At 43.8% G+C, this 121,201-nt stretch overlaps 7 protein-coding genes and 2 pseudogenes across 25 annotated transcripts; 4 read left to right on the forward strand and 5 right to left on the reverse strand.

Moving 5' to 3' along the window:
• Positions 1–708: 708 nt before the first annotated feature.
• On the forward strand, positions 709–16,004 carry mlpha (melanophilin a). 5 transcript variants are annotated; one of them, XM_076723692.1, is made up of 16 exons: positions 709–787; positions 1,285–1,326; positions 2,704–2,817; positions 5,704–5,925; positions 6,353–6,465; positions 6,767–6,811; positions 7,399–7,457; positions 7,543–7,632; positions 10,745–10,847; positions 11,297–11,490; positions 11,725–11,805; positions 11,895–12,128; positions 14,835–14,996; positions 15,145–15,201; positions 15,472–15,547; positions 15,697–16,004. In XM_076723692.1, exons 3-16 carry the CDS (start codon positions 2,708–2,710, stop codon positions 15,735–15,737), a joined length of 1,587 nt encoding a protein of 528 aa, XP_076579807.1. In that variant the 5' UTR covers positions 709–787; positions 1,285–1,326; positions 2,704–2,707; the 3' UTR covers positions 15,738–16,004. The 5 variants fall into 5 exon arrangements, with proteins under 5 accessions (XP_076579807.1, XP_076579808.1, XP_076579806.1 ...); XM_076723693.1 differs by having other exon boundaries at positions 15,475–15,520; XM_076723691.1 differs by lacking the exon at positions 709–787 and having other exon boundaries at positions 893–1,326; positions 15,472–15,520.
• A 2,210-nt stretch (positions 16,005–18,214) lies between these two features.
• On the forward strand, positions 18,215–53,039 carry lrrfip1b (leucine rich repeat (in FLII) interacting protein 1b). 11 transcript variants are annotated; one of them, XM_076723766.1, is made up of 19 exons: positions 18,215–19,035; positions 21,881–21,967; positions 24,080–24,097; positions 24,398–24,445; positions 25,597–25,641; positions 29,160–29,210; positions 30,291–30,368; positions 30,560–30,595; positions 30,989–31,114; positions 31,254–31,424; positions 31,902–31,994; positions 32,646–32,738; positions 33,273–33,365; positions 33,779–33,917; positions 48,483–48,532; positions 48,619–48,730; positions 48,990–49,069; positions 49,990–50,094; positions 50,448–53,039. In XM_076723766.1, exons 1-19 carry the CDS (start codon positions 18,946–18,948, stop codon positions 50,556–50,558), a joined length of 1,626 nt encoding a protein of 541 aa, XP_076579881.1. In that variant the 5' UTR covers positions 18,215–18,945; the 3' UTR covers positions 50,559–53,039. The 11 variants fall into 11 exon arrangements, 4 of the variants coding, with proteins under 4 accessions (XP_076579881.1, XP_076579884.1, XP_076579882.1 ...); XR_013076223.1 differs by lacking the exons at positions 48,990–49,069; positions 49,990–50,094; positions 50,448–53,039 and having other exon boundaries at positions 18,215–18,794; positions 18,900–19,035; positions 41,647–48,532; positions 48,619–48,715; XM_076723769.1 differs by lacking the exons at positions 32,646–32,738; positions 33,273–33,365.
• Positions 53,040–53,149: 110 nt separating this feature from the next.
• LOC143316058 (beta-galactoside alpha-2,6-sialyltransferase 2-like) lies at positions 53,150–62,380 on the forward strand. Of its 3 annotated transcripts, XM_076723771.1 has the most exons (7): positions 53,150–54,092; positions 54,733–54,888; positions 56,457–57,136; positions 57,904–58,001; positions 58,204–58,305; positions 58,457–58,631; positions 60,872–62,380. In XM_076723771.1, exons 3-7 carry the CDS (start codon positions 56,524–56,526, stop codon positions 61,117–61,119), a joined length of 1,236 nt encoding a protein of 411 aa, XP_076579886.1. In that variant the 5' UTR covers positions 53,150–54,092; positions 54,733–54,888; positions 56,457–56,523; the 3' UTR covers positions 61,120–62,380. The 3 variants fall into 3 exon arrangements, with proteins under 3 accessions (XP_076579886.1, XP_076579885.1, XP_076579887.1); XM_076723770.1 differs by lacking the exon at positions 54,733–54,888; XM_076723772.1 differs by lacking the exon at positions 54,733–54,888 and having other exon boundaries at positions 56,637–57,136.
• Positions 61,999–65,172, reverse strand: LOC143315684 (opsin-3-like). The gene is made up of 4 exons (XM_076723011.1): positions 64,809–65,172; positions 63,660–64,021; positions 62,986–63,219; positions 61,999–62,013 (listed from the first exon to the last, which is right to left on the reverse strand). The coding sequence occupies exons 1-4, from the start codon at positions 65,170–65,172 to the stop codon at positions 61,999–62,001; spliced, it is 975 nt and encodes a 324-aa protein (XP_076579126.1).
• Positions 65,173–74,754: 9,582 nt separating this feature from the next.
• Positions 74,755–75,817, reverse strand: LOC143316011 (tripartite motif-containing protein 54 pseudogene; annotated as a pseudogene).
• A 4,576-nt stretch (positions 75,818–80,393) lies between these two features.
• Positions 80,394–85,405, reverse strand: ackr3b (atypical chemokine receptor 3b). The gene is made up of 2 exons (XM_076723727.1): positions 85,189–85,405; positions 80,394–83,188 (listed from the first exon to the last, which is right to left on the reverse strand). The coding sequence occupies exon 2, from the start codon at positions 83,164–83,166 to the stop codon at positions 82,060–82,062; it is 1,107 nt and encodes a 368-aa protein (XP_076579842.1). The 5' UTR covers positions 83,167–83,188; positions 85,189–85,405; the 3' UTR covers positions 80,394–82,059.
• A 665-nt stretch (positions 85,406–86,070) lies between these two features.
• Positions 86,071–98,038, forward strand: LOC143315685 (dynein regulatory complex protein 11-like; annotated as a pseudogene). Its single transcript, XR_013076166.1, has 18 exons — positions 86,071–86,209; positions 87,009–87,324; positions 88,854–89,005; positions 89,222–89,453; positions 89,812–89,883; positions 90,449–90,558; positions 92,528–92,612; positions 92,726–92,863; positions 93,293–93,365; positions 93,852–93,958; positions 94,274–94,348; positions 94,572–94,624; positions 94,706–94,788; positions 94,976–95,083; positions 95,255–95,451; positions 95,925–96,011; positions 96,565–96,742; positions 97,238–98,038. The product of XR_013076166.1 is annotated as a dynein regulatory complex protein 11-like (transcript).
• A 1,857-nt stretch (positions 98,039–99,895) lies between these two features.
• LOC143316206 (sorting nexin-9-like) lies at positions 99,896–108,250 on the reverse strand. Of its 2 annotated transcripts, none has more exons than XM_076723992.1 (17): positions 108,128–108,250; positions 106,501–106,587; positions 106,339–106,413; positions 104,409–104,523; positions 104,056–104,200; positions 103,301–103,385; positions 103,089–103,214; positions 102,665–102,782; positions 102,424–102,554; positions 102,217–102,320; positions 101,746–101,849; positions 101,463–101,540; positions 101,041–101,117; positions 100,812–100,901; positions 100,517–100,631; positions 100,341–100,432; positions 99,896–100,232 (listed from the first exon to the last, which is right to left on the reverse strand). In XM_076723992.1, exons 1-17 carry the CDS (start codon positions 108,137–108,139, stop codon positions 100,185–100,187), a joined length of 1,602 nt encoding a protein of 533 aa, XP_076580107.1. In that variant the 5' UTR covers positions 108,140–108,250; the 3' UTR covers positions 99,896–100,184. The 2 variants fall into 2 exon arrangements, with proteins under 2 accessions (XP_076580107.1, XP_076580106.1); XM_076723991.1 differs by having other exon boundaries at positions 104,056–104,203.
• Positions 108,251–110,220: 1,970 nt separating this feature from the next.
• On the reverse strand, positions 110,221–115,704 carry cd59a (CD59 molecule (CD59 blood group) a). Its single transcript, XM_076723553.1, has 5 exons — positions 115,580–115,704; positions 115,408–115,491; positions 114,374–114,475; positions 113,826–113,899; positions 110,221–111,557 (listed from the first exon to the last, which is right to left on the reverse strand). Exons 1-5 carry the CDS (start codon positions 115,701–115,703, stop codon positions 111,435–111,437), a joined length of 507 nt encoding a protein of 168 aa, XP_076579668.1. The 5' UTR covers position 115,704; the 3' UTR covers positions 110,221–111,434.
• Positions 115,705–121,201: the final 5,497 nt, after the last annotated feature.

Here is a 121,201-nt window from a genome sequence, read left to right on the forward strand (position 1 = left end):
GTGAGCGGATGACTGCACCAAGTGCGGTGGTGTATATTGAAAAGAGACGGGTCCAAACACTGACCCTTGTGGTACCCCTGTGGACAAGCAGTGGGATTTGTGATCATCAAACTGTGGAAACGCTGTTGACTTGAACCTTCAGCTGTGTGTTGATTTCAATTTCTTGTTCCAATCAAAGCTGAATGTTGCTGTGAGTGTTTTCTGGTCTTTCTTCAGGTCAGGACTGCTGACCGGACTCAGCTGAAAGAGACGAGAAACGTTTCTGATGCTGTTGTCCATAAAGAAATGATTTTTTCCCCCAGTTTGGTGTAGAAGAAGTCAGTTGGTCTTCACAGAGCCATGACTGGAACCACATCCGACACCTTTGGGATTAACTGGAGCGCTGACTGTGAGCCAGACCTGATCACCGACATCAGTGTCGGACCTCAGTGATGCTCTGGTGTCCGACTGGGATCAAACAGCAGCTTCAATATCTGCTGCAAAGGCCGAGCGCAGAAGACTGGAGGTTGATGTGGCGGCACAGGCATGAACACGGTGTCACAGTCACGTCAATCACACACTGAGTGAAAGTTCAGCCGTCCACATACTTTTGGCCACAGTGTGACAAAAAGCCAAAGTGCAGACTGAGATGAAGCTGCTCTCTTTAGTTCACTGAAGGTGTTTTGTCCTGTCAGGTTTGGAGTCGCTGACACCTTCATGAAACTGTGCAGATTGTCGAGTTCTTCCAGTCCTGCAGGGGGCAGCATCATCCCACTGATGAAGAGGAGGGAGCCCACGAGGAATCAAAGTGAGTCAGACGAATGGAAACACCACAGAGTTCAGATTTCACACTGAAGACACGACAAAGTGTGAACGTCGAGAGGAAACACACGAACAAACGCTGGTTTTCCTGCAAAATCTCTGCTTAATATTCAAAACCTTCCTCTAAAATTCAACCTTCTCTCAATATTTTCCACAAAATATTTCACATTTTCACCGTTTGACTGCAGTGTCGTACTGACTGAGTCTGTGTGTGTTTCTGTGTGTTGTTGTGTATTGTGATGTGACTCTGTCCTCCAAACGTTTGAAATATGTCACTTTTTCTTCTTAAATTAGGACTTTTTGTAAATTGTGTGATTTTATTGTCAAATGTTGTGTTTCTTCCTCTGTGTGTTTTAAAGGTTGTGTGTTGGTGTGTGTGTCGGTGTGTGTTGTGCTTTTTGTGCATCAGTGTGTCCTTGTTGCTGTTGTCATGAGGACGTTGATCATGTGATCAGCTGATTCTCTCACTTTAAACTCAGTCAGACGTTCCATCGTCACTTTCAGCCTCCTGAACACACAAACACGGTGAGTCTCTTCCTCTTTGATCACATTCATGAAATCAGATGAACTTTTGTTCCATTTCATCCAAAATTTACTGTAAACTGATTTCATTCAGTCACAGCTGAAATCACTCAGTTGTTTGTTGGTGCTGAATTATTGAACCAAGCTGCATTGAAATCATCAGGTTGGTCCATTTGGTCTTTATTTAAAGTTTTTGTTCAATTGTTTGATCTGAAAAATGTCAAATTTCATCTTAAAACTGCAAAACTTTGGTCAAAAATTCAGTCTATCGATCAACTGAAGACACGATGTTCATACAAATGGGCTGTTTCTGCTACTGTTTGATGTCTGAATATTGAATTCAGACAAAAGGTCTTAATGTTTTATTTTGAAGGCTTGAATCAGGTGGTTTGTTTTGAAGTTTAGTCAGATGTTAAACATCAAGTCTAAACCTGAGAGACAGTCTTTGTTTGCAGAGTGAAATCATCAAAAATGACCAGTTGTATAATGTTTTTCTGGGTGTGGTGTGAGAACGTAACTTAAAAAGTTTGATGCCACAGCAACGCTCATGGAGTTCTGCAAAATTTCAAAGTATCTTTCAGTCTAAATTCAGTGTTTTTAGAGTCAAATATCAGTTTAAATGAAGTTTAATGAGACTGACGTTTCTGTTTCATGACATTCAACAAACTTTCAAGCATCACAGTGAAGAAATAATTACATTTCTACCTAAAAAGACCCAAAAACAGAAGTTCCCAAACTGAGGAAGATGGAGATTTTACCTCTTTTAGCTGCCAGTTTTGGTAAAATTGAGCCAAACCAGAAGCAGAAGAATCACTTGTCAGGGTTGACGGTCCTTCATGTTCTTCAGTTTACGTCATCATCATGTTGCTCCGTATCTGCTTCACTACGTTTAACTTTAACAGTTTAAGCTTTTCAGTATTTACCTTCATATTAAGACTAAGTCGATAACGGAGCATCAGGGCCGCTGGTTCAGTTTTAAGTTCTATTGGAGTTAAAGACTTTCCTCACGACTCTTTCCTGTAATAACATCGTGAAGTTTTTCATCATATTTTGACTTTGTCTTTAAAACATTACAACAGTTTCATTGAAATATTATATATATATATATATTTTTTTTTACATCATAATATGATCCTTTTCTCAAGGCTTTTTAAAAAATTGTTATCTTTTATTCTCAAAATGTGTCTGTAAATCGATGGAATATTACCATTGGTGCAATATTTAAGACACTGACGAACGACCCAACATTAGCATGTAAATTAAGAAAAGACCAACAACAGACCTCTGAGGAACCCCACAAGTCTTGATGAATGCTGGTCGTGTGACCATAAACCAATAAATTCAGCTTTACTTCAGCTTTAGTATTTTTCATAATTTCAGCGTCATGGAGCGAAAACTGGATTTGTCTCGTCTGTCGGACGAAGAAGCCAAACACATCTGGGAGGTGATTCAACGAGATTTCAGCCTCCGAAAGAAAGAAGAGGAGCGACTCGGGTACGTACTGGACTTCCACCCATCTGTCCATCCATCCATCCATCCATCCATCCGTTTTATATATCATTTATTTTGTAAACACTGATAGCATATTGTCTTTTTTGTGTCTCAGATTTAACTATCTTTTTATTCTATTGTTGTTTCTTTGGGGATATTATTTGTATTGTATTTTGTTGTAATGTGTAATTGACTGGCTTATAAAAACTTTATGTTATTTTTTGTGTTCAGTATATTTCTTAAAAAGCCTACATTAGTAAAACATGCACATTTTTCTGGTGCATTTTAGAACCTAAAAAACTGTAGTCCATTACTAGTCTGCTCTTTAGGCTGAAACCAACAATTGATGAACCCCCCTGTGAAGACTTGGCTCTCTGTTAGATAAAAATCTTGAAGAGAGTTTTTTATGTTCCAGTGTTTCCACTTATTCTCTGATGACAGAAGCAGAAACAAAAAGCCAAACTGGAAAAGTTTCTCTTCAAGTCAGTTGTTTTATTTTGTGAAGCTGAGTGTGAATTCATCAGTTTGTTGCTTCACAGGCGTCCCTCAGCTCACCTGTCCAGGTTTGTCCTTCTCCGTTTGCCCGTCATGAGCCAAACCTCCATTTGTTGCTCGCAGCGTTTCGATCGACGCTCATGTGAGTCTGAGAGGAATGTGATGGAAAAAGATGTCGTTGTTCTTTCGGTCGATCACGACTCGGTCACACGGACGAGAGTCTGCGGGAGAAAACAGGAAGCTCACAAAGACGCTCTGTGTTCCCCACCAAAGACTCCGAGTCCCATCAGCCCTGGGGGCGCGCGCCCTCAGACAGACAGACAGAAAGGAAACAGGCTTTTCTGGGTTCACATCGTAAACTTTGCCTTTCAGCCAATCCAGACGAGTTCTCCTGTGAGAGAACCGGCGTGTGCTCTAATAACCGATCGCTGATAATCAATCCGGCCATGATGGAGGAACAAAGAGACGCTTGTGTGACTGAATCGCTTGTCTGTGTCGCCGGACGCTGCTCTGATGATCTAATTAAAACGGTGAAAATCACATTTAAACAGAAAGCAAATTCACACCAAATGATTTTCCACAGTCACGTGTTGTTTTCAGAAATCCTGCACAGTTTCATCCAGAAAGAGTCGAACGTTCACAGGATGGTGGACATCTGATCGACCTCAGACTGCAAGCCAGTAAATCAATGAAAGCAAAATACCTGACCTGATCATGAAAGTTTGATTCCTGAAGGCGGAAAAATCAAACCCACCCAGTGCTGAATTTACCCAGAAGCCACTGCAACAAACCAGCCAATGTCTGTGCTGCGTCATTGTTTGTCTGAAGCTAACAGTCAGTCCAAAGATGAAATCTCTCAAGAGTCTTGACTGTAAGCTGGGGGTTCCAGGTGTCCTGCCGAGGTGCCTCTGAGCAAGGCACCAAACCAAAGATCGCCTGACCTGACACTTACTCTCTGTTTTTCGGTTGGGTTGTGACCATCGGTTGGACAAAGACGTCTCTTCAGTCTTTGCAGGCATTTATTACTTTTTATGAGGTTTTCTAGACGAAGCCGTCAATCAAGGTTTCAGTCAGCGGGCGTGTTACGGCCCTGGCCGTATTGTGCTGTGTTTGTTCCTGTGTGGTCCTGTGGCGTCTTTTTGTCCGGTTCATGTTTTTGTGTGTGAGTGTGTGCTCTTCTTTTTTTTTGAGCAGCTGTGCTGGTCCTGCCCTCCTCCGTAAGCCAAGTGGTGTCGCTCTCCGATTGGTCCCTGCTGCAGCATCCAGCTCTCTTAAACCAGGGATTTCTCATTCGCCGGGGGACTCGGCTTGACAGCAGTGGCTCCTATGTTTCTGGCGTTTTTGAACTAAAGAACTTTGTCCCCAGATCTCGGTTGTGTATTGTGGTAGAATTAGTTTTGGTAGTGTGGTTTGTGGTGGTGGGTTTTGGATCTTCTTCTGGTTTTGGTTGGTCGTTTGTAACACTGTATATAGTTAGCACTATTTTGTTTTGTTTTGGCTGTGGCCCTTTTTTTACCTGTACATCAGGTCTCTTTTTGTTGATACCAATAAATTGATTGTTTACTATTGAACCTGGGTTTGGAATATTTGTTGATTTGGAGACAAAGTTTGTTTTTTTTTGTCACTCTTTTATGTTGCGTCTTGGCTCCCCTAGACTGGGGCGTAACAGGGCGGAGTCGTTAAATGATCTATGAGGTTTTTCTCTTTAAATTTAGTCCTCATATCCTAAAATGTCTCTGATTTGGTGGACTTGCAGCATGACCTTCCAATGACCCTTTGGCACCACGATGATGTCAGCGTGGCGTGAATGTGCGTGATGGTCAGTAACTGTAGATCTACTGTGGTTGGACGAGGTCACGGTTTTCAAGCTGTGGTTCTGGTTCCTGGAGGGGGACATGGACATTCAGGAGTAATGATTCTGTGAAATGAATCACTGAGAACAAACTGTTCTTTCATTGCACAAGATGTTCAGCTGCTGCACCGTCTGTTTACTGAGACTCCGACCACGTCAACACCGTCAACATTTAGTCCAACTGTCTCCGCTGAAGGCTTTCTGAGTTAGCTGTTAGCAGCTGCTGTTAGCAGCCTATGTTAGCAGTGTAAACTACTAGTGTAAAGCATGTCTCTGTAGCGTGTCTTTTTAGTGTGTCTCAGTGTGTCTGTAATGTGTCTCTGTTACGTTGTTCTGTTTTGTTTAATTTGTAGTTTAGTTGGTAGTTTGTCTGTTGCTTCAGAAATGGTCTGATCAGCCATTATAAATGTTCCCCTTTGTCTCAGTTAGTTTAGCCTCTTCAGTCTTGGTCAGTTGACCTCTTATGAACTTCAGTATCATATTTGACTCCTCACGGCTGCCGCCACAGTGCTTCATGCTGTCTCTCCTCTCTCGTTTTCCAGTAATTTGAAGACTAAAATTGAAAAGGAGGATTCGAAGCGAGAGCTGCTGGGTTCTCAGAGCCAGCTGTCCAACTCGCTGTGCATCTGCTGCCTGCAGCCCTTCAAGTTCCTGGTTAACAGTAAGCGTCAGTGTCTGGACTGCCACATGTACAGCTGCAAGTCCTGCAGCCGCTATAACAAGAAGGAGCACGGCTGGGTGTGTGACAACTGCCGCATGACCAGGTGAGACTCCCACAGGTGGGCATGGGCACCCACATCAGGTACGGTACCTGAATGACGCACCAGCGTGACGTCTGTGGTGAGGAAGACTGTTAGTTAGCTGTTAGCTTGTCTTTAATGACAACCTGTTGTCATTTGTGTGAAATATGCACAAACGGAGCTGTCGCTCTTTTTTGTTGATGTTCATTTTTTAGCATTAACAAGCAGCTTAGCTAGCTGCCCTTTATTAGCAAAGAAGCTACTAGTATTCATTTGAAGTAGTGTGTCACTTTGTGCTAAGATTTTAGATTTGAAATTCAGTTAATGTGGTGTTTGCTAACATGTTAACACTGAGCCAAACGTGAACGCCCGTCTGCTTCATCTGACTTCAGTGCTGTACCTGTCCAGGTGAGCAGTCCAGTTGAAGTCTTTGTTCTGTGTATATCGGCAGGGTGGTGAAGATCGGTACTGTCGGTTGGTACCACGACAACGTGAGAAACCGCTTCAAACGCTTCGGCAGTGCCAAGGTGATGAGGTCGCTCTACAAGAGGCTGAACGGAGATGGTGAGTCTGCTCTGACACCACTGTTACCTGAAGGACTCACCTGTGGGCAAGTGTTTCACTGACCTGTGACACCTGTCTCTCATTTAACATTCTTAACTTGATTTAGTTCAACCAGACTTCACAGAACACGTTGGAGGAAGAAAATCAAATAATGTTCGTTCAGTTATGAGTTCTTTAAACAAACGACTCAAAGAAACTTTTTGATTATTCAGCTGTAAGAAAACTTTTTTTTTTTTTTGTTCTTTTGAATTAAGAAGCTAAATGCTACATGCTAACAAGCCTCTCTGTGTGTCTTCTTCAGGTGGTCGTGATGACGACACTCAGAGTATGCCGGATGTCCGCAGCCGTGAGTCACTGCTGGAACGGCATACATCAGCATACAAACTGGAGAAATATTACATGTAGAATCAACAATAAATTGAGGAAATGAAGGAATCTAAAGACAAAATCTGATATTTATTCTTCATCCTAAAGCTTTAATCTGTCTTTTGTTTTCCACAGAAATCTGTTCAATCTGTCAAACAAATCACAAAAAGATGCTTTGTTTCTTTTGACATTATAGAACAACAGACACGAGACTTTGAGCTCAATATCAAATATTTATCTTTAGCTTTTGAATTATTCCTGCAAATCTTCCCTCCAAGCTTGAAAAACTTTTGTATTTGTACACATCATGTGCACACATGATGTTTGTGTGTCTGCTGTCTTAAACGTACGTTTCATCTGATAAAGCTACAGATGGACCTTAAAGTGAAGATGCAGATTTGTCATGTTGTTGTGAATATCTGCTTCATGTATGAACACAGACTCTCACACGTATGATCAGATATTAATATTTCAAATGAACACACGTGATTCTGTGTATCTGGACCAAATCGAACAGGATAAAACTTGCTGTTGTTGAACGCAGACATGTTTCCTTCATACCTGCAGATGCATACATCGGCGCCGAGGACGACCACGGAGAGGCCGATGCTCAGCGCTACAAAGTGGTAACGTGACACAAAAGATGCTCTGATGCCGAATCAGATGTCACACCTGCAGCGCTCACGCTCCTCATTTCTCCTTTTCATCCAGATGAGGAAGAATAAACGTCTGCTGTCAGTTCATCCTCTTGACTTTGACCCCGAGGAATATTTCCCTCATTCACGACGACAGTCTGTACAGGTACGACAACACCTGAGGCACACAAGAGTCTTTACAGGTACGACAACACCTGAGGCACACAACACCTGAGGCACACGACACTTGAGGTACACCACAACTGAAGTACATGACAGCTGAGGTACACTACACCTGAGGTACATGATACCTGAGGTACACCATGCCTGAAGTACACCACACCTGAAGTACATGACACCTGAAGTACATGACACCTGAGGCACACCACACCTGAGGTACACCACACCTGAAGTACATGAATAAAGTACAAGAATGTGTATATACAGAAATCAGAAATCAGAAAAAGCTTTATTGCCAAGTACGAGGGTGGGTTCTGGGCCTTGTTGATCGGGCTGACAGCAGATGGGGAAAAGCTGTTCTTGTGGCTTGAGGTTTTGGTCCTGATGGACCGCAGCCATCTGCCAGAGGGGAGTGTCTCAAAGAGTTTGTGTCCGGGGTGAGAGGGATCAGCCACAATCTTTTCTGCACGCCTCAGGGTCCTGGAAGCGTACAGGTCCTGAAGAGATGGGAGATTGCAGCCAATCACCTTCTCTGCAGACCGAATGACACGCTGCAGTCTGCCCTTGTCCTTGGCGGTGGCAGCAGCGTACCAGACGGTGATGGAGGAGGTGAGGATGGACTCAATAATGGCTGTGTAGAAGTGCACCATCATTGTCTTTGGCAGGCTGAATGTCTTCAGCTGCCGTAGGAAGAGCATCCTCTACTGAGCTTTCCTGATGAGGGAGCTGATGTTCGGCTCCCACTTGAGGTCCTGGGAGATGATAGTTCCCAGGAAGCGGAAAGACTCCACAGTGTCAATAGTGGAGTCACAGAGGGTGATGGGGGCAGGTGAGGCTGATGTCACGGCGGAAGGAAGGAAGGCCAGGACCCAGGAGCAGAGGAGTAAAGAACCAAGTTTTATTAACAAACGATATAACAAAAAATCACCTGAACCAGGCACAACGCTATTCAGCGAGTAAAACAGAAAATCACCGTAAAAAACGGGAAAAAGAGACAAAAATCAAAAGAGCAAAAGTAGCAAAATAATCTAACGAAAATTCACCGGAACTGCCGGGAGACCGTCAAACAAAGAACTAAAGGCGACTGCGAAAAAGGCTACAGTGACAAAACACAGGCACACAGGAGGAGCGAGACGAGAGACGAGCAATCACGCAGGAGAGCTTGTGCAGCATGGACTCAAGAGAATAGTCCGGCACAGGGGAGGCGCACAAGGTGGCTTAAGTAGCTGTGTTAATGGCTGATGAGCTGCAGGTGTGGATCCTGAGTCTGCTCCGATGAGATCGGTCCGCCTCTCTCCCGCTCCCTCCTGCTGCGTGAGAAAATGAGAGAACAGAATGCAGTATCAGACATAGGGAGAGCAAAACTGACCCGAGACCACAGCCGTCACTGCTGAGTTCTTCCTGTTGTCCACAACCATCTCCACTGTCTTTAGAGCATTGAGCTCCAGGTTGTTCTGGTTGCACCAGGTCACCAGATGGTCAACCTCCCACCTGTAGGCGGACTCGTCGCCATCAGAGATGAGTCCGATGAGGGTGGTGTCGTCCGCAAACTTCAGGAGCTTGACAGACTGGTGACTGGAGGTGCAGCTGTTTGTGTGCAGGGAGAAGAGCAGAGGAGAAAGAACACTGGAAGTCTGTGATCCACCTGCAGGTGGAGTCAGGCACGCTCAGCTGGGAGAGCTTCTCCTGAAGCAGAGTTGGGATGATAGTGTTGAAGGCAGAGCTGAAATCCACAAACAGGATCCTAGCGTAGGTTCCTGCGGAGTCCAGGTGCTGGAGGGTGAAGTGGAGGGCCAAGTTGACTGCATCATCTACAGACCTGTTGGCTCTGTAGGCAAACTGCAGGGGGTCCAGGAGAGGGTCAGTGATGTCTCTGATGTGTGAGAGCACAAGGCGCTCAAAGGACTTCATGACCACAGAGGTCAGGGAGACGGGTCTGAAGTTGTAAAGTCCTGTGGTCCTTGGCTTCTTGGGAACAGGGATGATGGTTGAAGACTTGAAGCAGGCTGGCACATGACATGTCTCCAGTGAGGTGTTAAAAATGTCTGTGAACACTGGAGACAGCTGATCAGCACAGTGCCTCAAAGCGGATGGGGAGACAGAATCCGGTCCAGCTGCTTTTCGGGGGTTCTGTCTCCTGAAGAGTTTGTTGACGTCCCTTTCATGGATGGAAAGAGTTGTCACTATATAAAGTGTATGTAAGATTCAGTTAATAAAGGCAATAATCAGTAATAGTATCAATACTGCTTAATAAAAAGTATTGTATGACAGTAAAATCGTGAACTACGTTTGTCTGGTTCTCCTGAACACGATCCCTCTGGAACATCTTGATGGAATTCAAGCGTTCACTTTGGCTCAGGGATGATCTTCAGTGTTGATCATTTAGATCTTCAGTGTTGATTGTTGATTGTTTAGATCTTCAGTGTTGATCATTTAGATCTTCAGTGTTGATTGTTGATTGTTTAGATCTTCAGTGTTGATCATTTAGATCTTCAGTGTTGATTGTTGATTGTTTAGATCTTCAGTGTTGATTGTTGATTGTTTAGATCTTCAGTGTTGATTGTTGATTGTTTAGATCTTCACTGTTGATCGTTTAGATCTTCAGTGTTGATTGTTGATTGTTTAGATCTTCATTGTTGATTGTTGATTGTTTAGATCTTCACTGTTGATCGTTTAGATCTTCAGTGTTGATTGTTTAGCTCTTCAGTGTTGATCGTTTAGATCTTCAGGTGATTGTCGTTGCTCCATGTAATGAAGATCTCTGTCAGTCCTCTGAATTCCTCTGGACAAATGGTCTCTAAGTGAAGACAGCAAGTCTCTACCTGGACATTATTTCCTGAATCATAGAGACAACTTCATTTCACCAACACACTGAACACCTTTAATGAAACTCCTTCACAGTCTGAGCTGCAGATATTAGATGAGTCTGAAAGTCTGAACACACATGGATTTAAACTCTGTGTGTGTGTGTGTGTGTGTGTGTGTGTGTGTGTGTGTGTGTGTGTGTGTGTGTGTGTGCGCATGTGTGTGTGTGTGCGTGCGTCTGCGTGTGTGTGGGTGTGTGTGCATGTGTGTCTGTGTAAACATGTTTTGTGCAGCAGATGCAGGATGATCGAGGCTACAGGAACGATTTGGACTATGACATGTACAACCACCGAGTGAACCGCAGGAAGAGTCTGGACCGATACGCCATGAGACCTGGTACATGTACACACAGTACACACAGTACACACACACAGTACATATGTGAGTATTAGTGCAAACAGAGTACACAAAAACACATGAGCATTTTAGACTCTGAGTCTCATGCTGGTTGCTGTGAACCAGGTAAAGGTGAGGTGAAGGTGAGGTAAAGGTGAGGTGAAGGTGAGGTAAAGGTGAGGTAAAGGAGAGGTGAAAGTAAGTTAAAGGTGAGGTGAAAGTGAGGTAAAGGTGAGGTGAAGGTGAGGTAAAGGTGAGATAAAGGTGAGGTGAAGGTGAGGTAAAGGTGAGATAAAGGTGAGGTGAAGGTGAGGTAAAGGTGAGGCGAAAGTGAGGCAAAGGTGAGACAAAGGAGAGGTAATGATGAGGTGGTTTGTCTGTTTGTGTGTATTAACTTGTGTTTCTACCTGCCTGTATTTACCTGTGTGCCTTTACCTGTGTGTTGTCAGATGACTATGGAGAGAGCAGGATGGTCCGGACTCGCTCGCTGTCTAAGATCAGCTCCTCGGTGGCTCGACAGCAGTACGTTGACACCTCTGATGAGGACGATTACCCAAGATACGCCCCCATGTACCAACAACCCCCCCACCGCCGCCGGAACAGCAGAGCCTCTTCCCAGGAGAACCTGGGACAAGCCCCACCCGTAAGAAAAGGCAGCCAATCACTGTCTGTGTTTGTGCTGTCGAATATTAATGTTCTCATATTCACAGTCTTTCCAAAACTAATTTAGGCAACGAAAACTGGAACTCTTCTTCTACAATAACTGGAAATGTTATCCAAGCCCAAACTGAGATTCATCATCATCATCATCATCATCGTCATCACCATCACCATCCTCATCATCATACAAACTGATCATCTTCCTCTGGTTCCATAGATGAATGAGCTGAACAAACGCATGTTTGCCATAGAGAATCTGTTGAGTCGCCTGGAGGAGAAGATGACACCTGCCGACGAGGTGAGTCAAGATGAAGAGAACTGTGTCGATGCTTATGTTTTGATATGCTTCAATATAATTCATAGGTAAATATGCTTCTCATCATGCAGACGTCGACTTCATCGGGTCTAAACGAGGAGGAGAAACTGAGGAGGAAGCTAAGCGAGCTGGCGGGGAACCTAAGCGATAAGGGCCTGTCGTCGGACGACGAGGCCGGGAAGAAGTCCTTCTCTGTGGGTAAAGGTCCAGCTGGCCTCAGGGGCGGGCCAGTGGTCACCTTGGACTCTCTGAGGGACAAAGAACTGAGTTCATCCAGTGACGAGATGCCCACCGAGGCTCAGAAGGTAGGACAGAGGTTGGGACGGACAATCTGACCCAACTTGTTTATGGGTTCAGGATCAGGGTTGAGTCCAGCAAATGGGAACCTGGAGGTTTCTGAAACAGCTTCAGTGTTTCTTCATGTTACGTGGATCTGTTTCCATCTCCACATGTGTTTTCCTGTTCATGCTAAATGGACATAATCTTGTTTCTGTGAGACAGATCTGAGGATAGATGGAGGATGAGGATGGAGGATGGATTTGATGTCCTTACCAATCAGTTATCGTCTTTGGCGAGAGTTTTCCACCCTTCAGTCAGAGCATGATGCAGGTCTCTCTGTTTAGCTTTTAGGGGGTTTTGGAAATGTCCAGGTCCCGTTTGTGGTGAACTCAATGAAGGATGAGAGCTTCCCCAGCATGGCTCAGCTTATCCCCAAAGAAAACCTTAAATCCATCAGTGAAATGTAGATCAGATAAAAATGTAAACATATGTATGAAATTAAAAGGACAGTTTGTATTCAGGCTTTTGTCGTGATGAAGAGCTCTGCTCCAAAATGAGACTTTTCTGGAAGCATGTTGTGTTCACCAAATCACTTCAACCCCTAGAAAATAACAAATTACAGGATCTCAGAATTCAACATCAAGCGAGTTCACGATGTTTTGGATTTGTTTGGAAAAATTGACGTTTCAGTGACTTTCTGTCCTGAAACGGATCAAAGACATTTTGAAGGTGAGCTCTTCGTCTCTTTCTGGGATCAGATTCAGTCAGCGATGGACTGCATGACCTCCTCCCCTCTAACCGGCCGCCTCCTGCGTTAGTTAACCGTCTTCAGAGTCTTTACTGCTCATCCAGCAGGTTGTGTCGATGTGAAGGTCAGCAGCTACCTGCCTGGATCCACACCTGCAGCCCTCAGTGACAAAACTCCTCTTCAGTGGTGTTTACATGGTGATTCGTGCACGTAACAGCGCATTTAAACAAGAGAAAAACCTCCAAGATAGTAAGAAGGCGTCATTATGAACGCTGAGCGCCACCTGTTTCCAGTTCTTACATAACCAGCAGGAAACGCTCCTTCGGTTCTTTGCTGCCAAGCCGCCAAAGTCCTCAAATACAAAAGTTTTCATCTCGTCCGAGCACGATGCATCTAATGTCGTCTTTTTGTTCGGTTATTAAGATGCAAGACCTCGCTCGCGCTCAATAAATGCAATAACATGTTATGTTTTTTGAATAAGACAACATATCTTCATGAATCATGTTAACACAACATTTGTACCTTTTCTCCAGTATTTAGATGTTTGAGTCTGATTTCTCTGACCGTTCTCTGATTGGCCCTCAGACAGTCTCTGGCACAGGTGATCAGTCGTTAGTCTGTACCGCCGCTGTCCAGAGCTCGCTCACCTGTCCTCACTCCCAAACAGAACAGAACCGATGAAATGGAACAGATGGGCTGCAGGCCGGTAGCTGCTGCTGCTGCAGGATCAGATGTTGTTTTCCAGCTGCTAACATCTGTCCCTCTACATGGCTTTCAGAGATCAACTGCCGCCGCCCTCTGTGACCTCACCACTGAGGTCCTGAGAACCATTAATGCCACAGAAAACGCAATGGTCGAGTACGGCCTCTCAGAGCCGGTCGACAGATCCCACTTAGTAGGCACTGACGTTAAGCAAGCAGATGATGCTTTCAGGGAACTTGAGGAAAATGTAAGCTTCAAACATGAACTGCACGCCTCGTTTCCCCCTAACCTCTTTTTGTCCCAACGTCAAACTAACCCCAACCCCCCCGCCTCGTCTGAAGCATGATGGAAACGTTCGGACTGGCTTTGAAACTCCTCATCTGCTGTGTCTCAAACTGGGCTTGGTATCTGTAAAACAAACTGGTCAGCATTGGCTCCAGTTTGAGTTTTCGCTCAGAAAAGGCCTGAAAAGTTCACTTCTTTTCCTTAAAGAAATCCAACTTTCAGTTCACAGTCATATTTAAGTGCCAGTTTAGATTCTTCTTGCATAAATATGAGAAGATGATCTCATGAATGTGGAAAAAAAGTGTAATTCTGAGGAAAATGTCCCTGAAATCTGAGAAAACTGAGGGATGTCCTCATGATTTATGAGAAAATAATACAATTAATTAATTAATTTATTAATTAATTAATGCAATAATTATCATTTATCTGACGAGAGAACTTTGGCAACATAAGAAAACGTTTGATAATTCAAACTAATAATTACAAATCGTCGTTATTTAGTGGATATCTTGTAAATCTGGCAAAGTTTTCTTGTTACTGTGAGGAAACAATTAACAGCTGGCTGTGTACACACACACACACACACACACACACACACACACACACACACACACACACACGGTGACATCAGGTGAAGGTGATGTCACGGTCATGTGATTGTGTATTGAGAGAAAATTATTTTTAATTCTTTTGAGAAACTGTCGCAAACTGTTCAAATTTAAAAAATCTTTATTCGCGAGAAAACTGACCTGATACAAATAAGATATTTATTTAAAAACGGTTTCGTTCGTTGTGTCGTATGAAATTTTTTCCTTTAAAAACAATCAAATATTTGCAGTTTGTCGTCATTGGTGGATTTCCCATCAGAGAACCAGTCTGTGTTTTGCAGCCATACGTAGCCCTGCCGTTATCATTATTATTATTGTGATCAGTGATGTAGCGGCATGTTAGCGCCCTCTCAGGTTACACAGTTGTGTTTGCTATGTTACCTATCCAGGTGTACATCGCCGCCGGGCAGTCGTACGAACTGGAGACGAAACTGCGGCGGCTCGAGCAGAGCGCCAAGAATCGTTTCGGAGGGACAACGGACTCGGAGCTGTCGGAGCTGGAGGACGTGGTGGCGCTGACCGCCGCCAGAGTCCAGAGTGCCGAGAGCGAGGTGGGTCCAGATGCACCTGTGCGAAGCAGCAACACGTGCTGAGCTGTGATTGGCTCATTCACTATCTTGAAAGTACAAGAGAATGTGTCTTCACTGAAAGATCCGTCTTCGACTAAAAGATCGCACAACCACCATGTTTTAATTGTAGGTGTCTGACATCGAGAGTAAGATCGCCGCTCTGAACGCTGCGGGATCCAAGAAGAAGGTCGGTGTGTTCTTTCCTGTTGAAGACTTCAAAAATAATGAAATAATTACGGAACGATCCTTTGAAAAGTGTCGAATGTCGTTCGAAAACCATCATAACACGATTTTTTCTTTATTATGGGATGAACAGAAATATGTGTTTTAATTCCAGTCTGATCACCTACTTAATCAATAATTACTGATCATGGAGGATCGCTGTGAGTCCAAACAGATTGTCATTCAGATTTGATTAATTTTTAACGAGTTTAAACTTGTTTCCTTGAAATAACAGCAGGTTCCTGGAAACCATCAGAGGAAGAAATCAACTCAAGACTTCTCCAGTAAGAGAAACGTAGAACTGAACTTCAGTGAGTCCTCTGATTGATCCATGCGATCACGACTCGCTGGACAGATCAATAAATCTATTTTCAGACGTAGAAAGATGCACAAATATGAGAGAAAAGACGAAATACATCAACAATTGTTTCAGCCAACGTGTTTTTGTTTTTGTCGGCAGAAAACACGAATGGAGCTCCGTGGAAATCCAACATGTTCTGAAGCTGAAACGCTGAAACGTTCGTCCTGCTTCACTTCCTGCTGTCTCTGTCCAAACATCTTCTTTGTCTTCAGAGACAGAAAAACACTTTTCATTTTTTTCTCTTTTTGACGAACAGAAACAGAAAGTCAAACTAAAGCGGCAATATTCGTCTTCTTTTTGGTCACATTTTGTCTTTTTCTTTGTCGTAATCCAACAGACATTGATGAATGATGAAAAGAAAAATATTTACAATAATTTTTAAAAAATTTAAAGAAAATTAAAAAGAATATGAACTTTGATATTAAATGAAATGATTTGTGCAGGATTTTGTTGGTCCAGCAACAAAAATGAGACAAAACTGACACATAAATCCACAATTTAAATCCAAGATAAAAGGCAGAAAAGCAAACTCTGATTGGTCTATGAAGGATGATACGACAAAGTGAGTCATCGTCTGCAACAAGTCTCACGGTGAAACAATAAAACTCAAATTCAAAAATGTTTTAAACTATATAAAGAGCAAATATAGAAAGAACACAGAAGAAAATGGCACAATACAGAGTTTTTTAAGTAATTATAGTCAAGCATTCAAAATTAAGATATTTAAAAGAGACTAAAACAACAAATAATTAAACTCAACAATAAAAGCTTCTCAAATGAAATTACGTTTTTAAAATGACTAAAAAAAATGTAGAAAAAAACATGAAGCTTCTCACGATCTGAAATAGAAAAATATATTATTTCCTTTTTAAAATAAAATTTCTCAGATGAGAACTGCTGAAATGAAATCAACTAAAAATACAAGAAGAATTTTGGAAGTACAGTTAAATGTTCTGTTTTCATGTCAACTTTGATTTAAAATGATGAAAATGAATCAAATTTCTGAGTTTAAATGTTAAAACACAAATAAAAACATTTTAACTTACTAACTTTATGTTTACGGAATCTTGGCAGCATTGATCCCCCGTAGACTGAACTGATTGGCTGTTAATAAGAAATACAAAAGATGATTAATTTGTTTGATGTTTTTTAGCCTTTCTGATCACTTCTGATTCAATAAATGTCTAGAAGTCAGCGTGACTGAATTTCAGTAGAAAACAATACAAATGTTCCTCATGTTTCTATGAACGTATTGATTGATTGACTGCTGTAAACTGATATTATTGATCAGTATTAGCAACATTTGATGTGTGGAAATATTTAGAGGATTAAAAATGTTTAGTTTGTTTGATTTATTGATTACCGATGAAAGGAAATACTGTATTGATGATAATAGGTGATATTATAAATGATGTTTGGCTTTCCGATCAATAAAATACAAGACAAACTTCAGGATGACGAGGACCCTTCTTTTATTTTGAAAGAGGTGACCGGAAGCAGGATTCAAGTCTAACTTGACTGTGAGTGACTTATTCTGCTGTTAAAAAGCAGGAAGTGGGAAAACTGCAACATACAACTTCCGATGGAAACTTTCAAAATTAAAGCATTTCAAATGTCTTTTTGTATTATGTTGTGGTGTGTATTTAAACATACAGGAAGTGAGGCAGTGATGCTGCAGCAGACTAAACAGTCTTCAATAAGTTATTCCATTCATCAATAACAGCTTATGGTTAGGGGGTCGGGGTTGGGGGGCCGGCGGGGGGAGTTGGTGTCGACCCCACCTGGCTCAGCTGGGCCACTTGGGACGGGTTGTCAGTTAATCACATGTTGACATTCACGGCGTCCATAGTGAACCAGGGGGACTCCAAACAGCCGCCCGGCAGGTTTGAATGTACTGCAGCTCAAACTCATATACTATTAAAAGACACCAGTATTAGTACTAACACTACTGCAGTACTCCTCTCATAATACTACTGTTAAAGGTAGTTCATATATTGAAAAGAAAATGTTGAACACAAACATTGTAACATGGTATTCATTCAATATATTCAATTATTAGTTTATATCTATTATTATATATTTATATTTACAATTGTAGAATTTTATTTTTAGATATTTTATTTTAATTTTAGATTTATATTTTTGGGTTATGATTTTGATCTCGATTCTTTATTCTGCATTTTAATTGATTTGTTTTATACTTTAACTAATATTTTTTAAACTTAGGAAATGAAAATATTAAACACAAAAAAAACACATTCAAATGTGATTTTTGCATAAATTCCACACTATTATATACTGTCAGATAAGATATTCCTTCATTAGTTCCACAGTGGGGAAATTTTCACGTTTCCATGAATGTTTTGTAGTAATTATTCTTGATGATGTATGCTGGTAATATTTATTTGTCTCTTAATTTTAGCAGTCAAACCATAAACACGTTTTAATGTCATTTTGATCGTTTGAACAGCTCATAGTCCAATCTGTATGCTGTGAAATTATTTTTTCATTTCAGGTTTTTATTTTGAAAGCAGACACTTCCTGCGTGTTTCTCAAAGTTTGTCCCTTGTAAGGTGAACTTCCTGTCCCCACCATAATAAAAGTGTCCTCTCTGCTTTCACCGTCACTGCGGTGCGGACCGTGTTGTCGCGGTGTGTTTACGGTCCGGCAACGGACGATCTGCGGCTCACCTGAGAACGTCAACCTGTGATTACTTCAGGTCCCGCAGGAAATAAAAACGCCTCCTGGATGGGAAACATGAAGTGTTCGCGGCGGCTGTTGAAGATGGCGGATTAACGAGTTTACCGGCCGCGTTACGGACGCTGCGGTGACGGTTTCTCCTCACTGAGGGATGCGAACGGAGGCAACAGGCAACAACGACAGCAACAACCGGTGCTTTTTACTGTTTTTCTTTACGGCTCTCCGGGTGTGACATTTGGCAGCTGGCTAACGTTAGCTAGCTGAAGCAGGATGAACGGCGGCGGCAGCTCGGCCCGCAGCCGCTCTGGACATCCTCCGGCCGCCGAGTAGCATCAGAAAAAGAACTATTTTGTTTAATGTTCAGCGGTTTTCTTTAGTATTTTTCCGCTTCTGGACACCGTGTCTAATGTTTTGGACTGTAAGACTCCGTTGTGGACTATTCGGCCCCCGTTAATAACCTCCCGAACGATGGAGACTTAGTCTCGAACCAAGAGAAGGTGACCGCCGAACAGCGTCAGAAAACGCGAATTTTTAAAGTGAAACACATTTAAGTAGTGGTTTTCGTTCGTTTGGGAACCGGATTTGTATGATCCGGTTTACAGGAGACCTTCGTGGAGAATTCGGCTCACAGTAAAACCCTCCTGAACCATGGGCACTCAGGGACCGGGCAGGAAGAGGATCCCGAACCGGGAGAAGTTGACGGCCGAGGACGATGCTCTGAACCAGATCGCTCGGGAGGTGAGGCTGCTTATCGATACTGGTATTGATATCATTATTGATTTGATATGGAGGCGGTGAGAGTTCAGAGTTCAGTGTGTGACACTGCAGAGAATCCAGCAGTTGCAGGTTTTTCCAGTGTCACTAAATCCTCCAGTGATGTTGCTGCAGTCTGGACCGGAAACACCTGTTTGTGTGTGGGCTGGTAACCGCACCTGTAACATCTACTGATCCCAAATGGTGATGATTAATATAATATAAATTAACATAATATGAATAATGGAGGTACTTCAGAGAAAATGACACCAAATGAAGCTTTGAACACTGATAAAATAAAATTAAATAATACAAACCGAGTAATAAATTGAATTCAGATGAATTAAACTCACCGGTGAAAGTGTACATTTGATTAAATATTTTTATTTATTACTAGAATGTTTCTGAAGTTTTCCTTTAGGGTTTTTTTTCATTGTATATGTATTTTTACTGGTTTTGATTTTTTTGTTATTGCATTACAGTGTTTTATTTTGAAGAATTTTTCTTCTAATTTGGTGTTTGTTCTCTTCTCTTTTGTTCCTTAGTATTCATCGTTTTATCTTTTTGTTTTCCCTCATAAAAAACTGTAAAATATGAACTTAAAGGGACGATGAGGACATAATTAATCATGAAATCAATGATCACTATGATAAATAGTAGATTATTATTTCACTCTTTTCTGCTGCTGTACAATGTTTTATAGTCTGCTCATGTAGTTTCTATTTACTTTATATTATTATAGGGTATTATGGTATGTGTGTGTATCCAGTGTGTGTACATGTATGGAGGTATGTGTGTAGTATTACAGTATTCTGTCTGCAGTCTGAAGTACATTAACAGATGCAGAAATAATGACCTCATTGGCTTTCCGTAATCGTCCCTGTTGTTGAAACAAAGGCTCCTTTATGTTCGCTGTGTGTGTGAGTGTATTTGTGTTTGTGTGTGTGTGGTCCGTGCTGTCGTCCTACATACTAAAGCAGGAATGTGAAATGCTCTGCTCGCTCTTCCTCTGTGGTGGTTGTTTGAGCTCTGTGGTCACTGGAGCAGCATTCAAGGCTTCTCCAGGAGTCCTTGAAGAACCTCCAGGATGATTTCAGAGTGGAGGAAAGTGTCCTCACAGGTTTGTGGTGGAGCTCAGACCGTCGTCGGCCGATCGAAGGAAATCAACTCTTTTGATTGTCGGTTCATCGTTTGAGTCACAGTTTCAGTTTCCAGCCGTTCAGATGAGAAGATCTTCACTTTTTCTCTGTTTTCTGTCTCCAGAAACAGAATCTGTTCTGGACAAAATGAGGTCAGTTATGACGATCTGGAGACCAAACCAAACAAAATGAACCGTTAAAACAGCTGCTGTTCAGAGAATGAGCTCCTAAAGTGTCTTTGGACTTCATCATCATCATCATTCGGTCATGTTCAGGTTACATGAAGTGTGATGTTTGGCTAAGACGAGCATGTGTGAAGAACACTGAGAATAACCTGCTCTGTAATGAGTAAAGATAAATAAAGAGAGACTCACCTGTGCAGGTGATCAGAGGAAGACATCTGAAGAGGAGAGGAAGAGAGAAATGTTAATAATATGAAAGCTGAAACATCTCCTTCAGTCTCTTAATGAGTGTGTGATATTTAGATTATGATGCTTTTATTGTGAAGCATACACAGGAAGTGCAGCCTTAACCTTATAGAATCAGATGATTGGTGGATGGAGTTTGTTCTGAGAGCAGCTGAATGTTTTCACTCTGCAGTCAGAAAACCGGTTGAGTCACATGACCCAGCAGGTAAACGGACCGAGAGCTGCAAACCGGTTCGGTCACCTTCAGTCTGTGTTCACACGGTCTGAAACACCGAAAACAGTTTGTGTCGCGATCCGTGACGACACACAGGTGTGTTCTTCAGCCAAAGCTGATCAATAACATCATTAATACAAGAGACGCTCATATGCAAACGCACGACATGATCAATATGTAATGAAGCACATTCAAACCATGAAGAACGCCCACCAGAAACACATCACATGAACATTTAGCATCGTCTTTGCCTCGGACGGCGTCTGTGTGAAGCTTTTACGTTCACGTCTGTGGTGTCAGTGATGGACGTCCAGAGAGGACAGTGGAATGTTGCTTAAATCGTGTGATTGTTGAATGGAGTTTGGTGTGAGTCACGTCCTCTCAGATGGCAGCAGCAGTGACCTCCTGCTGTGTGTGTGTGTGTGTGTGTGTGTGTGTGTGCGTGTGCGTGCGTGCGTGCGTGCGTGCGTGTGTGTGTGTGACCTCCATTCTTTAATCCTCTGCAGCAGCACAAACATTAATCTCCGTCTCGGCATGACACAGATCTGAATCAAACCTTCATCCTCACCGTTCAGCTCGTCATCATGTTGTCACACAGCTCACATGTTTTATATATAGATAGGCACAGGTGTAGGTGTGTGCAGGTGCAGGTGTGTGGTGGGTGCGTTACTAAGTGTGACAACAGGTGGAGATTTCACATTCCTCCTGGAGAGAGAGACAGATAGAGAGAGACACTCCCCCTGCTGGAGGACAGTCAAACTGACGTCGGCTGAAGTCTAAACGGTGACACCTGAATCGATTGATTTGTGTCTTCGTGGAGTTTGACGTCTCTCTTGTTCATTGAACTGAGTCAGTGTGATTATTGATCACACCGACTCTGTGTGTTATTATCCTTCTTTGTCTCATCTTATTGGCTGAATCTAAATTGAAATTCATTTCAGTCACGGTTGGACAGGTTAGAAGTGAAAGTTCAGTTAAAGATTGATAACACGCTGATCTGTATTGATGATGTCTGATAATCAATGATCTTGTTGATCTGTGTGCGTCAGGCGGAGGCGAGGCTGGCGGCGAAGCGAGCAGCGAGAGCTGAGGCCCGAGAGATCAGGATGAAGGAGCTGGAGAGACAGCAGAGAGAGGTAGAGCACAGCCCACGTCCTGTCCCCTGATTGGTCCACAGGGTTTGTTGAGCTGTTCCTGATTGGCTGATTCTAACAGCACAAAGAAACTCTCACAGCAAAGTGTGATGAATAAGTGAAAGAAGTTCCTCTGAAAGAAGTCGAAGTGACAAACGGTCAGCCAGGTAAAATTTGAGCATGCTTCATAAAATGTCGTTTGTGTGACGCTTCACGTGGGAGTAACGGCAGTGAAAGGGGTGGAAGTGTTTCTCCAACACCCCCAAAGCAACACTTCTGTAGATGAGACCCATTTCAGACTCACCGAGGTCTTCGCTGACAGCTTCAGGTCTCTGATTGCTGTCAGCAGACCCGATCAGCTCCAGGTGAGTCTACCTGAGGTCCTGCAGAGTGCACGCCAGGTTGGGGTCAAAGGTCAGCCTGTGTGAGTGTGAATGTGCTGTTGTCATGAGTCAGTCAGTCAGTCGGCAGCCTCATGACTCACTTATTGCTCCTCGCTTCACACGGTGAGTAACTTCAATATTTTACTTTTCATTTGTTTTAAACGTCCAGAAGCGGACGAACGTGAATGCAGCTTAGTTTAAGATCCGCCGTCACCACGTGTTTGCGTCAGTTTATTCCACTAAATCAGCAGACAGACACATCCAGTCACTGCTGGATGAATTTATTGTCACGCACAAACAAGGAAAACATATTTTCAGACGTTTAACTGAAAGGTGAAGCTTCCAGTCTGAGCAGGAAAATGTTCTTTGGTGACGAAGACAACAGTGATGACGTGACTGATGGTCAGAGATGAATTACGTGAAAGAGAAGAAGAAACGTTTGAAGAGTCTGACGTCTTTCTGTGAAGTCACTGACGTTTTTTATTCATTCTGAAATGATGAAGTTTGATTTTGGTCTTTTTCTTAAATCAAACATGTTCCCATCTGAAGTCAGTGGACTGCTCCTTTGAGTCCTTTAACTCGTCAAACTGGAAGAATCTCATCCAATCAGGTCACCATAAGGACAAACATATAGGGACGGACGCATTGGCTCGTCCTTGCCGAGTCTTTGGGGTCAGTGGACGTCATCTGTTTTCCTTTATGATTTTCTGAGCAGAGCTCTGGAGGAAGACGGCTCCAATCAGCCAGGACTGTCTCCTGATAATCGTCATTGATCCCGATCAATGTGTCTCTCACTGAGTGGTCAGTGCTGATCCTCCACCTTTGAGAGTCTCAACAGATTGAAATGAGTCTGTTTGGATGTTCAAACCTGGTCAGATATGAAAGACTAGACTCTTCTTTTTGTTTAGTTTAGGATTTTAAAAAGACAATGGAAGACAGCACTGTCCTCGGCTTAGTTTCCTCTCAGAGATCTGATGTCTTCTTATCAAAGAAGCCAGGAGCTGATCACTGAACTGGGTCATCAGGCCAGAGTCCTCTGCGGTTGGTCCCCCGTCAGCCACATGTGAAGACCTTCGTCAATACTTGGACAACAGAAAGTGGAGCTGCTGCAGCACATGAAGACAGAACTCCGAGAGCTTTGGATCAACATGCACACCTTCAGAGTGGCCCACCTGCCCTTCAGACTAATTCTCACCTGGTTTTCACCAATGGTCCTTACTCTCTCGTGACGCTGTCGACGCTTCCTGAAGGGTTCTGAAGATCTGTCAGTTCAGAAACATCATTTTATCAAAGATTTCTTTGAGAAAAATTCAGTTTTTCTTTTGAACAACAACCGATGAACCTCGTTGTCTTCATCAGCTGTCTGGAAGGCTTTGATGGCGTCATGAGTCCATCATGGTGGTCCAACAGGTTCTTCTCGGTCAAGGTTTCCTCACCGGGAACCATGTGGTTTTCGAGTTTTTGTAATATGATGTAAAATAATACAAACGTTCACCAAAAATAATAAAAATGATAAATAAATAAATAAATTGATGCAGCCCCCTGACCTCTGACCTGGGACTCATCCTGAAGGTACCTCACGTAGTGAACTGCTGATCGACCGTCTGAATCGTTTCCTGCACAGAACTTATTTTCTTTATCGTTGTCATGTAGCACTCACAGACCTGTGACCTGTGACCTCTCGTCTCTAACCTTCAGTCTCTCCTCTTGTGTCTCCTCCCACCTGCTGTAGCTGTTTAACAGCCACAAGGTACGACTAACTCCTCCATTCCACCTTAACTGTATGCTGATGTGCTTGTTTTACTCCTCTGGGAGCTCCAGCCAGGTGGGGTTTACCGCTCAAAAAACCCCCCCAAAAAAAACCAAAACACTGAGCTCTTGGTGTCAGGAAACGTTGCCTTTGTGTGCTAAGCTCCACCCGCCTGCCATGCCAAGGAGTTTAAAACAAACACACTGTTTCATTTTTTTTTCTCTTTCAACCTGAAACTTGAAGTCATTTTTCTTCTTGTCTTAACATCTTCTCCTCTTCCTCCTCCTCCTCCTCCCACAGAAGTATTATGGTCTGGACAATAAGTGGGGTCATATTGAACAGTGGATGGTAGGACCGTCGTTAAAGTCTTTCAGACTCTTTGGGACTGTTGTTAGACTCTTTAGGACTCTTCAGGACTGTTGAGGACACTTCAGGACTGTTGAGGACACTTCAGGGCTGTTGAGGACTCGTTAGGACTTTTTAGGACTCTTGAAAACTGTTAAGGAAACTTTAGGACTGTTGGGGACTCTTTAGGCCTGCTGGGAGTCTTAAGGACTCTGTATGAGCTGCTGTCTGACTCATGAAAACCAGTTAAAACTGATTTCTCTGATCAGCTGTGAACTTTATTGACCTCTAAACAAAGAACAGGAAGTGACATCACGGTGACCTTGTGCTGATGTGGTCATCGTATGTCATTGATGACACTTTCCATCATAATACAGTAAGAGTACACGGTCCAGTACTTTCATATCTAAAGAATGATACGATACTACATGATGAACTGTCATCATAGTAAGATCAAATCGAGCTTTATTGATACGATTGATAAGGACAGTAGAACAAGTTTCACGTTCCATCATGAAGTAACAGTACAAAGTCATGTGACGTAACAACGGAGTAAAATAACACAAAACAGCACAACGGAACGTGGCTGTCAGCTGAGGGTCAAAGGTCGAACCCGTCCAAGACTCCCTGACCCAGCTGCCCCTCTGGGACGGCCTCCCCGTCAGAGACTCGTTGGTTTTCATGTGTCGTGTCAGCAGGACGGAGCTGCTGCCTGTTGTTGTTGTGGTTGTGTATCTGTGATATGAGTGTTTGTTCTGCACGCGCTCAGACAGAAACACACATGGATTAACTGTGTGTTTAATCCACGTGGGCACACAGATAATCTGCCTTCAGCCCCCCCCCCCCCCCCCTTTTCTGCATGTGCCTGAGCTGCTGACGTAGCTGCATGTTGAATGTATGAAGTTCTTTATTGTGATTATTGTTTTTTGATCTTATTTTGTTGTTTTTTTTATTGTTCTTTTTGTCATGACATATTTTATTTATTGATCTGTTTACTTTGTGTTTTCAGTATTGTTCTTTGAGTTTGGTCTGTCAGGTTTCCTCTGTCTGTCTGTGAGTCAGTCCGTTCAGAGGAAGCCTGACCCTCACTCTTCTTCTTCTACAGTTTCCGCTCTTTAACTTGTGTACTGTCTCTCTTCTTCATGGCCTTTCAGGAGGACAGTGAGCGGTATTCTCGCCACTCACGGAGACACGCTTCGGTCTGTATCTGTCTTTCCTCTTTAATCTGTCTTCACTTCCTGTTTACACACTGCTCACAGTTTCATGCTTTAACAGTTGTCAGAGTGTGAATGCACACCTGTCTGTGACATCACAGAAACACTGTGATGTCATCAAGAAGCTCAGCCTGGATCTGGTCCTGAATGACCTCGTCGTGAGGCTGTTTCAGTGTGAAGCAGCGCTGAATAGGGATGTAACGATTCACTCTAGTCACGATTCGATTCGGTTCACGATTTTTTGTTCACGATACGATTTTCTCACGATTTTTTTTCTATTATAAAAATGAGCTACAGACAAATTATGACCAAATAAAATGTTTTATTTGTACAACCTGGTGTTAACTGGTGCACCAGTAATTCAGCAACTTAAATAACAAAAGATTATACAATCTTGACCAAAAAAAGAGGTCCTTTCTTTACAGAAACACTGTGTTAAACACTATTTTTGTGTCTTATAAAAAAGTGCAACTGAGGTAGTTATTCACATAAATAACAAAGAATAACTGGATCTTTAAAAACAAATCCCACATCAAAATAATATCAATGCATAAACTCTCTTCAAATAAACTAAGACTGGCTTGTGTAGCTTGAAACTTTCAGGTTTCTCTTGAGGAAAATCAACATGTCAACATTTTCAGGCCGTAGCTGAGATCTCTGTGAGGTTACAACATCCCCTGCGGTCGAAAAGACCCTTTCACTCGGGACAGAGGTGGCTGGTGTGGTGAGGTAGGCCTTTGCTAGAGGTGAAAGCAGTGGGTAAAACTTACTGTTCTCCTTCCACCATTTCAGTGGGCAGCTTGTGAGGGAAATAGACATTTCACTTCTGTACCTGACAATTTCTGCCTCAATTCCACACTTTGCTGTGTTTGCAGTCCCTACACTTTCTGTGAAAGTCCCTGCTAGGAGATCCTCCAATGCAGTCTTCTTGAGAGGTGGTTGTTGAAGGTCTGCATCCACCATGTCTGCCTGGTCAGCAGGCAGCTCTGCTGCATGTGTAGAGACATTGGTGTCTGTTACACCTCCAGTTTCCTCCACAGGGGAATTGGTCTGTAAACAGCAAGACAAGAACTTATTAATACATGTATTATATTATTCATATGCACAATTAAAAAATAATATATATATACTGTATATCTGTTTAATGATATAAAGGCAAATAATTGTGCAGGAGAGGAAAACAATCCCAAAGATCTTATACAAAATCCAACACAAAATCACTAAAACAGATCAACCAATAGAAAAAGAAAAAAAAGGAAAACAAGCAGAAAGGGGAGAGAGACAAGGAAAAAACACAGGAAAAACGAGACAACAACAAGGACAAAGATCAGTATGAAAATAAGTATGAAACACGGGCCTGGCCTTAATGCAAAAGCAACACTAGTACTACTATTGATTAAGTAAAATAAGTACCTGGTTGTACATCTGCACAGCTCTCTCTTTCACCCTCTGGAACACATCGTGGTGCTGATGGCAGTGCAGTCCAGCAGATGGTTGTCCCCAGGCCCAGTGTATCTGTCTGATAAATTGTTGAAGATTGCTTTCTTCATCATGCTCACAGTGGTGGAGTCCTCTTCCACAGGCAACATGCTCTGCTCAATCGTGTGCTTTAAGGGCACAATTAGCGACACTGTTGGGTTTTGTTCATCACTTAGCACGGTGGTCACTGTCTTTAAAGGTTTAAGAAGTTTCACGATGTCCTCTGCATCACGGATGTCCAAGCTGTCAAGTGTGTCGATCTCGCGGGCGTTGCGACGGACTTCGGGGCTCAGCAAAGCAGCAGCCACAGCCGGTTGCAGGTCGAGATAACGTTGCAACATGTCCAGGCTGCTATTCCAGCGTGTTGTAACGTCCACAATTAGCTTGTGCTCATTGATGTTTGGGCCGAGCAGCAGTTTCTGCTTCGCAGCCAACACAGCAGTGGCTGTCGGGCTCCTGTGGAAGAAGTTCACAATCCGCCGGATCCGACCCAGCAAGCGCGAGACGCGCGGCACACTCAAACCAGCCTGGGTGGCTAAATTTAGAGTGTGGGCGAAACATTTGATGTGCGGTGCCAGTCCGGCTTCCCTCACTGCCACATCCATATTTCTCGCGTTGTCGGTGACTACTGGGATGCCATGTTGTTGCCTTTCCAGCTTCCATTCCGCCACCGCTTCCTTTAGCACTTCGGCTATGTTAGCCCCCGTATGTGACTCCAAAAGAGGTCGCGTCTGCAGCACAAAGCTAGCCAGCTCCCACTCGGCATTGATCACATGAACAGTTATAGTGATGTAACTCTGCGTGGCTCTAGATGTCCACCCGTCAGTTGTGATAGACACAGTATCTGCCTCCCGGAGAATCTCAACCACACCATCTCTTACCTCCTGGTAAAGTTTTGGCACTACCACCTGGCTGAAGTGCTGTCGTGATGGGATGCGGTATCTTGGCTCTAGCTTGTTCACCAACAGCCGAAAGCCCTCGTTTTCAACAACGGAAAACGGCCTCAAATCTTTTCCAATAAAATAACCAATTGCCTTGGTGATTTCTTGTGCTCTTGCGTTGTTATGAGGGAGATGAGCTGCAAATCCTCCCGTCAGGGTGGTTTGCCCCCTCGGCAATTTTCGCTGAGGTGGCGTAACTTTACTTTCCTTCTCACTGTGGTGGCGGCTAACGTGCTGCTGCATGTTGCTCGTGTTGCCGTTATATGGTAACAGTCTCCTGCAATATTTACATGCAGTTTTGGTTTTGTCTGTCCATTTCTCACCGGTTGTCTTTGTGTATGTGGGGAATCCAAAATGCTGCCACACAGGTGACTTGAGACCGCGCTGTGCATCCTCTGTGAAAAAGTCGCTTCCTTTTGTCGCCATTTCTTCCCTCGCTCTGTGCCGTACCTCTCCAATTCGCAAATCGATTCATTTTTTTCTGTCAACCGGTGCGAATCGTCACGCATTTGAATCGATTTTTAATCGGGTCGTGATGCATCGTTACATCCCTAGCGCTGAACAAACTGTTTTCACTGTGTTCGACCAATGAAACATCGCTTCATACTGCAGGTGAAGCGGCAGGTGAACACATAGTTAGTCTGAAGAGGGACGGACGGAGACGTGTTTCCAGCAGAGATGTTGATGGTGACGATGAAAATAAAAAGTCTGCTCCCATTTTCAGGTTTATTGAATCGTTATTGTGATCCTGAAGGTGAATTTCAGAGTGTGAATGGTGTCAGCAGACCGACCAATGTTAGCCTGCTGAACACAGCACTGGAAACACCAGAGACCAGGATCTGGATCAGAATCTGGCTCAGGATCTGGACCAGGACCTGGTTCAGAATCTGTAATGACGACGTTCCATCAGAACGTCTTCTGCTGACACCTTCATGACACCAAACCGCACCTTTTCAAACATCAGGTAGACCAAACAAAGGTGAGGGCCAGATGTTTAGAGGAAGACCGCCTGACTCAGGTCCAGGTCCAGGTCCAGGGGCACATAGTGGATGTGGTGAGAGTGTACTGTTTGTGTGTTTGCAGATGTCAGATGATGAAGAGAGGATGTCTGTGGGCAGTCGAGGCAGCTTCAGGGTGAGTCATGAACACACACATGAACACATGACTTCAAGGGGTCAAAGAGTAAACACACAGCTGATTAACAGACTGATCAATAATCAATAGATCCAGCTGTCAAAACAGCTGAAAGCTTGAAGTCTGTACGAACGTCTCATCTGCTCCAGTTCCTCTTCCCATTCCTCTTCCTCTCCCTCTTCCCGTTCTTGTTTCTCTTCCGGTTCCTCTTCCTGTTTCTTTCAGCTGAAGGTCACATAGAAACAACCTCCAAAATGTAAAATGTTCGAAAATCACAGAGAAAAGTCGAAACAAGGAACCTCAGAAGTTTTTTTTTATTACACCAGAAATGGAATCAGTCAGACAGGAAGAGCTGATGTAAAGTGCTCGTTGATGTTCTGCTGCTCGTTTCTGGAGGGAATGCTGTGAAACAGGAAGTTGAAACTCTGTTTGTATTCAGAGTTTGTAAAGCTGCTGAAGGAGCTGAAATTCATTCCTGAACTTCAAAATAAAATCACAAAATGAATTGTACAAACTGTGATTGTGAAGACGTCGACATGGCGTCAAACATCAAACAGGAAGTGATCAAATCTTTCTGACCTCAAAACAAAATATTTAAAGACTCCAGAAACACCTGTAAACAGGTAAACAGGCTCATTGGTAACAGGTGAGAGGATCATGATCGGGTCTGAAAGGTTCATCCTGGAAAGGCTCAGTCGCTCATAGAGGATGGAGCGAGTTCACCACTTCTTAACACATGAAGCATGAAGAAGACGAACACATGAAGCTGCTGTCAGTGAACACTTTGATTGGACATGATCGATTGTGGTTTGTTGATATTTGAAACAGAGTTCAGACTTCATGGAATCAGAGGTCATCTTGGTCCAACCCACAGAGCAGTAAGAGAAGCTCTGATTGGCCGGCCGCTTTGTCTGTTTCTGAAGTTTGGATGAAATAACGATGTTGTTTGTGTAAACTGTTTCATTTCCTGCTCGTCGTCTCTCATCCTGATAACGACTGACTCCACTCGTATCTCTCTTCTATCCTTCCTTCTTTCCTTCCTTCCTCGCGTCCTCGCCTGCTTCCTGCCTGCTCCCCCAGCCGTCAGACCACAGCGGGTTTCTGGGCTCCGGCTCTCGAGCCTCCTCCAGGGCCAGTTCGGCTCGCGCAAGTCCAGTGGTGAGCTTTGGTCTCTGGGTGTCTTCTGACCTTGTCCCCCTCTGTCTCCCACTTGTCCCCTGTCACTCTGTCCTTTGTCTGATCAGTCGCTCCTCACTCTGGCTCCACCCAGTGGCCACGTTGTCCACGTGCAGCTTGACATGAGGCTCCGTGGACATGCTTGGTGGTAAAGTGTGTGTTTGTGTGTTCAGGTGGAGGAGAGACCGGACCGAGACTTCCTGGACAAAGTAAGTCCCGTTTGACGCTGCAGTCTGAAGGATGTGCTGTTCACTGCCAGAATTTAAATAAAGTTATCAAGGTTTGAACAACCTTTCACGGAAACGTTGAACAAGCTAAAACAAATTGGAATTCATTCATGAAACTTTATTTTTAACCTCAATGTCAATTTATTGTAACAAAATGTTTTTTTAGTCTTTTTAATAAAAGAAATTTGAATAAAGGAAATTATGTTTCACTTTAATTTCGTCACTTTGATTTTCTAAACGTTCAAACAAACATCCTGTCCATTACATCTAAAGTGACTTTAATTTCATTTAGCTTAGTTTCAGTGGGACAGTGATGAAGATGACTGTAGTAGTAAACTCAGTAGTGATGAAGGTCTTTGTCCTCCTCTTCCTCAGGGTTCGCGGACGGCGTCGACTCTGTCCGCCGCCACTCTGGCATCGCTGGGCGGAGCTTCGTCCCGTAGAGGAAGCTGTGACACATCGTTCTCGGTGGAGACAGAGGCGTCCATCAGAGACATGAAGGTGTCTCTTAATGTTGATCTGGTTTTTAATAATTTGTTTTTTTCTCATGAAATTATCGTGATGATAATAATCAGAATGTCCCGATCTGAGGACTCAGTGTTGTTAAGCTCATACGGCGTGTTGACGTGGTTGTGTTCAGGAGTCTCTGGTGGAGGCGGAGGACAAATATCGGAAAGCGATGGTGTCCAACGCTCAGCTCCACAACGAGAAGACGACGCTGATGTACCAGGTGGAGACTCTGAAGGAGGAGTTGAGCGACATGGAGGAGCTGCTGTGGGAGTCACGGGGACACCGCGACGACACCAGCAGGGTCAGAGGTCACACGGGGGTCACACAGGGGTCAAGTAGAGGTCATACAGAGGTCACAGAGGGGTCATACAGGTGTCACACGGGTCATACAGGGGTCATGTAGAGGTCACAGCGGGGTCATACAGGTGTCATGCAGGGATCATACAGGGGTCACATGGGTCATACAGGGGTCAAGTAGAGGTCACGCAGAGGTCACAGAGGATTTGCTGTCATATTCATACCATATAAATACAAGTTGGTGAAAATCAAGTTTTAGATTGGAGCTCAAAGGGACGTCTGTCCTCTGACGTCCATCAGGACACATTCTGACTATCTATTTTTGGAGTTTACAGCCAAACTAAAATGTTGAAACAGTCAGTGTGCTTCTGTAAACACTGAGCTAAACGGCTGAATGTGGTCCAGGTGGCGTCGGCGGGGTGAGCGCGGCTGTGCACTGAACGACCATTTTAACCCCTCGCTGTTCCTCTGTGTGTTTCAGGAGCTGGAGCGTGAGCGGCGGGCTCACGGTGTTCTTCAGTTCCAGTTTAAAGAGATGAAGGAAACTCTGAGACAGACCGAAGAGCTGCTGACGGTCAGTGTCCATCATCGTCAAACGTCCCACATGAAGACGACCTCTCTCTTTCTCTCTCTGTAGAGATGAAAGATATCAGCGTAGATTATGACTCACAGGAACGCGGTCGGGAACCATCACCTCCAAACCATTGCTGCTCTGTCAGGTTCAGATGTACAGCGATGTGTTCGTCCTTCTGTTTTAATCGCAGATCAGAGGATCAGGTAGTTTTTATGCTTCGATGAAGCTCTCAGCTGAAGGTTTATAGCTGCCTTCACATGAGTCCACCTCTCCGACAGTCATGACCTCAGACGTGGGTTTGCTCCGGCGCGGCGACACGTTTGCTGACAGAGTTTTCCAGCGGCGGTAAATTAATTGATTGTAATTTCTGAGTTTCGGGTTGCTCTTCATCGTTTTAGAATAAGTCTGAGGAGTAAGTTAAAGCATCTTTGAAAGAAGCAGAGAGTCACCAGAGAGCAGGTCTTGGCCATTGCCTAGCAGCAGTGATGTCACGACCTGAACACCTGACCTCCTGCATCGTACGTTCTTCTGACGGTGGCTGTGAACTTAAAAAGGTGTCGCTCACACTAACACTGACTGATCTTCATCTGTCTGCACGCTGTTAATCTTCACCTCTTTCTGTCATGCCCTCCTCTCCCTCCGCCCCCCCAGGAGGTGTCCGACCTTCGCTTGAAGAGCAGCACTTATTGTCAGGAGGTTTCTGACCTGCAGGAAGTTCTGCAGTGGAAAGAGAAGAAGATGGCGGTACGACACCACTGACAGTCAGTCACAGCTTTACAGCAGGTCACGGTTCCTTTGAGAACCTTTCTGTGGTTCTCCGCATGACCACAACCAGAGCATTCAGTTTGAACTTCTTGTGTTTGATGATCGACTCCGTCGCGCTGACGGACGATGTGTTTGGTCAGAAAGATGATGTTCATACGTTGTATTAGTTTGGATATTTAGAAATGATACAGATGGATCAATTATAGGTTGATCTATGACAGGTTTATCAATAACAGGTTAATCAATAACAGGTTGATCAATGACAAGTTAATCAATGACAGGTTAATCAATAACAGGTCGATCAATGACAGGTTGATCAATGACAGGTGTATAAAGCATGAAGTCTCCTTCTGCTGCCTCTGCAGGTCAAACTGTAGCTTCTTGTCAAACTTCCTGTCTGTCTGAAAATGATTTCCTCTTTCACTTCTCTTCCGCTTCACCTTCACCGCCTCCATGTGTCCCTCCTCGTCTTCTAACCTCTCCTCGTCCTCCTCGTCCACCTCGTCCTCTCAGGCGTTAGAGAGGCAGAGGGAAATCTCCGACATCGTTCGGATCGAACGTGATCGGCTCAGAGACGAGGCGGTCCGACTCAGAGATGCTCTGAAGGTATTCAGAGAAGGAAGTGGCGAGGTCACTTCCTCCACCTGTGTGATGTCACCAAACATCAAAGCATCATCCATCTGTCAGCTGAACATTCAGTCAGAGAAACCTCATCTTTAATTCATTATTCATTTGTGACTGCTGACAGTAAGTTTAGGTTCTGAAGCTGAAAGTGACTCTTTGCTCTTTTAATTTCACGACTTCAGTGAAAAACATCTTTTATTGTTGTTCTTGTTGTATTTCAACTTATTTTTGCCATTTTTTCCATGAACGTGATTTGTCAGTCACCTGGACTTTTCTGAAGACGTTCTGTTACAAACTGTTTGCTCATGGTCGTTTCAGTGTCCCACATCACAGAGAATCCTCGCAGTGATCACAAACCATTGATCATTAATGACTTCATGATTTCTCCTGAACAGAAACACGGAGTCGTCGTCTCTCCTGAGGTATCGACCAATGGGGAGACGGGGCGGGGCGAAGATGAGGACGATGTCAGTGCAGAACCTGCCACTCGATTGGCTCAGGACTCGTCTCGTGGGGGCAGAGAGAGCATGCTGGGTAAGAACAAATTACACCTGTGTCCAGGTAAGAGTGTTTGTCATTAACACGCCGAGCTGCTCCAGAGTGAGACGTCCACAGCTTTCAACTTTCTTTATTTAACAGTCTTTTCTAATAATCAATAATCAATAACAAAACAACACAATGACGCTGAAACGAGCTGGAATGGAAGCCTGCCGTCAACAGGAACCAACAAAACAGATGGAAACAAAATGACAAAAAAAATAGTCATCAGAACTCCAGATTATGGCTTTTTAACATCAATATGATTCAATGACGATTTGAAATGAAAGTTATTACTTTTCATTTTACTTTTTAAGAACATCAATCAATATCAATCAATATCTATCAAACGTTTGATTTACTGATGAAAATTTCCGAGTCATTACATCACAACTATAAGATGCTGAATCATAATGATGACGAACATGAGATATTTTAGTCCCTTTTTGAATTCAAGTTACGTGATAATGAGATAAAGTAAGAAACAAATGTGTGATTTTTTTTCATTCATCATCTGAGTTTGAATTATGACTTTTTAAGTAAAATTAGATACTTCAACAACAATGTGAATGTTAACTTTCGAGGTGCCAAGTCAGTTTTTTCTTTATTTTTTTGATCATTGTTAACATTTCATGTACTTCTTTCCTTGACCAAAGGGAGCTTCCATAAGTTCAAAACAGATATAATCAAAACCAACAGGAACCAGAACTGTGACACTTGAATTAATCAACTTAATTTTTAGAGTAGAATCTATGAGATGGTGTTTGTTTGTCACATTCTGGAAGAAAATGCAAGAATGTTTGTGCTTGAATCTTTAAATGTGCCTCTAATAAATGCATGCCACTTAATTCTTGTTCCATACTTTCATGACGTCAATCAACTGAGCATCTTGTTTTTAAAAAAATCACCATCTACCCTCTAATTCGTCAGCGTCGTCCTGCAGAAGAGTCAAGCAAGAGGTCTCGTTTGATCCTTCTCTGATCAAGATGTTGTATAGTGACTCCAAACAAAAGTCGGTGTCACTGAGAGGCTGAGCGAGGGAGCATGGCACTGCTGACTCGCTACACAAACGACAAAGACATTTCCGTAGTTGCGAGTGTGGCCGTATTTATTTTTATACGCCGAACAAACAGGCTAAGCAAGGCAAAGCTGAGACAGGTCTTTGAATACTTAGTTTCTGTTAGATCATGCGGTCAACAAAAAATACACTCTCCCTACTCACCCCCTCTCCATCCGCCGCCGCTGTGAACAGGTGAATATATGCCGCCCCTTCATTCATTCAATCACTCAATCACTGCTCTAACCACACCCCCCGTGACATGCGTGAACGGTGTCAAACTGACAGCTGATGTCAACACATATTTTCGCATATAGCACCTACAACCCAGCCCCTAATTATTATCACTGTAATAATTACATTATAACAAATAAACAAGAAACATGAAATCACAACATTCACAATTATCCTTGTTTATAGTCCATCAGTATAGTTCATCAATGTGCTCTTCTACCTGGAACGCAAGTCAAGTCTAGTTGAGTCCAGAAGTTCACAGCTTCATGGAGTAACCGTGACCATGTCGCACTGTCGGTCCGTAAAGTCAGTCTAACTGTCCCAGCAAAATTGTCCTCTCAGAACTGAGGGGTCAGGCTTCCGCTTCCTGCAGAAGACAGACTTTGGTTATGGGCCTTTCCAGGGGGCTTGTCTTGGTCTTTATCAGCAACCGTCGCACGAATCCTCTTCCGTCTGGGAAGGTTTGGATGACTCTTCCCATGACCCATGAATTCCGCGGTGCTGTCTCATCCACAATAAGCACGATGTCCCCTACCACAAAGTTGCGCTTGATACCAGTCCACTTCTGACGTTCCTGCAACTGTGGTAAATATTCCTTGGTCCATCGCTTCCAGAATAAATTGGACATATACTGGACTTGCTTCCAGCGTCGATGAGCGTAGATGTCATTTCTTTGAAATTCCCCTGGGGGTAGGGAAGGGGAGGTTTTCAACAGCAAGAGATGATTAGGTGTTAAAGCTTCCAGATCATTAGGGTCGGTTGAGGCCTTGGTGATTGGACGACCATTAATGATGGCTTCTACCTCACAGAGGACAGTATGCAGTCCCTCCTCATCAAGATTTTGCACTTTTAAGATGGCATTCAAGACCTTCCGCACGGATCTGATCAACCTTTCCCAGGCGCCACCATGGTGTGATCCAGCTGGAGGGTTGAAAACCCACTTTATTTCCTTCTGAAGAAGAACGTCATTTATCTGAGCTTGATTCCAACCTCTGATAGCCTCTCTCAGCTCACGTTCTCCTCCAATAAAGTTTGTTCCATTATCAGACCGTATTTCCCGGACTTGGCCACGCCTTGCCGTGAATCGTCGTAGTGCATTGATAAAAGAATCTGTATCCAGAGAAGGAGCCACTTCGATATGGATAGCTCGTATTGCCAAACAGGTAAATATGACTCCATATCTTTTTACTACGCTCCTCCGGCTCTTGACCTCAAAAGGTCCAAAGTAGTCCACACCAACTCTGGTGAATGGAGCTTCATCTGGACAGACCCTGTCAATTGGAAGATCTGCCATCAGCTGGCAGCCTGGAGCAGCTTGCAGCCTACGGCAGACAACACACTTTGACAAAATCCTCCTTATAGCTGTGCCAACCCCTGGAATCCAGTACCTTTGACGCAATTTGGACAACATGTAATTGCGTCCTCCATGACCAACTTGTTGATGTATGTGCCTTAGGAGAAGGTCTGAGATGTGGAGCTCTTTGGTCAAGATAGCGGGGTGTTTTGCATCTCCAGATAGATCCGCCCTACTTAATCGTCCACCAACCCTCAGGATACCATCCTCCAGCACGGGAGAGAGCTTGAAGATGCAACTATTCTTTTTCACACTTCTGCCACTCTGCAGACTGGAGAGTTCATCAGGAAATCTCTTCTTCTGGCAAAATCTGATGATTTCCCTTTCAGCCTCCTGCTTTAAAGCATCACCTATCTGAGCCCAATCCTCAGTCCGGTGCTCATAATAAACAGATGCGACATGGAACCATTCTCAACACTGGAGTTTCAGTAGGCAATGGGGAGCAAAACAATGTTCTTGATATCATGAAAAGGCAGAATGAAATAACAACACTACTGATACAACAACAGCAATGTGCATCCTTGCCCAAAAGAGAGATTCAGGTCTTTGATGGTGATCCATTGCAGTTTCATACATTTATGAGAGCCTTTGAAAATGGTGTTGAAAGTAAGTCCGACAGTTATAGTGATTGCCTGTACTTCCTCGAGCAATTCACCAGAGGTCGCCCAAGGGATCTTGTAAGAAGCTGCCAACATATGGACCCAGACAGGGGCTACGCTCAGGCTAAAATCCTACTACAGGAACATTTTGGAGATGAACAAAGGGTTGCAGCAGCTTATATGGACAAGGCATTGTCATGGGCCCCAATTAAATCAGAGGATGTTAAGGCGCTCCAAAATTACAGCTTATTTCTCAGAACCTGCTCGAATGCAATGAACGAAGTGCAGTACATGTTTGAAATGGATATGCCTGCTAATATGCTGACCATAGTAAAGAAGCTGCCTTATAAGCTAAGGGATCGCTGGAGGACAACTGCTTGTGAAATACAAGAGAGGCGTAACCAAAGGGCTACATTCAATGATATTGTTCATTTCATTGAAAGGCAAGCAAGGATTCTAACAGACCCAGTATTTGGAGACATTCAAGACGCATCACCAGCATTAAACAGAGGCATGAATCGAACCAGCTTAAAACCTAGATCTAGGCCAAAGGGCAGTAGTTTTGCCACAACTGTGACTACTGTAGAGAACAACAAAATTGCAACAAAGGGAAGGAGACCAGACACCATCTCACCGGTCAAGAAAGTCTGTCTGTTTTGTGAGGGTGGACACACTTTGGAGTTTTGCCCTCGATTGGAGAAAAGGGCCCACACTGAGAAGATCACCTTCTTAAGGGAAAAGGGAGTGTGCTTCGGCTGTTTGTGTATAGGACACGTCAGCAAGGATTGTCAAAAGCGTCTTTCATGCAAAGTGTGTAGTTTGAAACACCCCACAATGCTTCACATCCATTCAAAGGAAAAGGATCCAGTGACAGAGGGAGGACCGAGCACTGCAGTGGGCTGTGCTCTGATGTCCAGTGGGCTTGCTGGGGCTGGTGATCGTGACTGCAAACTTCCTATAGTTCCAGTACAGATTAAATCGAAGAAAAGTAACCACACAGTGGTTACTTATGCCTTCTTGGATCCAGGTAGTACGGCTGTTTTCTGCACAGTTAACCTCATGAACAAGCTCAACCTCTCAGGGATAAGGACACGAATTCTTTTACGGACAATGGGTCAAGAAAAGGTCGTTAATAGCAATGTAATTACAGGACTGGAGGTGGCTGGCTTAGATGGGGAGACATACTGTGATTTGCCCAATACCTATACCCAGGAGTGTATGCCAGTGCATAAGGGAAATATTCCACGTCAAAGGGATCTTCAGAGGTGGCCTCACTTGGGAGATGTTCACTTGCCTGAGATCGACTCCGAAATTGAGCTGTTGATTGGAACAAATGTACCAAAGGCACTGGAACCACTACAGGTCATCCGTAGTGTGGATGATGGACCCTATGCCATTAAGACTATTCTGGGTTGGATTGTTAATGGACCACTGGGAGGAGGCAGTGGTGATGGAATGGATGTTGCAACAGTTAACAGAATCTCAGTCCTGAACTTAGAGGAGCTCTGGCAGCAGCAGTTCAGAACGGATTTCCCAGAATGTAGTTATGATGAACAACCTGGTCAGTCGAGAGAAGATCAGAGTTTCATGAAGCTGGTCCAGGATTCAGCCCGACTTATTGGTGGCCATTACCAGATTGCATTGCCTCTGAGGAGCAGTTGTGTGAACATGCCGAACAACAGGAAGGTTGCAGAGCAGCGCGCCCTAAACCTAAAGAGGAGGTTCAAAAGAGACTCATTATTTCAACAACAGTACACAGATTTCATGAATGACATGATCGCCAAGGGATACGTAGAGCAAGTACCTTCAGGTGAGCTGACACGTAGTGATGGGAGACTGTGGTATATCCCACACCATGGTGTTTACCACCCTCAGAAAGGAAAAATCCGTGTGGTTTTTGACTGTGCAGCCACTTTCCAGTCCACATCTCTCAATGTTCAACTGCTACAAGGACCGGATCTCACTAGCTCACTGATTGGCGTCCTGGCCAGATTCAGGAAGGAACCGGTGGTGATCATGGCAGACATAGAGTCTATGTTTCACCAAGTAAGGGTACCAAGGGAAGATGCTGACCTGCTGAGGTTTCTCTGGTGGCCTGACGGTGATTGCACCCAAGACTTGGTGGACTTTAGAATGTTGGTACATCCGTTTGGTGCGACTTCCTCACCAAGTTGTGCTAACTTTGCATTGAGGAAATGTGCTAAGGACAATGAAGAACAGTTCTGTCCGGAGACCATTGAGAAGATTCTGCACTGCTTCTACGTGGACGACTGTCTGGTATCAACAGCCAGTGAGGAAGAAGCAGTGGTGCTTTACCATGACCTGGTCTGCATATGTGCAAAAGGAGGCTTTAAGCTGACAAAATGGATGAGCAACAGGCGTGCAGTGATGGCAGCAATTCCAGAAGACCAAAGAGCAAAGGGCATAAAAGATTTGGATCTGGACCACGACATATTGCCTGTGGAGAGAGTGCTCGGGGTGCAATGGTGCATTCAGTCTGATGCCTTCAAGTTTAAGATCGTGGTGCAGGACAGGCCTTTGACAAGAAGGGGGATCCTCTCGGTCATCAGTTCAATATACGATCCCCTAGGAATCCTGAGTCCCATTGTCCTCTCTGCTAAGATCATCTTGCAGGAGCTGTGCAGGCAGCAACTCAGCTGGGATGACCTCATACCACCATCAGCTGCACAGGAATGGACAAACTGGTTAGAGGAGCTCTATCAGCTAGAGCACTTCCAAGTTGCTCGGTGCTTAAAGCCCCCAGATTTCGGAGAAGTCACCGCAGCGCAATTGCACCACTTTACAGACGCAAGTGAAAATGGTTATGGTGTAGTGACCTACCTACTCCTGCAGAATGCACACTCACAGGTGCACAGCAGCTTTGTCATGGGAAAATCCAGGGTGTCGCCTTTGAAGTCGATCTCAATACCTCGCATGGAGCTTACAGCTGCTACCATGGCAAGTCGCTTGGACACCTTTTGGAAAAAAGAGTTGCACATGTCATTAACAGGGTCAACGTTCTGGACAGACAGCACCTCTGTACTAAAGTACATTAAGAATGAGACTTCAAGGTTCCGTACCTTTGTTGCCAACAGGGTCTCAGAAATACTCAAAGTATCGCATCCATCTCAGTGGAGGTATGTAAACACCCTAAACAATCCTGCAGATGTGGCCTCCAGAGGGCTGAAGGTTGATGTGTTTCTGAGGAGTGAGACCTGGTTGTCAGGACCTGCATATCTTTTGCAGCCTGAACAGGACTGGCCTGTGAGTCCAGATTGTTTGGGCAAACTTCTGCCAAACGATCCAGAAGTCAAGGTCAGTGTTGCAGTGAATGCGGTGCAGACCTCAGAGGATGTGGACGCAACCACTCGGCTGATCCATCATTTTTCCTCTTGGACCCGTTTGAGAAGGGCTATGGCTTGGGTTATCAGGCTAAAAAACTTGCTGCGGTGTCTCAGTCAAAGAAGGAAATGGTCTGACACAGCCTCCACCCAGTCTGACTCACGGGAACAACAAGGATCTTCTTCGAAGCAGGAAAATGGAGTGGTCAAAGATGTGACATTGAGAGGTTTGCTCACAGTAGATGAATTGCTGGATGCTGAAAAGGAAATCATCAGATTTTGCCAGTGAATCAACAATACACCCAGCATAGTTTTTCGTACTTTCCACAGATCGTTTATTTCACATCCATAAGTATTGGAAAACGCCACAGATGATCCCCTCAACCAGCAGGACAGCATGTCTCAGCGGACTTTCGCATACAGGCAGCGCTCCCCAATAGATGCGCTGTCAATCAAACCGCGTTCAATCCAACATACACAGCATGAATGAATGCGAGTGATACAGGCCTACCGGTCTGAAGTCCGCGTTGCCATCAGTCTCTGGCGTTGCAGTTGTGCACCATTTAGCGTGATCCGTGTGTCCACATATGCCGTTTGGGTGTAAATTTTTTGTTGACAAAGTATAGTGACTCCAAACAAAAGTCGGTGTCACTGAGAGGCTGAGCGAGGGAGCATGGCACTGCTGACTCGCTACACAAACGACAAAGACATTTCCGTAGTTGCGAGTGTGGCCGTATTTATTTTTATACGCCGAACAAACAGGCTAAGCAAGGCAAAGCTGAGACAGGTCTTTGAATACTTAGTTTCTGTTAGATCATGCGGTCAACAAAAAATACACTCTCCCTACTCACCCCCTCTCCATCCGCCGCCGCTGTGAACAGGTGAATATATGCCACCCCTTCATTCATTCAATCACTCAATCACTGCTCTAACCACACCCCCCGTGACATGCGTGAACGGTGTCAAACTGACAGCTGATGTCAACACATATTTTCGCATATAGCACCTACATGTTGATTCATCTTCCGTCAAGTCCATTCGGATTAATTGCCGACGTCTTTACAGTTGAATTGTCCATCATTCACATCTTTAACCAACCAGTTGTGCTCGGTCCTCCTATGTCTCCTTCATGATCTTTCAGGAAAGGTTCGAGAGCAGCAGCCAGCACAAGGGAGCAACATGAAGAACCGCTGTTGGATTTACAAACGCTCCCAATCCCTTAACGTCATTTCCACCAGTGACCGAACCAAACCAGATCCTTCAAAGCCGGTGAGGAGGTTCGATAAACTGGGCAGAGAGAGACGAGACACAAGGAAACTAACAAGAAACAAAGGAAGTGAAACACAGATGACCAACAGATCTGAAATGAGACAGGATGGAAATTCTTTGTTTTGGAGTAAAGGAATTAAAAAACAACAGATGAAAAATGAGCCAGGAAGTTTTGCAGTCACTCGATTGACTGTTGAGGATCAAGCCTTTAAAGGCAGGACCAAACCTCACAGTGAATCTGAAGTGAAATCGTCTGTAGCGTCAAACCAGGATGTCCTTGTGACCGAAATGAAGCGCTCCTTTGATGACAAAATCTGCAGAATTCAAATTAAGGCTGCAGGAACTCAACTGTTAGTACATCAAACTGAAAGTCAGGTAAAATATGTAGATTTGGTTTCACCTGTCCCCAGACCTTCAACTGAAAAAGTCCACAAATCAAGACTTGTTCCACCTCGACCCGCAAAAGACATCATCCAGGACAACAAGGCGATTGTGTCAAGTCTCATGGCTGCTTGCAAACAGAATTCTCTTACCGAAGAGAAACAAAAATTACATGTCGCAGTTGTGATGGGAAATGAGAATCCATCTTCCGACAAGGATGTTGCGCTTCAGTGTTTGTCTGCTGTTGATCATATTTTTGAGAATCAACAGAAAGATGGAAACGCATGCAGGGATGTAAGCTGTCCAAAGTCACCATTACTTCCAATGGAGATGTTAAAGGACTGGATTAGGTTGAAAAAGATGATTCAAAGCAGGCTGAGATTTATTGAAAATCAGGGTTTTAACCCTGAAATGTCAAGTACTTTTTCACACATCCCAGGACCCCCCAGTCAGTGGATTTCAGATAACAAAGAGACGCTAAAGAATGTTGCAAAAAATGTGTCACATCAGTGTGATACAGTTGACCAAGGTAGCCAATCAACAGGCCAAATGAGGGGTTTTGAACTCACTGCAGAGGGCGAACAGGCTTTGAAGGACTTAAGAGAAGGAAGTAAAACCCCAGAAGATCCTGAAAGTTCAGAGCTGAGTGCTGCTGGACATTCTGCTTTGATTAAAGACTGTGCTGTCTCAGGGATGTTGGAAGCAGCATCTCTGGAGGTAACTCCTCAAACTAATGATGTCTCCATGGAAAATACTTCAGAAGTCATGTGTAGTGTTGGTAAATTTCAGGTCACTGAGGAAAATCCCAGGGCCAATTCTGTTGATGAAGAAGAAGAAGAAAAGCAAATCCAGAGTTATCCAATGATGGCAAGCCGTTCTGAGGAATTAGTTTTTATTGAAACTTACTTTGCTGAACCTGCAAAAACCAAAATGTTGGAGTCAGTTGGGTCACATTGGGATTTGGTAGACTCCTCAAGAAATCCAGTATTTGAAGTTGTCGCTAAAACAAACAAAAAAAGAGAAACTGTTGAGAGAAGCTGCCTTGTTCCTGATGAGGAAGTCGTTGAGATGCAGCTCAAAAGGCATCAAACACTATCATCAAACTCTCATGTTGGTCAAAGTTCAAAGGTCAAAAGGCTTGTAGAAATAACTGCAGATGAAATCAAGGCAATGGCTGTTCCAGAACTGATGTTGATGAGCCGACAAGACGGGGGAATTGTTGAGGATCGACAGAGTGATGAGCCAACAGAATTGAATACTGAGGATCTGGAGGAGCTCTCAGCTAGAGACATGGACAGCTGTGAGGAGGTGGATGAAGAGGCAGGACAACAGCCAGCAGCACAACAACAACCTCAACCAGTGACAGAGGTTTCGTTGAAGATGTAAAAGTCATCCCGGTGGTGAGTGGGATAAAACTCCTGAGAGGAAGGAAAGGATTTAGTTTGGACAGTAGGAAAGACAAACAACAAGCCAAATGCAAGATTTCATGATTTAATGAGAATCACCTGAAATCTGAAGTTTGAAGCTTGACTTTGCTGGTTCTTTGAAGGAATAGTTTAGTGGAAAAAGCCAGAAGCCATGTTGATTTGATTTTCTCTGTAGTTTTATTTTATTGAGTTTATTTAAAGTATGTATTTATCAGTATGCGAAAAGAAATCAAAACACTTGACGGTGAAGAAACTGTATTGCCCTTATTTATGAATGTTTTTGTATATTTCTTTCATGAATTATTTGAGCTTGTTTGTGATTTCCCATTTATAATTTTTATGTAATATAACAGTTTCATTTTATAACTGAATGCAGAATCATTTGGGGAAAGTAAGTAAGCACATTTTTTGCTGCTCAAGTGTTGCTTATTAATTTCTTTTATGATGGGTGAGCTATGACTATGTGTGTATTTTGAAAACAATTTAAGTTTCATCAAGCTTCATTGAGTGATTCTTGACCACTCAGGTAGATAGACACAAGCGAAAAGTACTTTCACATTAGAAAGTAATGGTGCTTAACGTTAGCAAACAGCTGTGTAACATGAACCATGTGATCGTCACACTGACTGTGTTAAAAATGGCTTGTGGGGTTCCTCAGGGATCGATTCTTGGTCCTCCATATTTTCAGTTTTGTAATTTATTTTTGTGGCCACTTGAGGCAGCAGAACAAGCTGTAAACAGAACATCCGAGAACTCTTCTTTTGGAGTGGTTATAGCTAATAGTAAAACTAATGGCAGACTGAGCAACATCACATCAATATATAAAGCAAAGTGTTGAAACAGTGCAGAAAAAAAGACTTGAAATTAAATGCTGATCACAGAAACTCTGGAAGAGAGAGTCAAGAGACTAAAGTCAGCAAGATGATTTTTATTTGCTTTGCAGGATGAATGTTGCGGATGCAGCAGGTATATTCACTGCTACCTAAAAACCAGCGTCAGTGGCCACCGACACGTGGATGTTATTCAGTTTTCTTAAGACCAATTACTGTTTACTTATTTGTTTACATGTTTGTTTCTTGAGCTGAGAAATGGAGGTGTTTGATCCGTTCACTGGTCCTTTATGTTGTCATTTATTTTTGTTTTTTAGAGAAACTAAGAGAGAAAAGAGAAAGCTGAGGTGAGAGTGGCCTGAACCATCACTGGAACATGGTTTTACTAATTAAGTGAAGTGCTGTATGTCTGCATGTGTGCTTGCTTTATTCTCTGATCAGTTTGTCCTGATTTCAGAATCAGAAATCAGAAATCAGAAAAAGCTTTATTGCCAAGTACGCTTTAACACATACAAGGAATTTGTTGTGGTGAAATTGGTGCATGACACATCTACTAAAATAAGAGCACAAAATATAACAATTTAAATATATATACACAAGTCTGTTTTTTGTTGTTTGCTATTTTCCGGAAACACAGTCTGTTTTTCAGAAAGAAGTCCAAGTTGAGCGTTAATGTAACGCATAGAGTTGTATTTATATCAATGTGACAAAATGAGTCCGAGGTGGAATGTGAAGAGTGTCGGGGGGGTTCTGGGCCTTGTTGATAAGGCTGACAGCAGATGGGAAAAAACTGTTCTTGTGGCGTGAGGTTTTGGTCCTGATGGCCCGCAGCCTCCTGCCAGAGGGGAGTGGCTCAAAGAGTTTGTGTCCGGGGTGAGAGGGATCAGCCACAATCTTTTCTGCACCCCTCAGGGTCCTGGAGGCGTACAGGTCCTGAAGAGATGGGAGATTGCAGCCAATCACCTTCTCTGCAGACCGAATGACACGCTGCAGTCTGCCCTTGTCCTTGGCGGTGGCAGCAGCGTACCAGACGGTGATGGAGGAGGTGAGGATGGACTCGATGATGGCTGTGTAGAAGTGCACCATCATTGTCTTTGGCAGGCTGAATTTCTTCAGCTGCCGTAGGAAGAACATCCTCTGCTGTGCTTTCCTGATGAGGGAGCTGATGTTCGGCTCCCACTTGAGGTCCTGGGAGATGATAGTTCCCAGGAAGCGGAAAGACTCCACAGTGTCAATAGTGGAGTCACAGAGGGTGATGGGGGCAGGTGAGGCTGAGTTCTTCCTCTTGTCCACAACCATCTCCACTGTCTTTAGAGCATTGAGCTCCAGGTTCTTCTGGTTGCACCAGGTCACCAGATGGTCAACCTCCCACCTGTAGGCGGACTCGTCGCCATCAGAGATGAGTCCGATGAGGGTGGTGTCGTTGGCAAACTTCAGGAGCTTGACAGACTGGTGACCGGAGGTGCAGCTGTTTGTGTACAGGGAGAAGAGCAGAGGAGAAAGAACGCAGCCCTGGGGGGATCCGGTGCTGATGGTCTTAGCGTCGGAGACGTGTTTCCCCAGCTTCACGCACTGTTTATAAGGTGGGCATTGGTGGAGGTGACTGGAGCTGGAGCTGTTGGGAGGTGTCGTGGGGGATGGTTGCTGGACTGTCCCTTTGTCTTTCAAAGCGGCAGTAGAACTGGTTCAGATTATTGGCTAGGCGTCGATCGTTGATGGAGTGGAGGCCTTTAGGCTTGTAGTTAGTGATCTGCCTGAGCCCTTTCCAGACAGACGCAGAGTCGTTAGCTGAGAATTGGTGTTGGAGCTTCTCAGAGTACAGTCGTTTAGCCTCTTTCACCAACTTGCTAAACTTGTACTTCGACTCTTTGTATCTGTCTTTGTCCCCACTCCTGAAGGCCTCTTCCTTTGCCAACCTTAGCTGCCTGAGTTGGACGGTGGCACGGTAGCAACACTGTCGCCTCACAGCAAGAAGGTCCCGGGTTCAAATCTCGCTGCGGGCACCGGGTGTGTCCTCCACCATGCCTTCGGTGCCTGCTGCTCGAGGAGGGCCTTTCTGTGTGGAGTTTGCATGTTCTCCCCGTGTTCACCTGGGGTATCCTCCGTAAAATATACCCCCACTAAAAACATGCAAGAAGATCACCACCTGACCAATGGTGACGCCGAAGATGGGTCCCCGGGCGCCGGTCTGGCTGCCCACCGCTCCTGGTCTGCCGCGGAGGAAGGACGACCAGGATGGGTTAAAGGTGGAAGTTAAATTTCACCTCGTGTGCCGTGTGCCATCGTGCTCGCATGTGTGTGTGACAAATAAAGGGGAATGTCTCCCCCCGATTCCTCTTCTTCTTCTTCTTCTCTGTGAACCATTGTTGTAACTCACCCTGGTGCGTGATGGAACATAGCAGTCCTCACAGAAGCTGATGTAGGACGTCACAGCCTCCGTGTACTCATCCAGACTGTTGGTAGCAGTCCTGAACACATCCCAGTCAGTAGAGTCCAAACACGCCTGGAGATCCTCCACAGCCTCGCTGGTCCAGTTCCTTGATGTCCTCACTACAGGTTTGCAGAGCTTTAGTTTCTGCCTGTACGCAGGAATCAGGTGTACCATGACGTGGTCAGAGTGGCCCAGTGCAGCACGGGAGACGGCGTGATAAGCATCCCTGACGGTGGTGTAACAGTGATCCAGAATGTTCTCCTCTCTGGTTGGGCATTTGATAAACTGTCTGTATTTAGGGAGTTCGTGCGTGAGGTTACCTTTGTTAAAGTCGCCATGGACAATAACTAAGGAGTCCGGGTTGGTCCGCTCCACACGCAGTATCTGGTCAGCGAGCATACGCTGTGTGTCCTGCACGTTGGCTTGCGGCGGGATGTAAACGCCAACCAGAATGAATGAAGCGAACTCAGGGGGTGAATAAAAAGGCTTACAGTTAATGGTGAAAGATTCCAGGTCAGGAGAACAGTGCTGCTGGATCACTGTCACCACTGGCACCAACCACTGTTGATGTAGAAACAGATTCCTCCGCCTTTAGTTTTGCCGGAAAGGTCCGTGCGGTGAGGTTGGAAGCCAGCTGCAGTGCAGAGTCCGGTATTAATCCACAGAGCCACGTCTCGATGAAGCACAAAACCGCAGATGAAGAAAAGTCCCTGTTTTTACCCAACAGCGGTTGCAATTCCTCCAGTTTGTTGGGCAGTGAACGGACGTTAGAGAGAAATATTCCCGGTAACGCTGTACGTAGTCCGCGAAGGCGCACGAGCGCACCGGCCCATTTTCCTCTCCTCCGGCGTTTCACTGCGTGAGCAAGGGTGAGCGCACCTTTGACCAGGATGTCCAAAATTTCCACTAGTGTTGCTCCCCTGATGTTCATGAGCTCTTCTCTGGTGAAAGAGCTCCGGGTACCGTCACAAAAAACAGGTTTAAAACACAAAACAAAACAAAACAACATGCACCAACACACCGAGGCAGCCGTCCGCGGCGCCATCTTGATGATGATTTAAAGGAAGAGGGGATTTCATAGGTGAATCGTAGCCAAAGATTCCACAGAGAGGATCTAATTATTGTCAGTTAAAGCAGCTGGATCAGCACTGATGAAGTCCTTGAAAAGTCCTGGAAACTGATCTGAGGAAAGAGCGTGAACCATGCTACAGCACCTGCTGCTTTTCTGAATCCTCCTCTGGTTTGATGAACTGAATCCCACCGACTCCCAGAATACTTCTGAATGGTTCCAACATGATCAGAAGACGCAAATATGTGATCTTGTCTAGTTTTTTTGTTGTTGTTAAGTCCTGGACATTTTTACCTCTAACATCCTAGAAGTGGTCCCTCTGAGAAGAATCAGTCGCTCTTTAGTCGGCGTTCAAGACAAGGGCTCACAGGTGGACTCGCTTGTAGATTCTGTAAAATTAGAGATATCAGATATCGATGTGTTTGTTCACACATTGAAGCCAGAACAACATGAAATCAAGAAGCTTGACCTCAGTTTTTCTGTAAGTGCCTCAATTTTGGATTCTGTGGACAAAGTCCTGCACTGGGACGTATTTCTGATGTCCAACAAGTCTTTTCTGTTTTGTTTCAGAACTCCGGTTGAAGAAGCTGTTTGAGGAAAGAGAGAGTTTATACGATCAGGTGATCTGAAACAAATGCTCAAAGACACGGAAGACGCTTTTTAAACCAAAATGCATTGGTGACTCGTCATCGTCATTTGTCTGCAGGTGAGACTATTGAAGTCCCAGTTGGATCAGAGACAGAAAAACGGGACAGACCAGGATCCAGAGGGGGAAAGTCTGGAGAACGGGATGGACTCTCATCTTCTGGACCTACAGAGTGAGTACTGTTCTTCATCATATTTTTTTTTGTTGCCTTCATCCTTGCTTTTTATTTTGTCTGAAGCTTTTCATCTGTCTTCATCTTTTTTTCTTCTTCACCTTCATCTCGGTCTTTAAGGTCTTTGTTGGATTGTCGTCTTTGCCTTCATTTTCTACGTCTTCATCTTAATAGACGACATTGTTTTCATGGTTGTCTGCTCTGTCGCCTTCATCTTAACATCTTTTTCGTCTTCGTGGTGCCTTTGTCATTTCTTCAGGAGATGCTAACAGACAGATGAGTGAACTGAAGTTCAAACTGGTGAAATCTGAACAGGAAGTCACCACTCTGGAACAAAATGTAAGTGTCCATGTTTGTCGTGAATTTCACACTCTGGTCCAAGGCCAGATTACAGAAAAATTCCATGCCTTTATCTACAAAAAGAAAACGGTATCATCAGCGTATGTAGATATTTTTAATGTAGTTCAATGACAGATATTAATCATTCTTATGTATTTACATTGTACTGAAATCTTTTAATTTGGATTGTGACTGTATCCTGTTCCTGAGTGTTGGATGAAAACAGCTTCATAATTAGTTTAAGGGCCTGTAAGTATCTTTAGGTATCATCTGCATATACAGACATTTTTATTCTGCTGCATTAAATATTTAACCTCTGATGTTCTTCTTGTTTTAAGGTGAGATAAAAATAAGCCAAGTCTTCAGTAAGAACATTTTGTTTGTTTGGTGACACAAAGAAACGAGTCATCTCAGTTTTGGTATTTTTTTTACGGCCGATCAAACTAATAAAATCGGATCCGTCTCGTCAATAAGGGCCTTTAAATCTTATCAAACCCTATCGTCAGCATACAGAGATCATGTTGTTCCCTGAAACTAAACTTTGTTCATTGTTTGTCATTTTTAGAGGAAGTTTCTGTGTATTAGACGTATTTCTGTCAGACTGATAGTAAAACAAGCTTCATCGGAGTTGTTGAAGGTGTTCAGCAGGTGTTCAGAAATATTTCACAGAAATATTTGTTCTTCGTGTGTCCATGAACTTGTGTTTTGTTATTGAGGCTCGTTGATGCCGTTTCCTTCATGTCTCTCAGCTCTGAGATTCACCTGGAATCATTTATTCAAAGCTCTCACAGCTTTAATTTCACTTGTTTGGACTGAAATGAGACGGTTTGAAACGATCCTCCACAAGAAGCTGAAATCCAGAACGCTCAATAAATGGCGCTTTGATTCTCTGTGTTTTTGTTTTGTTTTTTCTCACTCAGGTGATCCGGCTGGAAGGTCAGGTGAGCCGATATAAGCTGGCGTCAGAAAATGCAGAGAAGATCGAAGACGAACTGAAAGTGGACAAGAGAAAATTGCAGAGAGAGGCGAGACCGCGGCCGCCTGTCAGACTGTTTCTATCCCTGTGCTCACTTTGTTTACTGTTCTTTTATTTATTACATCTTTGTTTATATTTCCAGTGTTTGTTTTTACCATTTAGTTCCGCAAATATCATTTGAAAAGCGCGATTCTTCTTTGTTTGTTTTGTTTTTTGTGTCCTGATTCTTGGTTGTTTGTTTTGTCTTTTGTGTCCTGGTTCTTGTTTGTTTCGTCTTTTGCATCCCTCATTTTTGTGTCTTCTTCTTCATCAGTGTCCTGGACAGACATGTTGAACCATCCCATTCTTCTCTGTGGATGCGAGCAGACGCGTTAACGTACGTTTCCGTCTGTTTTCCTGCAGCTCCGCTCGGCTCTGGACCGGATCGATGAGCTGGAGGCGAGTAACAGCCACCTGTCCAAACGTCTGGAGAAGATGAAGGCCAACCGGAGCGCCCTGCTGGCCCAGCAGTGACACTTTGTCCCGGGACACGTCATCCTCCATCGTCTGTAGAGGTCAAACAGTCCTGATCCTCCGGTGAACTGTCAGTGCCATGTTTTCATCTCTGCTGACCGACAGACAGACAATCAGCGCTTGATTTTAATCTGCATGCAGCACCAGACGGGTGGAGTTAACTGACCTGAAAACAAACCAAAAACAGCAAAAAGACAAAATGTGACTATCGATCGATGGATCAATCATGGACGTGTTTCAACAGTCCCATCTGTAATGTAGTGCTACGATCCCGGTGCCATGAACAGAGCAGGTGACTCTTCACGGGTGGAGTTTATCACGATCAAAGATACTTTTCTCTGTTTCCAGGATGAAGTTGAGACCAGCTGAGCTCAGAGGAAACACGTTCAACGACAATCTGTCACCATCTCCAGATGACGAAATAAAAAAAAACATCGATCTGTTCTCCACTTCAGAGTGTCTGAGATGTTACAGAAAACCTGCTTAAAAAAAGCTGAAACCAAACCAAAACGTGTCAGTCCGAGATCCAAATACATCCGACGTCAGAGTGCAGCGACAAAGAGATTCACCAACCAGAACCAAAGCCTCCTCAGACAGGCGACAAAATCAAAAGTTAATCCGTAATCATCAACAATTGGCTCACGGATCGAAACTCTTCCCTGTCAGTGTGAACGCATTGAAGCTTTAGCTTGTCTTGTCCTTATGTGGTAAACTCCACCCGCCTGGCCCTCCAGGTGCATTAAAACAAACACTACATCTGCCTCGTCCACATTCAGCAGCTCCATCTGTGCGACGTGTGACACTACCTCTCCTCTGACAGTGGGGGGCGTCATCTCCCTCCAAAACTCCACTCCAGATCAGATCAGACCAGACCGGGTCAGACTGGCAGCAGCTGAGTTTTTTAACTTTATTTTTTTCAGGGTTTTTTCACGTTTTCATGTCGACATGCACTTGTGTTCGTCTTGTTTTTAGTCCATTTTTAGCATTAGCTTTGGTGGGGCTGGATGCTAGCAAACGATACCAGCGATCGGTGACGCGGCATCGTGGATAAAATCCTCGACAAGCAGAACAAATGGCAAAATGTGTCGTCACACTGGCATCCACCCCATCCTGGATGTTTTTATGATGGCGTTCAGGTCACCGAGGAGGGCGTGGCCACGTGTGTTCATGTGTATACATAGAACAGGTAGACACACCTGGCACACCTCGATCAGTCATGTTCCACATAACCTCGTCTTCATGTTTGTTTTTAGGGCTTTTCATGGCGCTCGGGATGTAAAATCACCAGCTTGTAAATGTCTGGATATTCATGTCTGTAATGAGTCATCTCTGAATGAATGAATGAACACATGAAGAATTTGGTTCCAGAACATTGTTTTGGAACCAAAACTCGGTGTACTGTGTCCAGCACGTTCTTAAACTTTCCAAAACCACAATCGTACAAACACACCTTGCTGACGCAGCGATTGGCCAGGTGTGTGTTCGCTTTGTTCCAAATTTCAGCTTTTCTGCAGAGTTCAATCATGTTGACGTCTGCAAACAGGCCTCTGGACTCACAAATCATGAGGCACGGCATTGTGTGTCACACCTGGTGCAGGTGTTTCGATGTGTCAGACACCACTGATGGTTGCTGCTCATCGATGCTGTACAGTAAGGCTGCTCGCCTCAGCCAGCTCATCAACACGAGACGATGTCGGTGAAGATGCTGCCGGACGCGGTCACGTGTCCTCCGTGGTCACGTGTCCTCTGTGGTCAGGTGTCCTCCGTGGTCATGTGTCCTCAGCGGTCAGGTGTCCTCTATGGTCACGTGTCCTCGGCGGTCACGTGTCCTCCATGGTCAGGTGTCCTCCGTGGACTTGAACCTGACGTGAGGTGAGTCCAGACCAAGGAAACAGCTGTAGGTGTGAAATGCTGCTCATTCATTTGTTCGTTCACAGTGGTCAGGTGATGCATAGCGCTCCGGGTCAGTCAGGGACGGCGCTTGGCGGGGCTTGTCTGCTGTAGTGTGGACAGGTGTCCACGTCTTTGTCCTCTGTGCTGATGAAGCAGCCACAGTCCTGCAGCTGGCTGAAGTACCCACGAGCTTCTTGTAGGCTTTTCGTCTCATTTTTGGAACCAAACTCTTCATGAATTTTTAAAAATACGTAATGTATCGCAATAACGTTTACTTTTGAATGTATGCGTCGCAAACGTAGACGAGAAATGTCGTCGGTATCGAGTTCAGCTTCGGGCATACGGGAACCGGACCACTGTCGTCATGGTGACGGGTAGCAGGATTTCTTCACGTGTTTATTGGACTTCAAGGTGTCTGCGCTTTGCCTGAGCGACAGTCATGTGACTTCATGTGTTTTATTGTGTCCTATTGATTAGGATGTGGGATATCAATGTGTCAGTATATCAACTTGAGCTGATGTGGGTCTTATTGATCAGTGTGACGTTGAAGGTGTTCGAGAAGCACGATAATAAACTCATGTAACATTGTTTCATGTCTGCTTCATTTGATGTGAGGCTGAAGAACTGATCGCTTTGAACATAAGTTTGATTATTTTAAATGAGCTTTGGTACATTTGTCGTTTATGTATTGATCACGTGTTGATCCTGATCTTAGAAAGTTCTATATTGTGATGATTGAACCATTTCAACCAACAGCCACACGAACTGAATTTAGCACAGCAGTTGATACTTCTCAGCTCGTTAGCCACCAGCTGGCAGAGCAGGTTTGATCCTGATGCTTTTGAAAACAGGCAAAACTGTGAAAACCAGCAGATGATGTTTGTTTAAAATATGAATTGATCCTTTATTCAGCTGAACTCTGAGGATTCGGGATCAGTTCAGGGTCAGATCAGGATCAGTTCAGGGTCAGTTCATGGTCTGTTCAGGGTCTCTGCTCGCTGTCAGTCCTCTCTCTTTAAACCTGAATGTATGCTCGTCAGGTCTGGGTCGGCTTTCCCACGAGTCTGTCTGGGACCAGGTCCAGGGCTCCCTTGAAGATCAGATTTTGTGATTTGGGACTTTCTGGGTTAAATAAAGGTTTAACAATGAAAGTGATAAACCTTCACACCTCCAGTCAATCCCTTGATGCTTCTGTACTGAATAAAGTTTTCTCTCTCAGAGGCTGAAGAGTTTCTCACTCTGACGCTCATATTTACGGTCTGAGCAACGTGACATAAATGCAGCATTATCCTCTGAGACTGAGACAGACACACACACACACACACACATCATGGCTGTGGTCGTCATGGTAACAGCCCTGTGTGCTGGGTCACCGTGAGAGAGACTGAAGAGCCAATCAGAGTGCAGCTGACGCCGAAACCCCCCCAGCAGAGAATAAAAGGAAACTTTAACTTCCACGGGAAACCAGTGAAGCAGCTCAAATCCCAGAACAGCAGACACTGGTTGAACTGGGATGCTTCCAGCTCAGCGTGACATGAAGCAGGGCATTCTGGGAAGACAAACACAGCGATCCTGAAAGCTGAACTCCTGCAGTCAATAGGAAGGGAACGCTGGCCCAAAAGCTCCTCACACCAGTGACAGGTAACACCAACCAGCTGTCAATCATTGCTAATTATTGATTGGTAATTAGTTAACTATTTTAGGTTAGTGTTGATAATTAAAGGATACTGTTGACACATTTGTGTTTTTAGATTTATTTCTTTATTAATTAAAATTCATATTTTTATTTATTCATCATTTAGTGTTTTTTGTTTGATTGTATTTTCTGTAGTTTTTGCATTTTTTTTAATATCTTTTCGTTTATTTCACATTTTAAAAGCTTTGGTTTAATAGTTCTTTAAATAAGGCAACATTTTGTTTGTGTTGCCGAGGGGTTGAGGGGTCCCTGTTCTCTGAGATTTGGCTTGGTTCAGGTCTTTGGAGGTTTCTGGTTCCTGCTGAACTTTAATGAATTAGATCAGGATCAGGATGGTCTGGTTGAACCTGTGGGGGGTGGGGGGGTGACAGACTTCTTCTTCTGGGGGTCATTTGGGGTTTCAGCTGATCTCCACAAACAGAAAACTTGAAAAGCTAATACATATGTTACAGTTTTGGGGTTTGACTGTTATTTCCTGTTTTATTTTGACGGTTCAGTCCGTCATGTCATGTTTTGATTTACTTCCTGTCGCTGCGTTTTTCCCGCCTTTGTGCTCGTTGATTTGTGTCACCTGTCGCTCGTTAGCATTAGCCTCCCAGGTGGATCTGAGTGTGTTTCCTCCTCACCGCTGGCCGGTTCACCTTTGAACCGTATGTTTGACTCTGTGAGCTCGAGTTTCTGGATTGGTACTTTGTGTACCTGGACTCACCTGGACTCACCTGTTTGGACAGCCTCCATGCTGTAAGTCTTTGTACTTTTGTTTCATCCCACGTGGTCCGCCCCTTTCACTCTCCACGAGGATGGTTTACCTGCATGCGCCAACGCCCGCTCAAACGTGATTGGTCAATTCGAGAGGGACTACAAAAGCAAACCAGAAGAGTATATTTTATTTTTTTTGTTTGTTTTTGTAATTTTTTAATTAATCTACTTTAATTCTACTTTTTTCTGTGTTCTACTGCAGCAGCACTGAAACCATTAATATTGATAAGCAGGGAATCAATAATCAGAAGTATGAACGGTTCAACTCCAACACTGTCAAGAGTAGGAAAGAAGCAAAGAGGGAAATGAAAAGAGGGAAAAGGAAGGGAGGAAAGAGAGATGGGGAGAAAGGGGGGGAGAAAGGGAGGAAGGAGGGATGCAAAGGGAAAGAAGAGGAAGGAAAGGGCAAGGAAAGAAGGAAGGAAAGAGGGAGAATGAAGGAAGTAGTGCACAGGAGTGGAGGAGGATAGGAAGGAAAGGAGACAGGATGTGTTGTTGTCAGACTGTTAATGAACTGAAGCTCATTAGTATTCAGAGAGTGGACAGATTAACAGGAACAGCAGAGGGATGTTTTCATGAGTTCACCTCAAACTTTTAATGATTTCATTGATTCAGTTTTTCTCTTCCTGTTTGTTCTGTTGTTTTTTTTCTCTGATGTTTAATTCTGTGAACATTTTTGCTCCTTTGATGTTTTGTCAGGAAGAAAAATACAAACGAAAGTACGACAAAGAACAAACAAAACCCTCGATATCACATTTCTCCTTCATCCAGTCATGTGTTCACAAAGTGGTGAACCTCTCTCCATCCTCTGTGATTGACTGAGCCTTTCCAGGATTCCCCTTTCAGACCCAACCATGATCCTCTCACCTGTTACCAATGAGCCTGTTTACCTGTGGAATGATCCAAACAGGTGTTTTTGGAGCGTTCCACATCTTTCAGTCTGTGAAACGTGTTGCTGCATCAGATTCACGATCAGCAGATATTTACAGAAATCAATGAAGCTGATGAGGAAGAACATGAAAAATATTCTGTTTTGATCAAAGAAGATGAGAAACAATCACATTTGTTTCAGGTTGTATTTTATGAATGGATTATAGTTATTGATCCATTCATGTGTTCATTAATGTTGAACCTGAAGAAAGTGGGGCTCCTTTTAATTCACTAATCTGGACAGTAATGATCTGTGATCAGTTATCAGTTGATTATATTATGTATCAATAATCTGAAGAGGAAATGTGGTGGAGTGAGGCGTCCAGGTGAACCTGTTGGGTCAGATTATCAGACTGATATTTTCGTCAGAGTCATGTTAATTATTTTTGCGTTGCGTTCGTTTGGTCGACGAAGCATCAGAAAACGTTTGGGACTCGAAGAGATTCAGACTCGAAGTGACACCAGAGATAAATGACGGAAACGATTCAAATCGTGACACGTTAGTTTAATTATTGATCAAGAGAGAAAGATGGTACGCTGTGACCTCATCAGGTCACATGACTCAAGTGATGATGTCACAGAAACTGTTTCTGCTGTAATTCTCCTGTCATCTCCCTCAGATCTGACCTCTGACCCCCGGCTGTCCCGGTCTGACCTCTCACACCTGACCCCCCTCTGTGATCCAGTATGAAGCCACACAGGAAGTGGCTGCTGGTGGTCCTGCTGGCCTGGCTCCTCCTTGTCCTGTCCCTGCTCTGTCACTTCCAGGACCTCAGATTCTCCTTGTTTCCTCGGTCCAGGTCTGCTGCAGGGTCTGGACTCACCAGAACTGAAATCCGCCACCTGGCCTCTGTTCAGGGGGGGTCCATGAGACCTGTTGGAGTCTCAGAGGAGGACTGGAGGACAAGGAGGACTGACTACAGGTCCAGGTCCAAGGACTACTACAGGTCCAGGTCTCTGGAGATCCTGCAGAGACTATGGAGTGGGAATATGACGGTGACAATGCTGAGTCCTCGTCTCCAGAAAGTCCTGAAAGTCCAGCTGAACTCCAACAGGCACCAGGTGATGTACCGGGGGCCACGGGGGGCCCACAGGTCTGGTCTGCAGCTGTATTGTGAGTTGAAGAAGAGGACCAGGATTCGGACTGTGGATGGGACAGAGGAGCCATTCTCTAATCTGGGCTGGGCCAAGCTGGTGCCTTCACGGTCCCTGCAGGATCTCCGGGCTTCTCAGTATCAGAGCTGCGCCGTGGTGACATCTGCCGGAGCCGTCCTCAACTCATCCCTGGGGAGGGAGATCGGTGAGTCCACTTACAGGACCAGGCAGTCCAACCTGACAGTCAGGACCCCCGAAATGGGTCACAGGTCAGATCTGAAGGGTTACAAGATGAGAGGACCACTTTTCTGGTTCCGTACAGTAAAAACCGTCTGAGATGTCAAACAGTCTGTTTCCATCTTCCTGTCAGCCTCTTATTTAAGATAAGATAAGATTTTATTTGTCCTTAACGATGAATTCAGGATCGAGAACGTGGACCGCAGCCACGCTGACATCAAAGACTCACTGAAACCTGAAATGTCTCTGCAGGAAGTCCAACAGTCACCACGAGGCTGCACTCTGGTGGTGAATGAAGGGTTTACAGTGAACTTTCTGAATGTTCAACACTGAAATGTAATTGGTTCCAGAATTAATTGAAGGTGTATTTACAGTCCCGGGGTCCACTTACAGACTTACTGGAGCTTTCAATCACATCACACAGTCTTCCTCAGCAGATGGAGCTGCAGGTGCTCAGATTTTCTTCTTCTGAGCTCTTCGAGGATGTCTCATCCAAACTGAGCTCAGAGTTCAGTTTGGTCCTGCAGATGAAGGCTGTGGGTACGGCTGAAAGCTCCTGAGGTGGACTGTCGGTCAGCTGCTGTCTCTGCTGTTGAGGTTTAGATTTCATGTGTGTTACCTGTTAATGTGTAAATGCCCCAACAGGTGAGTTCAGGTGTAGTTTGTTTTTTGAACAGCAGAGGGAGCCATTTACCTGCTGATGTCTTTTAACTCTTCCTGTCCTGTTGGACTCAGATTCCCATGATGCAGTTCTTCGCTTCAACGCTGCTCCCACCAAAGGCTTCGAGAGAGATGTTGGGACCAAGACCACCATCCGCATCATCAACTCCCAGGTACAGACTGCGCCCACTGTCCTCACCTGCAGCTCACCTGTGTTTTTTAAACTCTTTTTCTTTCACTTTTTACTGATTTCCCGTTTCCTTTTCAAACGTCAAACGTTTGACTTCTTGACCTTTGAAATGTTCTTATTTCATCGTCCACATCTCAGATATTCATGACGCGTGTGTGTGTTTCTCTGCGGTTTGTCTTCGTCAGATCGTGGCTCGGCACAAACATCAGTTCAACAGCAGCTCGCTGTATCAGGACGTCACCCTGCTGGTCTGGGATCCGGCCTCCTACTCCTCCAACCTGACCAGGGTCAGCGGCAGCTCTGTCTTCAGTTTTTCATAAACCTTTTATTTCGATTGTTTTCCAGTGAATGGATTCGTGGTTTGGTGTCCGTCACAGCGCCCTCTTTCTGAGGTCTTCAGTCAGACGTTCTCTTTGTGACTGTCACCTTCCTCCTCAGTGGTTCCAGGAGCCGGACTTCGATCTGTTCTCGGCCTACGTCCAACGGCGTCGCCTCCGACCCGAGCAGCCGTTTTACATCCTCCATCCAGAGTTCATCTGGAGTCTGTGGGAGCTGATCCAGGACAACACGGAGGACCAGATCCAGCCAAACCCGCCATCGTCAGGCTTCACGGGTACCAGCCACAATACTTGCACTACTACTACAAAAGTACTACTGCTACAAAACACACAGTGAGAAACGGCCAATTACTGAGTGACGGTCAAACTTCATTAGTTCTAGTAAAAGAGTGCAAAAGGTGGAAAGACTTTCAAAGATTTTCTGTTGTGAAAGTCAGTTTAAAACTTGAAATATTTACTGTGATGTTAAATAAAAACTAAACAGAAAATTAATATTTCAAAGTAGAACACATGAACTCGAAAACAGAAAAGTGTGTTAAACCAAATACTTCATGTATCATTTTTATTTATTGTATTAACTCAAAAATCGAATTGGAAATGTAAATTAAACTCAACTCAGAGGAAATATCAAATTTCACTAATATCCTTTATTAATGACCAAAAATCACAATATAATAATAAAAAGTGTTCATTTATTTGTGTCTTATTGAAGCAATTTAAACATACAATGAAAATATGTCAAATTAAAACCGAATGGGAAATATTTTATTGGTTTACATAAAATGTATGAATTCAGTTAGAATTATGTAATAAATGTCCAAAATGTTTTGGCTTTTACGTTTCAGCTGACAAAATAAAGATTTCAAACTCATTAGTTTCTTTTCTGTAAAAACGCGATTACAAAAAGAAAGAGTCAGAACAGACAATAATTCTGTTGTATTTGTCTAAAACTTCAAATATGAGGGAAAAATATAATAACAGGATGAAACTCACATTAAAAAAACACCTTATTTTAAAATAAACTTAAAATGACGATTAGAAAAGAGACGAGTTTCAACAACTTTATTTCAACATTTTTACAACAACAAACCAGAGAAAATAGAAAAATATTCAGGTTTTATTCAAGCTGACAAACTTTAATTTGTCAAAGTTTTTTGAACTTCAAACGGAACAAAGTGAAAAATAAAAGCAGCAAAGTCGTGTTTTTCTTTTTCGCTTAGTTTCCAACATCTGGTCACATTAATGAGCATCTTGCACAGAAAAAGAGTTTTGGAAACACTCGTGAACCTCCTGCTGTTTGTGAACGTTCAGAGCAAATTATGACGTGATGAAGATTTTACACTGTAAAAAATCAAACTCATGAAACGCTGAGCCCAGAAATACGATTCGTTCTGTCTTCAGAGTCTCATGAAGGTTAATTCATCCTATTATTATTATTATCGTTTATAAACAGCTCATCTTATGTTCATATTTACTAACACACTTTTAATTCGAATGGGGATCTAGTTTAGAACTGAAGTTATTTGTTTTCATGATAAAGAAAATGAGCACGTCTACATGAATTTTAGACACATCTGTAAAGATAAAAATGTCTAGAAATCATGAAAGGTGTAAAAACTTGTGACTTGTTTTAAACTGTCACATTTTATGTTGATGTTTAAAAGTTTGATACATTTTAACGACAAACTAACTTTTTGCAGTAAACGTTGGCATAAAACTGTTCTAATGAGGAATTATTAAATAAACACATTTTCATGAAGTCATGCTGATGGAGACCTTGAATGGGACTGAAAGCTCTTCAATAACTTATATTTAACATATTTTTATTTATGGAAGCTTCATCAGAAAATATCTATTTATTCTTTCATCAATGAAAAGTTTATTTTAGAATTCAATATTTCAACTTTCTACTTGTTTTTATCTTTAAATATTTCTATTTTTCTTTTAATTAAAACATAATAAGTTGATACTTTAATCAGGCTTGTGATCGTAGGACGAGGTCTGATGAGGTTTCAGGAGGAGGTCTGATGAGGTTTTAGCAGGTCTCATGAGGATTCCTCAGCAGCAGATCTCCTCTGGCTGGGCCGTGTCGGTTTTGTCAGACACGGCCGCACCAATTCCCTTCATGTCAGGCATACCGGGTCCAGTGAGCAGTCCTGATCCGGCTGCGGCGGCGGTGGTGGCGGCGGCGGCGTGTCTGGTGAGCGGTCTCGAGCTGGCGCCGGTGTGTCCAGTGGCTGGTGGGCTGCTGTCACACACTCGGCGGTTGAGCTGGACCACGGTGGTCTTTGAGGGCATGGAGGAGTGTCCATTCTCCGTCAGCTGGTGTGAACAGTGGAACAGGATCAAGAAGCAGCGGTAGAACTGAGGAACAAACAAACATTAATCATCAATTAAACACGATAATCGATAGACTGTCAAATTCTGAAATGTCCTGTTTTAAAGAGGGACGCTGGACTTGAACTGGTGGGTCGTGAAAGGAAAAACATGTCACATGTTCCTGTCTGTGTTTCAGGCATCCTGTTGATGATGTCACTGTGTCGTGAGGTCAGCGTGTACGAGTTCATCCCGTCGGTCCGTCGGACCGACCTGTGTCATTATTATGAACGGTACCACGATGCCGCCTGCACGCTGGGAGCATATCACCCTCTGCTGTACGAGAAGCTGCTGATCCAGAGGATCAACGAGGGCCGCCAAGACCAGCTGAGGAGGAAGGGCAAAGTCACACTGAGGGGGTTCAGTATGGTCCAGTGTGGGTCATGATCCAGGACTGACGTGCTGAGGGGGTTCAGGATGGTCCGATGTGGGTTGTGACACTCGTCCACTGTTGGTCTTTCAGGTACATTTGTCTGATGTTCGGTTCAAAATGAAGAATTTTGGTCTGTGAACACCCCTCATGCTGCCTTCAGGAACTCCTGGGACATTTACATTCTAATAGTCAAGTTTCATTCAAATTTAGTTCAGATTTTTGTTGCAGTTTTGCTTCGTCATACGTTTTGACGTAGTTTCTAGAAACTAGCTCTGCATAGACTAACTCACTCTCATAGACTTGACATATTTTTGACCAAGTAACTCTCGTGATGACTTCAGCCATATTTTGACTTCATTACTTGGTTGTATTTTCAAAAACCTTTCTCAAAATTTGCCTCTTTCCATTCTTGTAAAATGAGCCCGTCCAAGGCATCGCTGAAGTAAACTGAAACAAATATGAAACCAAATATTTGCAGTGGTGCGTTTTTGTGTGCAGTCCCCCCAAAAAAGCAATTTATTATATTTATTTAGATAATATCAATATTTATGTACAGGAAATCTATATTTAGGTTATGTGTATTTATATTTCCACTCTCTATACTTCTATTTCTGCTGTATATCTTTATATCGAGGTCATTTAATAACGTTTTATTTCAAACCTGTAAATGACCCACAGAGAGCAAAGTACTTCCTTCCAATGCAGACTCCCGTTGGCTATTGTTGGCTAATTGGTCCAGTGAGGCGTCAGTGGAAAGGTCAGAGTGCAGCACCAACATGTTGGCTGCACATTCACGCTTACTGGAGTTCAAATGTAGAAGAAGTGGACGATTGGCGTGTTTGAAATCATGAAACGTCTTTGCTGGATCATCACAATGTTTTGGGCTGAATGAATCAGATCGTCTGGACCTTTGGACCAACGCAGCCAAACGGTTTTGTCGAGTGTTATCGATTGCTGGATCACTGTGAGACTTCAGCGGTGAGTCGCCTCACTTTTACAATTGTTTGTTTGTTGTTGGTGTTGATTGTAGCTGGTGTTGTATCTTCAAATGGTCTGAATCAATGAAATCAAAAGAATTCGAACTCTCCATCGATGTAATCTTTGTTTTGACTTCTGTCGTTCAGGATCTATATTATAATTTTGACTTGATTAAAAAAGTTATAGTTTTCACATTTGAAAAAGTCACAAATACAAACATGTCTTTGTCATTCACAACACATTTTTTCGTGGCACAATTAAACATCTGAGTGTGTAATCAGACGGTGCGTTCACTGTCCTGGCTGTATTTATTTCTCGTTTGTTAAGTGGGACTGAAAGGATCTTTGAGATTTAATGATGCTGTTTCCTTGCAGCGACTTGGCTGTTCGACGGTTGTTTCTGTCCTTCTTCTCTGAGGAAACACCAGAAATCCGTTTATGTCTCTTTGTGAAAGCAGCCGCTGTGACAGAAGACGCCTGCAGGAATCTGCCGCTCAGAAAATATTTGACAAGCAGCCAGAAAGTGTTCTGGGTGAGAAACTGAAAAGGTCTGGAACACTGAACACAGCCGGGTTAGTGGGTCCTGGTCCTCGCTCGCCTGGTGAGACGGTTTCCCATTTCAGCCGCTCTTCGTGCTCTTTTTTCCGTTGGTGATGATTGAATGTGAAATGTTGGATTTAATTTAAAATCATTCTGAAACCAAAACACAAAAAATGTTGAGGAAGACAAATTTTCCGTCCCACCAACCAATCAGAGAAGAGTTCAGTTAGAGCAGGATTGGGTTTAAACGGCATCACATGGACCTCTTGAAACCTGTTTTTGTTAAACTCTGCTGGAGTTCACAGATGAAGGCTGATCTGGTAACAGTTTGACTGAATGTAGCACCTGCTGTCCAACACTCACCTGTTTGTTCATTAGGATGTAGATGAGGGGGTTAATGACGGTGCTGCTCTTGGCGAGGATCGATGGGACAACGCTGGCCACGGGGCTGATCACACCTGGTCGGCCAAAAGTGGCCATCATGGCGACAACGCCGTATGGCATCCAGCAGAGCAGGTAACACACCACCGTGGTGACGACCATAAACAGGATGTGAAACTCTCGCCGACGAGCCGCCGTCCGCCTGATCCGACCCACCTGAGAGACAAAACTCAGGTGATTAAACTATCAGATTGCCTGAGAGATGAAACACAGGTGAGAGCAGAACATGTGAAAAAGTTCATGACATCACAGCAGGAAGTCCTCTGTGTGGTTTCAGGTGGAGGATCTGCAGCTCTGCACCTTCACTTTGTGAACTCCACAGGACAAAAACATGAGACAGATAAAAGAATCTGTTCTTCTGTCAGACGTGGTGTAAGACACAATCTTTTGAACCGTCTTTCTGGATCTGAACTTACATTAAAGCCCTGCGACAGCTGTGTCACGTACCTTTTCACGAGTTCCACAATCAGCTCGTTAAGTCGATGACTCGATCACAGGCATCGTGAGGAAAGTCCATGTCATGCAAATTTCAAAGTTTTACAAACACCTGAAAGTTTTGGCTGTCTCTGATTGGCTGTAGTCACCATGTGACCCACCCATCTGACCACCACCTGTCTGACCATGCGACCCACCTGTTTGACGGCGTACAGCAGGCGGCCATAGCAGTAGACCATGACAAGGACGGGGAGGCCGAGACAGAAGACGAACAGACAGATGATGTAGGAGTGAGAACCGGAAGATTTCTCGGTCCACGTAACCGAACAGCTGGTCCCGGCCCCCTCCAGACCGTAACTGCTCCAGCCAAGCAGCGGGGGCACCGTCCAGACCAGCGAGTACAGCCAAGACCCCCCCACTGCCAGCAGGGGCTTCCTGTAGTCGGGGGCCCGCTTGTTGTACACCATCAAGGTGCTGTAACGGTCGTAGGACAGGATGGCCAGAGAGACCAGAGACACGATCCCTGATGGACACAAAACAGGAAGACATGTTGGATTCAAAGTCCATGAAAATCAAAGCAGCTGAACTCAACAGAGAAAAACTAGAAGAACAGGAAGTGAAGCACATTCCATTGTGATCAATAAGTTCAACAATAACTGCCAAAGAAGAAGATCGTCCATGAGCGATCAGTGAATCAACCTAAAGCCGACGTTCTCCTCATGTTTCCACTGATCGCTCTGGACCCAAATCTCACTAATTCCACAGTTACTAAAGTCCTGAACGTCCCTCATGTAGGTCTGATCCGCTTCAGCAGCTCTGAGGACTCAACACGAGTCCACCTGATTCAACGGCGACATATCAGGAACCGTTTGTGTTGAACAAAGACTCAGAGTTAAAGAATGAAGTCAAATTGAAGAATTAAAGTCACCTTGTTGTTTTGAGGCATCTGAACCTGCAAGAACTCCAGAAAACACAATGTTGTGGTTTGTAAAAGGAGTTCCGCATCAAGTTTTCTAAATCTGTGCAAATGATCAATAGATCCTGAACACCTTGATGAGACCCATCGATGTTAACGATCGAAGGGAGTCAGATTTTCAAGTGTATAAATACACACCAATATAAAAATATAAATATATAAATGTACGTCCCACAACATTATTAAAAATGTGATGAATTTAAAGGACTGAGACGCTTCCAACATGTTTGGATCCGTCCGTTCGCCTGTTGTGACGTCATTAAGACAGGTGTGACTCGTATTCTTGTGATATGAAACCTCTGAGACTTCGCCTCGTTCAGTTCGGCAGACTCACCGAAGCAGGAGTTGACGAAGCCGTACCACATGCAGCCGTGTCGGCCGTACAGCCAGCGGGTTCGCAGGCTGGACGCGAAGCTGAGCGTCGTGCCGCACACGCAGACCAGCATGTCGCTGACGCTGATGTTGAGCAGCAGCATGTTGACTGGGGTCCGCAGGGTCTTGAAGCGGCAGAACAGCACCAGAACCAGCAGGTTGTTGAGGAAACCGAACACCATGATGGAGCCCAGAAACACCGACACCACGCGGTGACCGCTGCGCGACAGCCGCTCGTGCGGTGCGTCGTTCCAGTCCTGCCCCAGAGGCGACAGCAGTTCGCTCAGGTTGGAGGTCAGGTTGATGTCGCTCACCTCGGAAAACATGATGGCTGCCGCTCAGCCGCTGCTCACCTGCGCGCACAGGTGGGTCCGCTCGGTTTTACGCGGGGAGCGCGCGGATTAGACAAAGTTTAAAATTTTGTTGGAGTTCAGAAGAAGGGTCCAACTGCTGGGAGCGAAGCGTCCTGCAGCGACGCGCCGCCGTTCTGCGCGTCTGCTCTCTGCGCCATCCTCCGCCGGAGCGGCACCTCGCCGCAGGAGCGGAAAACCAGGAGAGCTCGAACAGCCTGACAGGGAGTCAGTGAATCGATCAATAATCCGGCGCTGAGGCCGATATGCGTCTCGCCCGTGTCATCCGGTTTTTTTGACACACTTCTGAGTTCAGAGCGGAAATTTCTGTCTCCGCACGCAGCTGAAGTGACGCTCCAGTCCGCGCGCTCCGCTTTAAATACCTGGAAAGAGTGACGGCTGAGCACGTGACTTCATCCAAAACACTGACTGTTTATCACAGAGACTCACAAACTACGTGGACACTGTGTGTGTGTGTGTGTGTGTGTGTGTGTGTGTGTGTGTTACACCATATGTACACTGTACTACATGTACTATACACACTGTACTGTTCTTACATGGGCTGATGTATTGTCTGAACTGTAATACCATCTATACTGTACTATATACAATGTACTACATTTTAAAGATTTGTCAAGTTTCTGTTGTTTTGTTTCTGTGAATAAACAATGAAACCAAAAATCTTCTGTCACCTTTAAATCAGATTTACAGGTACTTCCTCTCTGGATGACAGGAATGTGTAAAAGAGTGTGCTGCAGGTAACTACACCTTCCTTAAACACCTGATATGTGTGAGCTCAGCTCAGGAACACGTTACAGGATCCAGATAAAGTGCTCGGGGCTTTTAATCTGATAGTTTGCAGGAAGCTGTGACGTGTGTAAATGTGACACGTCTCACCTGAGGACAGACACACCTGTTTCCTGATCACCTTGGTGTGTGTCAGCCTGGCTGCAGGAGGATTGTTCTGGATCTCCTCAGGAAGTGAAGTCACACTCAGATCATATCAGCTCGTATTTCTTGTCTGTGTTCTCATCTGACTGATTTTTCATTCTTTCTCCTCCCGCAGTGTCTTCGCCCCCCTGTGGCTCTCTGGCGCCCCCCTGAGGAGGCGTCTGTGCTGCTGAATGTGTGTTACAGACCGGATCCTGCAGGTCCACCGGGGTCAAAGGCCTTCTGTCGATGTTTTGTTTTGTTACGACTTCTTTCATATTCAGTGCTTTTATTGTGAAGTATTTTGTCTCTTTTGTTTTGAAAAGCGCAGTAAAGAAGTACTACCTAAGTCTGTGGGATTTTGAGCGTTTCCTGAACTCAGACTTGAATGCTGAAAGAGTGAGATGGGATTTAAAGATGGAGGTCATGTGGAGGTCAGTCGGCAGTTTCTGGAGGAAACAAACAACGCGTGTTTAAAAGAAAGCAAAGTAACGCTCAAACATCCAACCCTGTGCCTGGTCCCTGAAGTGTCCTCGGTCTTTCTGATCTCAGGACGCAGTGAAGGAGAAGACAGTCAACATGGCCGACGTCCCCGAGGAGCTCCATCTGGAGACCACAGCTGTCACCACCTCCAGCATCTGACCCCCCATCAGACCTGGACCCAGCTGACCCCCCTCGGTCCTCAGACCACCAGCGGTACACAAACGCAGTTTTTATTTACATGTTTTATTTGGAGGGAAAAGTACTGACCTCAGTAGCAGAACATCAATGTCAAGATTTGATTAAAAGTACTTAGTGTGCAAGTATTACTCCACTCAATGTATCCAAAAGTAAAAGTACTCGCTCTGCAGTCTTTTTCTTGTTATTTATACTCTTGTACAGTTTTTCTTTCTTCTTTAAGCAGATGAATCTGTTTGTGAATTCAGTGTTTGGCTTTAATTCAGAAGAAGCTGAAATATTTTCAGGATTCTGGATCTCATTTTAAAACTGTCACGTTCTGGTTTTGGGTTTTTCTCTTTAATGTGTTTTCTTACGTTTTCGTGTCCTATGAATGTCTACAAAGATAAAAGTCACCGCCTCCAGCTCGCTGACCTCTGGATTGGCCTCGGTCTGGCACGGATCAGATTCATCCTCCATATTGGTCTGATGTGGATCAGGTGATCAGTCTCCTGCTGGGACATGTGCGGTGGTGAAGTCTGGGCCTTCGAGGCTGTTTTTGGTGGTGGTATTCATGGTGGAGGTGCAGATAGCTGTGGGTGGTGCCTGCTCAGACCTGTGTGAGCTGACCAATCAGAGCAGACGAGGGTTTCTGGGAGGCGGGCCTTAAGGAGATGCTGCAGCGGTGGGCAGTGTGAGAGAAACGATGTATTTTAAACCTTTTCTATGAGACACCTCAGATAAAAAAAACTGCAAGATACTATTCCTGCAGTATAAGTACATACACCGAGTACTATGACCAAATGCAGAATTTAGATTTAACCTCTGCCGCTGCAGTGTCCTCGAGCAAAGCAGCAAACCTGCAGCTGATTGTTTGTAGACACACACACACACAATGGTGATGAAAAGTGTGTGTGTGTGTGTGTGTGTGTGTGTGTGTGTGTGTGTGTGTGTGTGTGTGTGTCTGTGTGTCTGTGTGTCTGTGTGTCTGTGTGAGTGAGTGAGATGGGGGTCTGATTAGCTGCTGGCTATAAGATGTCATTTTGACACTCACTCGACCAATGAGATTATTTTTATTTCAGCCTCCAGAGAAGCTCAGTAGGAGGGAAACACACACACACACACACACACACACACACACACACACACACACACTGTGACTTTTGCACATCTGTTTTCATTTTCACACAATTTTTGTCTTTTTTGTCTACAGAATCATCATCACCCTCTCAGTGGCTGCTGATTGGTTGCTGAAGCCGTGAGGTGGTGACAGATGGATGATTGACAGCAGCACAGTGAGGAAGACGTTCACTGTCTGAAGGTGAAAGTCGAACCACAAACATCAAACTTTACGTTTCTGTATTCAGACTCAGAACCTTTTCGAGATTTGTGCTGACGAGATTAAAAACAGCAAAAACTGAATGGACTCTGGTGCACAGCTGCCCCGCTCTGGACCAGAGTCCTGACTCAGATCTGAACACACGTGAACAGATCCATCTGATCTACTCTGATCCTTTGAGATATCAGAGCAGTTTATAGAAGATTAAAGGCTGGACTGTGAGGGGTCAGTGTCAGTGGTCTGAGATCTGCTTCAGACTGTATGAGTCTGTGACCTGAGAAACTGATTCTGACTCAGTCCAGAACAGTCCTGTGGAGAATTTTACCTCCAGATGAAAAGTGGATCAGTGGATCATCTGGAGGCACCCATGAGGAGTCTTGGCCTTGTCCAAAATCCAAAGCGAACTTCAAATTAATAGGACACAGACACAATTAAAAAACACTGAGACTGTGGGACTCAATCTACAATGGACCACAAAAATGTAGAACACAGTCCAAAGTGGACCTGAGGGCAGTTGGACCCCTACTCGGTTTCAGCATGTTACTGGACCTGGTCTGATGTAGACCTGAGGACAGTTGGACCAGGTCTTGGTTGCAGCGTTACTGGATCTGGTCTGATAAGGACCAGAGGACAGTTGGACCTGGTCTCGGGTCAGCGTGTTACTGGATCTGACGGCTGTAACCTTGGTGACAGAAATTCTGCCTTTACTTTTCCTGTGGCATCAGCTCCTGACGGTCACAGCTCAGGGATCAGAGGAGCATCAGGTTGGTGTTTTTTGTCTTTTCCCTGCAGACAAACTGACAGAAGCAGATCTTGCAGCTGTGATTTGATCCAGATGTTTGTCTGAAGAGGACTCAGATGTTTCAGCCGCAAGCGGTTTCAGACATTCAGAGCAGCAAACACTTCAGCAGAGGATGAACTTCATGTCCACACTCGGTTCTATCTTCACACTGACTCCTGATTTTCTTCTAATAATGAACAAACATTATTCTAACTCATCTTATCGGAGAACATTGAAACAAAAAGATCAACATCTCACCTTCAGCAGCTGCTCAGCTTTTTAACAAACACTGGGATCAGCCCAGTTCAGCCAATTCATTGGTCACAGGTGAGATTTAGAAATGAGTTTAAGATTTTAGTGATTATCTTCACATCACTTCATGGTTCAGCACAAAACACAAATATTTTATTGTAATTGTTTTTGGAAAACAAAAGACCTTGTATGATTTATGATATGAAATAAGAGAGGAACTCATGATATGAGCCAACTGGAGGAAATGAGAAAATAACGGTTATTTGGAACTCTTAGCGTGAGCTCACATTAGGTTTTATTTCGTAGTTTCATGATGTCACTTGGGTAACGATCACTTTTTTTCCTGCATGTCTTTGTTTCTTTGAGCAGTAACGACCAAAAACAATTCACAGCTCACAGTTTTTACATTTTCTACCAACAGTTAATGTCTGCAAGAACACAAGAAAGCCAGCTGTGCTAACACCTTTAGCGTGGCCTGCACGTGGTCTTTGAAGACATGGTTGTGTCCTGGAGACAAAGGTACGTTTGGTGTAAGAGTTAATAGTGTGCATCAAGGTCAACCTGAGGACCTGATGTCTGTCCTCCACTCAACTGAAAAGATCTGAAAATCTTATTCAAGTTATTCATGAATGAACACATCTGTTCCTGCACAGAAACAGACGGCGGAACATATGTTTCTGAGCTTCTTTGAGCCAAAATTTGTTTACATTGAGCGAAACTGCCTCCATTACAAGTCTGCTGGGTTAGCTGTTAGCAGCTACTCTGACACCGAAGAAAACTTAAAAACACGATTATTCTCAGGGAAGCTCTGAAGAGTCTGTGTCTGATTTCTGAGGCTTCATTTTTAAAGCCATCAGATGAAGAGCAGGACTCAGCCAGCGACGCTACAATTCATGAAAACACATCCGGGTGACTCGAAGAGTCAGAGCGACTTGTTTAGACGAAGAGGAGTCAGAGTGACTCGTTTAGATGAAGGACAGTCAAAGTGACTCGTTTAGATGAAGGACAGTCAGAGCGACTCGTTTAGACGAAGGACAGTCAGAGCGACTCGTTTAGACGAAGGACAGTCAGAGTGATTCGTTTAGATGAAAAGGAGTCAGAGCGACTCGTTTAGACGAAGGACAGTCAGAGCGACTCGTTTAGATGAAGACGAGTCAGAGCGACTCGTTTAGACGAAGAGGAGTCAGAGCGACTCGTTTAGACGAAGGACAGTCAGAGCGACTCGTTTAGACGAAGGACAGTCAGAGCGACTCATTTAGACGAAGAGGAGTCAGAGCGACTCGTTTAGACGAAGGACAGTTAGAGTGACTCGTTTAGACAAAGGACAGTCAGAGCGACTCGTTTAGACGAAGAGGAGTCAGAGCGACTCGTTTAGACGAAGAGGAGTCAGAGCGACTCGTTTAGACGAAGGACAGTCAGAGCGACTCGTTTAGATGAAGACGAGTCAGAGCGACTCGTTTAGACGAAGAGGAGTCAGAGCGACTCGTTTAGACAAAGGACAGTCAGAGCGACTCGTTTAGACAAAGGACAGTCAGAGCGACTCGTTTAGACAAAGGACAGTCAGAGCGACTCGTATCTTCTTCCTGTCAAAGAAACCATCAAAGAAACAGCTGATTGTGATGACTTTCATGTGTTAATTTCAGCCTTTCATTGCTTGTTTTACAATAAATCAGACCATGTGACTTTCAGCCAATGAGGTGCATCAATCGATCATCTAAGATCAATAATAGTCGTAGTTGACGTTGGCTCTGTGTCTGTTGGACGAGGCGTCCTGCGGCCTGACGGCGGCATTCTCATCGTAGTGACGCTGACGTCCCTGATCGGTGGAACTCTGTCCAGGAACTTGTTGGCCCTTTTGGGGGCTGCCACCGCCGCCGCAGACCCCGCCCGGGGCCCCGTCCGCCCGCCCTCGGATTGACACTACGAGAGTATTAGAATGGCTTTTCAGAATAAAAGCTGAAGAGAGTGTGAAGGTCAGGCTGACTGCTACATGCCCCAGGCTTCATCATCATCATCATCATCATCATCATCATCAGCTGATCTAAATACAGATGTTGTGTTTGTCAGCCAGCTGAGGCGCCGCTCGTCGCCATCAGTCTCAACAGGAAGTGTGAAAAGCTAAAGTGTGATCTTCCTGCAGGCTGATTTCCGTCTTTCACTCGACTTTGACCTCCTTTGGGTGTTTTTGACGGCTGCCATCAGAAATATGAAGAGGAAACAGAAAAATGTCTCAGCGTCATGTTTGTGCCGCAGTTCTCGTCCGGCTGAACAGAAAAACGTGCGAATGCCGTCGAATCAATCAATTTCTATCAATGCTGGACTTCGCGGATCAGCAGTACAGTTTGTCCATGCGATTGGTTTCTTTGGTTTATTGGTTTATTGATTAGTTTATTGATAAAGTAAACTGTGTGTATGTGAGTTTCAGCTCATGTTGATTATATTTCTCTTCTCTTCATCAACACTTTGTTCATGTTTGTATTTTCACTGTTTATTTATTAGTGTTCGTGTATTTGTCTCACTGCCACTGAAGTACTGTGAATTTCGACTTACTTGTACGTAAGTATGCGATAGTATATAAAATGCATATAGTCTGAAGACCCTCACAGGTTTTTTTTGTGATGTTGCTGATTAGACCAATCAGGTTGAAGCTCTGCTGGGCTTTACGTGAGGTCATTGTGTTCTCATAACAAACAGTCACAAACAGGAAGACTTTGACGTGTCATCGTTACTCTCCGTCAGTTTGACGATCACATTTTATTCTTCATCATCTCACTGAGTCAAACCGCCATGAGGTCGCTGATGTTAATGTGTTAGCTGATGCTAACGTGTTAGTTGTTTAGCTCTGTGTCTGGTGCGCTTCCTGCTGTGACTGAAGGTTTGATGTTTGATGGACAATCCAAGCGTCCGACTGAACATCAGCTGTTTTCTCAGCAGGACGCTGTGAAACTTTCCCCTGCAACCGAGTCACTTTCTGTCGTCGTTGTCTTCCTCCTCCTCCTCCTCCTCCTCCTCAGTTCACATGTGATTCAGTACATCGTTCCTTCTGTTTCAACGTTGATGGCTCTTTGGCCGCACCTCTCATTAAACGCTGTGATTGGGCGATGAATGGCTGTTTGACCGTCTCACCTGTCTTCCATCAGGACTCACCTGACTGCCACACTCACCTTCACACCTGGTCCCACTTCCCTCATCTGCTCCCACAGCCTTCCCCGCCCACCTGCTCACCTGCATCTCATTTCCTGTCTACCTGAACCTGTGCCGACCTACTTTTGAGTGCTTGCCTGTCTGTCTACCTGTATCTGTTGCCTGTGTACTGATGTCTGAATGTATATGAATGCATGAAAGAGTACGAATGTGTGGAATGTCCTCTCACCTGAGAGGACGACTCACACAGGTTACAGCGGGGGTGGACGGGGTCTTTCTGACCCTTGTTCTGGACTGTGAAGAGACATAGATGTTTGTCCTCTCTGTGGGTGAAGGGTCACAATCTCAGGTTCCACTGTCCCACACTGAGACAGTGTTCAGCTGTCCACAGTCTTTTGGCCATATAGGAAATCACAGACTCTTTACAGGCAACACCTTCATCAAACTGTGCAGCTTGTTGAGTTTTTCCAGTCCAGCAGAGGGCAGCATCCACCCACTGATGAAGAGGAGGGAGACTATGAGTCTGCATGAAGACAAAGGTCAGAGGAGGAATCAGACTGGAAACGTCAGACTCCAGATCTCCAACTTTTAACTGACGAGAAGCAACCGGGACCAAAACAAAGAGTCTTCATGTGACACAGCAAAGCAGCAGAAACTGATGAATACTGTTGTGTCTGTGAGACAGAGTGGAGGAGACGTCCAGGCAGACTGAGGACCGTCGGCTGGTCCCGGACTGATCCTGGATCAGGTGCGTTCAATGTGTCACTCTATGTGAGTCTTTGCAGGCCTCAGGTCTAAAATAGAAGCGACTGATAACAGAGATTAGAAAGCAGCTGCTCGTGAAATGTGGGTCACAGTTTGAACACAAAGGACGTTACCGTCCACCGAGCAAACTCTAACAAACTCTGTCTTTGTCTTCACAGACAGCTGAATGACGTCCAGCAGGCGTCCTCTCTTATTCATACTGAGCACATGGCCAGTCAACAGACAGTCAACACGATCCGCCGAGTCTCATGGACACGTAGCACAGCTGAGGTGAGCAGGTCTACCACAGACAGATGGACGGACATATATTTAGATGTATAGATAAAGACAGAGACGTGCTGGAAACATGAGACAGACAGAGTCAAAACAAGCTAACACATGAGGCAAGCTCATGTCCTGCCTTCCACACTGCAGAGACAGAACAAGACGAGACACAAGGAAAGAAGACCGAGCGAGACATGAGACAAGACAAAGCAACAAAACACAAAGGACACAGCAAAGCAAGACGAGACAGCAAAAAGAGACAAAACATGACAAGATGGAGCAAAAGATGGTGGAAAACAGACAAGACAAAGAAGACACAATGAAGGACAAATTTAAACAAAAGAGGACAAGAGAAGACAAGATGAGACAAAAGACATGAAAAACAAAAGGAGTTGAGAGGAAAGAAAAGACTCAACAGACTCAGACGAGAACAAAACAAACTCCACAAATAAATGAAAACGTTTGACCTGGACACAGGTGAAGAGACGAGAGTGGACGGTTACCATGGTGACAGCGTCAGGTGCATTGATCTCTGTATATGTACAGTTTGCATACACCTGTGTGATCTCAGTCACAGATCTGGAGTCCATGATTTCATTAACACGTTAAATATACTTCACGTGTGCAGTCAGTCAGTTATTAATACTGCATAAAGTACTGCCTGCAGAGTACAGAGTGATACTACATGATGGGCACTACAGAAACACACAGTGGCAGAGATCTGAGGTACTCAGTGATTAAATAAATATTGATGATGAGGCGTCAGTGACGTCAGAAACATTTAAGGTGGAATTCTGCTGACGTGGGTTTGGTTTTCTCCGTGGCACTGTTCACACCTCATACGTTCATCACACCGTGAGCCCTGATACCAGCTTCAGTGTGTTTCCCAGCATGCCTCGGTCTGGCTGGGTCAGTCCCAGAAACATGACCCCCTGGACCCCCCCTCCACCCAGAAATAGCCTCCATTTCCAGATGACTAAGTAAGGCCAGGAGGCATTCACTGACCCCAGTAAATATAGGGAAACATGTGCGCTGCTAAATACAGCCCGCGTGTGAGGCTGGGAGCGTCCCTGAGAAATCAGGACAATAGAGAATTACATTCAAACAAAACTTTATTCACACCTTCAAAAGACATTTCAAAGTTACAGCAGAGTCTGAAATCAAGTGTAGAGTTTGCAGTTCAAGTTTTCAGTTTGACGAAGACACAAACGCATCCTGAACACAATAAATAAAGTCCCTCAGTCGAGACTTCTTCTCGACTTGAATGACGAGTGAGAAAAATGTTCAGTAATAGAAAAGTATAAAAACATCAAACACAAAACAAGTAAAAAACTTTCCCAGAAGATTGCACGTGTCCGTTTGCTGAACCTGAATTGTCTGAAAAAGCAGCAGCAGCAGCTTCCTCTGACCTCTTTTCCTCCTGTTCTTACTCTCTGTCAGGGTCCCGGTCTTCCTCTTCGCCCCCCGTCCTGAAGTCGATGCAGGCCAGCAGGACCTCGGCCTTCTGGGTGTCCAGGCTCAGGTGCTCCATCCTCTCGTAGCCCGGCTCGGGCCTCTGCAGCTGGGCCGCCCTGGCCGCCTGGTGCGCCTCCTCCTGCAGCTGCTTGGCGGTGAGGAGGAACTCCGCGGCACTGCAGGACTCCACATTCTGGGACAGTTTCTCCTGCAGCTGGTTGCTGAGCTGCAGCTGCTGCTTATACTGGTCTGCCAGCTTCCTGAGCGTGGACACTTTCTCCTGCTCTACCCTGCTGATCTGCTCCAGCAGCTGGCCTTTACGCTCCTCCAGGATGGCGTACAGCAGGTCGAAGCTCTCACCCAGTCTCCTCTTCTTCAGCTCTCCGTTCTCCTGGATCACTTTGCACGTGTCGTCCATCTGCGCCATGGCAGCCTGGACGCAGCTGTTTCCTGCGGCAAGCAGCTCCATGGCCGAGCGCAGCTCGTTCTTCTGGCTCTGGTAGACGGTGTGCAGTGGCGACACCTCGCAGTCTTTGTGCTGCCCGAACACCTTGCACATGGAGCAGGTGGGCGTCTGGCAGCTGACGCAGTAGATGTTAATGTGCTCGTCCTCGTGCTCCTTACACATCAGCTCCTTGGCGTCTTTGTCCTTCAGGGGGGTGTCCTCGCCGTGGCCCCCCTGACTCTCCTGCTGCTGCTTGTAGATGTCGATGATGTTCTCCACCAGCAAGTTCCTCTGCAGTCCGTACACGCCGTGCCGGTCCAGAATCACCTCAAAGCGGCAGGTGGGGCAGCGAAAAGTTCCCCCTGAGTAGTGGTAGGGGTTCTTGGACTCATAGAGGTCGTTGGCGCAGCCGCGGCACAGGTTGTGCTGGCAGGGGAGGATCACCACCGGTTTGTTGAACATGTCGAGGCAGATTGGACAGCTGAGCTGCTTCTCCAGACTCTCCATGGCGCTAACAGGACGCACCAGCTGACCTGTCTGGATGTCCATCGTCTTCTCTTTCTGGTCTTTCACTGCCTCTGTAACTCACTTTGTGTCTCTTCCTCTGTGGTTTATTTCAGTCTGCTGCCGTCAGAAGCCCCCTAGCCTTTATAATGCCGGGGGACAGACACCCAACCCCCCCAGCCGGCTGTTTGTCACACTGATATGGAGAAAATAGACTCTGCACAGCCCCTCCTGCTGCTGCACATGCCCCACCGACGATCAGACACCCGCTGTCTGAAGCCCTCAGTCATTTTCTGTGAGAACAACCCCCCACCACCAAAGCAAGAGTCCAACCAAACAAAATTAAACAAAGCAGAAAATGTGAAGAAATGTCTGAAATATTAAATTAATGTGCATCATCGGTTCTGAGTGTCATCAGTCAGGAGAAAATGTTCCATCCAGATTCAAACAATGTGACGTCAGATTAACGAAACGACAAACCAGAGTAGACGTCTGCTCGACCTTTGACCCTACATGTTCCGCCTGTCCGTGTGTGTGTGTGTGTGTGTGTGCGCGCGCACGCTTATTTTAGTGTGTGTGTGTGTGTTACACAACAGCAGCAGTGTGTCCAGTAAACAGTCAGTCATGTGGACTGTGGGGATCAGCAGCTTGTGCAACAAACAGCCGCAGCTTCATGGAAAACTGGAACAACTGAGAGTCAACCTCTGCAACAACAACAACATTCAACAACGTCTACAACAACGTTCAACGACGTCTACAACAACGTTCAACAACAACAGCAATGTTCAACTCCTGCAATGACAACAACGTTCAACAACCTCTGCAACAGCAACAATGTTCCATGTCTGCAACAACAACAATGTTCAACAATGTCTGCAACAACAACAACGTTCAACAATGTCTGCAACAACAACAACGTTCAACAACATCTGCAACAACAACAACGCTCAACAACCTCTGTAATGACAACAACGTTCAACAACATCTGCAACAACATTCAACAACGTTCAACAACAACAGCAATGTTCAACTCCTGCAACGACAACAACGTTCAACAACCTCTGCAACAACAACAACGTTCAACAATGTCTGCAACAACAACAATGTTCAACAACGTCTGCAACGACAACAACGTTCAACAATGTCTGCAACAACAATGCTCAACAATGTCTGCAACAACAACAACGTTCAACAACGACAAGAATGTTCAACTTCTGCAACAACATCGTTCAACAACATCTGCAACAACATTCAACAACGTTCAACAATGACAACAACGTTCAACAACAGCAATGTTCAACTCCTGCAAGGACAACAACGTTCAGCAACCTCTGCAACAACAACAATGTTCAACGTCTGCAACGACAACAACATTCAACAACGTTCAACAATGACAACAACGTTCAACAACAGCTATGTTCAACTCCTGCAACGACAACAACGTTCAGCAACCTCTGCAACAACAACGTTCAACAACCTCTGCAACAACAACATTCAACAATGTCTGCAACAACAATAATGTTCAACTTCTGCAACAACAACAACGTTCAACAACATCTGCAACAACAACAACAACGTTCAACAACAACAACAACAACAACAACGAACAACAACATTCAACAATGTCTGCAACAACAACAACAACATTCAACAATGTTCAATGACAACAACGTTCAACAACAGCAATGTTCAACTTCTGCAACGACAACAACATTCAACAACATCTGCAAAGACAACAACGTTCAGCAGCCTCTGCAACAATAACGTTCAACAATGTCTGCAACAACAATAACGTTCAACAATGTCTGCAACAACAACAACGTTCAATAACAACACGAATGTTCAACTTCTGCAACGACAACAACATTCAACAACCTCTGCAACAACATATTTGACAGTCGTTCCTCCAAACAGATTCTGATTGGTCGGAGCCAGTTTTCCCCTGAATGTTTTCACAAGCTCAGAAATGTTTTTAATTCGCTCTTGTTGATGATGTTCGAGAAAATTTTGGGTTGATTGATTTGATTCGTTCAGACTCCGAAGCCTCGTCTGATTTCTAATGTGCACGTGTTTTCAGACAGGAAGTTCACGGCTTCAGGTGTCAGCTGTGACATGACTTCATCCAAAACATTTCTGCTGAAACCCCTCACATGCTAACACTTACATTACACACACACACACACACACACACACACACACACACAGCTACAAATAATCTTTGACCTTTAACGTGACACATGTGACCATCATGAGCATCCAGTCAAAACCTGTCAGATCCTCCTTCACTCAAACACCTGGAAACATTTCTGACATTTGAAGGTTGACGCTCTTTTCTCTAATAACACTTCAAAATAAAATTCAGTGAGACTGTGACATGCAGCTGCGTTTGATGTTCGAATTTGTCCTGTTTCATCTGTTTCTCTCATTTTAAATCAATCAAGTAGCTGAGCCCGATTTGTGTCCTTAAATCTGCCTTTTTACTTATGAAGTTCTGAACGGGAGCCGCACATTGATCAGATGAAGGCTTCAGGACTCAGAGCAGACTTTTGACATAAAGATGCTGTTACACTCTTCAGCCAGTAGGTGTCCCTCTTTACCTGTTCTTCACTGTGATCCTGGAGTCCTTGATCAAGATCAGGGTGAATGCTCTGTGGATCCTTGAGGTTTTTCCAGGACTCTCTCTGAGCTGTGTGAAGGTTCCGTGATATACCTCTGGAGTTCCTTGAGGATGTTCCAGGGGTCCTAGGTGCTTACCCCAAACAGTGGGGTCCTTCAGGATGTTCCACAGGTACTTTGGTCCTCCTCACTCTGACCTGTCTGAGTTCATGACAAGCTTTTATTTTGAAAACAGATCTTCTCTGATCTCAGGTCTGACTTCAGAAAACAAACAAAGATGTCTGCTCTGCTCTCAGCCAATCAGATGTCTGGACTCCATGTAACCATGGAGACAGGATGTGAAGAATGTGCTGACAGTATACATGACCCCACACAGGGTCAAAGGTCAACAGAGAGCTGATTATTCACAGAGAGGTGTTTGTTTGTTTTCTCACATCTTTGGTGGTGTAAAGTGCAGCAGGGTCAAAGGTCAAAGCTTCTTCTTTAGTGATCCTCGCCACTGAGCGCGCTCAGACCGACCTCTTTGTTCTGTGGCATCAGTTGGATCAGCAGCTTCAGTCCGTCTCAGCACAGACAGAACTCCATTCAAAATCTAGTCATTTTAAGCTGCTTTGTCTGTAAACTTCATGTGGCTGCTGAATTAAAGCTGCAGCTCTTCATTTCCAGCGACGGACACTTCATGTTTTCCTGATCAGGTTTCAGAGCTTTGAACAACCTTTGACAAAATCAAATCCTTTTTGTTTTCTTGGACAATGTTTGGTCTGAATCCACCAACGTATGTAGAAAGAAATTCTCACACAGGTTATACTGGGTTCTTGAAGATCTTTCAAAAGTCCTTGAATATATTCAGGGGTCACTTTGGATATTCATGATACCTTGAAGAGGTCTGTTGGTCTTTTAAGAGTTTCTTGTATCACGAATACACAGGTTACACAGGAATTCTCTGTTTAACACTTGGGTTTTATTTTTGCCTCATTGTCTCAAACTTGAAGCAGGAAGTTGACTTGAAAGATGTGAAAGAGTCTCAGAAGAAACTGTCACACACACGTCTGTACTCGTAGACTTCTGAGGACCCTCATCCATGTCACACATTCCTCAATCTGAACTGAACCGAAACCTTCAGACCAAAACTAACTCAGCGAACACACCGAGAAAGCAGAGCTGGTGGGGGGCCTGAGGGGGGGCCTGAGAGGGGCCTGAGGGGGCCATGTGGAACACAGAGGCTCAGTCTGTCCTTCATGTCAAACCAAACCCTCAGCTCATTTTCCTTAAGTTCTCAGATAACAAGCTGGAGACTCAGCCTGTCTGTGTGTCTGTGTGTCTGTCTGTCTCTGTCTCTCTCTCTATCTGTCTGTGTCTCTCTCTGTCTGTCTGTCTGTCTGTCTCTCTCTGTCTTTCTGTCTCTGTGTCTCAGCTCTGTGATTGAGGCTGTCACACCTGCAGCTGATGTTCACTCAGGTGTGACCTCACACAGGTAAACACAGTCATTCATGTGAAACCAGCTGTGAACCTGGACAGGTAGAGACACAGAGACCAAACTCTGAGCCGAGACAAAGATCAGCTGTTTTTCTTCTTCATCGTGATGAAGTTTCTCCTGCTGACAGCAAAACACAGTAAGTCAACCCTTTGTTTACCGTCACTCTCTACACTGTGCTGCTTTCAAAGACTTTCCAGGTGCCTTGAAAAGGTTTCAGAGGTCTTTAAAGGCTTTCCAGGAGCCTTTAATGAGCTCTTTCAGAGTTTAAGGAGACAGTTTGACCTGAAATCTGTGGAATGTTTCAGACAGATGATATTTTTTCATCAGCACATGAATTGCTTAAATTCACACATTTCTGCAAAGAGTTGTACTTGTGGTGATGATGAAGGATTAATTCTTGTCTCTGATTGGCTGTTCCTCCTCTGAACATACATGTGATTGATCATGTGATCATTCAGCATATTTGGATTGAATCAATAATGATAACAAATTAATTTCCATCAGTTTATTTTCCACAGCTTCAAAACAACATGACGACACTAACTGTACACGTTCATTTGATGAACACATATTTACACATTTATACGTATACTATACATAATTATACATGATACTTTTACTGCAAATAATATAAACACATGATCCTGTGACTCAAGTTAGAACCACTTTAATTTACAGAGAAAACAGAAACCTGATGAGATGTCATCTGGACAATCTGTGGATGAAGTTTTTCTCAGACCGGTCCTTGAAAATGTTCCTGAAGTCCTGGGAGGTTTTTTGCCATTAGGAAAATTAGAGGTAAAATTAATGTTTTTTTGCACAGAGTTTGGTTTGAATACATCAGAGCTCTATTTTCATCTTTACATTGAGTTACAGATGTTGAAAACACAGTTTGAATTTATTGGATTAGAAATGAGTTACAGGAAAGTATAAACTTCAAAGTTTTGTGGCTCCAGAACAAAGTTTCCATGTAAAGAAAAATATCATTTGGCACAAATGTTAAAGAAAATCTTCATGAATTTCATGTTTTTCTTCACATTGAGTCATTAATCTGTCTGTAACTGAATTAAAACTCTCCAATTTAAACCAATTTAACACTAAATATTTAACTTTAATTATTGAAAAATTTAAAATATTGCGTCGCACACATTGATGTTACAGAAAAGTCAAACTTCTTCATAAACATCCATTTTCCAAACATGAACCACTGAAACAAGCAGGAAATATGAAAATATTCACAGAATACAAAATAAGACTTAAAATCTTCAACATATTTACAGCTTTGATTTATTTTCAGCTCTTCTTCACTTCTTCTTCTTCTGTGGTGTTGAGATGGTGTTTTTACAGTTTGCTTTTTCTGCCTGACATCTGACTGTCAGGACTCTGGATTTCTTCTTCTGGTGATGAATTTGTTGGTCAGAAAATATAGAAAAAGGCCAAAAGTATGTGGACATCTCTCTCCACATGTGGTGTTTTGGAGTCTTTTTGGTCCAATAGTGTCCATAAAATCCTTTACTTTAGAAAAGGAGAAATATGTCTAAAAATACTCATTAGCTCGTTACACAAACGATCAATATCTCGTATCACTGGATGTTACTTTTAGGTATTTGTTCCACCACTGTTTAGTTTCATAGTTAATGTGGTATTTTATAAACTCTTCACATGCTTAAAGTGTAAACTACACAAACACAGTGAAGTAAAAGTACAACATTTCCCTCTGAGATGTAGAGGAGTAGAAGCATACAGGAGAATAACATGTAGACAGTACAAATACTTTCAAATTGTACTTAAGTAAATGTACTCATAAACTTGCAAGGACTGTTCTGGTCTGGACTCGTTTTCATTGGACTTTAAACCAGATCCCACCAGTACACACAAGACCTAATCAAAACCAGTCTGAAAGGGACCCAGGGAAACTCAGACCTGAATATCCTGAATCAGCCAATGTCTTAAACCACAGGAACACTGTGATGTCGGTGACGATGATGAGACCACTGTCCATCACCACAACCCAGACCATCAGGGTGCTGGACCATCCAAGCTGGAAAGGCTCTACCAGGAACAGGCACAAGATGCATCTCTAAGTACTAAGAAGTGTTCCCAAGTCCTCAGAGTCAGTTCCACCACCACCCCGTGATTCAGTGGTACTTCCTGTTGGGAAGGATCACTGCTTCCAGGAACAAATAGGAGAAGCATTCATGAGTCTTGAAAAGACATTTCTTGGCATTATGAGTTCATATTGGGACGCTGCTGTCCATGGCCACTGCAGAATACTCTGTCTCAGAGGTGTGCGAGCCATCAATGAGCCTGGCGAGCCCTGTCTTGGTGGAGTATTTGAAGATAAAAGCCTTCATGAGGTCATAGCGGTAGTTCCTGTTGAGGAAGTTGTAGAGGATGGGGTTGATACAGCAGTGCACCAATGAGAAGCACTGTGTCAGGTGCAGCGCCACATCCAGGAAGTTCTCCAGCCCACAGCTGAAGGGAATGAGGTTGAGCAGTGACAGGGTGTCAAGCAGAAGGACACCGTGGAATGGCAGCCAGCACACCAGGAAGACCAAGATGTAGGTGAGGATGACCCGGCGGCTGATGCGGCGCTCCTGGTCTGAGCTGGAAGGGATCGCTGTTGCCAGGAGCAGGTAGAAGACAGCGATGACGGGGAAAGGGATAGCAAAGCCAAGCACGATGAAGCTCAGCTGGACACCCGCCATCCACTCGCGAGGGTTATCAGTTGGGTACACTGGCCGACAGACGGCACCATCATAGTGCGATGACTTGACTGCTCGCAGGAAGTAGGTGTCGGGGGCAGAGGCCACCAGCGCCAGCAGCCAGACCAGGATGCAGATCAGCCGTCGCACTATCTTCTTCCTGCAGCTGTTGGGGGCGTCTGTGAACAGCGTAACAGTCAGGTAGCGGTCCACGCTCATGCAGGTGAGGAAGAAGATGCTGCTGAAGAGGTTGATGCTGAAGATCAGGTGAGTGAGTTTACAGATGGCTTCTCCAAAAGGCCAGCGACCGCCTTGCAGCAGCGAGGTCACCCACACCGGCAGCGTGGCCACAACGCACAGGTCAGCCACGGCCAGGTTCAGGATGTAGAGGTGCGTCTCGTAGCGGTTCCTGTCGGAGCGCAGGTTGACCCACACCACCAGGGTGTTGGCAGCCAGGCCCACCAGGAAGATGAAGACGTAGAGGATGGAGAGGACGTGCAGGAGGGCGGAGTGGCTGACGGTGCCTGAACACAGCAGCGTCTCCACGTGGGACAGGTTGTAGTGGTCGGTGGCGCTCAGGTTTAGCTCCTCCCACAGCTCCATGAGCTCGGTCAGGTCATTGGCACTCAGACTCATGATGGTGAGGTCAGCTTCACACCTGGAAAACAAGAAGAGCCGGATCAGGACCTGCCGGATCTGGATCAGAGCCCACAGGCAGATTTAAGTTTATTTCATCTGAATCAGTGAACAAATGATGACCTCATTAATCAATGAGGTCATCATTACATCATTTAGTTTAAAGTCATGATGTCTGGACTCATTCAGCTGCCACATACACGCGCAGACGGACAGATGGTGGTCAGAGGAGGTGAAACATCCAGGTGTTATTAATAAACTGAAACACTGACAGGAAACAGATGGAACAATAACCAGGAAGAGTGTTATGATCACAGATCAATACTGAGATCAATACTGATCAACCAGCAGCAAGGACGTAAATGTGATGTGTAGATCAGAGGAGGCGAAAGTGTTTCCACATTTCTGAACAGAAAAAAACAGTGCTGATTGTTTCTTCTTTTAACAATCGATTACATTTGGTCTTCATCATCATCATCAGTTTGTCCAAAAATCACAAACAGAGAAAAATAAACTCCACTGAAAAATGGATTTCCAGAATCTGTCGACCATTTGTAAAACAAGTTCAGACTTTAAGTTCGGAAAAAAACATTTTTACTTAATTTTGTCTTTAAAAGTGATTTCATGTTTAACTTACTCTGACTTAATTTCTCATTATTTTGCCTTCAAAAGTTTCCTTTTTAATCTCATAAATTTATAGTAAAATGTAATTTTGATGTAGTGTCCTGTGAGATGAGGAGGAGGAGGAGACAAAAGAAGGAGTCAGAGTTTTATTGCACTTGAGTCTAAAATAAAAACTCAACAGACCATAAACTGAAAGGTCATGACCTTCAGAATAAAAGTTTATGGTCGAGCTGAAACAAAGATCAATTAGTGGTTCAGTCAGAGAAGAGGAGGAGGAGGAGGGGGAGGGGGAGGAAGAACCCAGATGAAAGAGAGTTTAAAGGAAACAGACTAAACTCAATTTTGTTCTTTCTGAACCAAACTCTTTGTTTCGGATCAAGTTTTTCTCCATTAAAACCAGTTTATCTGTGAGCAGCAGCGGTGTATGATGGCTCTGTCTGTGGTGCGTTCACTGACTCCTCCAGGTTTACGTTAATGAGCTCGCGCTTCCATCCAGTGTGAAACCAGTGAGTGTGACAAGACGGACACGAACACAGGGGCTCCTGAACGCACCATCAAAGCCCTGGAAACCAGCAGAGTGCCGTAAAGTACACAGTCTGACTCCTGTTTATAATGCACCACAAACAGCAGCCTTCGTCACACGGTGCCACGAACGACTCGCCGAACTCCGTTTAAAATGTCTGGATTTAAGGAATCTGACCTCATGCAGAAAAAGTGACTTTTGGATCAGTCTGGACAATGTGCTGTAATAACTTTCTCCCCGTTGGAAACTTCAAAACGACACATTTAGAGTCTGGCTAAAGAGTATTTTCACTGAGACAAAACTAGGATTCAGATGTGTCACTTGCTTTTTGGTCATTTCAGTACTTACGTGCGTGCTTCAAAATTTGTGTATAAGGACAGTGTGTCAACTAAAGAGTGTTGAAACTCCGTGAAAATCTACTATTTAAGGTTTGTAAGTTAACTGGAAAACGTTAACAGTTAATAACACCTTTATTAATATTTGTAGAGAACAAACGTGATGCTCTCTTCAGTTCGGCTCACATTTCAATCACCATCACAGGACGTTCGTACATAAAAGCCTCATTTTTTTAGATGTTCGGGTTGAAGAATGTGCCGCAATAACACACACGAGCAGCAGAAATCAGTTCATGGAAGTTGAGATTTCACAGTCACAGAGTGAAGTTTGCTGGATTTTTATATTCCGAATGAATTAGAGTTCAGTGACTGTCACAGACAAGCTTTCAACATTCCATAGTTTTCTTCGAGAAGTGTGTTCATGTCAAAACTTCAAAAAATGACACATTTCTGAAGGGAGTCTGGTTCGAAGCGGGTTTACCTGTAGGAACGTGCGAGATGGAGCCAAACTGGAGTCTTTAAAGAATTGAAAACACTTACGGATCGAACAAGAGAAGTCTGCAGAGCTGAACGAGTTCCTCTGTGTTAAATCCAGGTCCTGAAGTGGGTTAAAGTCCAGTTTCTCCGGCAGCGAGCCTGAGGCGGAGTGACCGAGTCCCTGTTCTCTCTGCAGTTTAATAAGCAGCAGAAAGAGAGAGAGAAAAAAAAAACGCCCACAGACCCGCAGCTCTGCGGTGATTTATTGCGGTTTCAACTGCGGGACAAAACAACTGAAGGATGCGCGAAAAAAACTCCATTTAAACCGCAAACAAAAGCGTCACAGATGCGTGACGTCCAAATCCTGAGGAGGGATGTGCGGAAAGTAAACTGAAAAGAAAAGAAAACGTTTATCAGGAAGTTTTTACCGTCAGGACAGGAAAAGACTTTATGTGTGTGTCAATATTTGAAATCTAAAGTGATCTGATGTATATTTCTGTGGTTTTGTCTCATACTTTAATCATTAAAACACATAAAGTGATCTGATGTGTGTTTTTCAGAAAAGTCATCTTTAAAGTTAGAAAGTCAGAAAAAGTCTAAATTCTGATGAGAAATTTATTTTCACTTTCATTTACTCCAAATGTTGTTGTTGTTTTGTGTGTGTGTGTGTGTGTGTGTGTGTGTGTGTGTGTGTGTGTGTCCCACGTGGAGATTTTTGTAAACTTTGAGCTTTAAGTTTAAATAAAGTTTGAACAAACACACCGGACCAATCAGCGTGGACAGCAAGCAGGAGGAAGAGGAGGCTGTGAACGTCACTCTTCTTGTTGTTGTTGTTCTTCTTCCTCCTCTTCTTCTTTGTCTTTTTCTGTGTTTCTGTCACAAATTCGTCCAGTACTCTCTGTGCGCATGCGCGGCGTTGCTTCGCTCCGCTGCACAAACACAGAAGAAGAAACCCAGTAACCCAGTGAAACCAGTAGCTCAGGTCCCAGTGGTGTCGAGTCACAGATCTCATCTGATCCTCTGAATCTTTTTATTTTGATTTATTTTCGGATCCGGAGGTCCGTCTCATGATGACGTCACACAGGTAAGCCCGGAAATCCAACATTGAACATTTTGACTTTTCACCTGAGGATTCCGAGACTGTGTTGGTGTTTCCATGACAACGGAAATGATTGGACTCTTTAATGGGACACTAGCAGAGTGCTGTGCTGTGATTGGCTGCAGCTTCAGAGTGAGACAAACTGTGGAAGACCAGATATGAAAAAATAATAAAAGTAAATTTTTCAAAATATCGAACTTTATCAAAAATATGAATAAAAGTCAGTTAAAATTCTGACTTAAATTTCGGTTTTGTCTGAATTGTGACTTTTTGAGTTTAATAAGTTTAAGAAAAGATGTTAAAAGTTCTGAAATGAAGAGGAAATCAAAGTTTTAACTTTAACGGGCAGAAATGTGACAGATTCAGTATTAATGATGAAAAGAAGCAGTTCAGGTTCCATCAGACATGAAAACCAAAAAGAATCCAAAAAACGAATTTAAGAATTTCATAAAGTTATTTAAGTTCAGAAAAAACGGATTCATTTCAATGAAGAGATATAAAAACTCTGAAGTCTGACCTTTGTGGACTGTTGTGAGATCAGAGACTTGATTCGATGAAAGCGGCAGGTTCAGGTTCAGACCAGCAGCAGGATCAGATCTGATCTTGTGGGTCTGATCCTGCAGGATCTCAGTCTGTTTGACAGCCTTAGCTGCAGCTTCACTTCCTGTCTCACGAAAATCTAACTGTGAACTGAAACCTGATCCTGACCCGAAGTCCATTTGATTTTGGTTAAACTCAGTTCATGCTGGCTCAGCCTCTTACATCTCCTCTGATTGGTCCTCAGCTCCTCGAACAGGAAGTGGGCGGTGGCTCATGGCGCTCTCCAGGACCTCCTTCAGGACGACTTTCCTGGAGGGCCTTCTGGTCCTCAGAAGAATCAGCTGCATATGTTCCAGGACCGAGCTGTCCTCTACCTGAAGTACCTGCAAATCTTCCGCATTCTGGAGGAGGTCTATGAGCAGCTGGTGCAGCCTCAGAGGAGGCAGGTCCTGGACGGGCTGACGGGTCGTCTCCTGGAGCTCAAGAGTCAGATGGTGGAGCTGGAGCTATCTGAGTTTCACTACTTTGATGAGCTGTTGCTGGATCTGAAGATGACACCGGTGAGTCCAGGAAACCATCAGACCTGATCCCTCAGACCATGTCCCTCCTCAGCTGGAACCAGAAAACTGGTTTACGGTAGCTAATAAAATCCAAACTTGCTCAAAAAGTTTGTGTCTCTTATCCGCTCAAGGTTGAACGAAGGAGGAGAAGCCATGCAAGCTCTAAAATATTTCACAGAATTCAGAGTAAATCAACAAACCAATCCAACCAAACGAGTCGCGTTTTCGCCGAGTCAGACATGAACACACAAACACGTCAATCTGATTCAGTGTGACGTCACTTCCTGACGAGATCATGATCTCTGATGATCCAGAAAAAAATCTCCAGAAATCCACTGAGAAACCAGAGAAGACAATTCAGGGAGAACTGAGAATCTTCATGTGTTTAAGTTTTCGTCAGTATTGCAGTGATCCAGTGATCTGTACATCCAAGGCTACACGGCTAACAGCAGCGGCTAACAGGAGGAGCTAAAAATAGGGAATGTGAGTTATTAATAGAAGTGAGACAAAGAATAATAGAAGAAAAATATGCCTTCATATAAAAACCAAAAATAAACCCATCAGCAAGAACACAAAAAGATTTCATTTTCTTTCAGAATAAATCCTGGGTATGGGAGTTAATTCATCTCTGTTCATCTGTGCCACGTCTTCCTCCTCCTGATGATGATGATGATGATTTGATCCACAGCCGACTTCTTCTTCCTGTCTACGGCCCTGCAGGAGCAAGTGGTATGTTTGTCGTGTCATTGAACAGGAGGAGGACTCTGTACACCTGGATCAGGTCTCTATCCTGAAACACAGATCAGCTGGTGAAGAAGAAGAAGAAGAATCAGGGGGAGACATTCCCCTTTATTATCACACAACATGCACTGGACACTGCACACAAAGGTGAAATTCGTCCTCCGCATTTCTCCCATCCTGGTCGTCCTTCCTCCACGGCAGACCAGGAGCGGTGGGCTGCCATCCAAGCGGCGCCCGGGGACCCAATTGCGTTTTTTGTCACCATTGGTCAGGTGGTGATCTTCTTGCATGTTTTTAGTGGGGGTATGTTTTACGGAGGATACCCCAGGGAGAACATGCAAACTCCACACAGAAAGGCCCTTTTTTTTTTTTTTCCTCGAGCAGCAGGCACCGAAGGTGGAGGACACATCCCGGTGCCCGCAGCGAGAATCGAACCCGGGACCTTCTTGCTGTGAGGCGACAGTGTTGCCACCGTGCCACCGTGCCACCAACCACGAGCAGAAACGAATCCACAAAAATGGACAAACGACTTCCCAAAAGAACAACCAACAAAACTCATGAGACAACACAAAGTATTGGAGAACCAAATAGGAAAACTGGACTACGTGAGACTGAACATCATCTGAGTGAAGTATTTGATTCCAGATCAGCTCCAGTTCATCAGAAACCATCCCAGAGTCTGAGAGGATTCGAGCAAATCATGGACTGCACATAAAGTTAACTCTGGCAGGTCGAGAGTAGGTAACTGGACTCTTCTGGATCATATTCATGTTCTTTTGTTTTTGCAGAAGGATCTGGAGATCCCTGTCCCCCGATACCTTCTGAGAGACCAGATTCAGCTGCTGAGAGACAAACAGACCATGTTCACCAAAGTCCTGGATCCACAAGGAACCAGCAACATGGTCAGAGAGAAACCAGTCCTGATCAGAACCAGTCTGCAGTCATAAAGTCCTGATCAATCAGGCCTGGTTTGATAGGACTGTATTTATTACTAAATGAGCAACAATCTCAGTTCAAATGTTTATGCTCTGTTTCATTATTTCTTTACAGGAATCTGTCACTTGAAATCTGTAAAACTTTATTGACAGGAAGCAGCCGCTGACAGTCAGAATCTGACTGAGAAAATAAGATGAACTTCGTTCAACCATCGAGTTTAAATGCAGTTTAAATCAGAATTTTTCTTTCTCTGGTCCCTTCGGGTGAGCTCGGTCCAGTCCATGACCCTGGAGGGCGCCGTTTGTCTCCTGCCGGTGTCTGAGTGTGCTCGGCAGGGACGAACCAGAGCCCAGATCATGAAGGTGCCCGTCCAGTCAGAGAGAGGCGTCCACAGGTACACCTGGAAACCCAACAGCCTGACCCCGGCTCAGGCTGCGATCCGAATCCAGAAGGTAAAATCTGAAGTCTTTAAATGTGTTGAATTAAAAATAGATTCAGTCAAAACTACATTGAAAATATGTTGAATTTAAGTTTTGACAAAGTGCCATTTAAATTGAAATTTCTGGAATTCACGTGTCAGATAAAAGGAGATTTTACTCGTGAAAATCTGAATTGCTTTCTTTATTTTCAGACTCATTTTGTTTCCTTTTTAATCTGTCAATTTGTTCTGTTTGTTCTTCATTGTTTGACTGTTGGAACATGAACCAGAGATGCTAAAGACGCCTGCAGTCAGAGAAACATCAAACCTTACATCTGTCATTTTGTGTATTTTCACAAATCCTGTAAACTGAGAACTTTGTTGTGTTTCAGGTGTGGAGAGGTCACAGTCAGAGGAAAAGGACCAGCAGACAGAGAACTGAGGAGATGATATTTCTGGGGATGGTAATGTTCTCTCACCCAACAACACAAACTGTAGGACTCAAATATTTATTAAATCACTCACTGTGGTTCTGTCCCATTTTCTACTCTGGTTCTTCCAGTTTTCCCAGTTCCCACAGATTCCCTGGTTCCTCCTGTTTTTCCTGTGATTACTTATAGATTTTCTGGTTCCTTCACTGGCTCCTCTCATTTTGCTGTAGTTTCTTCGGTTGCTAATACTGAATGTTCTCATAGCTCTTGTGGGTCCTCTTTGGTTCTTCTGGTTCATTAGCTTCCTCTCATTCCTTCATGGTTCCACCCCTGATTCTGCTGGTTGCTTAGGTACCTTCCTGCTTTCTACTCCAGTTCTCCATGTTCTTCTAGTTCCTGTAGGTCCCTTTGTTTCCGTTGTTCCTGCCGTTGTTCCTCAGGTTCCTCATACGGTATATCCTCAGACATTCTCTGTTTCACCTGGTTCATTGTAGGTCCTTGTACTTCTCCTCATTCTTCTGGTTCATCCCCTGTTTACCCTTATTCATCTGACTCCTAATATGTCCTCACAGTTGTTTGTGTTCTTCTGGTTCCTCAGATCCCAGCAGAACCTCCTGGTCCCAGTTCATCTCAGCTCCAGGCTCAGCAGGTGTCAGTGGATTGGAGGCTGATCCAGGATCAAAACGAGGAGCACTACCAGAGAGCTCAGTTAAGTGTGAAGCAGTTGGTTCTAGATGCGGAGGGAACCAACATTAGGGAGACTCTGCAGGAACAGATCCGTCAGTGGTTCATCGAGTGCAGCTCAGAACTGAAACTCAAATATGCTCTCATTTGGATCTTTCCTGGGTTCCTTGTGGTTCCGTTTTTCTTCCTCCAGTTCCTCTTGTGTTTTTTCTTCTTTTTGGTTATTGTTGTTGCTCCAGTTCTTTCTGTTACTTTATTATTTTGATTTCTTCCCTTTGTCTTTTGGTTCCTTTGGTTCCTTCACTCCTTCCTACTCTTCCTACCACATTCAGTTCCAATGGCTTTCCTGCTCCTCCTCTTGTTCTTCCTTCCTGGTTCCACTTAATTATTTTTTTTCCCTGCAGTCTGTACCTTTTTGTGAGTCATTGTAGTTGGTCTGGTTCTTCCTCTGGTCCTTGTAGTTGTCTTGCAGTTATCCTGTTTAATTCAGTTCCTCTGCTGTCTTTGATTCGTCCTCTGAATCCTCAGAATCAGGTCCACAGTAGGTCAAAGGTCAGAGTACTGACCCACAGACATAAACCTGTCCACCCAGTTTAACTAGCTTGAGTTGCTGTTTGTTGTTTGTCAGATTTAATTAAATATTCTGACAGATGTCAGATCAGACTGACACCAACCAAAGCAACTGGAAAAACAGCTCATTTTAGTGCAGAGTTAAGTCACCACGGGACAAGAAACTGAAACCTGCGATTTAGATCATCCTCATCAACAGCAGGTGGAGGTCCACCTGAAAACATGAAGTGAGATGACATCATCCTTCATGATATCATCAATAATGAAAGAATGGCTCAATTAAGTTAAAGATTCAATTAGTGGACATGTTAAATCAGGTCCGATAGGAGTGACTCCAGCCAATCAGATGCTGTCGATCAGTGCTGACCATTGACCTTTAGAAGCTTCAAGTCTCAGTGTTTCAGTTCAGACAATATTGGGCTGCCTTCGAGGTTCTGATGGTCCGCCATGTAACTCGGCCTCTGATGCCCCCTTGTGGCTCCATATGGAAGCCAGCCAAGCTGGTCTGAATTTAGTTCTGAAAAACTCTGAACGCTGAAATCTGAACCAGATTAGAAGAGACTAGTTTGTTACCCTCATGGTCACAGAGAACCTGCCATGTCTGGAGGGAAAAGGTGTCGTTTCTAGTCTAGACCTGAATGTTGGAGGACGGTTTGCATCATTGAGTCCACAGAGAGTCTGATTGAAGACTTTAACCTTTGAAAACCGTCCTGGGAAGCATGAATCTTTTGACATCTTACAGAAGCCTTCTGACTCTAGCATCTGGTTTTTCCATTTGTCTGTTTGATGGTTGTCCAGAAGCCTGAGCTGTGAAAACTATGGAGGCTTTCCTAAGCCTCAGGAGGACTGGGCACTGAAGTATCTGAAGTTGTGTGAGATCAGAGTAATAATTCAGTCCTGCTCTATGAACAGTAGACACCAGCTGATCCGGCTCAAAGTGATCCACTGGTGCAAATCCAGGATTCATAAGGTGAACTTTCAGCACTTAACTTCCTGAACAGCCGTCCCTGCTGTTCAGGATGATCATCTCATTTTGAAGGAATGGAGTCACCCTCCGTCCATCGTTCCACAGACGGATGACTGACATTATTTCAGTCATACAGAAGAAAAGATTCATGTTCTTCAGGTCAAATTCAGAGAAACATTTCTACTTGGGACCTGTTTCTTACCTGTCTCTTACCTGTCTGTCATAAAACCAGTTTCTCACGGCTGCTGTTTGCTGTGCAGCCTTTACTGGTATTCTACTGTTTTCAGTCTGGAAACCAAACCGGTTTCACTGGTTTCTCTTGGTTTAATTCATTTATATTTGAATTTTTTTAAATGTATGTCTGTGTATGATTTGATTTTGTCCTGAAAAATCAGAAATTTAAAAATCAAACTTCTGATGAGTATTTAAATAAATTTCTCTCCGTCTTGTCGGCAGGGACATCACAGGAAAGTTTCCAGAGTTTCCTGATGTTGAAGACGGAGGTTCAGCTTCATTATTCAGTCACAAAACACGTGAACAGGTGAGTGCACCTGCAGGTCTTCTTCATGTCATCCAGGAACATTTCTCTTCTTCTCCGCTGCTTTTTAATGAATCCTCATTTGAGGGATAAATTGGATCTTTTTGTGTGGTCAGGTTTCAGCTGAGCTGGCAGCGAGGGAGCAGGAAAGAGAGAAGAAGAAGAAGCAGAAGAAGAGAGAACAGAGAGAGAAGAGAGGAGGACCAGAGAAGAAGAAAGAGATCACAGGGAAGAAGAAGAAAGAGGAAACAGAGGTACAAGTTTCACAAACCAATAACAAACTGATCAATAATGAAAGTGCTGCAGTTGAAATAATTACAAATAAATACTTGAGAAAAATCACAGAACTAAAGACACAAATGAATTTATATTAATAATCTATAGTCCATGAAGATCTATAATCTATCATTTCAAAGCAGCTGTGGAGTATTAGGGTTAGTTTAAGTTAAATATTTTGAGGAATTTACAATTCAAACTTTGTTGTCATTAAATTACAACTGTTTTCACAAAATATTTGAACTTTATTCTTAAAATCTTGGACAAACCACCATTATTAAGAGAATGCTGCTCTGGTCTCGTCTGATGTGGTCTGATGTGGTCTGATGTGGTCTGGTGTGGTCTGATCTGGTCTGGTCTGATGAGGTCTGGTCTGATGTGGTCTGGTCTGGTTTGGTCTGTTGTAGAAAGGTACCAGTTGGATGAATCCTCTCAGCTGTTTCCTCCCTGAAGTCATAAAAGGAGACAAAATCTACTCAGGTGAGTTTAAATCACCTGTTATTACTGTACTGTCATTATTACTGAAGAAGAAGAAGAACATGGGGAAGAGGAAGAAGACGAGGAGTTGAAGAAAACATACAATCAGTCCTTTTTAAACATTATTTCCAGACATCAAACATTGAATCAGCTGACTTTCTTTCTAATAATCAGTTTAATAAAGAAAGGACATGAAGTTCACGTGAGGACGTCACAGCTGCTTCACTTTGATTTTTTGGGCTGAGGATCTTATCCACCAGCTGCTCTATGATTGGCTCTGAGCCCGCTGCTCTCACAGGAAGTACACATTTCCAGACAGGAAGTGGAGCTGTTCGTAGCAGGAAGTGGCTCCTGGGAGCCGCTGAGGACAATCAGAGTCAGTCGGCTGCACCTGGATCAGCTTATTCTGCTGTTGTTAATGCTTCCTGCCTCGTCCTGAGAAAATAAAGGTTCTCACACACCTGATGCTTCCTGTTTCTGTGTGTTCAGATGTGTGGCATCGCCGTGATGACCAACAACAGAGTGTTGATGTTCAGCTGCTCGGAGAGGAGAAGAGACAGGAAGTGGAACAGGAAGTCAGACTTCAGGTGAGTCGGGTTTGTTCTGTGTTAACTGATAAAATCTTGTTTTATAGGCTGCACTGTCCCTTTAAATATGACCTTCAAATCAATTCATCACAGTCATTTTTTACAGTCTATGCTTTCAGTTGTCATTTTTTACAGCGCACCAGTTGGATATATTTTTCCAGGTTTCCAGGCTGATGTTTTGGGATATTTTTCCAGGTTTCCAGGCTGATGTTTTGGGGTAATTTTTCGTAGATGATGATAATTTTTAAAAATAATTTCAGCTGTTGTCTCTGTTGGTTGATGCTGTGGGTGTGCTTCATTTCTTCATGCCGTCACGTGGATGAGCTGATGAGGGTGGAGCTGAAAAACCTCAAACTGGTGGTCGACAAAATAAAGAAGACCAAGATAGGAAACGGAAAGGTCAGAGTCAATAAATGGCTGCTCCTCTACATCCTCCAGACCTCCAGGTCCGACGATCCAACTCTGATTCCACAAAGTCTGAACTCTGTTTAAAGCATCAATCAAATCGGAATCAATCATCAATAATCAAACTGTGAAATGAAATGATCACTTCCTGCTTCACACAGTCTGAACATGTTTGGTTTCGGGATTGTAGAATCATTCTATGTAACTTTGTTTGTAGAAGAAGAAGAAAACCAAAAAGAAGAAGAGAGAGAAGGACCTGACAGCAGACAGGTGAGTCTACCTTCTGGGATGTTTAGAGCTGTGATTGGTTCCTGTCTCTTTATTCTGAGCTGTGATTGGTTCTTCTCTCAGGTCATTACAGTCTCTGTATGAGGAGTTGATTCTGGAGGGTTTCCTCATCCAGCCAATGAGCATCAAGCTCTCTGACTACATCGGTAACATCAACAACAACAACTTTTTAACTTTGTGTTTGTGACTACATGACACCATTGACATTGAGACAGACAGAAAGAGAGACAGGCAGGCAGGCACCTGTCTCACCTGTCTGTCTGTCTGTCTCACCTGTCTGTCTGTCTGTCTGTCTGTCTGTCTGTCTGTCTGTCTGTCTGTCTGTCTCTCCAGGTGAGCACAGTTACCCGGGCTCAGCTCTCAGACAGGTGAACATTGAACCAGTGCCGTCTCTATCTGATGTCAGACAGCTCATCACGCTGTACTCCGTCCTGCCTCTGGGTCAGTCGATCACTAATCAATAACTGATCAATACCTAATCAATACAGATGGTTCTTATTCTTTGTCTTATCCTCAGTGTGATGTTTGAGGTTCTCTTTCACCTGTTGGAAGAGGTTTCCCATCATCCTTCACTCATCACCTTCAGACAGTGAGCCTTGATTTTCCCTCCAGGATCCCAGGCGGTCCTGAAGGACTTCCCGGCGGTAAAGACTCTGCTGCGGGCTAGTCCGTCCGGAGCTGGCAAGAAGATGTTGGTTCACGCCGTCTGCAACGAGACTAGAGCTCACCTGTTCCACCTGAGCCCCGCCCGCCTGAGCACCAGGTACCCTGGCAGAGGAGTCGCCTACCTGCTGCACCTGATCTTCAAGGCAAGTCTCACACACCTGGAAACCTGGAATCTGATCCACAAATTTGCTCTTTTCATAGGAAATCCTAGAAAAGCGTGAATTTACCTGGAGTTTATGAAGTGAGATGTGTCCCTCAGAGTCACTTAGACATCCTTGAAAATCTGGAAAAAAACAAAGCCCAACGATTTAAAAATAATAGATTTAAAAGTCTGAAATCTGCCTGAAAACCTGCAACTCATATTCAAGCATCTTACAGGACCTGGAAACCCTGGAATTTACTCTGGACCTGATCCTGGAATCTAATTCATGACTTTGTCCTGGAGAACATTCAGATCTCTCCAGGACTGCAAGGTTTCCTAAAATGTCCTTGAAAACAAACTTCCCTTCAGTTAATAATAAGTTGATAATAATAAATCACCTGCAGGTCTGATGATGTGTGTCACGCCATCGTCAGCATCTGCTCTCTGATTGGTCCGTGTTGTGTCTCCTGTCAGGTGGCACGGGAGCTGCAGCCGTCTGTGGTCTGGATCGAAGATGCAGAGAAAAGTTTCTACGGGAAAGCTCTGAAAAGTGGCCAAGAGGTCAGGAAAACACTAAAGGGTTCACTGACAGTAGATGTGATGTTCCAACAGTGTTTTTTTATGAAGGTCTGAAGCTTCAATTCTGGTTTTATTTTGAAGGTCTCCAGTGTTTTTACTGTCTGTGCTGCCACCTGCTGGCTGCTGTGCTCCATCACACTGAACAGAGATGATTGATATTAAATGATAAACTTTGTTAAAACTCAAAATGTATAAAGAATGTTGAAAACATTATTAAATAAACTCAAACTTTAAATGTTAGCAAATAAAACTCAAGATTTCTAAATAAAACTTTCTAACTTTACTATAACAGTAAAAATAATAGTACATTATATTTAAGTTTATAAAACAAAGCTACTTTTATTTTTTAACTATGAAGATTTTTTTGATGAACAGATTTAAACTTTCTACCAAAACTTTTGACCTCTGAAAGAGTCTAACAAGTAGATCTGAGACTGAGCCAGTCTCACCTGAAACTAGACTCTGAAACTAGGTCTAGACCATCCAGCCCCGAGTCTGTCAGCGCACCGGTTAAATGTCTCAGCCTTTGTTCCAGTTTGATCCTCGGAGGATGAAGAAGAACCTGCTGAAATCTCTGAAGGTTCTGAAACTGGATGATCAAGTTCTGGTGATCGGAACGACGTGAAGACCGTTTGACGCCGATGTCAAACCGTTCTGTAAAGTCTTCAAGAAGATCATCCTGATCCCAAAACCAGACTACGGCTCCAGACTGGGTCAGTAGAGTCTGCACAGTCTAGTAGACTACAGTCTTGTGTGTACAAATTTAGCAAGGTTAGCATGAGCCTCATTTTCATTTGCAGTGTGATATGTCAATGCTATGTTACATTTGACCCCTACCCTAATCCTAACCCTGTAAGATTCGTGCTATCATTGTAACACTAACACTAGCACGTTAGCCTTATTGCTGTCAGCATTTTAACATCATAGCATGCTACGTTTTCCTGATTTCCTGATGTTAAAGGTTTACATAAATTATTTGAAGATATTTAACACAGTTAGCATGAAAGTAATCATTGTGTGTACACATGTTAGCATATTGTACTGCAGAGTTACGTGTTAATATTAGCATGACATGCTAACCTGTCTACAGTCTGTGATTTCATTCAACATCAGCATGTTGACATGTTTACAATTATCACTGTAACATTATAACATGCTGCATTAGCATTAAGCTTCATACTAATGCTAACATTAGGGTTTTCCCGCAGTTCTGTGGAGGGAGCTGCTGAGCCGGGAGGGGGCGGAGCCCAGTCCAGGTCTGGACCTCAGCTCATTGGCTAAGATCACCGACGGCTTCACTCAGGGTCACATCCTTCAGGCGGTCCGCTCGGTACTCCGCCCCACAGGCTGAAGAAGCTCCGCCTCCAACCGCTGACCGCTGCCGAGTTCATCCAATCACTGTCCAGAATGGAGCCTGTGTACAGGGAGGAAGAGGAGGCCTTCAAGGTCAGAGGTCACAGCAAAAAACTGATCAGCTTCATCGTATCAACTTTATTTAAGGAAACGAGAATGACGCGTGGTAAAATGTTAGATCTGAGCCGCTGAGGTGTGTTTACTACATGGTGGCTGATTTGTTGCTCGTCTACAGGTTATTGATTATCTTTACTTCCTGTGAAGGCTTTTGTTAAAGTAGCATGTTCATAAAACCTGAAGTTTTCATATTTAAAACCTGTTTGTTCAGGTTTGGTTCAGGAAGAGCAGGGAGGAAGAAGAAGAGCAAAGAGGACAAAAAGAAGATGATGAAGTAATGAACAAGATTAAGTGACAGTTTCATTTTCATTTTCATTTAGAGATTTTTTCTGATTCTCATTTTGTTTTTTTCTTTAAAGATGGTCTGAATGTGTTTACGTCTATGTACGCAATTGTTTGGAATCAATTTTATTATTACGCCAGTAAAATACTATTATTAATGTAATAACCAATTATTAATGAAAACATCAGAACTCTGTAGTTTTGGACCTTTGGCCATCTGTTATTGTCCCTCATAATAAAGATGGAACTTCATATTTCTCACACATTAATGAGTCTGTCTCATGTTGTCGCTGTTTTCTTCTTGAAATTCATCAAACTGCCTCTTTGGCTACTTTTTCTCAAAAGGTGAGAAACATTGATTTAGTTTCACTGAGTCTCACTGAAAATTAGAATAATTTAATAAAGTTTTCTATCTGAATATTTTATCTTGCTAACACTGCAGTTCAGTAACCTGCCAGCAGGTGGCAGCATGGCTGTTCAGAGGCACACTTGGGATCTGTCATACAGGTGAACAGAGCTGAACAATGAACTCTTGTGTAAAATGACATGAAAATAAATGTAGTTTGGTGTGAAGCAGTCTGTGCAGGACATGATAAATTACAAACATTTAAAATATATCGATTCTGAAAAGAGCCTGGAAACAAACAGCCAAACTCCAAACATCACGGGAGAGAGTATCTATCAATACAGATGATCAGTAAATCCTGGTCGTGAAAAAGTTCTTAAAACACTTTCTGGTTGTTTGGAAAAAATGTCACTTGACATAAGTGACATAAGCTACCTTAAATTAACTTTAAAACTTTTTAAATAAGGTTTGGCGTGAAGTCTGAAACTCCATGAAATAGTAGAATGTGTCAAAATATTCAGTGCAGTTTGAATGAACGAATGAATTTTCACGCTGAAGTCACTCGTTAATCATTAATGAGCTTCAGCAGATTAGGTAAAGTAGCTATGACCCTAAAACGCTCTTTTTCAGGAGTTTGGTGTGAAATCCATCTGTGCTACATCTCCAGATAATACATTTAATACCAGCTTCAGTGCACTTTGGACAGACGAAATTTTGTTGAAGTTCTCGATTATTATTGAAAGCTCTGGAAACATTGTGTGGTCGCCATTTGTGTCACTGAAGGCGGCTGATGAAAAATAACAGGATTCTCAGCTGGAGTTTGGTGAGAGTGTATTCTGTCTGTTGCTCGTGGAACTCTTTGACCAAAGAGAAGAATTTTCTTCCAGAAGCTTCTCCTTCATCCAGGTCGTGGTACTTCAAAGGACTTTAAAAGGCAGCTGGACTTGCTTGAGGTTCTTGAAGACGTTTCTCCTCTCAGTTCTGACTGCCTGTCCAGGCACTGATCTTCTTCCAGCATCATTGATCCGCCCAACTATCATGTGAGTGGTTAGGATCACGTGAGTCCTGACATCACCTTTGCCAAATGTTCAGTGCAGCGAATGAATTATTTCTACGTCACATTCACCAGAAGATCCCACAGAAGACAATCACCTTAAACTAACCAGATTTTAAATGGAGTTTGGTGTGAAGTGAGGCCCTGACTGAGGAACATCACTGAGGTTTTTATGGTTCTGTGTCCTAGCTTTGAAGATTGAGCTGAGATCAGGTGTTTTTACTTCCTGCAGCTGACAGGTGACGGGATGTGATGACCAGGTGTTACGACAGGTGTGTGGGCTAATGACAGTTTTCAGTATTTCACTGTTTTGGCTTTGAACTCTCAGAAACACAAACAGGACAGGAAGTGAAGTTTTCCTGCAGCTTCTCCGCTTCCTGTCTCAGGGTCAGAGGTCACAGACAGATGCTGAGTCAGCAGGAAATCCTGATGTTCAGGTTTGTTCTCACAGTTTGAATGAGAGTGAGACGTCATGCAGCTGATCCACAGTCAGCTTGATTTTAACACATTGAATCTGACTGAACAACATTTATGTTTACATCCAATCTGCAGCTGTAACTTCTCTAATTATTATTATTATTTATTTATTTATTTATTTAGTATTTTATATAACTTTGAGTTTTCTTGTAATTTATTTTGACGAAGTAATTTGGAAATTTATACATCTCAAAAATGACATTTTTTTAATCTGAAAAAATAAGCGTAGACAATAATACATTCGCTGTAATTTATTATTTTAGTGTATTATTGTGTTATTAATATCATTTCTACTTCATGACAAACACAGTATAAATATTGTAGTATTTGATACTTTGAACAAATAGAAATGAGGAAAGAAGAAAAGAAACAAGTAAAACAGTGAAGTGATGAAGAATTTAATGAGTCAAATAGAGCGAACACATGAATAATGTGGTTCATTAATATCAAAGTAAACACTTTCATTTTTTTAGAAATGTAGCGGTGATGTCATCGGGCTGTGATGTCATTAGTGATGTCATCCTCCTCACAGCGTGGTGAAACGGCTCAGAGCTCCTCGCAGCTTATCAGCAATCTGACCAATCAGAGAGCAGAGAGGAGATGACGTCACACAGCTGCAGCTGTTCACTCATAAGTCTGACCCCCCCCCCCCCCACGCCCCCCACGCCCCCGGCCTCCTCACCTGTTGGTAGAAGGTCACCTGTTGCTCCAGGTAAAGCTGCATCACTCTGTTGTAGTCATAGATACGGTTGCTATGGAAATGATTCATCTCAGCTGAAGGACACACAAGGAGTCGGGTTTCAACAGGTTAACAGTGTGTATTAGTACTACACTGTGAGTACTGTCGTGTACTGTTACCCTGCAGTGAGTAGCTCATGCTGCTGACTCGCTGGTTCATGAACTTCCTGTCGCTGCTGCTGATTTTTCCAGAAGAAACCAAACGATCGGCTTCCTTCACCTTCTCTACTGCAGCCTGCACACACACACACACACACACGCAGGCGCACACACACACGGGTGAGACCACACCCCGCACTGACATCACTTCCCACCTGAAGCCCCACCCCCTCCTCAGACGAATTGACCATCATTTTATTTGTACTAACAGTGTGTACTAGTACTGCCTTGTGTTTTAGTATTAGTACTGCAGTACCTTGTGAACTGCCATGATTTCTGGGAAACATCCCAGCAGGCCTTTGTACTCGTTGTTTGTCTCCAACAGGAAGTGAAGATCCTTCTGAGGCTAAAGGAGGTCAAAGGTCACCAGAGGTCACCAGAGGTCAGACGTGTTAAATTCACATAGAACAGGATTTAAATATTTTAAACTCAGAGCACAAGCAGCACAAGTATCACAGTATCACAGTATTATGGTATGTGTGTACCTGCTGTGCTACGATCTCTGCGATCTCCTCGTAGGTTTTTCCAGCAGCTGTCAGAGCGTCTGTTAACGTCTGCTCTCCTAAAACACAAACATCGTCACCATGACAACAACAACAACAACAACAACAACAAAGCAGATGTAAGAACACGTTTGATTAAATCCTTCACACACACACACACACACACACACACACACACACACACAAAGTTTAATGTGATGACAACAATCTGACTCAGTGTGATGATGCGTTCAAGTACTGTCAACAATAATCTGACTCCATTAAAGGTTCTCATTGTGATGATGCGTTCAAGTACTGTCAACAATAATCTGACTCCATTAAAGGGTCTCAGTGTGATGATGCGTTCAAGTACTGACAACAATAATCTGGATTTATGTTTCTGAACCTCCTTCTTGCCTCCTCACCTGGATAATTGCTGCTGATGAAAACACTCGACAGGTTCCTGAAGGCTCGACCAATCCGCTCGTACTCTTTAGGTAGCGCTGCACACACATGCACACACACATGAACACACAGTAAAACACACACATACACAGTGATATACATATGTGTGTGTATGTGTGTATGTTCACTCACTGATGTCCCCTGCAGTGTTGGCTGTGTATGTGTGTGTGTGTGTGTGTGTGTGTGTGTGTGTGTGTGTGTGTGTGTGTGTGTTTGCGTGCATGTGTGTGTTTGTATACTGACGTCCGGTGCAGCGTTTCCAGTGTGTGTGTCCGACGTTCAGCAGCTCTTTGACTCCATCGTCCATCAATTTTGTGAACCGACTGTAGTGCTCACACTTCTGTTCACTACACACACACACACACACACACACACACACACACACACACAGAAAATACACACATTAACACACACACATATGCACACACACCTCCTGATAGCACACCTGGTACTCTGTGGCAGACCTGAGACCTAGATTTTTGTTGCTGGGGCATTTATCAGCCCTGGGTTGTGTCTGCAGGTGAAGGCTGCCTGTACGAGCCTGACAGACGAAGCCGAGGGTAAAAAAAGCGTGACGCATGACTCTGTGCTGCTGGGTGAACGTGTTTCAACGAATGCGTCTGATGGACCCTGATCTGGATTTTGCGATCCGTACAGTCTGAGGACGCGGGTTCAGAGACCTCTGAGTATTTTCGTGGGACGCCTTGAACTTACACCTCAGCAGCGTCGAGCTCCGCAGCTTCAGGTTCAACCAGACTGAAGATCATCGGTCCCACCAGTTCGTCTCTCTCTGCCTTCCTCTTCCCCGCCTTCCACTCCTGAAATATGGACACATGGTGTCAGCCAACTGGGACTGACCTACCAAACCTCCTCACAGCTGACTGGCTGAAACATTTTGCAGGTGGGCGGGGCAGAACCTGCCTTCTCGTCTCTGTAGGTGAGGAAGAGCTGGAAGACTTCGCTCTGAGAGACGACGGGGTGACGGCACATCCGGGTCATCCAGGCCTGCAGCTGCTCCATCCTCATCCTGATGAAGTCCACCTCGAAGCGGCCTGAGAGCACAGAGCGCGGAGGTCAGAGGTCGCGCTCAGTCAGAGGTCACATTTCACCACTGTGATCGTGCAGGTGCTGCGCAGGTGTGGTTGTCATAGCGATGGCTCACCTGTCACCTGTTTGTCAGGCAGTGAGGGGACGGACAGAGCCGAGCCGAACTTCTCCAGCAGGCGCTCGTACAGCCAATCAAAATGCTTGTAGCGATGAGTCACAGGTGTGTTGGTCGTCTGGAGGAAGACAGTGGAGGGTTAGACAGTGTGTATTACTGCGTACTACTGCATGTCACTGTGTATTACTGTGCACTACTGCATGTTACTGTGTATTACTACGCACTACTGCATGTTACTGTGTATTACTGCGTACTACTGCATGTTACTGTGTATTACTGCGTACTACTGCATGTTACTGTGTATTACCATGTATTACTGTGCATATACTGTATATATACATACATACATATTCATACATTTGTGTGCGTGCGTGCGTGCGTGTGTGCGTGCGTGCGCGCACGCTATGCATGTGTGATCTCTCACACTGGGAGTGATCTGGTACTCTATGAAGCTCTTCAGTCCGTACAGTTTGGATTCTTTCTTGGGATCAGCGATCACACAGTCCAGAGGAGTCAACGGGTACAGCCAGACCGGACCCACTTCTCCCACCTGATTGGACAATGAGCAGAAGCCAATCAGAGTAGTGTAACTGACAACGCAGTTTGATACAGTGATCAATAAAGTTGATTACTCACGTAGACAGGAAGTCTGTCTCTGCTGTTCACTGGAGGTTTGGCCAACAAGAAGACTTCAGGACTTGGTCCCTTGGAGAACGGAAACCTGAGAACACACAAGCCTGCTGAGATCTGCTGGGATCTACTGGGATCTATGATCTACGAACATTCAGTGGGATCTGTGCGTCTATATGATGGAGCAGCGTGGACACGTTGACGCTGGGAATCGCTCTGAGATCTCGTAATATTGGTTGGAATCTGCGAGGATCTAGTGAATCCTGCTTGGATCTTGTCCGATTTACAGACTTCTACAGGGATCTATATGAATGATCAGATCTCACACAAGACAATAATACTACTGAGGTCTGCCAGGATGTAGTGGGACCCTCTTATATTTCGTGCACGGGTCCTGACACCGGCTCGTGTACAGGGTCCAGGACTAAAGTGGTGAAGGCTGCAGATGATTGATGACGTGATCGTCTCAGTCCGGATGGACGCTAGCTGGATTTCAGACTGATTACTTTGGTTTTGACCGTCTTTGTTTTGTTCGTCACGTCAGTTGAATAAAGTTATTGAAGGGCAGCAGCTCTGCCTTTTCTTACTCTCTGACAGGAGGTGACAGCTGTGGGTTTTGGGGTCGTCACATCCCTAAATTCTCCCCACTGGGACCGGCTGACCCTGACCTCCATCTGTCATGAAATCTGCTGTGATCTGTTTGGATCTACAAAATCTGTGTTGCATGCTGGAATCTACTGTGAGATCTGCTGGTGTTTTACTTGTTCAGGGAGATTTTCACAGAGGGACCGTGAGTGCTCTGTCCTGAAGCCCCACCCTCCTCATCCACCTGACCGTCACCACAGTAACCGCCCATCGATTGGTCATCCCAGTCGTCGTCCCACTCGGTGTCATTGTCGTCAGCGGCTGCTGGAGATAGGAAGCAGTTTCCTGTCTGTTATTAGGCAGAAATCTATCTTTTGAGTCACGTGTTGACAGAGTGACTGAAGCAACAGGTTTATGGTTCTGGACCTTCCTGCTCCTTAAAAATGTCCAGCGTCTAAACTTCTGCTGAAGAAACACTGCACTGATCTGCAGGAAGTAGATCTTCCAGGTAAAAGGTGATGTTTGTTACCTTGTTGTGTGTGCGGATATCCCTGACTGTCCCATCCTTCTGCTGTGCTGCCGATATAAGCCCCGCCCCCTGACCAGGAGTCCCCCCCTCCTTCACTGCCGCCACCGCCACCGACCTGAAACACAACATCCACATCAGCAACAGAAAGGAGCAAGATCCTACACTGACCTGTGGTGGGTCTGAGTCTGTGCTGGTTTTCAGTCTCTCTGTGCTGGTTTTCAGTCTCTGTGCTGGCTTTCAGTTTCTCTGTGCTGGTTTTCTGTCTCTCTGTGCTGGTTTTCTGTCTCTCTGTGCTGGTTTTCAGTCTCTGTGCTGGTTTTCAATTTCTCTGTGCTGGTTTTCAGTCTCTGTGCTGGTTTTCAGTCTCTCTGTGCTGGTTTTCTGTCTCTCTGTGCTGGTTTTCAGTCTCTGTGCTGGTTTTCAGTTTCTCTGTGCTGGTTTTCAGTCTCTCTGTGCTGGTTTTCAGTCTCTGTGCTGGTTTTCAGTCTCTCTGTGCTGGTTTTCAGTCTCTCTGTGCTAGACTACTTTGTGTCAATTGGTGAGCATGTGTCTGAATGAAAAAAGATGATGTGTGGGGTGCCACAAGGGTCCATTCTCGGGCCACTTCTTTTCAATATCTACATGTTGCCCCTAGCTCAGATTATGGAGCAACATAATATTTCTTATCATATTTACACCGATGATACACAACTTTATATTTCTGTGTCATCACATGACTACAGTCCCTTACTTTCACTGAGTGAGTGTATTCACCAAATCAATGAGTGGATGTGCCAGAATTTTCTTCAGCTTAATGCAGATAAGACAGAAGTGATTGTATTTGGCCCCAAAAATGAAAGGTCAAAGATCAGTGCTCACCTTAATGCCATGTCACTGACAACAACAGATAAAGCCAGAAATCTTGGTGTAATTATTGATTCTGACCTGAATTTTAACAACCAGTTAAAGCTCATTACCAAATCAGCCTACTATCACCTGAAAAATACAACCAGAATTAAGGGATGTCTGTCCAAAGAAGACATGGAAAAACTGGTTCATGCATTTATTTTCAGTAGGTTGGACTATTGCAATGGAGTCTTTACTGGCCTAAACAAAAAATCAATTAGGCAACTACAGCTGATTCCAAATGCTGCTGCACGAGTCCTTACAAACAGCAGAAAAATGGACCATATCACAGCAGCCCTCAGATCAATACATTGGCTTCCTGTGAGTCACAGAATAGACTTTAAAATCTTACTGTTGGTCTACAAAGCATTAAATGGTCTAGGACCAAAATATATTCTAGATTTATTAACTCCATATGAAGTATCCAGACCTCTCAGGTCATCAGGGACGGGTCTACTGTGTGTTCACAGAATGAGAACCAAACAAAGTGAAGCAGCTTTCAGTTATTATGCTCCTCACCTGTGGAACACTCTCCCTGCACACCTGAGGTCTGCACCAACCGTCAGCTCATTTAAATCAGGGTTGAAAACATTATTATTTGCTACAGCTTTTACTTAAAGTAATTATATTTGCTCAATGACTTTAATCATTCTTAATGCTAAATTATTGTCTTTTACTGGCTTCTGTTTTTAATTTTCCTTTAACTGTATTTTATTTTTATTTATTTTTTTATTCTGTTCTAATCTCTTTCTTTCTTTCTTTGAAATGTATGATTTTAATGTACTTTTATGCTTCTGTAAAGCACTTTGAATTGCCTGGTGTATGAATTGTGCTATACAAATAAATTTGCTTTGCCTTGCCTTGCCTTGCCTAGTTTTCAGCCTCTGTGCTGGTTTTCTGTCTCTCTCTGCTGGTTTTGACTGTCGCTGTGCTGGTTTTCAGTCTCTGTGCTGGTTTTCAGTCTCTCTGCTGACCTGTCAGCAGGCTTTGAAAGGAGCCTTGTTCTGGTTCAGAGTGGATGATCCTGGTGAATTTAACTGCTTACCTGTAAATATCCCTCAGGTACCAGTCCGGTTTGTCCACTGGAGTTCTGGGCTTCGATCCAGCCTCCACCCACAGTCTGCAGACACAAGCATACACATTAAGACTGAGTGTGGTACACAAACTGTATATTTCTAAACATACATATATGTGAGTGAGTGTCTACCTGGTCGAGCACCGTGACCGTCTCACCCTGTCTGACCGACAGCTCGTTGTTTCCTGGTTCAGCTGTGAAGTTGTACAAAACCTGGGCCTGAAACACAGGAAACCCAGTGAGGGTCCTCACAAGTGGGGTGAAAAGCTGTGTGTGTTTGAAAGGAAAGGTCTGTTTATCAGTGAAATGACGAAGTGCCGAACACATCGACCTGACTTCCTGTTAGACCAGAACGTCTCTGTCAACAGCTTCAGGCCTCTTCACCAGTATTCCTGTTCCACTCGACAGACTGTTCCTACACCAGACTCCTTTAGAAAATCTACTCATTTAATGGAGACGCTCTGCTCTTGTTCCTTCCATCAAAAAAACCTTCCATCAAACCTTCTTAAAGGTCTTCTTCTCATCGTCCCTCCAGGTTCCTTTAAAATTTGACTCATTTTTATGAAAAGCGAGTTTCTGTCTTTTTCCCACATTGCCTTTGTCTTGAGAAAACCTTTGAAGCAGAACCGTCTGTTCTCTGTTTTTAGTAACATTTGGTGGTGCTTTTAGTATTTTTTTAACATTTCACTTCTTATTAACACCAGACTCCTGTGGATTTTTAAGATCATTTTTGCACATTTGCACTGTTCATTGCATTATTTGTTATTTTTTGTTTGTTTGTTTTTTGGGGGCGGCACGGTGGCGCAGCAGGTAGTGCGCATGCCTCACAGCAAGGAGGTCGCTGGTTCGATCCCCGGGTTGGGCCTTTCTGTGCACTGTGGCACTCCGGCTTCCTCCCACAGACCAAAAACATGCTCATTAGGTTAATTGGTGACTCTAAATTGTCCATAGGTGTGAGTGTGGTTGTCTGTCTGTGTGTCTGTCTATGTTGCCCTGCGATCAGCTGGCGACCGGTTCAGGGTGTACCCCGCCTCTCGCCCATTGCTAGCTGGGATAGGCTCCAGCCCCCTGCAACCCCGAAAGGGATACGCAGGTACAGAAGATGAATGAATGAATGTTTGTTTGTTTTTTGGTATTTTGTTTTTGGTCAGAGGATCCACAGAAGAAATTTTCTCACATAATCTGAAATAAAACTTGGAAAAACATCTGATTTCACAGTAATATTTTTCCTGTTTCTAATTGCCGACAGATCTTTTTAATTTATTTTTTTATTTTAATATTATTATTAAAAAAATCTGTAACACTCCCAGCAGAAGCTTTTAATGTCTGTTTAATGTTTTCATCATGTTTCTATGTGAGCGCAACAGGAAACTTCGGTGTTTTTTTAAATAATCACTTGTTTTTTTGCCATCATTTGACAGCTTCGTGACACCAGCCAGACTCCTGGAGAATTTTACGTGTTTTTTGCACTCGCTTGCATCGTTAAACAGCCACTTTCTATTCTCTTTATTTACTTTTTCTTTCATGGGAAAATCTTAAATCCTCCTCCGTAGTTTCTGTCACTTCCACGTGTTTTAATCAGATTTCTTCACCTTTTAAAAAGAACGTTTTCTCACTCTTTGACTTGACTGATTTCTCTATGAAGTTTCTGCAGGGACGGGCAGCGGGTCGTCGGCTGGCTTCAGTCTGATGATGTGAACCTGCAGCAGCAGGTGAGAGGTCAAAGGTGCCAGAGCCCATTACAGGTGATACGTCTTACCTGCAGAGCCATGATGCCGTCAGCCGCTTCTTATTCTTTTATTTTCGGTTAAAGTTTCATCTTGTCCGCTTCTCCCCGATCAAACCGCAACAGCTCCTGCATCAAGTGGGAAACAACGGAAACAGTTTCTTGTGCGTGACTTCATAATAAAAGCCCTGCGCGCAGTAAGTAAAAACGGAATATTTAAAACGTTTAATTCTTAACAACTGTCGTTAATTAGTTTGTTTATAAAAAAAAACAAACAAACATATGATTGAACACAAACCATTTTACATAAAAGTAGAAAAAGTAAGGATTCTGTTTTGAAGATGAACAGCAATAATATAAAGACTAAAGATTATCTAAAAAAGAATAAACCTTAGCTTACTGTCAGAGGAGTGTAATAACACAACATAATGATTGAACAAAAAGCACTATTGATAAAATACTTTCTTGTACTGTGATGAATATGGTATTATGGTGAAAGAAGTGAAAATATTGACGAACAAGACAGGAACAACTTTGTGCTTTAAGGAGGATTTCAAAATAAATCATGTAAAAATGAATCTAAATAAGTAAACATAATATTTTCAAAGACGAGGAACATTTTCACTGAGTAACAAGACCGTAAACATGAGCAAAATGATTTCACAGAGCCTCTACATCACTGAACTCAGTTATGGTGCTTTTATTCTGAAACTTTCAATGTCATTTTCCTTTGTTTCACCATTAATTGCAGACACTTTACGTACAGTGACATCACACATCCGGAAGAGCTGCAGTGTTTCCACAGAGATGTGTGAGGTACACTGTAAGAAATACTTCAACACTGTACTGTAAGAAATACTTCAACACTGTACTGTAAGAAATACTACAACTACACTGTTCTGTAAGAAATACTCTAACACTGTACTGTAAGAAATGCTACAGTTACACACAGTACTTTAAGAAATACTCCAACACTGTGAACACAGGAACAGGAAGCGCTGCTGTTTCCACACAAACCTGAGAGGTGTTGACAGACTGAAGGCGTGTCCTGAAAACTCTGCAGTTACACACTTATACACTAAGAAATACTGCAACACTGTACTGTGACAAATACTACAACGCTGTACTGTATATAATATTCTTAGTCAGAAATACTAAACTACACTATGAAAACATGACACAATACTAAAAGGAACTAAACTTTAAATTCTTTGGACAATAATACTGTAAAAAATATACTGAACACTACACTGTTAAATAAATAATACACTGTCCTTTACATTACTTTACATTTTACTACATTTTATCCAAAGTGACTGCATCACCACAAGGGTCCAACCAAAACTGCAAAAATCACAGAGGTTTCATAAAAAAAATTAATAAAAATTAAATAAACTGAAATAAGATGAAGCGAATGAATGAAGTTTGTTCTCGATCAGTGAGCAATGAGCATTCAGTCGTACTCTGAACTGTAAAAAATACTTCATTTAACTTCAATCATTTCTCTGCACTGTAAAAATATTCAGCTGTGGTACAAAAACTACAAACCTGCCGCAGTTTCCTCAGTAATGTCACATCGTCACATTCTGTCAACATTGTACTCTAATTATTGAAACATTTTAAACATTATTTTAGGCTTTTATTCCTCCTCCTGTTTTTAGAAAACTCAGATCACCTGCCCTTCCCCCTCAGTTGTGTTCACCTGTCTGCCTGTGGGGGGCGCTGCTGTCCAACACATCAACCTGCTGCTGCCTTCATGTCCCATCGGGAAAAGAAAGACCACAGGCTTCATGTTTCACTTCCCTCAGGTGTTTTCACCTGTGACACCTGGCCAATGTGGACGTGTCCATGCTGTCTGATTGACATCTCCCTCTATTCACCTGTGCAGGTGTGCTTTTAAAGTGAAACACAAAATGAATAAATAAAGTCCTAAATTCATTAAAAGATCTAACTTTTAAAACTACCGTTTTACTTTGATTAGAAAATGATTCCTCTTATTATCATCGCGTGTGAAGCTGTCATAGAAAAATCTTTTAAAATAGAACTTTTATTCTGAAACTTATTGTAACGATGACTTCACCCATTTACAATCATCAGTATTCAGTCAATCAAAGAGAATCCGTGCGTTTCCAGTTTGTCACATTTATTGATTTAATGTTCACTTACAGACATTGTTGTGAAGCTGTTTTCATGTCAAACAGTTAAAGAGCGAAGCAGCTTCACATCATTTTCATCTCAATTCACAGACCAAAGTGGAGCGCTTTATTTTGATGGGTCTGGAGATCAAGGTGCAGTTTCCTGTGAAAAACCACTGTAATCTGGGAATGAATGTGGCTTCTGTGTAATTTAAATTACAGGCAAACATTAATAAAGTTTAATAAAGTTTCTACAAATAAATGTACATTTATGTGGCTTTAAGTTAGTCAGATTTTCTTTATATGATTTTGTTTTAGCAGCTGTTTCAGGAAGTTCTTCTTAAAATGTTGGAATAAAAATCCGACTTTGTCTCAGAGTCAGAATCAGTCAGATGTGAACACACAGAAATGAAACACGTTGATCTGATTCAGTGTGACGTCACTTTCTGACGAGATCATGATCTGTGTTGATCCAGGATAAACTTCCATACATCCATGAGGATACTGCTACCAGGAGGGGCTAACAGGAGGGGCTAACAGGAGCGGCTAACTGGAGGGGCTAACAGGAGGTGCTAACCGCTAATTCAGCAGACTGTTAATGGAGACACTTTGACTACATGTGAGCAAGCACACGAAGATTCAACCCACATCATAACTGTAATTTTCTGACTTTTGTTAGGACTCTGAATGTGTTGTGAAGTTGCTTCTCAGATCTCTGAAACACAGAAAATCATATTTACTCTGTGATGAAAACAGTTTTTCCTCTTGAAACTCTGCTGAAATGCATTCGGTGATCGATCGACTTGTTCTGAAATCATCAGTGTGATCTTTGTTTTCTCTTCAGGATTAATTCACATCGTTCAGGAAACTTCATCAGTCTGTTATTAATAAATTACTGCACCTGTAAAATAATGTGTTACCAGCGTTGGTGTTCGTTCACGCCCGTTTAAAGTCAGACTGAAATGTTCAGATGTGATCAGCGCTCTTCATGTCATATAAATATTGATAATGTGACTTAAACTGTTTCCTGTTGAATCGATCAGCTGCTGACAGAGTTTGTTTCTCTTCACATCCTATAAATAATTATAAGGCACTGAGTTTGAAAGTGTTGGTGACTGAATGAATGTGAAGTGATGAATGAGTTAGACAAGCCGAACCTGCTCTTGTTAAAGCAGCTGCGAATTTATGGCCACAGGGGGCGCTCTTCAGTGGATGCACCACCACATGACGGCAACTGAGGCCAGCAGACCAATCACAGAGCTTGCTGCAGAGGAGGGGGCGGAGTTACACAGGTCAGAGTTGCAGCACTTGAAGGTGAAGCTGGAAACCTGGAAACGATCGATAGTTATTGATCAGGTGGGATCACACCGGTGTCATAGAAACACACTTCACGTTTAAAGCTGCTGATTGGATGAAGGATCATTTCATGTGACTTAGATCCAGACCGAGAGAGTCAGCTCCGGCCATTGATCCACTGATCAGTTCTTTCAAGATAAACACTCATGTACAGGTGTTATATGACGCCGTGGCTCGTCAAACTAATCCAATTGTGTTTTTGTGGTTTTGTCTTTTTGGGAACATGAACTCCTGGTGTGGATCCAGTTCAGCGACGCCTCTGAGGATGAAGAGCAGCTTTAGAGCTCATCAGCCTTCAGTTCTCCCTAAGCTGCTTCAGGTGAGTGAAACAGCGCCTCTGTTGGCTGTAATGTCAGATAAACGTCAGGCTGGCAGGTCGATGGGGGCCGGCAGGTGAGGCTGATGTCCTGTGATTAGACTGACACTGAGACTTCAGGACTAACAAAGCCAGAAAAGGTTGGAAACGTCCAGGAGAGCTTCACGCTGTTTGAAACCAGCTGCAGGTGAAAAACAACCAGAATCAGAATGGATCTAACAGGAAGTGGATCACCGGAGTCTGTCGGTGGACCAGAGCCTGAACAACTGTGGACATTTTAGCAGATTCTAACTGGAGTTTTGTGTGGTGGAGGACCTCGTGTCTACAACACTGTCTCCAAAGAGGACTTCAGACAGGTGAGTCAAACACACCTCTGTCCTCTGCTCACTGCTCTGCTTGCACTGGTTTGTACCAATAGTTTGTGCTGGTTCTAATAGTTTGTGCTGGTTCCAATAGTCTGTACAGGTTCTAACAGTTTGTACTGTTTGGCATCTTGTCCCCTGGTGGTTGGGAGTTGTTTTGGTGGCTTTCTTTCGGCTCATGTAGGTCACTCAGTTGATCAATCAAGACTTTGTGAACACATGAGTGGATTAAGGAGATGACTACATGGACTCAGGAACAGTTCAGAAAAGCGTGTCAGTAAACACAGTTTATCACAAACACAAGTTCAGACTCTACCAGCAGAGTAAAGCCAGACACAATCAACACCCAGAAACTTCTCTGGACCAGAGCTCCTCTGAGACTGACACAAAGAGGAAAAGTGTTCTGGTCTGATGAGTCCACATTTCAGACTGTTTCTGGACAGCAGCCAGCTTCTGTGCTGGTCTGCAGGTGTGTTAATGCTCATGGGTCACCTGCACACCTGTGCAGGCTCCATTAATGCTGAAAGGTCCAAACAGGTTCTGGAGGGACCTGCTGCCATCCAGGGTTAGGGTCAGGGTCCATGAATAGACTCATTCTGCAGTGTTATAGCAGCATGGCTTCAGAATCAAAGAGTTCAGGTTCTAGACTGGCTGCCTGCAGTCCAGACCTGTCCCCCTTTGAGACTGTGAGTAGGATTGTGATAATAGAGCCTGCTGAAGAACTGAACTCGTTTATCCAGAAGACTGAGAAAGAATTTCAGTTTAAAGCTTCAACAGTCAAAGTCCTCAGTTCTAAAATGCTGAGTGTTCTACAAGAACAGCTGATGGAACGAAGTGGAAACAGAACCTCAGCCGACTGTTTTTAAAATGTGTTACAGGCATCAAGTTCAGAATGGGTGAATATTTACAAGAAACAATAAAGTTTATCAGTTTGAACTTTAAATATCTTTTTACTCTGTCCAGTCTAATTGATCAATCTGTTTTTATTTACATTTTACAGACTTCCAGCTTTTTGGGAACTGGGCTTGTATGAAGACACATCCTGCTTGATGTCCATCTGTGACAAATACGAATACTTAAAGAGTTAAATCTCTGCTCAGACGGACTTTGCTGTCATTCAAAGGAAACCATTCATGTTCAGGAACAGTCGTGTTCGGACCATTCCTGAACATGAATGCAGCGATTGAGTGCCGAATATTTCCCCCGAGTCAGGATTCTGGCAGCATCTTGTGGTCTGATCGTCTGGGAGTCCTCAGTGTTTTTGGGTCTCTTACGAGACGGTTTTGCTGTCATTCAGAGTGATTATCAGCGTGCTGTTGCTTCACATGGGTTTGGAATACATAGAATACTTCCCCTGAACCAGGGGCTGTTTTCTGAGGCGAGCCAGGATGTTGTCTGAGCGCATGTCAGATGAAAAAGGTGTTTCTTCATTCACAGGGGACAGCAGCAGTATTTCTTCTGAATCAGAGTACTATCTGTATCCTGCTGTGTGTCCGTCAGTACTAACTGTACCTGCTGAGTCATGTTTCACCTGGGAGGAGATAAAGCAGAGCAGCTGTTACCTGAGGGAACATCTGGGTCAGACGGCTGTACTCACAGTCTGAATACTTCAGACACTGACGGTACGTCATTCCTCCTGTGGGACAAAAGATAGAAACAGTAGAACCTCAGCAGAGAATAATAGAAACAGTAGGACCTCAGCAGGAAACAATAGAAACAGTAGAACCTCAGCAAGGAACAATAGAAACTGTAGAACCTCAGCAGAGAATAGAAACAGTAGAACCTCAGCAGGGAACAACAGAAACAGTAGAACCTCAGCAGGGAACAACAGAAACACTAGAACCTCAGCAGGGAACAATAGAAACACTAGAACCTCAGCAGGGAACAACAGAAACACTAGAATCTCAGCAGGGAACAATAGAAACAGTAGAACCTTTATTTTCTGACTGATGGACTGATCTGCTGCAGTGTGGACACAGAGGACATGGACGCATCTTACAGAAAGTGTTTGGCAGCCAAATCAGTCATTGAGGGGGTTTTGACCAATCAGAATGCAGTATTCTCTGCAGTTGTGGTGCAGGTAGAGGTACGCGCCCAGGTGTGGACATACCTCTCTCGTTGAGTGTCAGACAGGCGTCGTCATAGCTACAGTCTCGTTGTTTGGAGCAGCTGGCAGTGTAGTCCTTACAGCTGTAACACCGGATCGCCGATCCTGAAACACAGCAGCCTTTTTTAGCTCGTTAGTTTAGCATGTAAGCTCCAACTGCTGCTTTAAATAAACCTGCCACACACACACACACACACACACACATTGTCCTGACTGCGTTGCCCTCTTTTCTGTCAATGAAAATGTAGAATTTAAAGTTTTTATTTTTTAAACCACATTTTGTCTTTTTTCTTCAACGGTATTGAACAATAGAACAACAGTCTGCTGACAGAGACACGACGTTAAATGAATCAGTGCCGTCTCATCGTCACCTCATTCATGATTTCATCAGTTTACATGTACAAAAATATCTAATGTGAAGAAATCAAAAATCGTAGAGTCAAGACGAATCTGGACTCGTTGGGTTCAGATGAATCTGGATTCGGTGGTTATTTTAATAACGATGGTCTTGGTAACCAGGTAACCAGACACTGATGACTCAACATAAATATTATCACCTCTGATATATCATATTAGCATCTCTGCTTAAAACAAAATGGTGAATCTGTACGAGATCGTTGAAACTAGAATAGTTTAACCTTCATGAATTGATAACTTAAGTGACGTCCAAACTTCATATCGAACATATTTTCTGCTCCCTGTGGTGATTTCAAGGCGTGGATTTAAAAACTTTACTCTTCCTGAAGCTGTTTTTACAGTGACTTTCACCAAACCAAGAAAACACAACTCGTCTTATTTAAAATCCCAAATGAAAAGCAGAAGTTCAGTCTGAGGTACATCTCGGTCTGTTTGTACATTGTAGTTTTTCTTTGGTACCTTATAGAGGTATTTATTTGATTATCTACCCGTGTACTCTTGCATTTTTGTTGTTCAAATCAAGAATTTTAATGGTTCAAAACTACAAGTGTTAAGTAGTTTTTTACATTTTGAATTCAGATTTTTCTGGATCACAGTTCAAAAGATGGAATCAAACGTACCCAGTCCGATCAGGGCGGAGCAGATCAGCAGACAGATTCCCAGGGAGCGCTTCATTTTCACCTCTGTGCAGCTCAAACACTCATCTGAAATCACAGCAGCACAGTCACTGATGCTGAGAGAGAGACGTTCACAGTACCAGTGCTCAGTACAGCGTGTACAGTGTGTACTCACCAGCAGCAGCAGCAGCAGTAATACTGCAGCTCAGCAGTACTTTTGCTGTTGTTTTTGTGGAGAAAAGAGAAGATGAGTGGTGACCCTGGCTCTCACTGACAGCTGAGTGGAGCAGAGAGACCATGCCCATGGGGAGGAGCCTCTGGGTGCATGTTGGGAAATAACGACTTCCATTGTTTTTGTCGTTATTTTGACTTTCAGTGTCAGAGGACACGAAGTATGAGACACTTTGAAACACTGTGATCATACATGTAGTCAGGTGGAAATACAATGAACCCACAGAGTGTGGACAGTCTTTAGTCCTCTGCATCTCCATTTGCATCTTGTTTGAGTGTTTTTGAGGTTGTTTTCAGTCTCTTTGTGTCTTTATGGTCATTTTGGAGACACTTGGTGGTCGTTTATAGTGTCTCTGTAGTCATTTTATGTCTCTTTGTGATGGTTTTGAATGTCTTTGTTGTTGTTTTCAGTCTCTTTGTGGTGGTTTTGTGTCTCTTTGTGGTTGTTTGCATCCTTTTGAGTTCCTCTGGACCTGAACCTTGAACTCCTTGGTCTGTCAGTCGGTCTTCCACTCATCCAGACTGAAACAGCTCAGCAGCAGTTGGATGATTGTGATGAAATGTGGTTCAGATGTTCCTGTTCCCTTCAGGATGAAATGTAATAAATGTGGTGATCCTCTGCTTTCTTATCTAGCGTCATCATCAGGTCAACATGTTAATGTGTCCAATCCTGTGGTTTATGACCAAACACCTGGAGAACTAGTACTGGACTTTATGTTTTGGGCCAATCAGCTAATGTTAGCATGCTTACCCACCAAAGTAAGATGGTGACCATGATCAACATTACACCTGTTAGCATCATCCCTATGAGCATGTTAGCATGCTGATGTTGGCTCAGAATACAGCTTCACTGTTAAAAGCTGAGAAAGCTAAGAGGAGCATCGGTGCACCTTACTGATGATGTGATGATGGTGGTGGATGAGAGGCTCAGTGTTTCAGCGTTTATCTCAGTGCAGAAGAAGAAAAGCTCCAGTGTTTTCTCCTCGAATGACCCAGAAACAAAGAGAGCTCAGACACAGACAATCAGCTTCAGTTTAAAGAGGAACAAAGAGCAGAGGAGGCCAGCAGCCAACAGGGCGACAGAGAGCGTCCACAGCGCCGACACAGCGGCTGCATTCAAATGCTGCGTTTGTTTTTCATCATCACGCCACTCGCATTAAAAATGCATCTTGCCGTCGACTTCCTCTGAAGAAATATTGTGTTTCTGTATCGTCTTCTGAAACACAGAAAATGCTGGAAGACACTGAAGCGCATGATGCATGAGTGTTTTATTCACCAGAATAATCACCTCAAAATTTAAATATTAATAATAAAAATAAACATGAAACCAACAACGTGGGATGACAGCAGTCACAGAGCATCCTCTGACGAGAGGTCAAAGGTCATCAATGGAGCGGTCAGCTGAGTTTTCCAGTCTGACACTCTAGAGATGGTGGTGGGAGTAATACTGGAAGTCAGCTGATGGGCCCTGAAAGTAGTTTGAAACAGACGATGAAGTTAAAGTTTGGGGTTTTGTTTATTATTGTTTACTGTTTGGGCTGTTGTTTATTAATATTTAGTGTTGTTTGGAGTGCTGTTAATTAATGCTTTTTAGACTATGGGGTGTTGTTTACTGTTGTTTGGGTTGTTTATTATTTTTGACTGTTTGGGTAGTTGTTTATTGTTTATTAGAGTTTGGGGTGTTGTTTATTATTGTTTACTGTTGTTTGGGGTGCTGTTTTTTATTGTTTACTGTTGTTTGGGGTGGAAACACAGTAGAAACCGGGCATTCACTTTCTGAAAAAGTGAACTCTGTTCTCTAAGAAAGCTTCAAACTGAAATGTTCCTTTGAGGTGAACGCGTCCAGTTTGATATCGAGGAGGTCAGACTTCACGGTTTTTGTCTCCATCTGGTGGCAGAATGAAGAACGACAGTCAGATAACAGCCTCCAGTACATGGAATTACTAATAAAAAAACTTTATAATTAATGGCTTCCTGCTGTCTTTAATAAAGAGACATTTAATTCGTTTTTGGGACTTTAAAGTCAGAGCAGATGAAGCTGCTTTCATGATGTTTTTATTCAAAACTCCTGCAGAGAAAAGGTCATGACGACAGTCTCTGAGCAACAGCAGCTGTGTCTAATATGAGTGATGTCAGCGCTCTGCCGGCTGCTGATTCGTCCACGGACTGCAGGTGAGTGGGGCTGGCAGGTGAGAAGCAGCTGCGATGATAAATGAAACCTTCATTCATAATTCAGCAGCTTCAGTTTGTCTCTTTGAGCTCTGCAGAACACAGGGAGGTGAGTCTGTTTGTGTTACTGCTGAAAGAAATCTACCGAAAGCTTCTGAATGTTTCTGTTTTCTGATCCACGCTGAATGTTTCTGTTTTCTGACCCACGCTGAATGTTTCTGTGGTTTTCTGAGCTACGCTCAATGTTTCTGTTTGTTTCCTGATCCAGGCAGAATGTTTCTGTTTTCTGATCCATGCTGAATGTTTCTGTTTGTTTTCTGATCCACGCTGAATGTTTCTGTTTGTTTTCTGGTCCACGCTGAAAGTTTCTCTTTGTTTTCTGATCCACACTCAATGCTTCTGTTTGTTTCCTGATCTACGCTCAATGTTTCTGTTTGTTTCCTGATCCACACTGAATGTTTCTGTTTTCTGATCCACGCTGAAAGTTTCTCTTTGTTTTCTGATCCACACTCAATGCTTCTGTTTGTTTCCTGATCTACGCTCAATGTTTCTGTTTGTTTCCTGATCCACACTGAATGTTTCTGTTTTCTGATCCATGCTGAATGTTTCTGTTTTCTGGTCCACGCTGAATGTTTCTGTTTGTTTTCTGATCCACACTGAATGTTTCTGTTTTCTGATCCATGCTGAATGTTTCTGTTTTCTGATCCATGCTGAATGTTTCTGTTTGTTTTCTGATCCACGCTGAATGTTTCTGTTTGTTTTCTGATCCACGCTGAAAGTTTCTCTTTGTTTTCTGATCCACGCTCAATGCTTCTGTTTGTTTCCTGATCCACGCTCAATGTTTCTGTTTGTTTCCTGATCTACGCTCAATGTTTCTGTTTGTTTCCTGATCCACACTGAATGTTCCTGTTTTCTGGTCCACGCTGAATGTTTCTGTTTGTTTCCTGATCCACGCTGAATGTTCCTGTTTTCTGATCCACGCTGAATGTTTCTGTTTCCTGATCCATGCTGAATGTTTCTGTTTTCTGATCCACGCTGAATGTTTCTGTTTGTTTTCTGATCCACGCTGAAAGTTTCTCTTTGTTTTCTGATCCACACTCAATGCTTCTGTTTGTTTCCTGATCTACGCTCAATGTTTCTGTTTGTTTCCTGATCCACACTGAATGTTTCTGTTTTCTGATCCATGCTGAATGTTTCTGTTTTCTGATCCATGCTGAATGTTTCTGTTTTCTGATCCATGCTGAATGTTTCTGTTTGTTTTCTGATCCACGCTGAATGTTTCTGTTTGTTTTCTGATCCACGCTGAAAGTTTCTCTTTGTTTTCTGATCCACGCTCAATGCTTCTGTTTGTTTCCTGATCTACGCTCAATGTTTCTGTTTGTTTCCTGATCCACACTGAATGTTTCTGTTTTCTGATCCATGCTGAATGTTTCTGTTTTCTGGTCCACGCTGAATGTTTCTGTTTTCTGGTCCACGCTGAATGTTTCTGTTTGTTTCCTGATCCACGCTGAATGTTTCTGTTTTCTGGTCCACGCTGAAAGTCTCTGTTTGTTTCCTGATCCACGCTCAATGTTTCTGTTTGTTTCCTGATCTACGCTCAATGTTTCTGTTTGTTTCCTGATCCACACTGAATGTTCCTGTTTTCTGGTCCACGCTGAATGTTTCTGTTTTCTGATCCATGCTGAATGTTTCTGTTTGTTTCCTGATCCACGCTGAATGTTTCTGTTTTCTGGTCCACGCTGAATGTTTCTGTTTGTTTTCTGATCCATGCCGAATGTTTCTGTTTGTTTTCTGATCCACAATGATTGTTTCTCTTGGTTTTCTAATCCACGCTCAATGTTTCTGTTTGTTTTCTGATCCACGCTTAATGTTTCTGTTTTCTGATCCATGCTGAATGTTTCTGTTTGTTTTCTGATCCACGCTGAAAGTTTCTCTTTGTTTTCTGATCCATGCTCAATGCTTCTGTTTGTTTCCTGATCTACGCTGAATGTTCCTGTTTTCTGATCCACGCTGAATGTTTCTGTTTCCTGATCCACGCTGAATGTTTCTGTTTTCTGGTCCACGCTGAATGTTTCTGTTTGTTTTCTGATCCACGCTGAATGTTTCTGTTTTCTGATCCACGCTGAATGTTTCTGTTTTCTGATCCACGCTGAATGTTTCTGTTTGTTTTCTGATCCATGCCGAATGTTTCTGTTTGTTTTCTGATCCACAATGATTGTTTCTCTTGGTTTTCTAATCCACGCTCAATGTTTCTGTTTGTTTTCTGATCCACGCTTAATGTTTCTGTTTTCTGATCCATGCTGAATGTTTCTGTTTGTTTTCTGATCCACGCTGAAAGTTTCTCTTTGTTTTCTGATCCATGCTCAATGCTTCTGTTTGTTTCCTGATCTACGCTGAATGTTCCTGTTTTCTGATCCACGCTGAATGTTTCTGTTTCCTGATCCACGCTGAATGTTTCTGTTTTCTGGTCCACGCTGAATGTTTCTGTTTGTTTTCTGATCCACGCCGAATGTTTCTGTTTGTTTTCTGATCCACAATGATTGTTTCTCTTGGTTTTCTAATCCACGCTCAATGTTTCTGTTTGTTTTCTGATCCACAATGATTGTTTCTCTTGGTTTTCTAATCCACGCTCAATGTTTCTGTTTGTTTTCTGATCCACGCTTAATGTTTCTGTTTTCTGATCCATGCTGAATGTTTCTGTTTGTTTTCTGATCCACACTGAATGTTTCTGTTTTCTGGTCCACGCTGAAATTCTCTGTTTGTTTCCTGATCCACGCTCAATGTTTCTGTTTGTTTCCTGTTCTACGCTCAATGTTTCTGTTTGTTTCCTGATCCACGCTGAATGTTTCTGTTTTCTGATCCACGCTGAATGTTTCTGTTTTCTGGTCCACGCTGAATGTTTCTGTTTTCTGGTCCACGCTGAATGTTTCTGTTTGTTTTCTGATCCACGCTGAATGTTTCTGTTTTCTGATCCACGCTGAATGTTTCTGTTTTCTGGTCCACGCTGAATGTTTCTGTTTGTTTTCTGATCCACGCTGAATGTTTCTGTTTGTTTCCTGATCTATGCTCAATGTTTCTGTTTGTTTTCTGATCCACGCCGAATGTTTCTGTTTGCTTTCTGATCCACAATGATTGTTTCTCTTGGTTTTCTAATCCACGCTCAATGTTTCTGTTTGTTTTCTGATCCACGCTTAATGTTTCTGTTTTCTGATCCATGCTGAATGTTTCTGTTTGTTTTCTGATCCACGCTGAATGTTTCTGTTTTCTGGTCCACGCTGAATGTTTCTGTTTGTTTTCTGATTCATGCGGAATGTTTCTGTTTGTTTTCTGGTCCACACTGAATGTTTCTGTTTGTTTTCTGATCCACGCTGAATGTTTCTGTTTGTTTTCTGATCCA

This window comes from Chaetodon auriga, chromosome 23, assembly GCF_051107435.1.
Source record: "Chaetodon auriga isolate fChaAug3 chromosome 23, fChaAug3.hap1, whole genome shotgun sequence".
NCBI lineage: Eukaryota > Metazoa > Chordata > Actinopteri > Chaetodontiformes > Chaetodontidae > Chaetodon > Chaetodon auriga.

Excerpts from the sequence above, each read along its gene's own strand:
- mlpha (XM_076723692.1), top strand. The coding sequence starts at position 2,708 with ATGGAGCGAAAACTGGATTTGTCTCGTCTGTCGGACGAAGAAGCCAAA. Across the intron at positions 7,633-10,744 it reads CACGACGACAGTCTGTACAG|CAGATGCAGGATGATCGAGG; the intron begins GTACGACAACAC and ends TGTTTTGTGCAG. Across the intron at positions 15,202-15,471 it reads CTGCGGGATCCAAGAAGAAG|CAGGTTCCTGGAAACCATCA; the intron begins GTCGGTGTGTTC and ends TTGAAATAACAG.
- lrrfip1b (XM_076723766.1), top strand. The coding sequence starts at position 18,946 with ATGGGCACTCAGGGACCGGGCAGGAAGAGGATCCCGAACCGGGAGAAG. Across the intron at positions 31,995-32,645 it reads AGACCGAAGAGCTGCTGACG|GAGGTGTCCGACCTTCGCTT; the intron begins GTCAGTGTCCAT and ends CCGCCCCCCCAG. Across the intron at positions 49,070-49,989 it reads TCACCACTCTGGAACAAAAT|GTGATCCGGCTGGAAGGTCA; the intron begins GTAAGTGTCCAT and ends TTTCTCACTCAG.
- LOC143316058 (XM_076723771.1), top strand. The coding sequence starts at position 56,524 with ATGAAGCCACACAGGAAGTGGCTGCTGGTGGTCCTGCTGGCCTGGCTC. Across the intron at positions 57,137-57,903 it reads ATCCCTGGGGAGGGAGATCG|ATTCCCATGATGCAGTTCTT; the intron begins GTGAGTCCACTT and ends TGTTGGACTCAG. Across the intron at positions 58,632-60,871 it reads GCCATCGTCAGGCTTCACGG|GCATCCTGTTGATGATGTCA; the intron begins GTACCAGCCACA and ends TCTGTGTTTCAG.
- LOC143315684 (XM_076723011.1), bottom strand. The coding sequence starts at position 65,172 with ATGTTTTCCGAGGTGAGCGACATCAACCTGACCTCCAACCTGAGCGAA. Across the intron at positions 64,022-64,808 it reads CTTCGTCAACTCCTGCTTCG|GGATCGTGTCTCTGGTCTCT; the intron begins GTGAGTCTGCCG and ends TGTGTCCATCAG. Across the intron at positions 63,220-63,659 it reads GACAGGTGGTGGTCAGATGG|GTGGGTCGGATCAGGCGGAC; the intron begins GTGGGTCACATG and ends TTTGTCTCTCAG.
- ackr3b (XM_076723727.1), bottom strand. The coding sequence starts at position 83,166 with ATGAGTCTGAGTGCCAATGACCTGACCGAGCTCATGGAGCTGTGGGAG.
- LOC143316206 (XM_076723991.1), bottom strand. Across the intron at positions 103,386-104,055 it reads GTGAAAATCTCCCTGAACAA|GTTTCCGTTCTCCAAGGGAC; the intron begins GTAAAACACCAG and ends GTGTGTTCTCAG. Across the intron at positions 100,632-100,811 it reads AAATCATGGCAGTTCACAAG|GCTGCAGTAGAGAAGGTGAA; the intron begins GTACTGCAGTAC and ends GTGTGTGTGCAG.
- cd59a (XM_076723553.1), bottom strand. The coding sequence starts at position 115,703 with ATGGTCTCTCTGCTCCACTCAGCTGTCAGTGAGAGCCAGGGTCACCAC. Across the intron at positions 114,476-115,407 it reads CTCCGCCCTGATCGGACTGG|GATCGGCGATCCGGTGTTAC; the intron begins GTACGTTTGATT and ends GCTGTGTTTCAG. Across the intron at positions 111,558-113,825 it reads TGACCCAGATGTTCCCTCAG|GTTTCCAGCTTCACCTTCAA; the intron begins GTAACAGCTGCT and ends GATCGTTTCCAG.